General features: G+C 40.6%; 2 protein-coding genes across 6 annotated transcripts; both read right to left on the bottom strand.

Moving 5' to 3' along the window:
• Positions 1–24,585: 24,585 nt before the first annotated feature.
• LOC141001569 (zinc finger protein AEBP2-like) lies at positions 24,586–53,250 on the bottom strand. Of its 2 annotated transcripts, XM_073472688.1 has the most exons (10): positions 52,662–53,250; positions 50,752–50,962; positions 49,016–49,123; positions 48,495–48,681; positions 48,291–48,329; positions 46,332–46,456; positions 39,521–39,588; positions 29,226–29,339; positions 27,843–27,872; positions 24,586–26,447 (listed from the first exon to the last, which is right to left on the bottom strand). In XM_073472688.1, the coding sequence occupies exons 1-10, from the start codon at positions 53,201–53,203 to the stop codon at positions 26,441–26,443; spliced, it is 1,431 nt and encodes a 476-aa protein (XP_073328789.1). In that variant the 5' UTR covers positions 53,204–53,250; the 3' UTR covers positions 24,586–26,440. The 2 variants fall into 2 exon arrangements, with proteins under 2 accessions (XP_073328789.1, XP_073328790.1); XM_073472689.1 differs by lacking the exon at positions 48,291–48,329.
• Positions 53,251–55,204: 1,954 nt separating this feature from the next.
• LOC141001237 (pleckstrin homology domain-containing family A member 5-like) lies at positions 55,205–141,716 on the bottom strand. 4 transcript variants are annotated; one of them, XM_073472251.1, is made up of 29 exons: positions 141,604–141,716; positions 141,418–141,494; positions 139,427–139,484; positions 93,838–93,921; positions 84,705–84,828; positions 84,458–84,562; positions 81,617–81,689; positions 79,252–79,352; positions 77,940–78,055; positions 75,616–76,134; positions 73,548–74,028; positions 72,349–72,432; positions 71,532–71,651; positions 70,139–70,192; positions 69,138–69,218; positions 66,247–66,309; positions 66,078–66,158; positions 65,401–65,550; positions 65,172–65,273; positions 64,385–64,537; positions 62,910–63,065; positions 62,177–62,291; positions 61,251–61,366; positions 59,793–60,008; positions 59,533–59,694; positions 58,355–58,488; positions 57,778–57,920; positions 57,425–57,524; positions 55,205–56,375 (listed from the first exon to the last, which is right to left on the bottom strand). In XM_073472251.1, exons 1-28 carry the CDS (start codon positions 141,693–141,695, stop codon positions 57,433–57,435), a joined length of 3,852 nt encoding a protein of 1,283 aa, XP_073328352.1. In that variant the 5' UTR covers positions 141,696–141,716; the 3' UTR covers positions 55,205–56,375; positions 57,425–57,432. The 4 variants fall into 4 exon arrangements, with proteins under 4 accessions (XP_073328352.1, XP_073328349.1, XP_073328350.1 ...); XM_073472248.1 differs by lacking the exons at positions 62,910–63,065; positions 69,138–69,218; positions 70,139–70,192; positions 71,532–71,651 and having other exon boundaries at positions 62,177–62,294; XM_073472249.1 differs by lacking the exons at positions 62,910–63,065; positions 69,138–69,218; positions 70,139–70,192; positions 71,532–71,651.
• Between the last annotated feature and the right edge of the window lie 2,249 nt (positions 141,717–143,965).

The raw sequence follows: 143,965 nt of genomic DNA, 5'->3' as shown, positions 1-143,965 counted from the left end.
ATGATGATAGAATAGAAATGTAAACGAAACCAGGATAATAGATTTGTACAAATTACTCAGAGAACCTCTGTTTACATATTTTAAGAACAAATGTTGGCAATATCAGTTTCTGCAAACCACGGATATGTTTAAAACTTAACATTTCTCCGTGCTGCAACTTTGCTTTTCTTTATGTTTAATGTTCGTTTTTGTGATGTTGCAACACTGTGCTCATCATATTGAAGCGAACTGGGCAACAACTTTAACTTAATGGATTATCTGTAGTCATCAGGTGAAACTGTGGTCTGAATTAAATGACTCATACATTTAATAATCTAATCAGGAAGACGATCCAACATCAGTGCAGGGTGACTGATGAAACTGGCTGATTTTTGGGGCTATCTGCCTCTATAGTTCACTGACCTGTTTGATTTCTCTGGCTCACTCAGAAACGCATCTTTCCAAAGCAAACTGAGGACACGATTATCTGTCTCCCATTTTAAGCTCCAGACTAATCTCTTTCCTGTACCCTGTTTTGCATCGTTACATTCGCAGACAGTACATTCTTTTGATGTCGAGAAAATGAAAAGATTGTTTCCCAGCTCCGGCACTGTCTGCGTCTCATGTGACGCCTCTGATCACTCTCATATCCCTCTGCCAGGTTAACAGCTAAGAGCTCAAGAGACAAACTCCCTTTTTCAGGTCGCTCATTTCTCACTCATCACCAGAAAGGAAGGAACTAAAGGCTCTCCGGCACATCTGAAGCCACAGAGGGATTGCTGTGGCTGTCCCTCTCCTTGCGCTTTGCTTCCTTTGACAATCAGATGAGGTATGAATCACGCTATCAGGCCTGCAGGAGTGAGCGAGATCCCAAAAAGAGAGGGATGTCGTCACCACACTATGCAAAGAGATTGTGCTGCCCGGTGCTGTGTCAAAGGTTTTGAGCGTTCAGGAAGACGGAGCCCAGAAATATGAAAAGAACACTCCTGCATCTTGGAAGGCATTCCAGTTTCCACCCATTCATTCATCGGTTACATTATTTTCTTCAATTCATGTGGACCAGACAGCGCAGAACTCAGTTTTACGTATAAATGCATGCATTATAATTATTTGATTTGTATGTATCTCACAAAATACAGTCAGAATCCAAATCATCTTTCAATAACATCAAGTTGCACTGCACATTATACGATGTGACAGGACAATCTGATGATATAAATTCATAAAATTACCATTTAACTCAGAGGATTGACCCATAGCACTTTCTATTTGGATGGTTATACTTCAATTATTGTCCAATTCTGTGGAAATTCTTGATCCCATTCTGACAGAACTGCACCGTGTGTGGTTTGAATCTTCAGGTGAAGCATTAAAAAGCTTTCTTCATCTGTGTCCATAAATCCATAAATATTTTCAGCATCACATCTTTATATCTGTTGCTCGTAAGATGGTGAATATATTATGATGGTGAGAGCTCTAATGTAATCAGAAGTGACTGTCTGCATTCTCAGGTGATTTCCTCCTATCCCTTCTCCGTGTAATCAGCTGACTTTTAACTTTTGTCAGTTGTCACTCTCATGCATTGTGTATGGAGAATTGTTTATGCTTCTGAATTACTTATAGGTCGCACAAATCAAAGTTGGCGTACTGATGTGGACCGATGCACTGATAAGGAAGCGAGTGCATCAAGAACATTATGGACGACACCAACGCATGTTGCATATTGAAAGAACTGGAGAACAGGTGCATCTGTGACATGTGAAGAGTTGTCTCATTCCTCCCTTGTGTGTTGCGTAAAAATGACGTGACTGGAGGCTTGGGTGCAGCAGTGAACAGAAATAGATTCACCAATTAATCAGATGAAAAAAAATGTTCTTACTGTATCTATGTTAAGTTCACTTACATGGTGACGTTACAGTGAAGCATACAGTATGAGGGACGGGTGGCATGCAGCTTCTTGAGTCATAACTTGGAATGCACAAATCATGCACATCAGCCAGTAGTGATATTTATATATAACAGTGAAGACCTTTGACATATATATGGATATTTTGCTAAAAGGACATTTTCCTCTGTGTTTTTCACCTCTTAAGACAGAGATTTGTCAATACTCATGCATGAGGGAAATGATGATGTCATCACCTCATTTTGTGCATGCCCATACAAAACAGAAGTCACGCTCTTTCCGGTGGACCCCGTGGGACCTTAGTTCAGGAAAAATATGAATGGTAGAGAATGGAGAATTACACAGATGATGATATTTTTCCAACTTGAGAAAGTCGTAGTTTGTCATGAAACTAATGAGGTGTAAAACTGTGAAAATACAAAATTAGAATTAATAAGGTCCCATGAGGTCCACCAGAAGGGGCATTACTTCAGCTCTCTATTGTTGTTTTGTGTAATGAGCATGCACCTGAAACAACAACAATGGCAGACTTGCAGTTTGTTTATGTTTGGTTAGCACCAGTGTAAGTTTTTTTATTAGCTAGGTCTTATTACAAGTATTGCACTTAATTTAGCTTTTTTATGGTTATGCATTGTTTTGTTTTTTTAAATATAAGCTCACTGATGCATGCTCAGAATGATCTTCTCTGGTGTTTGATGTATTGACGTAGACTTATTGTCACAAGCTGATCCAGCATGCTTGTTTGAGCATTTTGAATTGTTTAGGTGCTTTCAGATGTACAGAGATAGTTTATAAAACAAAGGTTGTGTGGACAGAATTTTCTTTTCACTTTCCTCTTATTTTACTGAACAGGATTTGCGCAAAATTAAAATGCCTCATTCATACATGGCATTATGTATTTAAAACCATCAGGGTGAGAGAAGGGGAGGGAATGGAGAATAAAGGAAGGAGAAGGAGTGAGGAGATGGGAGCAGGGGTAAATCTCAATGATTAAAAGGACGGTAGATATTATGGGGCTAATAAGTCAGTCCTGTCTCTGTGTACTCATGATGCAATCAATGAACGGGCCCACATTTTGTAAAAATGACAGATGGTTTAATGATATGGTGGATATCGAGGTCACTGCACCCGGCCAGGAAACAGTCAACAACAACTTGTTTTTTCACGTCGGTTCTGGTACAGATTAAACAAACACGATATAACACATTAACTAGTGAGCTTCAGAGATGTTGGTAGATGTATTTGTTTACCTTTGAACAGAACCAGGCTAGCAGTTTCCCCATGTCCAGTCTTTGTTCTATGCTAAGCTAACCAACTGCTGGAGGAATAACGTCTATTTCCCAAAAAGTAAAATAATTCTAATAAAGAACGTTATCTAGTTTTGAACTGAAAAAGAAAGAAGAGAACCAGTATCGGATACATATCAGCCCATCCCTTGCGTTTGAGCATCTGAGTCAATATGAGAGAGGAAGAGGTGTGATTGTGATGACAGTCGGGTCCACAGCTGGAGGAGAAGTGCCACAGTGTCACCACATGCGCCACAATGCATCTCTATCAAGAGATGCCCGACTACAGTGATGACATTTGAAAAGTTCTCCTTCCATGCAAATGTGTGACAAACCTCTTTACCAAGTGCATTTGATCTTATTTGTATTTCATCTGGTTCCAGCATTTTTAAGTTCTCGCAAGTATAATATAAGCCCTCCTCTACAGAGCTCAGATTCAACTAAATGTGAGGGAGAGTGTGATCAAATGGTCAGAGTAGTCTAAGCTCTACGCCGCAGCTTAAAAAGAAAAGTCTGATCCGGCTTCTCCTGACAAGCTGCAAATGTCACAAGGTTCTCTCACAAAAGTTCATGTTCAAAGTGCTTTTTTGCAACATTGCTAACATGTCTATTGTGGACCTCTTTTCCTTTGCCATGTTGCATCATGGCTGGCTGATGTAAGCTGGTGAACACAAAGGAAAACACAGCGGCTCACACTCGCCGTCATTACTTTGGGGAAGCCTGTCCTTCGCTTTCTATTGTGCTCTAATATAGTCCCTGGTCACACCCCGACACCGGTCCAAACATCTGCCTGTGTCTGGCTGTCCCAGTTCTGTTAAGACTACAGATCCCTTTCAGCCAAGTGCTGGGCAGGATGATGATGACAACGTATCCTGGGAACAATTGTATGCAATATGAGAACAACATTATGAAATGTGTCTTGCTCTTTTCAAAGAACGCAGCAGAGAATATGAATGTGATGAAAGAGAAGGATCCATAAATTATAACAAAGAACAGGATGATCAAAACGCAGGATCGTTGTGGGTGGTGGAGTTTTTTGGAGTTGCGATGGAGGTGGGGGCTGTTGGATACAGCTGTCTCTGCCATCGCTGGGGATGCCAAATTCTGCGACATCTGAGAGTTGGCGTCGTCTCCTGATCTGAATTCAATGAAATGGAAAAAAGCGGGCCATCCAATTTTATTCATGTGAATCCCACCCAAACCCACTGAACTTCACCACTGCCTGATTTTCCACTTCAAAGGAATATTGAGAGAGAGGCCATTTTTTCTGCTTTGTGAGTAAAGGGTCCAATCAGTTTGGAACTCGACTCTAAGACTGACTGTAAATGTGAAATCAGGCGTTGGAAATTTTCTTAGAGAAATAAAAAAGCTTTCTCTTCCTGTGGAGCTCTCTGTGGAGCTGGTGTACTTTTGGCAGCACCTCAGGGATAAATGCTGTCACATTAACGAAGGACAGGAACAAAGCTTACCTTTGTATCAGAAGCAGGGTTCGAAGTGGACAGGACATCAGGGACTGAACCCCGAGAGAAGAAGAGACATGAGTGGATGAACAGATTTTGACCCTTACACAACCATTATTGTTAAAGGTGTTAATATTTTGGGATAGAACTTAAAAAAAACCACATGTTTCGAGCAACGCAGACAGAAATAGAGACCAAACTCAAACAACAATTATGAATTTAGATGCTTATTAATATCCAGTACACAGAGAACCTAATTACAAGCTGATGAAACAGCTGTCCAGGGGTTGCTACCTCCCTATCCATCCATCATAGGTAGTCTGGGTCCATTGCCCACCTGTGAAAACACAGCACACCTCTCCTCTCATTACTGGAGGAGATGGTGCAGCAATCGAGCTCACTGGTTCCAAATTAACCCCAATAATGGTCGGACAGCTGCGATACTTTATCTGTCTTTGGAGCAGGGCCTCACTTGGCATCTTATCGTGTATTCTCTGATGGTACAACTGCATCAAGTACTGCACTTGGTATGCATTTGCAATTTTACGATACATGTTTCTGTTATTTTGCAACGATTGTCTGTTGTTCTGTCTCTATGTCTTATTCTGTTATAGTGAGCTAAGCAATGAGTCAATTATTTAACAGGATTCCATGTGAGGGATCCAGTGTTTCTCAGTTCATGTCACATATCTTTACCCAAAAATTCTGTTTTCAAGATTTCATTAATCATTTGAGATTGTATAAGTAGGACAAGTCATCATTGTTGCATATGCAATGTGTCTTATCACTATTCTAAAAGAACTGAACATCTTGGGTTCATTCACGGGTCGAAGGAACACTGTGGGCATTTCGATGTAGCTGCAGCCACGGGGAAAAAGGATAAATCTCGCATGTTAATAATTTCATGTAGATGTGTAAGAGATTTACACCGAGTGTGACTGGCATACGAGAATGTGTCGCTGAGACATGCATACTGATAATTGGTTTGGGGGTGCTGGAGGGGTGAAACGTGACTGTATGTGTGTGCGTTCGTCTCGTATACTGTACAAGCAGGAGCACCGTGATCGTGACGGTTGTGATTTGTGCAGTGTGTGAGTGTGTGTGTGTGTGTGTGTGGCAGGTCTGAGTTCTGCAGAAGGACAGCTTGGAGATAACCTGGTGACGTCACAGCCAGAGTCAAGTCTGCTATCTCTCTCTGACAGCAGGGCCGTGCGTCACTCCTTACATGCCGAGCCAGCCAGAGAGAAAGAGAGAGAGGATGGGACAGGGAGAGGAGTTAGGGAGGGAGGGAGGGAAGGAGGATGGAAAGGAGTCAAAGTGCCTGGAAGACGCCTCGGATCAGTTAGTTCAGGCGACTGGGACTTGAGCCAGGGTGACGCTAAAGTGGGAGAGTTTTTAATAAGAACAGAACGGAGGGAGGAGAGGGGATGGAGGGTACAGTAAGTGATAATCAGCTGGAGAGAGCGAGGGAGAGGACAGAGAGAAACTAAAAAACTAAAAATACATAATGCATAATGAAGAAAGGAAGGGAGAGACGAAGCAGGAGGTTATCTGTAGTGAGAGAGAAATAAACAGATGCGAGCAGGAAGAGGCTGATCCACAGTTCATCATATGATAATGAATATTATAACAAGAAGAAAAAGCAATATGATTCACAGAATCTGGAGCAAGGTTCGTCATTGTGCTAAAGTGCACCAGCTTGTGCTCCTGCTAATTATAAACATTGTTGTGTGATAATTACATTCATGCCCGTCTCTTTTGAAGAGGAACATTGCGTCCCTAAGGATTTCCTCCATCATATTGTTCCAAACACCAGCATCAACATGACTACAAACATATGTGCTTTTCATTTATGACTTTGAGGATTAAGTACGTGAGAAGAAGGAATCTGAAACGGCAATTAAAGGAAAGAAGTTGTTTTGCTCACAGCGTGTGTGAGACCTTCTAACCTTGTGTTTTTGCATGTTTGTGTAAATATGCTTGCATGATTGTAGTGACACCATTTCAGACACACAGCTCACGAGAAACAAATGATGTGTATTCAGAAAACATACCATACAGAGTTCGGAGTGTGACCAGCACAATTGTTCTGCCATTAATCTACCTTTATCATGCCTATAATGATCAGGGACAGTCATGGAGGTGTTACCCAAATTATGATTGAGGTAGTAGATAGTGGTGATGTCGTACTGGACTGCGTTATAGCAAGATGTTTTTCGAACATTCATCCACTTTTAACATGCTCCAACCGGCAGCAGGGTTGAACTCAACCGGGCTCAGCCACCTCACAGTGCCTCTTCGTCTTTGAAAGAACGTCAACACTGTTGTTTCTTCACATTCTGTTAATAAAGTTTTAATTGCACTAAACTGTGCGGCTGAAGAAAAAAAACGTACATGAATTACAATTATTTGACATCATATGGTTTATGGCTTGCAGCAGACAGTTCCATCCGACGAAACGTTATGTAGAACGACGATGGGATGTGATAACACTGATAGCATGATACTGAGGCAGCTGTGGCCGCGATAGAGTGGGTTGTAGTGTCCTTGGGCAAGAAACCGAACCTCAAATTGCTCCCAACGGCTGTTCCATCTGTGTGTGAGTGGATATGTGAGCTGAGCATAGAAATATTGTGGGGCACTTTGGACAGAAAGCGTTGTATCTCTCCTGATGAGCCGGTTGGCACCTTGTATGGAGAAATGTGTGCATATGGGTGTAGTCGGTAGGCTACAAAGCACTAGTCAATTTACCATTTGATAAACCGATGACATTCACTCATGTTGAAGCTTGGTGTAAAACAGGAGCTCAGCAATTTAAATTGGCAGCCAACAGAAGACAATGCATCTTCCAGAAGATCTGTGAGAATAAAAACAGCAGTGTTGTCAACAATATTGGCAGCACACTGTCTGTGGTTTACTTAGACATCACTTTCAAAATACATGATGCATGATTCTGAATCCTTTTGAATAGAAAAATGTGTTTGAGCCCTGCAGGTGATATGAGAGGGACCAATCAAGACTTTCCACAGCGAGGAGCGCTGCGCAAACCTCCAAACATCTGTACGGATGTGCCATCACTGGCCTGTGATAGCAGGCATGCTTGTTCATGCAATACTACATGAAAAGAAGCAGCAGCAGGGGACTGGTCAGGGCACAGCGTTCAAAAGGATAGCTCAACATTTTGGGGAATTACTTTATATGCTTTATTACAGAGTTAGATGAGGAGATGAGAAGATCCAATGTATATTTTTGGGGTTAAAAAGCTATAGCAAGAAGGCAATCGGCCTAGCTTGGCAGGGAGGCATGAGAGATATGCTCTATAAGAAAAAACAAATGTTCTAAAATGTGGAACTATCCCTTTAAGCTGGGTTTATTCTGTGACAAGTTAGGTGCGGCATGTGAGTGTAGCAAAGGAACTCATGTTGTCTCTGTGAACCTTTTTTTTTTTTCCTCCATTTCTGCACATCTACTGACACATGTTTAAATAGAGTATGGCAGAGTCGGGAGTTCAGTCTGTCAACATCACAGGAATGTGTTTGCTGATGAGGAAGCTCCTGCCCTCAGTTCCCTCTCCATATCAATGAGCTCGCACTGGGTTGTGCGTCATCAAAACAGATCACAGTGTTTACAGTCAACTTCTCTGTCTGTCGGTGAACACTCATGTGAAACCTGTATCTAGAGAGACAGAGACAGAGGGAGAGCTGCAGTCACACAGGCGGAAGAAGCCGTCTGTCACAAATCTACTGTTACAGCTGTCAACAGTAACGATTATGGACCTAGTGATGATTTAGAGCTGAAGTGCATCAATATTTTACCTTACGTGTTTAATGTGTTCTATGTGGCATCACGGTTCTTGCCAAATCTAATCAGTAGCTTCTGACATGTTCTGTGTGATATATTAACCATTAAAGAGACATCGTTATTCCCCTCGGAGCTGTCAGTAATTCCAAAGTGTAGGATGCATCATTAACTTTATGGCTCATGTGCTGGAGCCAAGCCACAGTACAGCTTTTCGGGACTCACTGTGATTACAGAGGCCCTCAGGAACAATCATGCTTTAAGAGCATAAGCATAAACATTTAGGGAAATATACTCCAAGTTATGGAAAACATAAAATATCTAAAAACATACAAAAGCATAAATATTAAATGAAAATCAGTTTTACGTCAAGAGATGACACAAATATCAAAACAAATAGAAAAAAGGACATCCTGGTGCACCACAAGTAACAACTGAAAAAAAGAGAAGAAATAAATATGGTATTGTAAAAACAGATGCATAAAACAACTGCTGCTAAACAAATAGATAAGCCAAGGTCCAAGCAAACAAGAGCAGTGATATGCAAGAGCTTGAAAAGTTTTCAGCATTCACAGGTCGGCAAATACTGACGCTTTAGGTTGGCGTCCGACCAGAGCTGCCAATGCAAACCATTCAACAATCAACTATCTTTCTCAAGGGAGTTACATTTTGTTGTTTTAAAGTAAATACAAGTGTTTTATTCATATATATATTTTCTGTTTGTTCTATTTTTGCTAGTCTTGCGGAAATGAGTAGCTTCCAACAGGAAATGTCGGGTTTCAAGGCTGCTTAAAAAAGGATACATGAGCTCATTTGGAGTTTTTAGATTTCACACTGACTATTAGCTTTTTTTTCACCTATGTCTGTCTCTTTTAAGATGATATGCAAAATATTTGAAACTGCATGACAGCAAGCTTTAGAGATGGTTTATATGTCCATTCTTAATTTTGAGTTTCAATATTTTTACCTCCAGCAAGGAGGTCATGTCTTCACGTGTCTGATGTTGGTTGGTTGGTTTGTCAGCAGGATTACACAAAAACTACTGAATGGATTTTCACAAAACTTGGATGGAGGATTGATCTCGGTCCAGAATAGACCCTATTAACTTTTAGTGTGGATCTGGAAAGAGGGAGGGATCCAGGGTTTTTTTCTCACTTTCTGGAACATTGCAACATAGGGCCATCTTAGATATTTTCCATTAATTTCATAATGCATGGATCTGAAAAAAATCAGGCGTATTAAGGTGGCTGGTATCTATGAATGAGTACAAAAGGGGACTGATGGGCTTTGGCAGAGGTATGCATTCTACTGAGTGCTATTCTAGTTTTATTATTTAAAGGTGCAATATATAAGAATTGGCCACCTGTCGAATTGAAACAAAAGGGGGAAGCATGTCACCAGGTTAACTGTTAACCAACTGTTAACTGCTGCTGTAAGCTAGTTAGCTTGGTTAGCCATTCATCTAGCGATCCGGACTGGTAGCTTGGAGCACCAGGGGAGTTCTGGTTTTTACACTGCTAGCACAGAAGCTTTGGACTGAGACGGAGCTAACTAGTTAGCATGCTAACTTCAGTGTATCTCTGCACCACAATAAAAAAGACAACATAATTTCCAACCTGTTATTTCTTCACAGTGTGTTGATAATTTTACTTAAATCAATTAATGGGTCATGAATCGTGTTCATGGCAGATGCAGCCTGGCAGTCTCCATTGAGGCTGACGTTTTCATGCATGAGCAAAGTTCCTGTATTCTCCAGAGCTAAGGAAAATAGGAGGATTGAGACGTATGACTTCCTCACTCATTCCTTTCCACTCCACTGTATATGTCTGTCTTTACATTTTTACACAATGCCAGTTCCTCCATGAGGAAGCAGGCTTTTATACAGCACTCACAGGTTAAGCACAGCTGCTATTTTTGCGCTTGCACCAAAGGCATTTCAGCACTGAAACACAATGGCTCGAGTCATTGTCTGCCATGTTTTGGACTCATGGTGAATGAGCAGATGAATGAATCTCACCAGCGCTGGAGTGCATTAGAATCCCATGAATTTTGTATGTGCAATGCATTTGATGGTGACAGTGAAGCCAGTTGGTTCTGTGGTTAAACACTGTGAAAACATAACATGGTCCGGTATATTATAGGAGCAACTGAACGCCATTTCCCTGCATCAGACCAGACGAACGATGAGTGATGAAGGATGAGGGAGAGAGAAAGAAGCAAAGAGAAGCGAAGGCAGAGGAGGGAGAAGCAAAAGAGAAATAAAGAGAACAAGTGTGGAGAACGACTGTTTATTTGACGAGGGGTGATTACGATCAGACAAGGTGAAGCGAGCACTTTTGCGAAGGGTGTGATCCCCGAAGAGAGGGAAAAATTGGAAGGACAGGCAGAAGGAGGGGGCAGAATATGTGAAAGGAGAGAGACACAGAGGGGGGAAACGGCAGAAAAAGAGCGAATGCAGAGAGAGCGGCTGCTGCTTTAAAAAACATCTGGGAGCCATCAGGGAGCGGAGAGAAAAACGCTGGACTCAGCTGAAACTCTCGGCTCCCCTCGCTACACTGCTTGCGCACTCGCCTGCTTCATATCCAACTAACACCTTCCCCCAAAAGACACAAAGTAGAGGAGGGAGAATACAGTCAGAGAACAGAGAAGAAATCCTAGTCCTCTCAGACAACAAGGAGCGCTGTAAAAGCGGACCATGCATCGTTAACGAAAGGGATCCATCTGAGGTCAAAACACTGCAGAATGTTGGCTGTAAATGACATTGAGACACGCAACTTGTCGTGTCTGAGATTCATTTGAAGCTGTAAAATGCGACAAATAAAAGCTCCACCATGTGGTGTTTGCTGCGACCACGCGATGTCCAAGCGTATACTGTACTCGCCTGCGTTTCCTCCGTGCTGTCACCTGCACTCATTGATCACTCAAAGAATTCAACATATGACGTCTAAGGAGACGGCACACGTCCATAGATGGCTCGAAGAATATACGTCCGCGGGCCATCACTTGAAAACACAGAGAGACGTGGAGTTTCCTGTGTGGTCACAGTGGTGTGAGCACAGGGAGGCATCTGTCCATGTCTTCACTGAAATGGCACGGCTCATGTGATGGCATTAGCAGAAATGTCAGTCACCCAGTCCCAGCGGTTGTGTAAAGGGCAGACTTTCTTTCTCCATGGCACCACCACATTTATCCACTAAACCAGCAGATTCCCATCGCATGTCTCCATTTCATTTTCAAAGGATGGAGTAGACAGACAGCTATAGATTATATATGCATGAACACTGCGCTCTTTTGAAGCTAAAGAAAAATCTTTTCAGGAGTCTTCCTCTTAATCTGTGGCACCACTTAAAGAAAAGTTTCTATTTGAAAGTAAATTATAAAGAGAAAAATAAGAATCAACATTAAAAGCTTTTCGTGAAGGTGGCAGTAGGTCCTAGGTCCTAAACATCAAAAAGGGAGAATAAATGTGCCCCAATGATAGTCTGTTTCTTGGGTTACAATATGTCTTGTGCGCAAATTCTGACTATTAGGGTTTGGACACCTTTACTACAAGTCAGTATTTTGTCCAGTCGGTGGCACTGGAGAAGAAAAATGTGCAGGATTCATCCATAAATATCCACAAATTTCATGGAAACTTGAAAAAATCAGTCTGGAGCGCCTTAGAATCGACCAAAGAGTTAGATGAGGAGTGATTCTGACTTGATGAAAATTCAGGGAAATCATAAAAATGGCTTTCAGTGAAACATTTCAAAGCAATCTTGCCAGTAGTTGTAAAGATACCAAAGTGGTGGATGGATCCACAGACTGACAGACCAAGACCTCCACTCTTTGGACCCATAGCTACTATAGCAAAATTGTGCAATTTATAGAATTTGTAAAACATAGACAATGAAATAAAAATGTAATACTTTGTCAGATGTGAGAGGAAATTTACTTCACCCAGTCGTCAGGATACAATCTTGGCAGTTAACATCTGCAGACCACAGAAACACTCACATTTGTACGTGTCATAGGCTACGTACGATATTGATTATGCTTATTATGCTCGTATTATGTGTTTACGACCTGACTGTCATATCTGGAGGTTAAGGGGATGGGGGTGGAGTTACAGGCGAGAAGGCTGAGATGATATTTTTGATGAGAAGTTGGGACAAAACAGGTACTTCGAGCCAAAGCACGATCTTCTCCTTAACCTAATCAAGTGGTTTTTGTGTCTGAACCGAGCCCTGTACCTTTCAACGGATTTGCAGAGAAATACTTTGCCAGACTTGATTCTGGCAGTTGAGATGTTGGACCTGAAGCAGATTGTTTTCCAGGCCTGAATTCCACCTGAAGGACATTGTACCCCCAACGTTTGGGTCATAATTTAACAATAGCTGCTCTCGTAATCCTCTTTATTTTAGAGCTATTGAACGGCCGTCCAAGGTGATGTTTTTATTCACAACTGATACGTGCAAAAGTTAGAAATTGTTCATTTGCATACTTTGGAATAAATTGTGGTCTTGGTCTGACCAATTGTGGTCTGATTTTCTTTTGTTATTTTGCAGCATATACTGTTGTCTTCTGTACAATGTGGATTACAGAATATAAAAAGCGGTCACCACCTGATCCGTAACAACACTGATTTAGCTCGTTAAAAAATGAATCATTACCTCCAGATTGCAAGTTCATGTTTAGATATGTAAATAGGCACACACTCGGAGTTACACACAGATCACATCTTACAATGTAGCCCTCATTACCTGCAGTAGGGCATTATGATTCACATCTCACCGCCAGGTCAATCCTCTGCAGGTTTTTTCCTGAAACTACCTCGTAGCATCTTCATCTGTACCCGAGCTGATCTCTGGACTCCACAGCGACAACTTATCATCAGCATTCATGTCAGGGAGAGAGAAAATGCATTCCTCAATGAGCCATTTGTAGAACGCTTCTTTCCATCAAATCTGTAACAAGTCCAATTTCTGGTGGTAATCCCTCTCTGAAGGAACACATAGATATGCAAATTGTTGTCTCAGAATGGCAGAGTGGTTATTAAAAAGGGAACCAGATTGAAAATGATTCAGGGGCGACCCCGGTAATGTATTCATACCACGACAACACAAGGCTGTCCGAACATCTCCTACCTACGGGACCTATATTCAACCATCACCAGACTGCCTCTGTTATCAGAGATGAAGATGGTACGATTATAAATAAACATATGACTAATTTTGCCTGGTCAATTTATTTACTACTACTACTAATGTCCAGCTGCTCAGACTTTCCGACTCTAACGACTTATTTGTTCTCTGACTGAACCCCCCTCTCATTCTGATCTGCATGTCATCATCTCTTTTAAATGATTTTCTCCACTCTCTAGCTGCCTCCCCTCCCCCACTCCCATCCTCTGCCCTCCTTTTATCTAACTTCCATTCTCGCGCTCTTCGTCTCCCCCACACACCAACCCCGCCTCTAGCCTCTTTCTCCCTTCCTCGCCTCCTCTTTTCTGGCACGTCCCTCTATCTTTGTGTTGCCATCCAGAAGAGGTAAGAGGCAGTGACGACAGTGGTGATGCACGGGCCCGGGCAGAGTCCAGGACAGTGTCGCAGAAGAAACGCCGGCATCATCATCACCATCATTGTCATCATCAGCCAGATGAGGAGAGCCAAACTTGAGCTCTGTCCATCCCCATCGGGCTGGCTGACAGTCACAAACTCATCACTTATTCACTCCACTCATCAATTATACACAGGCCAAAGGAGCCCTGAGAGGCAGGAGGCTGCAAAGGCCCCTCTCTCCACGTGTCATCCACAACCGCAGCACAAAGACACATCGCAGCGCTCTGTGCTCAGCCCTTATCATCAATGTCCTCCTTCAGTCTCTGTGAGAGCAGGAGGCAGCTTGTCATCATGCCTTTAGCCACCGCTGCTATGTGCGGATGTCATGTATCTCATCATGAGGTTGAGGTTAGATCATCTGGCCCACAATGACGTCATGGTGAGAGAGTGTAGGCGTGAGAACAAATAAAGTTTTGCATTTAATGTTCGTGGTGTCCTACATTGGGATCCACTAAAAGAGTCAAATATAATGTCAATATTTATATTTTTGAACTGGAATCTGATTAGTTGTTCCCTTCGGATGAACATGCACTGGCCAAAACAAAACTGACATGTAGCCAACATTAATCCTGCTCAGGTATTTATACAAGCCTCCATTTTTCTGTCCGCATGCTAAGCCATTGTTACACTAACTCTGATTTACCGCACAAGTGGGACCAATAACAAATAACAAACATGACATATACTGTATTCCTGGAAAACAGACTTAGAAAGGAAAAGCAACATTTAACAGTGGGGACAGTTGATTAAAAGCTCCATGTTGGGCTTGTATCAGCAATGTGTCAGGTGTAAAATAGTGCTCCGGATTTACAGCGTTGTCATCAGAGATTAGATATCTTTTGATGCTGTGTTCAAGGAAACGGGTTTATTATGAGAAGAGCTGAGCCTCATGATGTTATCCGGAGGATACAGCTGTCAAGTGGTCACTTCAAGCAAGAAAGATCAGATGCTAATGGTTTAGTTAGCTATTACCTGTGTGCAAACACTGCTAATTCTGTAAGTTAAAAAACCCTCCCAGCCATTCTTGGAAAGATACAGACTACTTGGCAACAGAGCGGCTCTCATGTTGTCAAGGGTTTCATGTGCTGCACAGACAAGACTTATTTTTTGTACATGAGGCTAGTTTGATGGTTTAAAAAGACACAAGCGTCCTCACACACAGAGACGGTTTAACACTCACTAGTTATTTCCATATCAGGCAATGCAGCTGGCGCTGAGGAGCCCATTCAGAGAGGTGGGCTGGCCCTCAGATGAAAGAGGTAGCATCCATGCCAGAGTTAGCGTGACATGCCCATTTCTTCTATGCATGTGCGTGTGTGTGTGTGTGTGTGTGTGTGAGTGAGGAGGAGGAGAGACTGGTCACCACTACATTAAGTAATCTGACCTGAGCAGGCAGCTAAACACTTGCCATGCAAGTCATCCGGATCTAACAAGCTCAGCTGAACAGTTTGATTTGCACGAGATGTGACTGAGACAAGCAGAGTGTGATTTGCTGAACTCGTTTTTCTTATAATGATTTTAAGATGGTTTTTAAAATCACACAACAGTTATTATCTAGGGACATATTTAACTCTCTCAATATTCTAAAAATCTTTTGTATTTTGTAAATTTCTACAACACTGATTCCATAAAAGTTTGGACGTCGTGTTAAACAAAAATAAAGCAGAATGTAATAATTTCCTCATGTTTTTTGACATGAGGAAATTAAACTCAACTGAAAACAGAGAGACAATATGTTTAAGGTTTTCCTCATCAACTCCATTGGTTTCTGTAAATATATGCTTCCTCTGACATTGATGCCATCAACACATTTGAAACAAGGTGGGACAGGGGCAACACAACACTGGGAACATTGTGCTCAAAACATCTGTTTGGAATATCCCACAGATGAAAAGGTACGTTGGTTAACAGGTGATTCAGTTGTTCACAAGCAAGGACGGGGTGACATTCCGAAATTCACCACTATGTGAAACACATTATCGTATAAAGGACACTCCTACATGTGCTCTGCGTAAAACTGTTGTCAGTAGTGATTACATCCTGTTTTTATTTAGCCTACATTTTTGGAATTGGGGTTGTATATGTTCATTAATTATCATTATTATATTTCTCAGGTTTCCCTATGTACTATATATCTATTTATAGGTAGCACTTTCTAAGATAATGGCTCCCTTTTTATGATAATTTATGCATTTTGTTGAATTTGTACAGTAGTAGATTCAATGTTTTTATTTTATTCAATACTCCTTTCAGTTTTTTCCTTTTATAGAGGCACATATTTAATCCTCCAGTAGTGAATCAGCCAGTGTTGTCTAGTGCTGCTCTGATTGGTTTTGTCTGGGAGATGATTGATTATTAATTATGCAGATGGCAACCACCTGACTAATGAGTGTGTTTGTGTATATATAGCGTGTTCTGCTCGGTGATGTTTACTCAACAAGACGAAGACTCATGGCAATGTGTCTCTATTATATTCAGTTTACTGAGAGCCAACAGTACAGCGTGCAGATTGTCTATTTTCTGTCAGGATATATGACTGTAACACCTTGTGTGCCAATAAATGCAGACAAAGGTTTTACCTGTTTTCTCCAGGACTGCACTGCCATCACAAAGACACAATTTTGTGCTCGCAAGTGTTCAGAGTAGTTCAGAAAGATTAAGCTTTAAATAAACTATTCTCAAGAGAGCTTTATTATTTATGCAAAATCTAAGATCAATGACATTACAGGTGCAGTGTGTAAGAAATCTAGTTTGAAACATTCAAAATTAAACTGAAGTCATCAACAGAACGTGAAGAAATAACAGTTTTGCTTTTATGTCAAAGACGTCTATACAGTATACTTTGTTGCAGAGATGTCCACTGAAGTTAGCATGCTCACCTGCTAGCAGTAAGCAGCAGTAAGCGGTTACTCCACTGATTTGCTGCCCCCTTTTCCTTTTGAGTCACACTGGACAGGAGGCCAATTCTTACGTATTGCACCTTTAACTTAAAATAAACAACATCTCAGCAGCTTATCTTTTACTTACTTATACTTTGTATATGACAGCAATGTTTCCATATTCACTGCGATGTGTACACGGCACGCTGCTGTTTAACCAAAGAAAAAAAAAACCTGCCTGCGTACAATAAGTGAGCAACAGACACTCTGTAAATCTACTTCCTTGTTGGCAGGCCTTATGTGATTGATGAGCTTTCGTCTAACTAAGACATTGCCTAATGTGAGGAGGAACTTGAGAAAGAGAGTTGTAGCTGTCAAAGCCTAATGCTCGATGTCGTAAGAAGATAATGAAGGGAGGATGGGATGGAAAGAGGGCAAGAGTCAGAGATATACAGAGAGAGAGAGAGAGAGAGAGACCACACAGAAAGCTGGACAGCAATGCTGACAAATGGCTGAAGCCTGGAGAATAGGTTGCAAAAGGAGAGGGCGCAAGCCAAGCACATTTTAAAAACAAATGTATTTAGATAGAAGAGGAATCTCAACACAACCAGCAGGCCCCAATTACCCCCACCGACACCTACCAACCTGTATCATGAGGATGAGGGAGATGCCAGTGAAAATGCCGATTGAGTGTACGCCATGAGTGCTCTGGCAATGATCAGTGTATAGCTTGAAGTCCTGTGAGTAATTTCTTTTGACATTGTTTTGCACAATAGCACTTAATCTCTCTCATGTGTCGCATGTGTCATGGAGAAAGTAGTTTTCATTCTGTCTGAGGTTGAGGATGATCTAAAGTGATCTGGCATGATGGAATTGGTTAAGAGGCAGGCAAGAAGCATGACATTATTCCCATATGGCAACCTCAGTCACACACAACCTCCATCCTCCAGAGACATATGCATGGGAAATACGTTATGGCACAGTAGCTAAAAGATTGAAATAGACTTATTCTGTTTCACATGAGGTAGAAGGGTAGCTGACGCTAGGCATGGCTAATGTGCCTTCACTAATTGGTTCTCCCCAGGGCCTGAGTTCAGAACACAGAAAACAGCCCTTACCATTCATTTCTGCATCTGTCATCAGCGCACAGCATGCTGCAGTCACTATCATCTCATCCAGCTTCCCTTGACCCTCATTAATCAGCACGTCAACCTGCCACGATTAAGATGCGGCGTCAAAACTGAGACGAGTTAAGTGCTGTCAGGAATCAAATATGCTGACGCTGGCCAGGAATCAGGAATTTGGCCACACAAGCTCCTAAAATCAGAGAGAGAATAAATTCTGAGTGAATTATTTGTCATGTCATTGTGGATCGTATAAATCTGAAAAGAAATAACCTAACCTAAATAAACAAAGATGGATAAATAGATATCAGAAACATAAATCATAAGTAAAGGTCAGAAACATAAATTAATGCGAGTCTAGAAGCGGAGCATAATTGGTTTCTGTTTATATTGGTGATTATTTGTCGTATGATGATCACCAGCTGGTGGTCGTACAGTTTTATCTCCGCAGAATCTAATCCCACCCGATCCTCCCTTATTCCCACCAGAAAAACAGAAAACAAACATGGAAAAATAGATACTGTATATTATACGAGCACATTTTTACAACAAATCCAAACACAGAAGAAGTAGGAAACATAATGTCCCAATCACACTCACTGTGTTTCTTCCGCTCCCCATTGTTACTGTTTTTCCTGCAGTGCTGATGACACACTGTGGATCTGATGAAATACTATCATCTATAAATAAAAGCTGGTACTGCTGTTCGAATGGGAGAGTGCAGAGGGAGCGTGATGCTGGGTAAATGGCCAAAGGGCCATTTGACACTGCAGCAGAGCCCTAATGTTGAAACAGCAGTGAATGAGTCGTGGGCAAGCACAAAGACATTAACTCATTAATGCGGGCCGTCCTATTGCTTGCAGGTCAACTGTAATTACCACTTACATAACCTCCGCTCACTGACTTTCCCCCTTCAGAGGGTCGTGTTGTGATATTTGCATGATGTCAACTGAGTCTAGTGAACTGATTGTACTGAGAGAGCAACCATGTACTTTTAGACTGGTCAGTCTATATAAAGATACTGTCAGGCATGATACATTGTCTAAACTATTCCTTTAATAGTTTGACATTTGGGGAAATATGCTTAGTAACATTCTTTCCGAGAGTTCGATGAGAAGATGCAAAACATTCCCATGTCTGAAAAAGACACCTCTTCAACTTTCCTCCTCCTCACATTTCACTGTGGTATCACTGGGGGGGCGCAGCATTAGCAACATGGCTTCCACTAACACTGTGGCCACTGTTCAAAGCAAAAAACAACCATAAGAATCCCAATTTGACCTCGAAACCCTGATCTCAGTGCTATAAAAAGGCCAGGGGAAAGGTCTGGTTGTATTAGAGGTAGGCAGGTTTTCTTTCTTACTGATCTAGAAGAAAGAAAGCTGGTTTTGAACTGTCTTGAACCCCTGCAACAACCCCTGTTTCTTCATCCTCTTAGCCTCCTCCATCAGCAGGGTTCTTCTCCACAGTTGTTCCTGTTTTTCCACTGTTACCTGGGGATAGCAACCAGGGAAAGCAATGCCTCTTCCTCTTACTCGGTTTCCTCTGTGCGGTAATGCTGCCTTCACTTTTGCGGGGAAAAATCCATCGCCGTGGGACAACGCAATAGCATAGTAGAAGCGAGGTTTATAGGGAACCAATCTATAAGCGGATGGTGGCATTTTTCAACAGCCAGTACACTTTGCATTCAGTATGTGCTTGTGATGCTAGTTAAAATATGAGGCTTGAGCCGGGAGGCGATTAGCCTAGCTTGGCATTAAGACTGCAAACAGAGGTAAATTGCTAGCCTGCCCCTCTCCACAGCACAGAGATGCAAATCCATGTAAAGTTCCCTAATTAACACAATGCATCTTGTTTATGTCTACTGCTCTTATTATTTCCTGACAAATAAGTAAAGGTAAACTTTTCGACATTTTGCCTGCGCCCAGAACCCCCGACTCTTCTGTCCAGTGTATTTTAGGGCTATTGTATCAACTACAGATTGTACGACATTTTTGTATGCCAGCATCCATGGACACAAAGAGTAGAGCCAGAACGAGAGAGACCTACCTCTCTCTCTCTCTCTCATTCTAGTTGGTGTAGGTTTTCTACTTTTTGAACAAAAAGGGAATACCACAGCCCGTTTTCTGTTTTCTCTGGTCACGTAGCTCCCGCAGTCTTTCTACTGCATAAACAGCCCAGTTTTATGCAAGGGCCATCTTTCCAGTGGTGAATACTTCTTTAAGCCATGTTAGCCATGCCGTGTGATGGTCATTTGATAATAAGCTGAGTTTTAGCATCAGACTGTTCAAATAACTTGTGACCAAACACTGCAGCAATAATTCCACCCACTTATTTTCTGGCCAAATTGCTCCATGCTGAGGACAGAAAATTTCACGAGCTCCACAAAATCCGAGACCAACCGAAGGCGGGGATAGCAAGCTCGAGACCACCACTGAGTGGCCGGCTTCCCCAGCTGGAAGACGTTTAGACATGATCAGGTCCTTGTGTTGACAGGAGGGGTCAACAGTCAGGGCCACTAAGGATAGATTATTGACCGTTTCTCCATGCAGTCCGCACCAACGGAAGGGCCCTTGGCTGTCAAAATATATTTGTGCACAATGCTGAAACAAATGAATAACCCATCAGAATGAAGATGACGCCACGGATGGACAGTTATGTCACAATACAGACTCGCAGCATCTCAAATAAACCTAAAAGAAAAACACTGAGATGGAGAAGCCACTCAATAAAAAGACCATTAGGGCTTCTTGTTGTAGCAGATGAAACAGAAACATGATGGAAACCCAATTAAATCTACATCTACAAAGGAAGAGTTAGGAAAATACTCTTGCAGCTGATATGCCCCTGTCCTCTTTATTACAGACACACACCATGTGTATACTTGCTCGAGCTCCCTTCATGAATCCCTTATATGGGCTCTTGTCACACTGGAAACTGGCATATTCGTCTGATATGATTTCTTTGATTCTGTCATTTTTACAATTACTCTTTGATGAGAAGGAATTTATCTGATCAGAATAAAAGGTTGGTATTTTAGGTTGGTATGTTTCTGTAAACCACAGATACATAAAATGTTTATGTTTTATACATCTCATATTAATGTTTATACGATTCATATTATTTTCTGATAACATACACATGAGCTGACATTGACACCAGGAGGAGGAATGGATGTTGGTAGAGTTACAGCTAGACAAGATGGCTGCCACCCGAGAGATGACTGGTCAAGACGGTGTTTCAACATTTCTAAGAGATGTCGGGACATTTTCCTGCCGTGGTGATCGCGACAAAATCTGAGATTTTTAACGACATGTCGCGACAATTTCGAGCCGTTTTTACGGGTAAGCCGAAACATGATCTCTTCCTTATCCTAGTTAAGTGTCAACAGATGTTAAGCACAGCATTGTCACATCATAAACTTGAAAATGTAACAAAGAATAGTAAATTGCCAACATCTATTCTGGCAAATAGGTTGTTATATGACTATCTGAACTGAATTTGAATATTTCATCTTAAATCATAAACTGTCATGAAGTATCAAGTGAAATATTACAGTCAAATTGACAAGTTTAACAATTAAGAGCTTTCAGTATACCGCAATAATTAATCAGCCTCTAAAATAATACTCCTCAACTAAGTGACGAAAAGCATTTCAAGTTAAGAATTTAGTGCTGCAGCTCAACGCTTTTGTTCTTGATGTAATGCCTTCATTCTTTACAGAGACAGCAGTGCATGCAGCCAAAGCAAAGGGAAGATTTTGTGCACAATGAGAAACTCAGATGGATGATTCAGGACCGAGTGTAAGCGGAGCTGCAGACGATGGAAGAGGTCCAGGTTTGAGCAGTTGGATTGCAGAACCACGGACAATACTTTCAAATGTAGTGTCACACATGACTTATGGAACGGCTTAATGAGGTGCACATGTCACAGTACAGAATGTTCTCCAATTAATGGAGATCAATATTTAAGAATGTGACATCAATAAATTCACATTAGCGAACATGATTAATCCAAACAAAAACTGTTTATCTGAGATTTTCCAGTGTCGATGGAGACGAAGGGATTGGCATCATACTGGGGTGTTTGGAAGGAAGAGGAGATGAAGGAGGGAAAACTTATCTCATGGGTTGAGTGAACAGACGTCACTTCAGGGTAGAATCCCAGCGTTTCCTTCATGGACAGGCTGAGGCAGGATTAGGTTCTGCAGGCAGAGCTGCTGTCCGCTCTCTAAATCTGCCTGCCAGTCTTTCTATCAATCATGTTGTTCACTCCAAATGATGTCACTACTGAAGTCATGATTCAGGAAATCCTTGGTAACAAGGTGGTATTGTTTTACTCCAAAAATCCTGCAAATCACCACTTGAGAGGAAATGCTGGGAATACAATGCTCCAAAGAGAAATAAAGACATTAAAGAAAGATGGATAATAGTATCAGTAGACCTTGAAATGCTTATTAATGTGGATATTATATATGAACATACCTTTTATTAAGTGATTTACAATAATATTTATCAAATGCAAAGTTTCAAGGTCAAGGTTATGATATAAAACATCAACAACAAAAAATAGTAGTAGTACTAACAGTAATTTTCAAATGTTTAAAGCAAAAAGTAATTGAGTCACATCAAAAACATTGATTCTGTTAATGCAGTTCACTATTATGAAAGGAAATATAGCCATGGGAGATCTCAGGGCAAGATCACATCAGGCAAAGTACATTACAAAAGTGTAAAAAGGGCAAAAGATTGTTACTTAGAAATATTGATCAGAGCAACGCACTGCAGATAAGGCCCGCTTCCTGTTTTTAACCATCGACTCCAACTTCATCACAGCCAAATGGTCTGCTATCAATTAGTCGAGTGTTTTCGACAGAAGTGTGGGAATGTTATTTACTCCCTGCTACAAGAAACTGATAGGTCTATTCAGCTGTCTTACAGTATGACTCATGAGCAACTGAAAAACTGTAAATAATGTGTGCAGTCTAACCTCAGAGTGCATGCTTATCATTGAGAATTTCCTGCTCACCGGTGGCCTTAAATCTCTGATCATGTGATAAGTTCTACACGCTACATATCAAACAACAAGCAAAAGTAAGTGGGTGTTAAATGCAATTGTAAGCAGTTAAAATAGGATAAATGGGACTTACTATAAATGTTTAATGTCATTATTTTCTGAATGATTGTTGATGAAATCCGTGCAGTCGACTTTTACGCCTGCATCTTCAAACCAAGTTGCAAAACACACTGAAGTAAGAAAATCTCTGCAGAATACACAATAAATGCATCCCAGTGTTCCTTTCTTTTGCAACTGATTGGATAGAGAGTGTATTCATATTTTTGACAATAGCCTGAATGAGTTTTATGGGCTTAAAATGACCTAAGCAACTTCAAATTAAGAAACAAACGGCCATTTTTGATGTTACAGATCCTAATGTCATTAAACGAAGCCTGAGAGCAATGTGATGACTTTTGTTAGTCCGCTGGCACATACTGCTCAACTGGCAGCAGGCGAGACCTCCTACTCATGCAAACTGGATGAGAGAAGTGATGACGCATTAAGATCTAAAAAAAAAATATATATATATTTTTAAAAGGACAAGAGGGTAAATTCTACAAAATATGGATGCCTTTTGATTAAAATAAATCGGAGACAGAATTATGCAAACTTCTTCACTGCTAACCTTCCACTTATTCTTTAATCATATTGATTATTATATAGATAAATAAAATAAAAACGTATATGTGCAGGTACGTGACTTTTTGGAGTATTAAAGTTTTGACAATAAGTGATGACGGCATCCAAAAGATGCTTTCAAACATGAAACCTGGCTCAACTTTGCCTTTTTTGGTAAATGTTACAATGGCAGAAATATAGCTGAAATTGACTAGACTTTTTAGTTTTTTTTTTTCTTGTCTTGATCCAACAATGGATGAAAAAAAAATATATATATATATATTTGTTGACACATGAAAAGGTTCACAGTTGACTAATGTAAAGCAGGCTTATGGTGGAGTTATTGTAATGACCCCAAACTGCGTTGCCTGCATATCTTGGACTCGTCTATCAATTTGTCACGAAACAGTTCTATGAGCGGCCACAGACCATAACATATATGTGAAAGACATGAAACAAAGCATGCAGAAACAACAGGCTGCCAAAAAAACCTTTCAGTGCTTTCCCCTTAAAAGAGTGGAACAACACGTGAAGGCCTCATTATATCACATTCTGGTCCCAATGAATTTTGTATGTGTGAGCGTGGATTGAAGAGCAGGACAGCCATACTGTTGCGGACCTCTCCCTGAACTCGGTTTTCTCTGCAGGCATGTTCACTAACAGCTGAGGCCGGCAGGGGTTCTGCCCTGCTGGCCCAGTCATTAGCTCCTCCACAGCTTGCTCCCAAAGCTGTTCTGCTAATGGACGCCAAATAACCCCACCAATCCCTCCAACGCACACATAAGGAACTCATATTCATACCACAATGCTCCTTTCTGCCATTCCATCACCTTGCATCCACATCTGTACAAAACAACTTGGATACGTCAACCACATCTGTCGTTTCCCACATTTTATTACAAACACAGTTCCATTTCCAACAGGGACAACATACAGTAGAAAACACACCTTTTTAACAATAAAAAAAAGTAGTTATGTAAATAATCATACCAACTATGATAAACACAGTTCATGTTACTTGGGGGGAAAAGGAGGTTAAGTTGGTGTGATTTTCACTTTTCAAGTGTATGCTGAAATGTCAGTCATTTCTATGCTGTACTGTCTACAGACTGGGTAAGATTAAGAGCTACACGGTAGTGTCATTAAAGGTGTAACATGTAAGATATGGCCACTTGTCGAAGGTAGCTCCAAAAGTATAGGGGGAAGCAAAACCACTACCTGCTCCTCACTATACTCTTTGATATAGCCATCTTTGGCTGTAGGTACGAGCTGCAGATAGCAAGTTTCTAAGTGAGCCATGCAGCTGAGTGGCTGACTGGAGTCTGAAGACAAGGGATACAGTACGGAGGTGAATTACCGTGGCAAATCTTCCCTTTGCTTGATCACGACTATGACTCTGGGCACGAGAAGACAAGGCAGGTGGGGACAAGTGAGGCATGCAGCAGGAGAGGAGCGCAGGAGCCAGGCATCAGCATCGGGCAAAAATATATTCACATCTCACTTTGTAAATTGAGGATTTATGTCGACCAAACCAGAAGTGATTGTCGAAAGACAAACCAAGACTGTTTTTGGTGAGTTTTACTTTGTTGATGTGAAGTTTGCATGAAGTGTGTTTTATGATGAGTTAACTGAACAATTAAGCTCGTCTTAGTTTGGTAAAAGAGAGAAACTTGAATTCATTAGGCGTTCGATTGTGTTTTTCTGTTTAGCATGGTTAATAGATGTAAAAACATTTCCTTTTTTTGACTTCTTGATTTTGAGACTTTAATTTGGTTGCTTATTGCACTAAAAGCTAAGAGCTTGCGAAATGTAGCCAACACACTAGCTGAATCTCATACTATCGCCCTTTTGAGGTTCAATGTGGTATTACAAGACAGGACGAGCTGGGGCTAGTTGGTTAGCATGCTAATTTGAGTAAACATCTCTGCAACATAATACATAGATGTCTTTGACATAACGTCAACAACACTGTTGTTTGCATTCTGTTGATAATATTTGTTCATTCTGGCCATATCTTACACTTTGCACATTTAACTTCTGAGTTATTGCTCCTGAAACAGTTTGCATTGCATTGAATATAAGTCTGACACGACTGGCAAAACCTCATACTTCATTGTCATACATACAGGTAAATGTACTGCATTCAGTAAGTATAAATAGGAAAATCTGTTAAGACTTCTTTTATGTACAATGTAATTACAACTCAAAAATGTCCAAATATACCTACAAGTGACAATTAACATAGGTTATCACAGTAAATACGGTTCTTTTCAAAACCTTCACAAAAACTCACATTACACCAGCATTTTCATGGTATAAAAATAAGTTAAAAATCTGCATAAATATTTTACACAAAACAGTTATAAAATATGCTGTTTTTTCTGACAAGGTTACACAAAACAGTTGTTTTTTTTGTTGTTTTGTTTTTTACACCATTGGGTATTAAGCATATTTTCAGTTTGGTGTTTGTTAAGAAAAAACATTCATTGAAGTTTTTGATGACCACAAACTTTTTAAAAAATTGTTAGTCCCATTTTACAACACACTTGGCTACAACAGTCATCAGATATACAAAATTGAAGAGGGAAAACTGGAGAATTGCAGTAGACCCAAGTTTCACTTTAATCGGCACTTCACTACCCCCGAGACAGATGAAGAGCTTCCCATGTCGTATAGACAAACGTCCTGTGAACAAGCATTTCCCCTCAAGTATCGAGTCCACAGACGACTCCTTACAGGCTGTACACAAAGACATGAGAGAAAGAGAGAGAGACGGAGAGAATGAGTCGATCTCAGTGTGTCATGAGAGAGTGTGAGAAATGGGCTTCATGCTGGATGTACAGACACTGAGCTGACTTCATTTGCAGACATACTACACTGTGTATTTAAGAGCCTTTGCTACAATAACCTACTGAGGTCAATTAATGGAATAATGAAGAACATCCAAATATGACCTCATGTTCGAGGTAGACTTGGGAATGCTAGGGTCGTGGCTCCAAGATGGCCGGTTTACCAATTAGCTGGCTTCACGGTACACAGGAACTGTGAAACTGTGGGCGGTAAGAAATCATCTACAATGATGTTTCACCACAGGAGAGTCAAGGCCACGGGTAGTACTGCGGATGCATGAAGCATTACCATTCCATCAAGGCTTCAGCATCGTTTGATCTCCATTATAGCAAAAATAATATGGAAATTTTAAATGTGTGGGATGCTGCTGTATAGACTTGTCGCAGTTGAGTTAACAAGAAAGAATAAGTCGGCAGCTCTGCGTTGTCTGCAGACACAGGCCAACTGTGAACTTCAAAAGCTGTGCAGGGATGTTGATAAAAGACACTTTTATGCATTAGCCTCTGTACATCTGTGACTACATCAGTGCTGCTACAAACTATGAAAATACTGTCCTCATTAGAAATGCATTTAACAATTTAATTCAAAAGTAAATTGTCAAGAAAAAACATTTGAATTTTGCCTTTCAGTTATTTTTCTTTCAGTTATTTGTGTGCATGAAAAGATCTTTTAGTTCAAATACTGTAGTTTGTATTTGACTCATTCCACTCTTTTATGCTTGTAGCATGTATATGTGCTCGCAATACAGTATAGAATGACTTGCCTACACAGTACAGTATGTGAGGTTTACAAATTCTGTTGGCAATCAGCAGGAATGAATAGAGATGTACCGATTGCAAGTTTCTTGACTGATTCTAATTTTTTGGATTTTTAAGTCTGACCTGCCGATTCTGATTTTCTTTCTCTCCAGGAACTGTGATTAACGTCATGGAAAATTAAATTCTATGTTCACAATAAAACACTGAAGAAAGCGTCACTGGGAATGAAAAAAAGCAGAAAAGACTCTCACAATGCCTGATAATGAAACGGGTGCAAATATTCGGGTAAATAATATATTTAGTTTCTTTCTTTTAGTTCGGGCTGGCGGTCTTGTTGGGGGGCGGGCAGCATGCGTGTATATGTGACTGTGAATGACTTTAACAAAATTCAGGTTGGTGGCTGTGAGCCACTACAGAACAGTGTTGCAGCCACACACCATGGTACAGTGTGTGTTTAGAATTGTTTTCTAAATATATCTTTAAGTGTTTGTCAATATCTCTAACACAGACACACGGTTCAACTCACCTCCGCTTCAGCCGCTTCTGAGGAAGTGCTCTGAAAAGACAGAAGTTTGTGAGGTCACTGTGACAGATCATCTTTGGTATAAATTGGATAGAATGATGTCATGTGTTTGAGCCAATTTTATGCCACTATGACAAAATGAGAGAACCTCAACATGGAAACATTGTTGAAATAATATAATCCCAGACTGCCACTAGTCTCCCTCTGCCCATCCCATTCATATGTGCAGGGGTTCAAACACCCCTCTATATTTACTGCCACAGGCACCAACCACCTCATTTGTTTGGGGATTTCATGCATTAGGACAACCTTGACATAAACTGGCTGAGTGCTGACGGTTATATTCAACTATGAAACCAGAGTCCTGCAGCAGCCCCTGTAGTTACTGAGCCTTCAGTTCTAATTAAAATCAGCCAGCCTGTGTGCTGATCAGCACACTTGTGAGACACATATCTCCGGTCAGATGACCACTTTGTTATTTTAGGCGCATTGCTCCTCTTTAAGGATGCATTTTGAGCTTTTTATTGTGTGTTTTAAAGCTAAATTTGATTTTTCTTCTCAGTGATGAGTGAAGTCTGGCAGAGCTGCACAGGATTCAAATAATATCATATGTTTAGTGGAATGTGGTGCACTTAAAGACGGAGAAAATATAGGCTGTGAGTTACTTTTGGACAGTAGAAAGAATTTTCTTTCCTGGTTTAAAATCTTAACATGATCATTTCTATTTCTAAATGAACAAAGTGAGTTTGACTGCATCACTTTCTTTAAACTAATCTTCTGTTTTCTTATTGATAAGCTCAAGCTTGCACACATAAAATGTAGCCTGAATACTGAAGGTCCAGTTTAGTAAACATCTCTAATACACAAGTAACAGGCCTCTTCATTATTATTGTCTGTTTTCTGACAATTAAAATCATATCTCACACTGTTGATCAACAACATCCTTGAAGGAGTTGTACAGTGTACAATGTTTGCCACACACACACACACACACACACACACACACACACACACACACACAAAACAGAAGTGTTTTCTCTGCACTTGTCTTTCTTTAACCTAATTGTTGAAGTCGTTGAAGGAGTTGGTGCCACCTGGTGGAGCAAAGCATTACGGATGCCGCACACACAAACACAGACACACACATTCATATTCACATAGACACACACACGTGTGAGGAAGAGGCACGCGCTTGCAAACACTTTCTTGTGGCATTTAATTGCTTCACAATGAGGATCAGATAATGTTTACACATGGGCAACATGTGTTGGCTAATACAAAATAGATCTGCAGTAGAATGTGCCTTATTGTGTGTCTGTGAGTGTACAGGCAAAGAAAGGGGTGCACGGCGTGCAAGAGGCTACTGGTGTCATCCCACACACTCACCTATAGATGTTTGGGTCTAGCAGCATGGCTGTGTCCTGCGGTAACTGAGACAAGTGCACCACTTTAGTCTTCAGCTGTGATCGCTCTGTTTCGTTCACCCACACATCAGGTAGTCTGCAAGACAAAACACACACACACACACACACACACACACATGCAGAGTGAGGACATGTGGTCAGGGTTTGAGTTCTGACAGAAAGAGAGAGAGAAAAGAGAAGGGGGAGTGGGAGGAAGGTTGAATGGAGCAGGGTGAGAGAGATGGACAAAGAGCCTCTTTGAGTCCAGCACACATGTTAACACCTTCTTCTGAGCACTGAGTACATTTCCATAAGTAACATGGCCTTGACCAAAGCACTGGGATTGACACACATGCACACAGGAGGGCAGGTCAACACACACACACACAGAGGACAAGGCGTTGTGTCCTCCTGTGTTATTAATTATCAAATAATTTCTACACTATTTTTTCATTACCTGTTTTTTTACACCTCAAGGGTATGGGATGGGATGTGAGGTGTGACAAGCACACACACACACAAGCACACTATCTACTGTACTGCTCAGCTGCACCTCACTGTACCCACAGCAGTGTGACCCCCTGTGAAAGAAGCACTGGTGTGGCAAGTCGAGGTGCAGAGGAAACAAAGAGCTTAGCGAGTCGACTGCGCCTCCCCTCCCTCCTCCAGCCGCCCCGTCTCCACCCCCAGCATTCCCCCCGTCACTATGTGCGTCATCACAGGAGCCCCCAGAGATGCAGACATACACGCACGCACATACACACACACACACACACACACTGCAGGCGGCAGTTAGGCAAGCAGCCAGCCACCCAGCCAAATCACTCAATCACATGCCTAGTCAGCCCATTCAGTGGGATGGTGTGCAGGTAGCGCTTCGCATGCAGCACATTCAGCGCAACTGGCTGCAGGTAGAGGTGGAACAAAAGAACAAAAAAGTGATAGAAAACTGACAACAGAAGAGGAAGAGAAAAGACAGATGGAGAGGGAAAGCGGAGAGGGAGAGAAAACAAGTTAAGTGGCTCATGTTCATGTACAACAACTAGCTTTAACAGTGGTTTCAAAGCCTTTTATGGCATGTTTAAGAGCCTGGAGGGTGGGGCGAGCCACATAGGATAATTAAGTAAATACTGTAAGGTTCAAGAAATCCATAGTAATGTTCTTATAATCTTCCAATGTCCCACCTGTGATGGTGCTTTAAATGAAAGTCCTTTGAAATTAAAGTTATCATTGTTACACAAACAATTTGCAATCACTATTTGGCCTAAGCTTGCCAAGCTGTTCATCCATATCACAGATTGATATTTCTGTCTGTGCCCTTTTAATAAAAACACGCACACACAGACACAGATATGAAACTACAATGGCATTCAGTAGAGCGCATACCTCTGCCAAGGTCAAACAGTCCCCTTTTGTACATGATTCAGTGAAGTATTTGTAATTTTTTTAATTAAGATCCATGCATTATTCTCTGAGAAATTCATAAAAATTATTGTATTTTTGATTATTGATATGTTAAAGAAAGAGAGAAAAAGAATTCCTGAAGCTGTCCCTTTATCTGCATCTACTCTGGGCCGGGACCCATCCTCCATCCAAATTTCGTGGAAATACATTCAGTAGTTTTTGTGTAATCCTGCTGAAAAACCAACCAACAATTAGCCAAATGGACACACTGCAAAAAAAAGCACCCTCAGCTCTCCATTCATGACATGAAGTAGGGTTGGGCGATGTCTGCTGAATTGGCATATGACGATGTCTACAGTGAAACGTTGTGATGGACGATGACATTGTTGTTTACCAGTTTGAGGCAGCGTAACCCCTCAGTGTTGTCGTAAGGCAGCTCACCACTGTAGCCGCCGCCGTTTCCCACCGTTGCTCTTACATGAATATTCAACTGTCTCACCCAGCAGAGGAAACTATCTCCTGCTACCACGTTACCATATACATCCCTGTGCCAGGTTTAAAAGCGCCCTTGTCTCTACACCACATGTCCGTAACTTAGCTTTGTTCAGCCTCATATGCATAAAACAATGTTGGCCGACTAGCCAAGGAAGCTGAGCTAAGAAAACGGTGTATAAAAATGGCATGACTGAGAGAAACGGCGGCCCGCGGGAAAAGAAACACTACTGCCACAAATTTAACTGAGTGTCTTGGGATCGCCTAACTGAGCTGGTTTGATAAGAAAATAATAAACGGGACATGGAGACGTAATGTTAGTGCACTAAGCAGCAACATACTTCTTTTCATTTCCTCTCCCTACATATCACAAACAACAACTACAGCAACTCTGAGAGGACACGCCACTTAATTGTGCTCTCTGGTAGGGGAGCCTTTTTCATGATGTAAGGATGGTCAGGGATTAGTAGCCATCGGTGATCGACAATGGTATCGGCCATCAGCCCAACCCTAACATTAAGTCAATAGCGGAAAACAACTTTTAACTTAAGAAACTGGGAGAGGAACACTACAAAATTGAAAGTTTGGAAGGAATTATGCATAAATCCAATGTGGCAATGATATCTAATGATTGGACAGTTGATGGCAGTTTTCAGTATGGATTTGGTGTTTATTTTTTATTACTCAATTTTGTATAAAATTTTCCTCAAACAAATTTTGAAAGGGAAAAAAGCAAAGAAGGGTTTTTTTTAATACATAATACTGTAAAATACTGTAACTTAAAGCTGTTGTTAGTAAAGTTTCTCTCTTTTTTGACTCGGTAGCGCATGGCAAAAGTGTGACTATCCCCTTTAATGGTGGGGAGAGCAAAAAGAGGAAGTTGAGAAGAAGCAGGGACAAGACAAGAAACAGTCCCCTTCAAAGCAGCTTTAAAGTTTGGGTTAGTCTTGAGTTAGTGTCCTTGTGCAAAGCAAACCTCAAATGACAGAGGAGGACCTGCTGAGTGTTAAATATGCAGTAAACACCCATGTGTGTTTGTGTGCGTGCTCGTGTTCCACTCCAGTCCGATCGTAAACATGTCTAAGCAAGTGTGCTGTGGTACTGATGAGTGATTATTTTCTGATGGATGAGAGGGGTGCAGTGAGGGGGTCAGCATGTCACACACGTCACGCATACACACATACACCAAAGTGTTCAAATCACTCACTCACACACTCACAAACAGATTTTCAAAGAACTCTCCACCCAAAGACTCCATTCAGTCACACCAAGCCAAATAGAGACAAATGGATTTATTTTATTTTCCAGAGGAGACCGTTATTTGGCTTGCGTCTTTATGAGCCAGAAATGTATACTGTGAGTGGGGCCTCTGTGGGGAGAGCTACTGGGGGTGCCTGCCAGAGAGAAGCCCAGGCTTCCAGGCTAGATTGATGGCTGGCTCCAGGCCTTGAAGCTCCCATTGGTGACAGGAGCAATAAGTTCATCACAAAGCAGCAACGTGTGTATTAAATTGCTAACACATTAAGTGGCTTTATATGGAACTCCTGGACTGAATGCAGGAGGAGTTCAATATCCTTATAAACTGCATCATTCTCCAAAGAATGTGAGTGCAGGTTCATAGGGTTGGTTCAGGGACTGCAAAATAATTGCAGCATACAGAAGACTGCCAAAGGATGAATAAGTTTGGTACCCAGATGAACCTCTGTCAACTTTCCCATTAGCTCTTAAACTTGTATGTGCTATGTGCAAGGTTCATCTATGTTGAAAAGAAAAACATGTTTGGAAGATGGTTAAAAGACGTTGCTGGGGACCTGCACCTATACCTTGATACCCTGACCGTGTGGTGGCCATTTTGTTTATTCTGTCCCCAACACCGTAGACAAATTTTGTTCAATGTAAAGGATACATTAGGCTATGCAGTAGACCTTACCATCAGCTGAACATCAACAGCGTCACCAAAGACACCTACGTTTGTTCAAAGGTAACATTACAATGTAAAGTTACATTACGTAGATAATTGGATAACCTAACCTTACCTAACTAGCTAGCAAATGTATAAAGGTAAGCTAACGTTACATTGAGAGGAGCTAGCCTGATGTCAGATCACCAACGTCAGACAGGTTTTGCTTTCTCCTTCTAACGTTAAAAAGATTTGGAAAAAGACAGGTAGGTTGGTTGCTGTCATGTTTCTAATATGACATGCATTATTGCAGGCCAGAAAAGATCAAGGCTTTTCTGGGGGGTGGATGCAGCTTATTCAAAATGTTTCTTATGAGCTTAGAACAATTCATTAAGTGGATTACCTTTCAAATTACTTCATGGAGCCATAATCCTAGCAGAGCAAACTAGGCCTACTTTAAATATTTCTTACACACATAATTGGGCATCAGGCGTACATCATTGGATTTGGAATTATCAATGATTTAGATGCATATGCACAATTACTCAAGTAGTTGTGTACAAGCATGGAAATTTCAACTAAGCAAAAACAGTATCTGTAGTTACTGCTATTCAGACTTGGTGCTTTTTCCTTGCCTGATGTCCATTCTTGCCTGCAGCTCTTTAAAGTTCAGTGCCACTGTGGGACGCGTTTCTTTCATGTCTGCAAGCAAGAAAACTGCAAAAACAAGTTAACAAAAAGGTGTCTGGCTTCCTTAAAAAAAAAAAAAGAAAAAAATCAAAGAATCTTCAATACACAACCTAAAAACAAGACCAACACGGATCAACCTCACAGTGGCCTTCTTACAGGGTCAAGCCCTGGCTTGCGTTATGACCAAAGTTGTTCTTGAGGCCTAGGGACTGTCACAGTTGTATCGGGTAAATGAAAGGTAGAGCTGACATCTATGTTGAAATGACTTTCCTGTATGTGACTGTTTAATATTGAGGTTATAGGTTGAAGATCTATAATATTGTTTTATTGCCAGTAAATCAAAGGAGCAGTTCCTTTATTGTTTTTCAACACACAAATAGTTTTCCTGCAGTTGTTTCCATTATTCTCCAATCTACAGATCTGATATGCATCCAGTTATGGGGCAGGACAAAATGACTCTCTCTACTTATGCAATATCACAGCAGGAACGCAATTAAGCTAGCACAAATTGACCTACAAATGACTAATGCATACCCACTGGCTGCAAGCTCAGAATGCCATTCATATACTGCTGGTCCTCCAAGATCAAAGATATGTACAAAGACTGGGAAGTATTTTCGCAACTCGAATGGATGCTGCTTGCGCACCATCAATGTATTTCTGAACGCCTACTTATTGTTGCAAATTTGATGTGACCATTTCTGACAATTTGAAGTTCCCTGGATTTTTTTTCTACCTTGGGAGACTTTTGAGAAAGGACACTTTTATCATTACAATTTGTATTTGATTTTGAAAGCATATTCTGCTATTTTTTTTTTTAAATATGTGAACAACAGCTATTCTTGACAGCCCTATTAGATTGTGTTACATCATGTGCAGTTTGGGACCTGCAAAAACACACCCAATTAGTTAACAAAGGTTTAAGATACAAACCCATTTCGTACATGATAAGCAACATGTAATTTGTCCAAATTACGTGTCAGGATGTATCCAGTGGCTCGAGGCGTTCACTGTCACTGTGTATTCTACGGTTTGTTATTCTAAAGCACTCAACAGCATTCAGGGGAATCCATTCACCCATCCATCAAAGATTAGACAGCAATTATGGTTCTCTCTGTCTCTCTCAGCCCATCCACCCCCCTCTTCCTCCTGAGTGAGCCGCTGGTGGTTCATGTTCAGAATGGCTCATGTTAATCAGTTACTCATTAATCCAAATGGAGTTAATGAGTGTCAGCCAGGACGTGAATGGTTTGCTCCAGCATTAATAAACATGACTTCCCACATTCACATGGCTAATCATTGACTCAGTGACTGAGAAGCACACACATACACAAACACAGTACCGCACTTGATGTTGACCTTGGTGTTGAGAGTCACGACACTTGATGGTGGTCCAAATGAACGCCAGATTGCTTGGCAGATACTAGGACGTTACACTGAGTCAAAGACTAAATATTAACTTGGCCTCACTACAAACCATCCGTGTCTCAAAAACAATTTACCGTTGACTAAATCCCTCATCCCTCCCCTCAACAGTGATTTCTGGTCTGTGATGTGCTAAAGGCTGTACTAAGAGCGATGCCTACAGCATTTGTGTGTGCATGGTGGCATTTGTTTTTGGGCTATTCTAAAATCAAAATTACAGAAGCAAAAGTGTAAGGAAAGGATTGAAAACTGTGTCTATCTCTTCTCATGTTAGCTATAATAGATGTCCAGTGAACTACAAACATTAGCATCTCTATCGATCTCTTGAGTGAACTTGGGGTAGTCTACTGGCCAGCAACCCCACCAAAGTCCTCATCCTAAAAGCCTTTTCTCTTGTGCTAAAATAAATGAAAACACAATGTTTGAAAATATGCACACATATGCAAGACAAGTAGCCAAAGAGGGTTTGTTAGGATAAATCTTACATATTTCCTTATCATGCTCATAACACTAGGGCCAACTGCTTCTACACAGCAAGTCAAGAACAACACTGTCTCTTTATTTCCATGACTTCCATGTCATGCCTGGGACATGGAGTTTTAGCCGCCACGTGCTTACGGGGCAAGATCGATTTTACGAGATTCTTATTTCAAACAAGTCGGATGGAAACTTTTAGACTTGCATTGCGAAACTTCTGTCTCCCCTTCCTGGCAGTGAGAGTAATTACACATTATACTGTCCATGTGCTTTAATACAACATAGGCTCCTATTAGCTATTGCCTACTTGATCGCGACACTTGCTCCCAATGTCTGCTCTGACAAACCAATCTTTGCTGGGTGACGTAACACATTGCTACTCGCGTAATCACCGAGAGATTTATCTGACTGTGATAGGTCTAATTAGTATTTTGTGAACTGTAACAGACATTTGTATATAAAAGTAACACACTGCAAGTTTACGCTGAGGTGCAGTTTTATTAACCAACTCATGAAGCCTATGTGCAGCTTTATAAAGTGGCGAGCTACAGATGATGAAATCTGCCAGCTGGAGTTGTCTTTTCAGCCGACAAAGTGGATGGGTGTTGGCTAAAGATGAGAAGCTTCTTTTGACTACCTCATTCTGAAATCACGAACCCATTGTTCAAAAAATTATCAAGCTTCACAAGCGTGGCAACAGTAATTAAAGGGACGGGGCTCACCGAGCAGCCAATTCTTCACATTATAGAAAAGATACAAAATAATAAATGGACACATACTGTACATATTTAAATCTCCTGGTCAACTTTAATAACTTTAACTTTAATCTGTTGGGAAATAATACAGCCACCCTCACAGTTTAAGGTATCACTGCGTGTTTCCTTCACCCCCCTGCTATGGATTGGTTATGCATATTAATGACCGGAGCACTTTCCTGCTGCGGGGCAAATATATGACTCAGTAGCAACACTGATTTCTCCTGCATGGATGGAGCAGAAAGGCATCTCACTTTTGTTTTCTTTTTCTCTGTTTAATTCTCTTCCTATCATTGACTCTCTCAGGTTTCATTCTGCCTCTTCACATTTCTTTCTCCCACAACCATTTTGCTCCCACTCCCATTTCTCACTTTCCTCCATTCTCTGTCTTCTCCATTCTCTCCCACATCCATTCTGCCTCAATCTGTCTTTGAGTCTCAGTATCAATCTCCATCTATGTCTCTCTGTTTGGAATTAATCTGAGGAGTCTTTCCTGATCAACCAACTTCATCTTTCTCTCCCTCCCCCTTTACCTCATTATTTCTCTATGCACAAGATTAAACTCCCACACGCGGGGCGAGGAGGAGATAGCAGAGGTGGATCAGAGAGGGGGAAAGGAAAGAAGAGGAGGGAGGATGGGAGGATGAAGCAGCGGATGGCAGAAAGAACAAGGGTTTAGCTACAGTATGTTCATCGGAAGCTGTCAGCTGCAATCTGCTTCATGATGCATCATCCAGGTTTCTTCGTCCAGTGTCATCTTTGCTCCTCTTTTCACCAAACCTATTTTTCTCTCTTATTTTATCTCCTTTGACTTTACAGTTTTTTCCTCTTTTCCACCTCATCCTCCTCTCTCTTTATTCACCACTTTCTCTTTTCTGCTCACTTCTTCTCATCTCCCACCCCCTTCACACTCTTTCCTCCTCTCTGCTTCCTCTCTCTGCTCTCTGATTATCCTCAGCAGCCGTGAAGTCAAACCCTTTAATGGGAGTGTGGGAGTGTTGGTAGTGTGGGGGGAGCTTTCCCAGAGCAACTGCCCTGCTGAAAATCACAGCGTTCTGTGAGCTCTTTTTCTCTATGAGACAGACTCGTTTCATAAGCGGTGTGCCGGACCTGCGTGTCCTTCTGCCCAATTGCTTAAATGAGCTAGGGCTTAAGTGGTACAAAGGTTTGCCTCAAGTGGCCTGAGCCTGATGAGGCTAAGCCGGGTGGAGCAGCTCATGCCCCAAAGAGCTGAGCATGATTTTTTAGTGCAAAGTTATTTTTCACACCAAAATACTATGATGAAATTAAACGGAAAATTGAGGAAAATTTATAGTAGAGCCAAAAAAGAGAGAAAGAAAAAAAAAACCCAAAAAATTTTGGCTGCTAATCCACTTTTAGAAAAGGCACTTCGCTGGACCCATTAAAGGATTCTCTGAATAAGACAAAGTCAAGCAGATGGTATAGAACTAGTGGGTATCATGACACGGTTGAGGATCCTGACTGAAAGTCAAGGCTGATGCTTTCGGCTCCCTTTGAGGAGAGCCCTTGGGCTTTGAGCAGAGGTGTCCGTGTGATATGAACTATTAGGAGACTTGAACTCCTCACACCCTCCTCAACAAAAATTGGATCAGCCAAGAGAAGAAGGTTGAGAATATTTATAGCAGGCCCTGATGTGAAGCAGACCCACCATGTTGAGCGCAAAACTGGATAGAAAGGAGAATCGTTAAACTATCAGAGAGAGAAACATACGTTGTTGATGTTCACTTGTACATGCGTGAATCCCTGCTGCTCAAAAAAGGTAATGTTTGTGTGACAAGCCCAGGCTTTACATGGTAAGCATGTGCAGGAGATTTGTTAATGTGATGTTGAGTTGCCTGTTTGTAGATCAGTGTCATTTTAAAGGTTATCTACAAATCTTAAAGTGTTTATATACATGCATGTGCCTGTCATGCATACAAAAACCCTTTACTTAAAAATATATACTGAACAGTATTTCATATCTATCTTAACCAGTCCCCCAACAGGAATAAAGCTACAATGAATAACTTTGGCAGGTAGTTAGGACATCTGGTAATCTGACCCAGAAGCTTCTGCTATGATGACGATATGCAGTTCACTACAGGGAGATGCATAGCAGGGACAACAACAGCTACATGGATTTCCAGTGCACAGTCTGCAGCAGTTCTCCTATTTTGTTCACTTAAAGTATTAATGATAAACTTCTTAAACAACTACAATCCAAATCCTAGATCTATCTACATGTACTATATTATGTTTGTCAAGTTAGAACATACTGCTACGTCACAATCACAGGCATTTGCCAAGATGCCAGGAGGAGAGTAGAAAGATGGACTGATGAACTCTTCATTGAGACAGTGATGGACAATGGATGATAACCGTTATCCCTGGAGCATTTTGGTTTAGTTTCTGTCTGCATCTATTTATTAATCTAAATTAATTGCATCTATTGTCTAGTTCAGTCAGTGCACAATTGACAACACAAGCAGAGGAAGCCCAGCTCGGCTCCAACCTCCCATCAAGTGAGCATCGCTTTGGGGGTAACAAGTACAACAGCAGCAGAGAGCTAACTGGTCAGCATGTCTGGCTTCAGGTAAGGGCTGCATCCTTTGTTGTTGTTAGCCTTTGGAGGCATTCAGCGTACTGTATTTTGTGGCCTTTAGTAGCTGTTGCAGCCTTGTGGTTATCAAATTCCCTAGACCTAAAAACAAAACATTTTATCAATACTACTACCTGTGCCATGACGCACTGAAACACTGCTGTACTTTTCTATGCAGTTTTATATATTTTGACATAATTTATATGTAAGTAACTGGTACCTTGCACTCAAATTCATGTGCTGCATCACTATTTGTAATTTGTACCTCTATTTGTTCTGGAAGTACATCTTTATTTGTCGATTTTTATCCATTTTTACCGCCAACAAGTAGGTAGTCTTCACCCTTGTCCGTTTGTTGGCTTGTCAGCAGGATTACACAAAAACTACTGAACGGATTTCCATGAAACCTGGATGGAGGATGTGTCTTGTCCTACTCTACTGAGTGCCATTCTAGTTGAAATTGTACCATAGCTGATATCAGCTGAGGTAGAAATTTATTCTAACTTTCAGAATAGTGTAGGGGAAGTTTTACTCACATATCCTCAGGTGTCCAATGTAGGAGGACCTTCACCTTGCCAGATCCCTCTTTCCTTCTGGCTAGTACCTGCGCACAGACAAGCAAGCAAAAATACATGAGACAAAAAAGGCAATAAAAAAAAACAGCAAAAGCCTAAGAAAATGATGACTCCTGTCTTCTTGTCAGTCAGTATTTCTTCCTGTAACCTGTAAGCAGCTTCACCAATGAAAGAGTAAACACAAAAAATAGACAGGCAGATAATCTAACCTACATATTACGGTTAATTTAAAAATTCGATACAGTTTGTGATTTTACAAGCATCAGATTAGCATTAATGTGTCAGGTTTGGCTCCTATTGCAGCATTCTCTCTCTTCTGTTGAGAACAGGCTTCAAAGACATGCCCCCATCCTGGCCCCATCTCTGTAATGAATAATGAGGCTACATGATTCAAAAATCTCACCAAGTGATACAGTGGTTGATCATTTCACTAATAAGCAATGTGAGCACTGTTAATGATGCATGCAAGAGTTTGGTGAGACTTCTATTTTCAACTGGATCTATCCCACATTCCCCTGCAACATACTGCAACCAAGGAATTCAAATTCAGACAAAAGTCTCTGGACTCAACAGAGAACTCCTTATCACAGCTGACATTCTTGAGAGCCACGAAGACAGACGTGGGGTACACATCGAACAGTTATCACCACAAACAAGTCCCTGCTCTTGCTGTGGCTTATGTCAGCACCAGACGCTTGAGGGCTTCAAGACAAGAGTGTGTCTGATGAAGACTAACACCCACTTTCTTACGTTTGCTGAAAAACATGGCAAGGTGTGTTCATTTTATCTTTTATTATTGTGTTAGCTGGTTTAACTACTCAAGACTTAATCTGCCCACACAACCTCAAACATCAAGGAATTTCTGCTTGTGAAAATACAGTTGAGACAATACCAGATTTCCTGAATAGTTGGTCCTTTTTATGCATAACATTTCATCTATCATGCTGTGTTGGTTTATAGTAAAACTAGTCTGGAATTCACACAAATATTGTCAGTAGGGAGAAGAAAAGCTAGAAAAATAAACCAGGAGTGTCAGAAATAGCCACAAATATAACCTCTTGCGTCAATTGGCTCGTTTTCGTTAGGAATGTCTATTTTTAGGACGGGGAGTGAGCTCACATGTGAAGAACTTCTCTTACGCACATGAATATCTGAAATTATTTTTGTGACTCCAGAGACTGGCTGCGGCATTGATGGAAACTGGTTTGAGGACAGGAGGGAGAAGCTCCACTGAGACAGGAGACATAGACAGAGACCTGAATTACTCTCCTCCTCATCTTACATCTTTTCTCGACCTCTCCCTTTTGAGGCAAAACATGTATTAATTTCTCTGTTTGTAGGAATCTTAAACAGTTTTATTTATATATATATATATATATATTTATTTCTCTCACTCATCTGATATTCTTAGGCTGAGATCCATATTTTTGTCTTCTGTCTAGCACAAAGCAAAAACTTGTACATTGTTGGCTTCCTTTCATACTTTCTCCAAGATAGCGTGGTAAAATTCCCTCCTCCCATTTTGCTGTGAATTCAGGAGGGGCGAGAGTAAGTGTACAAATCTATATTTATATTTTGATAAGCTTCCAGGTATAGAGCTGTCTGGCAGAAGTTTAGCTTCAGTTTGATTAACTTTTTGAAAGAAATATGTATGCTTGGTTAGCAGATATGAATTTTGTTGTTGCTGGCTCTGTGCCTTAATATTTGTCTGTGAGAAGCTTTACAAATAGCAGCCAAGTTGGCAAATCAACTATGTTGTTGCCTCTTGTCTGTAATACAGTGCTCAGGCTCCTTAGAGAGGAAAAAAGAACAAGCAGGCAAAGCAAAGCAGCAGGAAGGAACAGCATGAGTGATGAAACCGAGAAAAAGAACTTGAGCATCTTACACTTCAACAGAAATACTCTTTGTGTGAAATCTAAAACCTTCCTCTGACCTACAAAAACAAATATGTGAACTACACTGTGATTTTGCAAGGAAAGCAGAGATTTTTGCATCTGTTTCCCTGTCAGTGAGTCATAGAAGGGCCGGGATAGAATGATACATGGAGCACACCATTGCAGAGGCGTCCTGCTGGGCCGGTGTTCTCTGTCACAGGTGGTGGAAGGAGTATTCATCCTTTATTCAAGTCAAACTACACTAGCAATACCATTGTGTAGAAATACTTGATTACAAGTGAAAGTCATGCATTAAAATTTTACTGAAGTTCAAGTACAAAAATATTAGGATCATAATACACTTAAAGTACCAAAAGTGAAAGTACTCATACGGCAGAACAGCCCATTTCAGAAAAATGTTTATTGTAATATTGGATTATATATATTGATCCTTACTGTGTGCATCATTTTTATATTGCAGCTGGTACAGATGCTCATTGCTCATTATTTTATGTATTAATAATCTGAACCCGAATAGTAGCAAGTAACTTAACTGAACTCAATTAAATGTAGTGGAGTAAAGAGTAAATTGGGCTCTGAATTGTAGTGGAGGAAAAATATACAGAGGCAGAAAATACTCAAACACTCAAGTAAAGTACAGTTACCTCAACATTGTACTTGCAGCATTCGAGTAAATGTACTTAAGTTACTTTGTCATGCCCCTTTCTTGCTCCATCAGTGCGTTTACGTGAAATAAACTAACCCGGTTACAGTCTGCTTTTTCGAGTAGGCCCACGTCTTATCATGTAAATTAGAAATCCGTTTTCTGGAACTGGGGTAGGGGATTAGGACAACCTGATTTCCCCAGGTAGATTTCCCCTGCAGAACACAGATTTCTCTGCCATTTACACAGGAAACCAGGTTCCTAATCAGCTTTTTTATGAGTGTGCATGTTCATGACAAAAAGCTGCAGACAGGAAAGTAACAACTGAGTGGCTGGATGAAAGAAGACATCATTTAGTAGTCCTTGTATCTAAAATGACTGTATCAATCAGAAAGCAGTGTCACAGCATCTTCTATCACTACGACAGTTAAAATCCATAAACCATGAGGGAAGAAATCTGGTTTCTGACTTGCTGCATGTATACGTGGTTGTGTAGTAACCAAGTAACTACATTTCTTTCGGTCACTCAGAAAAGTTTGTTATAACGGTCTCAATACTCTTGTGAAAAATAGAAAAAATAAATATACTGGCAGATTATCAAACACCCATCAAGATATACAAAGTGTTCTCTTGTCCTTTAAAGACTTAAATTGCAGTTAGAGACCCCTCTTTGACATTTCCAACTCAATCTGTAGAAGATGTAAAAACTCCTTCCCAGAGTTTCAGAGCAACACAAATTAGCATTGCCATTGCATCTTGTTCTTGTTTATCTGCTTCTGCCTTTATCTGCTAGCTTTCCACCAGGGCTTGGCTGGCTACTGCTGCTCCACAGTAAACCCACATGTGGGAGAAGAGACAACAACAGGGTCTGGCTGCAGCATTAGATTGAATCCTGTGCAGGCTGCAGTGGGCCCTACAATAAGTGTCTCAAGCCTTGCAGCTAAGACTCTGTACAGCAGCAGCTGCTTTGCTGCCCTTTTAATTAAAAATGCATAGCTGTTAACCTGTGCCCTCAGGCTCCTCAAAGCACCAGGTTAATAATCACGAGCCCTGGTTACACCCGCAGAGGCCATGACCATGTATGTAATGGCTGAAGATGAAGAAGTAGGCTTGTGTTTAAGCAGCATGAAGTGATTTGTGAGCTGAGTGGTTTGATGATGGAAGTTGGTGCTTTAAGGGACAGATCTTAATCCTCTACAGACCCAAGAGAGGGAGGTAATAGAGAGAGGTAGGGAGGGAGGAAATAGGGAGTGAACAGTGGATATTAGTGTGGCTCCGAAACAAGGCAGTGAAAACTGCAGGACCAAAGCTGGGGGAAGGCAGGCCTGCTAAAACTGGGTGCCTGTCTAGTGTCAAGGGGTCAAGCTGTGGATGACGCAGATTGCCGTAATAACAAAAATATCCCATCATAAACATGACTGAGTTGCTCTGGCGTGTTAGCGGGCCCGCTGGCCAACCTCCACAGAACCCCCACAGCTCTGCTTCATCTCCCCAGGCCTGGGAGGGTCCGCTGGGGCCTGGGGTCTGACGCAGTGCCGTAGTCCTTCTCAACCACAATCCTCCAGGGGTTGGCCAAAGAGAGAATGTGTGCCATACTGGCCAGATCTCCTTCCGACTCCATGACCCTGACCTTCACTTAACCCCTTTCCCTGTCCTTTCTCTCCAAGTCTCTGTTTCTCTCCATTTGCTACTCTCCCTCCCCTGGCTGGCTCTTCCTCCTTCTCAGTCTGTGTCCAAATATGCGGTTACCTCTCTTAACCTCTTCCCAAGCTTTATCTTCACTTTTTTTCTCGAGTTTTTCTTTTAAAATTCTTGGCTGCTGGTGAGCAGTTGAGGTTTGTAGGAGCGGAGCAGAGCAGAGTTGAAAGAGACTGTGCTAACAGCAAAATAATACTGTAGTGAGGATAGCACTGATGTCAGCAGTCTAATTACACTATACGTGAACAGGAGCATTAACAGTGAGTTTGTCTGCACTCAAGACCATACATTTTCAGACATGTTTTAATCCATGCCAGTGGAAATTGATTTACTTGATAAAGATGTATGACATTGCTTGATAGCTATCTGTTTGCATTATGAAAATGTACATGCACGCTAGAAATCTGCAGATCTATCACACACTTGCATCATCTGTGCCCTACCATAGGCCTTGTGGACACCGCACATACGCATTCAAAATTAAACTTCGTGATTGGAGTCTTTGATCTCTTTTGTCTGTCTGTGAGAAAAGCTGAACCTCCTTGTGCTTCACACTAACCATAGTTTACTGACTTTGAGTGGAATCTTATTGTGACAAAATTATTTTCTTTTGGTACGTTTCTGTTGTAAAAAATAATGATTCTACAAGCATCTGTAATTAAAATATAAAAAAATCAAAATAAAAAGTTATACAAATCATCAAACTCTTCATTTGTGTAAATATATACTATATAACTAATGTCAAACAGTGGAACCTTGTTTTTTGCTTTGCTTGGTTACATTTTATAGGATTCTGCGTATATTGTAATATACAGTGAGTTAAAAAAATATCTATTTATATCATGATAACAATTGAAACAATATTGATCATGCCTTTAAACTATATTTCTGTGTGCAGAAGAATGTAGGGTATGTATCTAATTGGTGTAAATCACATGAGGTGTTTTCACTTTTCTCTTCTGGAGAAAATGTAGATTCCTTACCTGAGTGCGCTAATTACTTCTGCTAGGTTTGCCAGTGGTGGCATGCTACAGTAGCACAGAACATTTAATGCATAATTTATGTATATATGAGTCAACTCAACGGGGAGGAAAAATACCAAATGGCAAATGCTGCAAATCAATAATAAAGGCCAACTTTCTGCCCTAGGGTGCCCCACTGTAAACAGATTCACTGTCACTGACTACATAGTTTGAAGTTTATGTCTGATTATAATGACAGACCATGCTTAGAAACAAGAGAGGGAGGTTGTGCGTGTTTGCAGATTTACTGTATGTGAAAGAAAGGGGAATTGGGCAGCAGATAATAACCTTTTTTTCCACAGTCATGTAATTTGAGGATCCTGAACAGGAGAGAGAGTGCTCCCTAGTGGCGCTGCACAAGAAAAGCATTCATTAAAAAAAAAGAAAAAAAAGAAAATCCCATTCACATTCAAGATATCATTACAGTTAACCTCTTTTAATATAGAATTCTTTCATCCACTCTCTGAAACCTTGTCAGTGATAGACATAGAACCTTTCACTGTAAAAATATTCTTTCTTGCGAGTGCTCATGTGCCTCAATAGTATGGTTTCATGAGCTCATTAATAATGTATCACGCAGTGGGCTCTGAGTGGACCACGCACTATACACACAAAAACAATCCAATTGTCTTTCCAGTGAAACCGATTCAGAGAAAAACAGCGTTAAGCCTAGGGGCGATTCACAAGGTTCACCTAAAGTGCAAAGAGAAAAACTCTGCAGTGATCAGAAACTGGTTTTCAATAAGTGACACTTTCATGCCCCCTGTTGTCTAAAAAGAAAATAACAAAAAGGGTGGATGTTAAATTACTGTTATTTTTTCTAATTATAAATACACTACAAGAAAAAATAAGTACAAACAGTAACTTACATATTTTCATTAGTGTTTATGGGACATGAATACCTCTTACCATGCTACTTAATTATGTCTATAAACCACAGACCTTCAAAATAGATACAGTGAATAAAAATCAGTTTGTGAAGTAATTTCCTCACAATGATTGAAGAATCTAATTTGAGTATTTTTTCAAATGTAGAACTTAATTGTTGTCTAGACTTTACTACCGGAAAACCACCTAAAACAGCTCCAAAGTTCAAAAATAAAAATGCAGTATATCATTATAGCATATAAGATTTCTGTTCATGGGGTTCATGTAATAACGTAATACTAAATATGAAATAAGCCCATCAGCATTCAGTTTTAAAATTGTGGTGTCTTTGTCCTCATTTTCTGTAGCGTATTTTCACCTTTTAACATGCACAGTTACATGCTAATTAAGGAGCGGTAAACTACTTGTCAACATTTTTCAGAGAGCCGACCATCTAAAAGAGGAATGCATCTCAAAATTTCTGAAAAAAACAAAAAATACAAAAAACGGAGTGCATCCTTCCTTCAATCCTGTTCTCTGAATCCTCTCAGCAACTCATTGTGTTTGAACCATTTCAAGTGGAAACAGGTAGCCAGAGGCAAACACTACAAGATATACAACAGTGGTGGAGCAGCACACAGACTCACCGTGCTGTTAAAGACCACACTGTGGCCATTGCCCACACTTTCAATGTGGGTGGCGAGGTTGAGACAGATGGCCCTGTGGCGAATAGCATCCATGGTTTGGGCATCAAAGAAGTCGTGGGGCCTTGCTGAAGGGGGAGAAGGACAGACTCAGATGAGAGCAGAGTCAAACAAACATGACACCAGGGTTCCCACTGTGGCCCAATATATAAAAATTCCATGGCTTTCCAAGTCTTTCTGTAACTAACCAGAACTACGTCAGAAGCATCTCATAACTGAAAAATGTGATTCCTTTGTGGTTTTTTAACGTTGCTTTGCATCAACAAAAAAATCCAAATGTGGAACAAAAGTACAACTCTCTATTGAAAGCTGCAGTAACGAGATTCTTATGGTTTTTCTCCTCTGAATAACTGCCTCACTGCACATATTCAGTGGTAAGGTTACTCGGACCTTGTGACATTTACAATTATAAGAAAATACATTTATTCTGGATTTTGGACTGAGGTCCAAGCAAAGCACTTTGTAGAAAGGCTTGCAACAGATATGCAAACTTGTCACTCTTTCATTTATTCCGTCATCTATATTCATACATTTCTTATTTTCTGTTTTCTCTGTAGGGTGCAAGAAGAGTGCTTAACATAGAACGCATCCCTGTCAAATGTCAAAGTGTCTCAACATGTTTGTAACTTACTGTGTTAGAGTTAAGTTTGTGTGTTACTGTAAGTCAACTAACTTAATTGTAGGTGTTCGTGGCTGTTTTAGTCATGTCCAGAGAGAAACTTCTGATGACAGACTTTATTTAGACGGACAAATAATATTGTAAACATCAGCCTCATCCCTGGTGACCAGTATGTTGCTCTGATGCACACGACTCAATTGATGCACGTGGCTTCACAAAAACAGTGCTTGCAACCGTTGCAACTTGCAACAAGGACAAAAATTAACAGGAAGTGGTTAATGAAAAAATATTGAACTCAAGACAGCCATTGGTTTAAATCCACTACACTACAGTATGAACAAACTTGCAGAGACTTGGGTATTCCTTCATTCTTTTTGTAGCTTTTTGTTTTAGTTTTAAGTTATACTTTGATCTTATTCTAATGGAGTGGCACGCTTAGACCAATCCATGACCTGTTACTGCATTCAGAGGCACTTTGACATCAGAGTCATTTGACAAGCTTGTTCTTTTTTAAGGCAAAATAATTTTAAAAAATGATCCTTCTCTCTACATTATATATAATTTCTTATCATTTGTCTTACACGGTTCATTTTCTACCGACAAATATTTGTGAAAATAATGCACTTGGCATTCAAATATTAACTGTAAGATGTCAAGAGTGTCCTTGAATGCAACACTAAGGAGTTTTCAAAAGGTTTACCTCACATCAGTGCAAGATTTAAAACATGAGAAGAGTTTACTTAGATGGATATTTTTTTAAATGAAAAACTAATGGCTATCTAGGCGGTAATGAACCTACAAAGTTATGCTTGGGAAAACAGTTGGCATTAACCCCCATTATACACAATTTGCTGCTGATCTTCACATCTTTAAAACCACCTGCTGTAGGCTCTAAATGACCATATAAGCAGTGGGAGATAAGCATTTCACGACAACAGCAGAGAAGGGCAATATGCTGTTTGTCTTTAATGTATGTATGTATGTAATATGTGTGAAGTACACAAATTAAGTCAAATCATTTTTTTTTACATCAGTATCCACTACGATTATCTGTTTTCCAACACAAGATGAGGTTTACAAGTAGAAAAAAAGATCTGACACAAGCCATCTAAGGGAAAACCCCACCACGAAGGAGTGAACTGTCAGTATCAACCTGAGCAAGGACGCATTAGCTGCATGCATGCATTTCACATTGTATGCGAGAAGACTATAAAAGATGTTTGTAAGATTTAGAACATTACCATAGGGAGAATCTGTCTGACAGCTGGCACAAATATATCTACCTGTTTGTGTGTGTGTGTGTGGTCCAGCTCTAGCTTCTCCTACAAAAAGATGTGGGAGGTTAGAAACTAAAAAAATCTGTTTCAGCACAACAAACATGACAGTAACAATGTGCCCAGCTTGTAATCCTTACCAACAAAGCAAGAGGAAAATCAATGAGAAACATTTTGAAATGGAGTTAGTTTGTGTGCCCGTTAGGTACGTACGTAGGGAGCACCTGCGTTTGTTCTTGAGTTTCTTCCTCTTGTTGAGGCCAGCCTTGGAGGGGGACTCCTCCTTGAGTTTGGCCTGGCTTGACATTTTGGAGGAACTCTGCTGGCTGAAGTGACTGGGGACATGACGCGCTAACCCTCCTTGGGAGGCAAAGCTGGCGTTGCAGCCACCAACAACACACTACAGCAGAGCACAAAAAACGCAGGGAATGACAATAACCTTTCTAATGAACTAATACATTTTATTTTAGGTAAAGGGAAAGTGGGGAACTGATGGCAATTCAGGGGTATTTATTGAAATATATGCATAGACTGAAAAATAGACATAAGGGGGAACTGTCCTGTGCAACCAGACTTTTATATTAACGAAACAACAAAAGTCACGGCTCAGTCTAGATGTTGATACTATAAACATTATCCATATACAGAATACTATCATATAGCAAAGTTCATTGATCAACAGAATTTGGAGAAACAGCTGCAGGTATAAACTGTATACAAGTAATTGTTTTTACCTTGAAGGGCTTATCTCCACTGTGTGTCAACATGTGCCTCTGGAGCCAACTTTGACTGGTGGATGGTGTGTTGTACACCTTACAGCCCTTCCATAGACAAACAAACACCTGAGAGACAAAAAGAGTCAAACAAGAAGAGAGGAGAAGGAGTTTATGTGATATGTGAACAGGCAATACAAGGGGAGAAAAGGAAAAGAAGAAAAGTGGGACAATGTAAAACAACAGAAAAAAGGGAGGTTGTTGCCAAGACAGCTTGGAAGAAGATTGTTAGTCAGAAAGACACAGAGAGTAAGGGCGCGATTGATCAGGCATCGATCGTTATCAGCCAATATAAGTTGTAAAAAATTTGACTGGTGGTCTCAAGAACCTGATCAGAAGAGGTGATCGCTGAACACAGGAGACAGTTTCTCTATGTGCTGCTAAAATGTCACAGCCACACACACCACAGGACTCTGCTGCTCACTGGCTGCTAACAGCTAACTAACTTTCCTCCTGCCAATATCAATACAGATTTTCAGTGTCCTCTTGGTTTAACCAGCTCAACATATTAGCATGGTCCTGCCAGCAAGCCGTTTGTGACTGAGGGGATAGATGGAACGGTACCACGGAACAATTCTCGTAACGTTATGCGAGTGGCCAGCCAGTGATTATAACTAGCGCTGACACAGCGCTGCGGAGACAGATAACTACAGTAACAGCAGGAGAAGACGCACTCGGTTGGAGTCAGAAGTAGTCCGTTCAATTTATCATTTGTGATTGTCTGTTTGTGATAAGTATATTTTCTGTTGTCCTGCGTGAGACGATGAAGCGACTCTTTTTGTTTCGAAGCATGAGTGCTGACAGCAACCAGAGTGAACAGCTGACTGAGCTAACAGCCAACAACTGACTGAGCTAAAAGCTAACAACAGAGGCACAGAGCGTGACTGAGTTTCTGGTTAACAAGTTTACACTAAATAAATGTACTGAAGTAGACTACTTTTGCTGAGTACAGTTGACTTTGAGTTTGGAGTTACAGACACCTCCCATCAGTGTACATTTTATTCATCTTCTGTCAGAGATGACTGTAACCAAGTGACACATGCCAAATTTGTTCACTGCTGTATTAAAAGGTTGGTCCAAATATTCATAATATTCATTTTTATCACATTTCTATACATGGTATAATGTGAGTGCACAGGAATTTAATACAGTATCGAGCAATTAACAGGGGATTCTGAACCCGCTCCAATAAAATGAAGATGAGTAAAATTTCATTTGTAGTGTTAATTATAGTGTTGTAAAAATACTGGAATGTCTAACCACTATACAAGATCTTCAAAAAGTATCAATATATGTGTCAGTATAAAAAAAATATATATTTTTATTAAATAATAAATATAAGAAGGCTTGTGTACTGTTAAGAAAAACAGCATCTTAGTTAAGTGACTTCTGGAGAAAGTGAGGCTATGTGGGCACTACAGCGGTGCATGTGTCAACTTGGTACTGGTGCGTTGATACTCTGAAAAATGAGTATTGAAACTGCTATTCAGAATCCATTTGTATGGATATGTTGATAATTTTGGCAACACTAATACATTATATTGAATAGGATTCCACTAAAGAGGTGTTCAACTCTGTCTTAGGTGTGTGTCACTTTAAAGCTACAGCAAAAAGAGACATCATCATTCTTGGCCACCTGTCAGGCAGAATAAACGAGATCAACATGAAGCATATTGAAAAGTTTAAAGTCTACTGACCCCTCCTCTCTGCCCGTCCACATGAATGCCCCTGATATGCTCTGCCAGATCAGGACTGCAGTTGAAGCACTGTGGACAGAGGTCCCAACAGCAGGGGTAGGCTACCGTCTTAGTCCCTGAGGAGCTGGCACTGCTCTGACCGTTCATCATAGCAGGGGTGGAGCGCCCACTGGACACTGTGCTCTCCATCTCCATCAGGGTGCTGCTGATACTGTCACAGAGAGAGGAAGGAGGGGGTTAGAAAACATGGGTGCTAAGGCCATCGAGAATAACTTCATAGCTTAGATCAGGCTTTGCACAGCAGTGAAGAACAGGTGCACATATTACTAGCTACTATGCATGAAATCCTTCAGGCTGCGACTGATTTTCCATGCATACCACATTAATCACTCATGCCAAATCAATTATACTGCTGCATTCAGGCTTCGTAGCACTGTGTTATTAATTTTCTGTGCTGACAACATCACCTAAGGGCTCAAAGACAATAGTTCACTTATTCAACAAGCAACGCAACAGTTAGTTGTTACCTTTTTCCAGTCCGGTGTTTTAGCCCTAGTTTAATTAATGATATCAGCATAATCAAAAGACCCATTTGTAAGAAAATTTGATTTTTAAGTCGCACTCCCAATTCGTCAAAAACTGGCACTTTGCAATGGTGGTCGGCCCGTCCTACAAACCCAAAGAGTCCGTTTTTGATGAGGTCGGGAAACCCAGAGCGTCATTATTTGACAAGTTAGGAATGAGACTTGGAAAATCAACTTTTCTTACAAATAGCACGTTTCACTTTCAATAAATAGAAATTGTTCCACCATGTTTTAAATCCCTGTTTGACATTCACGAGAAAGCTATTTTCCCATTTGTCTGCTGAAAGTGTAATGTTTATCTGTGCCTACTTTAAATCTGAGTTCAAGGCATGTACATACAAGATGATTTTGTACAGAAATTAGTTTGGAAGCCAATCATAGTCCAATACCAAACTTACACAAGTGTGATTGTGATATCGGACACCTCTGCACACATATACTGAATATGGACCTTTCCTTAATGATATTGGAAACATCATGCATCCAGGAATGAAGCTTTTGAAATAAAAATGTATATACATATTTTCTGGATTTTATAATAGGTCAGAGGGAATAGAATTAGTGTGAGATGCAGGTTTAAAGAGGTCGTTTTTGTTTTTTTGGTGGGAAAACCAAAAAAAAAAAACACAAAAAAATATCCAAGGAATGAGATTATATGTGTTGAAACATGTCTGATGTTTAATTTAACTACCTAAGATGAAAATAAGACAATTTAGGATGGAAAATGAAAAGGGGTGTGAGTTAAATGCATTTTGGTTAGGCTTGAACTGTCCCTGGAAATGTCCCTGTTTTTGGCTGTGTACTTTTTACTACAACGCATGTATTTGACTGCTTTAGTTACCAGTTACTTTTCAGTTTACAATTTTTCACACCCTACTGTAATACTGTATGATGCTTTGCTGTAGATTAAACTGCCCAACAGTTTATAAAGTAGTTCAAATGAACTTAACTTTAAACATGTACAGGTAGTGCACAGTGTTATCAGTCGGCCTGCACCACAGTTTGTTACAACAAAACAATTAGTGCTGTCAAAACACATGAAAACAGAATTTTCCCCCTTTTTTAAAAATCATAGATACTACCATTGGACATTTTAATGATATATTGACCGTAAAACTGGAAATCTGGTCACCTTCATTTTGGTTGGTATGCTGATAACATAAACGGGTGCATTGTTTTGATAGCTTTATCTATTAACTACAACAACAAACAAACAGAGATAACATTTACAGCTATCCTCCACTGAGACTACTAGTGTAACCCCGTTCACACCCAACACTGCTCAACAACAACAACAACAACAACCTGTCATCCCCCCCAACCAACCTGTCCTCGGAGTCCACACGGCTCAACGGTTCACCATCCGAGGATGAGATCTCCACACTCGGCCGCCTCTTGTCGCCCAGCTCCCCGCCCCCGCCGCTGGCTTTCTCACCATCTTCACAAACTGTTTTGCTCTTTTCGCAGTCTATCCCCGAACACCGGCTGTCCTCTCCCGCTTCCTCCTTCGCTTCTTTTACAGCGTTATCTGTGGCAGGGTCGTTGTTACCTTCTCCGGGGCTTTGCTGCGACTCTGGCTTCAGCTCCGGGTCTTCAGGAGCGGCTGTCGCCTCCTGGTTGGCCGTTCCAGCGCTGTCGTCTGTCACCGCCTCACTCGCGGCCTTGTCTGCCGCTGCAGCGGGCTTCTCTTCGCCGGCCTCCGCGTCCACCGCTTCCATTTTCGGTTCCTCGCTGCTGCGAGGTTCGTCTGTTTCCGGTTCGGCGGGGCCCTTTTCTTTCTCCTCGCCGTTGCCCTCGTTTGTCTCCACGGACAATGCGTCGCCATGAGCACTCAGTGCGGGTGTTTCTTCCGTCGCCGCAGCAGCCATTTCAGCGGCGTACGTACCGTGGGACACTTTCGGTATTGAAATTTAACCGTGGCACCGTCACGAGCTCCACTGCAGAAGAAGGGCGGGGTCAGAGCTCACTGTCTGCTCTCTGATTGGTCGGAGGCGGCACGAGGAGGAGAAACTCAGACGTTGGTATTTAAACTTTCCATGTGTTTCCAGCCTGGTTTAAACACAGGAGTGAGTGTTTACCAAAGCAGCTGTTCACGTATTAAAATCACAAATAAGGATTGTTTTACTACACTCTCAGGTATAGCCCACTGCAAGAAGGAGGCTTGGGTTGCCAGGTTGTTGAGAAAAATCCTGACATTTCCTGGGTGCTGGGTCACAGCATTCCACTTTCTCCTTCCCTCTCCTCTTAGGAGACCCCACACCAATTAGTCACTTACAACAATTACCACAAGGCCATGCTTATCACCTTTACCATCGCAAAAAAGGCCACTATGACTCAACTATAAATTTAGATGCAAAAGAACAAGTTCACAATGACTTGATCTGTTGGCAAAACACCTCTCAATGGAACAAATAACAGCATTTAACAAAAACCAAACAGCTGAACTCCTTGATTCCCTTTTGAAGACTCTCTTCTGTGCTTCATTTGCTCTTAATGTAAATCCGTGTTGTACATCAATACCTCCTTACATTAATTATAGACCACTGGAGTCTGTCTGTTATTCGCTTATCGCTTTACTGACTCACCCTTCTGATGTTTTAGTTTCTGATGTTTGGTTGTTCTTTGTTTGCTTTCTTTTCTTTTTATACTTCTGTTCATCTGTCTGTTTGTTTGTTTTGTTTTCTATATGTTTTTGTCTTTCTCCTGGAGTGGCAACACCTTGCTTGTTACTGCACAATTAAATGAAAAACTAAAAATATGTAAAAATAAATAAATAAATAAATAATAATAATAAAAATAATAATGCTTTAAATTGTGTTCATCCTCCTCCAGCAAGACACATTTGAGTTAAATTGCAAGTTATGTAGATCATCAGGTGGACACTGTAATGGACAGTGTTGTAATAATTACCCAAATGTCATACTTGAGTAAAGGTGAAGATATTATGTTAAAAGTGAGTCACCCACATGAATTGTTCTCAAGTAAAAGCCTTAAAGTATTCTAAGTCATTTTATTTATTTATTATTACTATTTTATTAAAAAGGGCAAATTTTGAGTTGCCGGATTATAATAATAACTTTACTTATATAGTGCGTTTAAAAACAGAGTTACAAAGTTCTTTACATGCAACATGTCAACAAAGCATCACAAAATTACAAAAAAGCAAGTAACTGCAGTGGTGATCGCAAATATAAGTATAAATGTTATGTGAAAAAACGCCTGTGGCTGACTCCTCTTTTGTGTGATGCAATTATTTGTAGGCTATAAGTAATCTATTGAATGTTTTTGGACTTAACACTTTCGAAGAAGCCATCAAGCTTAGAGTAGTTAATGTTCAGTGTTGTAAAAAGTACCCAAAAGTATACTTGAGTAAAAGCAAAGATGTCATGTTAAAGTATTACTTTGGTAAACGTGAAAGTCACCCATATGTATTGTGCTTGAGTAAAAGTATTAAAGAATCTGATATTAAATCTACTCAAGTATCAAAAGTAATTTTCTAGAAATATGTACTTAAGAATCAAACAAACATGTAAAAGTAAATTATATATATTTACTATATTTATATATATACTCTTACGTATACTGAAAAAGGATAAATCTGACTTATTATGTACATATTGACTGTGAGGAATAACTACTGATGCAGCAGCCAAATGACCACAAGAGGGAGCCACTGGTTTGTATTTAAACTGGCAGTCATGCAACCTGAGGACCTCCAGCCAGAGTCTTCAAATGTAATCAGCCCACATTTTACATTTATTTCTGATGAAGCTAATTAAAATCATTACTCCAGTAAGCAGGTTTACATGGCTTCATTCTCAATTTGTCCACTACAGCTGGCTGGAAAGGCAGTAAAAAAGCACAATGCATTTATTTGTTAAGAACAGCAACATTTATTTAACATGATATAAAACAGATGGAATATGAACATTTGCAAATCAAATCTAGTCTGTAACCATATGTTGGATACATCATCCCATCCTGCTCTACCATGTACATTATATACACAGTAAACCTCTGATAATTACACTTTGTACACACACAAAAAATAATCCTGGATCCACAAACGTTTTATTTTTATTGCTTTTTACATGTGCTAATCTTTTTTTATTTAGTTCCACAACTTCAAACCAACATGTCATAAAATAGAACCAAACTCTTTTGTTTCCTTCTCTCAGTTTAAATATATCTCTCGGCAATAAAAAAAGACAGTATAGAATGACTAAAGCCAGAACATTCACATATATGTCGGCAACAATGCGACAGGGACTGCAGAGGATCCCATTAATTCATAATTACAACCCAGAAACAGGAGAGATTACAAAGAATCTTAGTCTGCAGCAATAAAGTATCCCCTCCTTTCATTATAATGGAGAGATCTACATGTTTTATATACTAATCTTTGCATGTTTTTTTTACAATATATGATAAATATGAATGGTTAGTTGATGACCAATGCCTGGAAAAAAGACCCGAGTGACTTTTTAAAAGACGTAACTGAAGTAAAATAATGTATTCTTGAAACCTTTTGCAGAGGTGGTGAAACATGAATGGAAAATGTAGCATGGACCAAAAGATTTTTATCACAGGCCCTTATTCTCACAAGAGAGCTCAGTCTATTAGCCTCATATATTCATATACAGATAGACGTTGGCCCATATTCAAACAAGAACATAATAAAACCATATAAATAATAAAAATAACCTTAAAAGCCTTGTAAAAACTGAAAATGGAACTGAAATGGTAACAGTACCGGAGCTGTGTTGTCTCAGCAGGTTGAGGAGGTCGTGGTGCCCCAAAGAGGAGCAATAACAGAGAAAAGTCACACAGAAAAAGTGTCGTTGGTGGCATAGAAGCTTAAGACGTCACAGTGAGCATACAGAAGTCAGAGGTCAAGACCCTAGAGAACAAAGTGGGCAGTTTCTCTCTCTGTAGGCCGTGGCCTTGTGCTGATGTCCTTGGGGAAGTCTTCTGAGGCATCTTTACACCTCCACTGCTGTTTCCTTCATGTGTAGGTTTTCACTGAGGCCAGGGCCTGTGCTGCAGCGAGAGAAGGACAGGTTTGAGAATGAGGGCAAAGATCAAATTATTCTTCAAAAATAATACTAGACAATGGATACTTAAGATTTCCTAAGACTCATAGTTGTGGGCACTTTGTTAGGTACACCTGTCTACTTTTATTCCTATAATGGTCAGTATTTGTTGAGACGATCATTGAGGTGTTAAATGAGAACTACTGAGCATTTACTGTTTTCTATAGGTTCTTGTTTATGTAAAGGATTTTTAAAATTAAAAAGCCCAATGTCAGCAACAAAAGAAGCTCCTCTCTCCCACAGAAAACACTGCTCCTGAAACGCCTTGTCAGTGGTCTCGCCTTTAATTCTGTAATTTTGTGACATCACACTGTGACACTTGACACTTCTTCATAGGGCACAGCTTTGAAAAATGACGAGTAACCCCAAACACCAAAAATGACAGCTATCATCTCTGGGGAAAATGTATTTGATATGTACTCTGAGCTTTTAGGTTGGCCCATGTCCCATCAGCTAACATAGAGGGGGTTTATGACCTATACTGCAGCCAGCCATCAGGTGGCGATCGAGATGTTTTGGCTTCACCGTTTGGGGAGCTGTCATATGGCCCTTCTTTATATACAGTCAATGGACAACACATTAACTATGACCTTAGTGATTAACACATAATTTAATGTAATTAATATTCAACAATGTCAACAAAAACTGAACATTATAAACTTTGTAATGGTAGAATTTATGGTTGAGCTGTATTGAATTGCATTAGATTGAACATGTGTACCTAATAAAGTCGCCACTGGGTGCATGTAACAGTCATTTAAGTCTGATTACCCAACAAATATTGTCCGACTGAACGCTGAGCTGTCATGTGCCTACACGACTAAGACAGAGTGCATACAAACACATCACAACTGTTTCCCCTCCCCATACTTTTACAAAACTTGACATCACTCCCTTCATTCTGACGTGCTTCTTCTCCCCAGGGACAACAATTACAACACTGAGAACACTTTAGCTTTGTGAGTATGGACAAAACATGTTGATGAAGGCCCTTACTGGTGCTACTACACACACATGAAGTGAGACCCATCAGTGAGTTGAGGGGGTGTGTTAGGAGACTGTGGAAGGGGTGGGGAAGAGGGCGACAGGCTTTTCACTGCAATGAAACAGAGCAAGATGTTGAGCACAAACAAGGCACACAAATTAAATCAGCAGCTAATTACTAAACAGCCAAACAACAGAGGAAATGATGACTGAAATCAATTAAATTAAAGAGTAAACTACAATGATAAATGATTCAACACATACACAATGGAAGCAGCTGCAGTTTGATAAAACAATAAAAAAAAGTTGTGATCTTTAAGAACAAGCCCTCCACCACCTCCTCGCTCTTTTCTCTAGGGACGTACCTGCTACCAGCTTGCTGCGTTTGGAGGCTTCTGCTGCCAGCTCGTAGGAGATATTAATCATCTTCTCTTTCTCTTGTACGGTAACCACCTCTTCAGTGTCCTCCTCTGGGCTTAGAGCCAAACTAGGCAGCACATTCTGCATGCTGGGAGCACACACATATACAAAATGGTCTCTGGCATTGATATATGTTATACAGCTTCAAGTGTAAGCATAGTTTCAGAATTAACACAATTACCCCGGGACAGACAAGCTATCTCTTTTCAATCAATTCAAGAAGGCTGACATTTAGAATAAAATGTCACCATGGCTAGGAGATAAGAGCAGGGATGTTTCTGCACATCTAAGGCACTGATCTGCATGCCTCTTTTGAGCCATATATAGTGATGCCCAGCTATGACCCCAGGCTTACTGTACTCCTCACTTCTACAAGGAATTTTATGCATGACATCTGCTGGGAAATATCAGCGATCACCTCCAAAGACAGGCCTTTCACCTAAGACTTCTTTTCTCCCTTCAAGGGTCTGAGCATCCCTGTCCTTTCTGATAAAATGTTACTGGTACAGAGTGTGTGTTTACCTGTTTTTGGCTATAAGGGCTTTGATGCGATCAACTTTCCTCTGCTTATCAGCCTCCTGCTCAGGGCTCAGAGCCTCCTCGGGGTCTGACTCCACATAACGCTCAGGAATCAGCACTTTGTCAGGCACAGAGAGCTGAAAGAACACAAAGAAACACTTCATAACACACTTCACAGTAAAGAATAGAATACAGTGTGCCATACAGAAAAAAACTATAATCTAAAAGTGTCTACAGTGAATAAATGGAGATATTAAATCAGAAAGACATTAAAAATAAATAACAGATGCTGGTCATGTTTGTCATTATCTACATTACAGGGAGGCTGTTTCACATTTTGGGTGCGTAAGAGCTAAATGGAGCATCGCCGAAGGCTTTGTCCTAGAGCGAGAAACACTTAATGCGAGACATTCTGCAGCATGCAGAGATCAGTTAGGAACACAAACTGTGAGGGGTTCATTGATGTAATCCAGAAAAAGGTTGTGAACTTTTGTAAGAACAAGAAGAAACTTAAAATGAAGTGCAGGGTGTATAGGGAACGTATAAAAAGATTTTAATATGAATGGTCATTGTGTCATGCTCACTTTGGCGTTGGAATAAATCCTGGCTGCTGTGTTTTTGCATTTTAATAGATTGATTTCTAAAAATGTAATAACAATAGAGTAAATGATTCATAAAAAAGGCCAATACAAATACAATACCAACACAGTATGATACTGTAATGACTGAAATATGAGTAAACCATTTTTTTTGTTGTTTTTTTTTTTATAGTCGCAGTGACTCAGACCGCCACGACTGTGATTAGTCCACCTGGTAGCATCACATCTCCCGGCTTCTCATGCGGTGCTGGGCGGTGCTGCTAATACAAGGGATTGTGACCTGTAGTTTCCCCAGTCAACACACACCTATTCAGCCGTTTCTTTCCCTCCTTTACATCTCTGGGCCAGAGAGAGCATAACGGCTGAAAATCTGTGGGGCTGCTACTAAAATGTAATTGTATCAGTTTTATTCTAAATGATTCCAGTTTCATTTGAAAAATACACAGATTTTCTGCTGTGGCATTAAGAATCAAACACCAATACCTTATATGCTGGTAGTAAACATTTCCTAACTAATTGCCCATGATAATATTAGCCCTCTCAGTCTCAGTCTGACTAAGACAGCCAACTGCTGTGCCTTACCTCTCGGTCCATATTTATGTGGTCAGCCTGGGAGGCTTCTTTGAGACGGGCAATCTCCTCGGCAGGCGTCTCCTGCTCCCTCACCACCTCCTGCTGCCTGAGTGAAGCCTCCAGTTGATCAATGTCACTGCTGATCACGTCACCTCTGCGCCTCATTTGAGACTAGGAAAGGCACAGAAAAAAGAGGCAAAAAATTATTCAAAAATTTCAGTTTGGCCAGGGTGCTGTTAGTGTCTGCAGTAGTCGCCACAATACTGTACCTGTACACTGCGAAAATGGTTTTCTTTATTAAATGAGTGACTGCGAGAAGGCGTGTTCTCTTGGCTGCTACCCCGGATACTGAGGCCTTTCTTTTTCTCCCTGAGGGCACCCTGCTGGTGGCGGCGGATCCTCTCCAGCTGCTCCTCCACGCTCATCCTGGGCCGGCCGCTCTCTGCAGCACACAGCTGCTGCTCCACTGCACTTTTTGGACGCTCCTGTTGGCCAGAGACGACGACCACAGGCATGCAAGAGCACCACAGAAGGGCACAGACACACACAGAAAAAATAGGAGTTAATAATAATGTAGCATCACTGTTAGAAATTCAATGCTTGGAGACAAATGTCAGCACGCTACAGTTCAAGTGTGTAGCTAAGTGGAAATTGGTGGAGGCAGTGAGTACTATGTATTGTTGAAAACAGTCTAAACTTAACCAGGCAGAATAATCACATCTTCTCTTGCGATACTGCACATTCTGAAAAAATGAATTGTTTCTTTAAACAGTCAAGATTGACATAATAACCGCAATCATGATTGTGAAATGCCTCTTTAATGTTCACTCTCTTAGAACAAAAATGAGCACAAGTCCAAACACATGTGGCTGCAACCTGACTGGCTGCTGTACACACACACTCCCACTGGCACACATGGGTGCGCTCAGAGAGGCAGATGATGTGAAGTGAACTGAGCAGAAGTTGTTCACTTAAGGTTTGTGCCATGCCGGAGGGACTGACAGATCTGGATTCTGTCCAGAGCCCCAGGACGAAGCCTCCACTGGCCAGATTGTTCAAGAGGCTGGTGTCCAAGGGCCTAAACTGAGCCTGCCACTAATTTCCTTACAACCGTGGGCTATATGGCGTACAGGGAAGACTAAAGTATGTTCATGTAGGTTCATTTATACTATATGTACATCTCTTTTTTAAACACAAATACAAACAGGACACACCCTCAGTGTGGTGTAGTAATGACATGGTTAGTATATTTAAGTTGTTAGTGTTTGAGGCTGGAAACTGTATAAACCAAGCTTGGCATCTATTTTATGACAGCCTTTTTTTAAGAGTAGGAGTCACACCCTGGCCATGTGACAAGTTGCCTCTTTTGCCACATGTTAGCTTTCACACAACAGCTTAATGACCAAAACAACCAATTAAGAAAATTAAGTGGTGGCCAGTTTGCTGCTGCCCACAGGCAGCTTATAATGAGAAGAAAAAAGCATTTATTTATTCATTATCACTACTGAAATTGTTTTTCTGCTGCTTAGAGACAAAGATGTTTGGTTTGTCACAAAGGAAAATAAGTGTTTGACAGCTTAGCCCTTACATTTTAAAGTAAGTTTCCAACAAGTGATCAGCACATGCTGCAGAATCCATTGGTTCTAAAGGTAAAAACAAACTAAGAACAATTTGCAGTTGCTATTAGAGGTCACAGTAGCAGTGTGGGTTTAAGTCCAGGGACTCACCGTCCTGGGGTCAGGCTTCTTGCTCTTTCTTAAGGTAACATATGAAGCTATGGAGGAAGACTCAGGCACTGGTGATCTGGTCCTGGGTGGGACAATTCCCACTGGGTAGGACATCCCTGTCAGGTATGAACAAACAAGACGATGGGTCAGTTAGCCACCTGGTTCAGTGACAGAGCTTTTATACGAAACAACAATTCACTGAGCCGTAAATTGTATTTTAGGACACGAATACTGAGTTTAAGATAGAATATGTTTGTGTCACAACAGAAAATTGTCAAAGAACAATTTTTTCAAACAACCAAATTTAAGACATATTAGGACATAAGCTTGTACTTACAAGTATAAGAGTGGTAAACAATACAACTACAGTGGTTATGACATCAGGTTGGTAGGTAATGTTTTCTTCGGTTTGGATGATAAAATTATTTGTACGTCGGTGAGAAGGTTAACCTTCGGAAAAGAAAATCTTGTACACTCTACCAACAGTGTTTTCCGCAGCGTTTGCACATTGCTGCTATTGATAGTGTGGTGATGTGGAACAAATGTGGAGCTACCGTGTAATCATTCATCTTCACAACACCTGGATTATGCTGTGCAAGCTGTTTCACCAAATGTATCCCATTCTGATCTTTTGGACATTTTCAACCACGTTTTCACAGAGAAAGTACTGTGGTTAAGTCTTAATATAAACCCTGATCAGTATTGTGTAAATGGAATCCAGAAAAATACAGAAACAAATACCGCTGTCCCCATGGTTATCCAACCACTATGAGATACACTGACCTAGCCTTTGGAGAACAGCCTGACCTTGTGTTTATCCTCTGTGTCAAAGTGATACCTCTGCAAATGTCATGATGCAAACAAGAGTATAATTTATCTTCAGAAACTGGTATCAAATTACTTGGTTTTGTTCGACTCTAATGTACCTTTGTTTCCAGAATGTTCAGACGGGTGTTCAGATCTGTCCTCTCCATTGCTCTCATCCACTTCGGTCACTGTGGTGAGCTCTGGTTCGCTTTTATACAGCCTGTAGTCTGGGCCCTGCTGATAAGAGAGAAAGACCAAGTTCAACACAAATACAGAACAACTTTGATTTATGAGTTTGGTTCCAAATTGAGTCATAAAACATTAAAAAAGTGACGTTTTCTGTTACAGAATGACATAAAGAAGATTGGCAACCAAACATTTTCCATAAAAATGATTGCTTTTACAGACATGGCAATCTTAAAACATAAAGGTATATACAGCTTGAAGAAACACTCCATGTGCTTTGAGTTTGACACAGTTTTATAGCTAAATGAAATAGCAGGCAGCAGGCAGACACATTTCAACTCAGACATAGTTTGGTTTGCAACCAAGGCCAAACACAACAAAACAGAACAAAAACACCACTTTTCAACACAGAAAGAGAAACAGAAGGCAAATAAATTAAAATGAGAAAACATAAATACACGAGTGAGGCTTCATCCAACTAACTGAAAAACAAAGATGCTGAGAGAATGGCAACAAGTAAAAAAAAAGGATGAACGAATGATTGAACCAAAAACAATCCAAAGACATGAGAAGTCCATCAAAATGAAAGTGAAAACCATCACGGCAAGCAATGACGAGTGATGACACAGTTGAGGGCAGGGTCAACCATGAGGTCAACGAGCTTACGCTGTGCGTGCCGTTCCTCTGATTGGCCTTCCTTTCCTCCGGCCTGTGGAGGGATGAAGGGCGAACACCGGCACGAGAGGGCAGAGGGGGCACAGTGGGGGGGTTGGGCTCATAGGACTCGGGTAGGGGTGGCCGTGGGGGTACCGAGTCCTCCTCCTGGGGATTATACAGGGCATGACAGGACAGGAAGCAAGGTGACACATGGCGCCACCATGCACGCTCAGGGCAACCACCATCTGGTACTGAGCAGCTCTGGCCCACAGCTGGGTAGCCAGAGAGAAGGCTCTGCATGCTGTTACAGAATGACTGACACATCCACTCAGATACCACCACTCATACTGTCCATGAGCAGCACTGGCAGTTTGAGCACTCAGCTAAAGTAGGTCATTATCTACTCAACTATAGGAGATCTGGGTAAAGACAACTGTATGAGTGCAAATACAGACAACTTTCATGATTGATTTAAACAGAAAAAAAACCCTTAATGTCATGTCTTCAAATCGCTTGATTTGTCTGAACAACAGTCCACAAACCAAAGACTCGAATTACGATTATATAAAAAGAGAAAAGAAATGAATCCTCACATTTGAGAAGCTGGAACCACAAAATATTTGGCATTTTAGCTTGATAAATCACTTACACTGGCTGCGGTTACATGGACAATACTTCCTCAACCTTATTAAAATCATTCTGATAACAGATTCCAACTTAAGTGTTTACATGGACGCTTTATAAAGTGATCAGATAAGATGTGTGTTTACATACCCCAAAGCATTTTATCAGGATATGACTTTTTTAAAATTGGCCGATAGGGCCACAGCCACATGTACAGTATAGTGACAGATATTTTAATGGAATTTGACTCATTCTGTTCTATGGGGAATCTGCTGTGCCAAATTCCATTTATAAAGTATCATAATTTTGTATTTCTTTGCTTTTTGGTGAATGTACACATCTAACAAAAAAAAAAAAGACAACTTGCGATTCAGCATAACAAGTTTGTAAATTCGGCATGTACTTTAGACGAAATTTCAACTTTAACACATGCTTTACTTGTTATGACCCTGTACCAAGTAACATCAATTAGGAGGAGAGTGTTCCTGGCAACAACAGGCAGAACAGTTAAAAGAGTTGATATTTCATTCCTGTAAGTGAACTTATCTATAACCCTAGGTGACTAGTAAAATTGTTAAGATAATGTTTCTTCCCCTTCCGGAAATTCATTCAACCCCCCTAATGTTACCCCCACATGTGGAAAACATGCACAGAGAGAATATAATCAGTCCAACCACAGAGAAGTGGTCAGATTATGCATTCACATGGGCAGATTATCAAAGGTTTACACCCCCCTCACAACCAGATTGAAAATCAATTCTGATTGAGGCAGATGCATGGTGCATTTTTATTCAGATTGGGCATTAAATCTGATTATTAGTGGAATATTAGGGTCCACATGACCGCAGGTGGTGCCTCACCTCATTTCTGTGCTTGCTGTAGTTGGTCATGGGCCCATACGAGCCATCAACAGCATTTCTCTGAGCTTTATGTTTATTGAGGGCCTCCATCACATCCTGAATCCTCCAAAGTTCTTTCTGGATGTGGACATGCTGCTGGCTGGGGGGCTCCGTCTGGGTGTGGACAGAAAACACACAAACTTGTTCACAAATCACCTAACGTGAACTGCAAATTAATACTTAATTAAAACTTGGTTTTATGGACACGGGGAAGGGCAAAATACCAAGGGAAACAGATGCGTCATTATCTCCTCCTCACTGATGACAGGTTTCTCTGTGAGTGAAGGACACTTAAAAGGAGGATGTCCAGGCTCCCTGCTGGCCCTCTGACTTGTCTACTCTAAATTAGCAATGGCTCTGACTCAGGCTGAACCAGGAATAACTGTTCTCTCTCTGTCTCTACACCTCTCCGGTGATAAAGGACAAGATAAAAGACAGACTTAATTAAGACCTGCTCAAGTCATCAATCACTCACTATGTTACTTTGATCTCTCAGTTACTTCTCTCCATGCTGCAGCTAAGGGAACTGGAGTGCTTCAGAAATCTTCTTTACCTTTTCCCCAAAGCAAAAAAAAAAAAAGTGTCTACAAAAGGTGTTCAAGGTAATCTGTCACATTTTCAGCTTTCTTTGAACCTCAGCAGTACACCTACTGGAAACAAACCTTGACTATTATACCATGCAAGAGTTAGACAGCAGAAGTGGTGAAAGAGTAAGGCAGCGCAGCTTCAGTTGCAAGAATGATTCTACCTGAGGGCTTCCAAGTGCTTCAAGTTGCTCCAGCAGGTTGTTCTTAGCCAGAGTCACATCTGTTTCCAGCTTGTCATACTCCCTCCACGACCGCTCCAGCTCCTGGTTTGGAAAAATACACTTTGTGAATGACAATGTTAACAAGCAGACAAAAACTTGCATCCTCCTCCTGAAGAAATAGAGTGTCAGAGTCCAGCATGAGTGTGCGTGAATGTGCTGCATGACTCACAGCTGTGACTCTGGAAAGCTCTCTGCAGGTGCTGAGCAGGCCGCTCTGCAGTAAGTCACTCTGCTGCATGACGCTCTGCAGGGCAGCAGGGTTATCAGAGCCCATCTCTATCTCCTGGCTGGCTGACAGCAGTGCTGTCTCCAGGGTGTGCTGATGGAACACAGAACATATCAAACACACATACAGCATGAGAGTGTAATTTGTCAACGTAACCTTTGAGATCAGGTATAACTTTAGAAAAGTCGTGATGGATTACTCAAGCCTCTCAAACTTTTATGGCCGATGACCCACTTTCTAGCTTCCATACATCTTACAATGGTATTAAAAACAGTATGGCTGCAAGTACCTCACTTATTGGTTAAACTGTCAGTGCTGTTTTACAATTAAACTGGAGAGATAATATGCACACTTCAAGATTCGGTTATTTACTTAAGTCATTGCGTCATCGCAATATTGAACAACGTTATCACACATTGCAGATGCAAAAAGCTTTTTAGTTCTCTCTTTCTCAGTTTTGTGCATATACACTTCACTCAAGCTATTCTTAGAATTTAAACAGAGCGTAAACTGTTTATTCTTTTTTGTTTGTTTTTTTTCACCACGTTGTTGTAAACATTTCAAACTGTGTTTTGTGTGAGAGATGTGATGATGATGACAGATGTGAAGTGTTTATTTACCTTCTCTCTGTAAAGCTGCTGAAGTTTCTCCTCTTGTGTCCTCACCAATTTATCCTGCTCACACAACCTGCTCAGTTTAGTCTGGAGACAAAAACAATAAAGAGTTGTGACCCATTGTGTATAGCAGAATGGAGCATCATGTTGTGCGAGAGTGCAACAGTGAACTTACATCAATGTCCACCTCTTCTGGCATACATGTATAGGCGCGTTCCCTGTAGTCTTCTGGACTCAACTGTGAAGAAAGACAGAGAATTAGACAGAAACACCGAATGTGCACATATACATCAGAATCTGGAGATCTAATGCAGTGTCACGACAGGGCTCTCTCACTGAGCCACAGGATTTGTCCTTGAGTGGAAACTCATATTTCACTGAATCAGACCATCTAAGTTAGTAAACCAACAGTGGGACAGCAGCCAGTCCAAACACAGATTCTGGTGCCTCGTGTTTCATCACCCACAATCGTTTGTCTCCATCAGCACAGCACATTGGTTTTATTGGAAATGCAAGGCGAAGGCATGTAAAACAATCTTGCTTTCTAAACTCTGGAGTCAGCACATACGCTGTGTCAACCAACTCTGTTTATCTCCAGCACCTGCTCTGCAGCTAATTGGTCCAGAAGGACTCTGTCAGTCCAGTAGCTGCGGTCAACTGTGTGTGTGTTGTGTTAAGGCTAAGTGCAATATTGCTTAAAGATATTCCCATAATAATGACATAACCACAGAGCTCCTTGGGACTTAACTCACAGCCGTAATGCTCAGAACAATTAGAAACAGTTTAGTCACTTTAGTCCAGGCTAAAATGCAGAAAAAAGTAGTTCAGTGACAGAGCGTGTTGCTGTTACTTCTACACTAGTTTGCACTAGTGCACTTTGTCTCAATACCTGTGTTTCTTATATAACAGCACCTGCATTTATGTAGTTAGAGAACCAAAAGGAGAAAAACTCATCCGTCATCCGCTTGTATTAAAATCATTCATCTACTTATTTTAAAGATTAAAAAAACACAGTGCTCAAACTGGAGGAATTATTTCAACTGCATTGGATCCCATGTTTCCAGAAAATCCATTCATCACATTATGCTTCATCGTTCACTCACTCCTCTAAATCTAAAAATACATGTGCAGTCTATAAATATAAGGACAGTGACATATTTATTTTGTTGTTTTGTGTTTGTGTTTGCACTGGACATGAAATGACACAATGACTAAATAGGTCAAAGTGCCAACTTTCAGCTTTAATTTACATCCCTATTCCTTACCTATTGATTTTCCCCCAAAAAAACAAAGGATACAATTACGGCACAAATGGCCATCTGCCATTGCCTAAACAAAAGAGGACTCTCTCCATTGCAAAAGAAAAAGAACCCTGATGATGGAGGAGACAAAGAAGGCGAGGAGGGAGAGTGATAGCAACCAAGGTAAAATAAGAGTGAATGGACAGGCAGTCACTCGATGGAGAGTGTCGATGTTGTGTCAAAGTCTGACGTGTTTTCTCTTACCATTGGGACTTGAGCCGGCTAAAGACCAGCATTCTTTCTACTAGATCAGATAGTAACAAAACCTGTTGACTTATTAATACAGGGATCAGGATTTCTAGGTTTGCGACAGCAGTGCCAACAGTAATACCACAGGGAAACACTAGGAGGGGGGAGAGCTGAAAAGTTGTCTGTTTCTGCTTTAACTTCATTGATGTTTTCAAAATCCAATGTGCTGGGCTACAGAGCCAAAACAACAAAAAATGACACACTGCCCAAATACTTTTAGACTTCACTGTATCCAAACACTCACACCCGCACTCATTCACACACAGACTTTTCTTCACACCTTTTTTCCTCAGTTGAACCACACAGTACAGTTAAAGCAGGTGGGACCTGAGCACCACATGGCATTCCACACAGAACATGCAGACTCTCCCACAGCTCAGGGAGCTTCACCGTGGTGTTGTGTGGTGTGGATTACAAGTGACATGGGGTAGAGAAGGAGGAGGAGGTAAGGGGGAGAGACAGACTTTTAGCAGCTGAACAGGTGGGAATGCAGCTGTTGCCGGGCCGATGAATGAGTGGGAGGGGTGAGGGTGGGTGGGGGCGGTCTCCGGCGGCACTTTTACACCTCGAGAGGCGGTCTCAAAAGTGGCAAAAGTGATGTCATAGCCATTGTCACGCACAAGCCGGCCCTCTTTATCCTTTCCACCAGCAGAATGATAAGAGGAGGGGGGAGTAATGCAGACAGGTAAAAAGAAAGGAGACTTTACCTCGAAGACATCTGTCTTCATCCTCATCATCAATGTGCCTCCCTCGCCATATTAGGTTCAAAGTGCACAGCTGATGCTCAAGTGTCTTAAACCACAAAATCCTTACTTGGTATTACTTTGATATTTTTCTGTACCCTGCTAAAAGTTGAACAATATAAATACCTCCGTTAATGTATTTAAATTTGGCATAAAAACAATCCCCTACAATACTTTTTTCCCAGAAAGACAAAGTATTTAGTAATACACTGGACCGAGAAGTGACACGTCTGGCAACACAGAATTAAGTCACACTAATTAGAGTCCCTCTGACAGGTCCAGGTGGCTCTGCTAATGAGAGGGAGCACATTCTGCAAAGGGCTATGAAAAATCACACACTAACCTTCACTAGTTCCAGACAAAAGGGGAGTAAATACAAAAAGCTTCACTACCTAAATGATTTGGGTGCAACCACAGCTTTAGCCTATGATGTAGGACAATTCTACAGCTAGCCTTGTTGTTTTCTAAACAACTTCTAGAGGAAACTATATCCAGCCCAGAGAGTGAGGAAGGAATTCGACTGAACAGTGAAGCATACACATCATACTACTCTTTTATAAGTCATGCTCATATTGGCATGACTTCTCAGAATAAGAGAACAGTCAAAAGCAATGGATGAGGAGGTGCTGGCGATACAAACAATACAGGGAGACCAGTCTCAAGATGCCATGAGGACTTGGACACCGGAGGAGGAGCATTGCACGACAGACCAAAAATAACAACAGCGACTGGTGGTGAGGATGAGGCGGAGCAAAGCCTTTGGCTGGCCTTACTTGCTGGTAAAGTTGAGGCCTTGGGGCAGAGTTCTCAATCAAAGTGTGAGTCATGACGATTAAAGGGTCATTTTCCTTCATCTAGTCCAGTGTGGAGAGGAGCAATATGGCAAATGTCAGTTTATAGCTTCACTTCAGAGACAACACCGACAACGTTGTTACAACCTCACTTGATCTCTCTCAAGAAGCAAACACAAATATCCAGAGTGGACAGGGATGGAGACAGCAACAGGAACCAAAAAGACACGCTTTACAAACAGGATCAGGAGGACATTGTGGAGCAAAGCTCGAGGATGCTTACTTATTAGCAGTAGAAGTTGCTGTTAAACTGTGATGTGGTTTAATTATGCCAAAATAGCAGCAGTTTTGTTGTGATCTCTGTAGTGCAGTGCAGCAGATGGTAAATGTTGAGCCTCATGACTTAGGTTTCAGTGTGAATGGCAAAATACATATTTCTCAAAGGTTACACAAATCTGAGGCTCTCTCATTGAAGTATGAAGTTATTTTCCATATATTCATTATTAGAAATATGCTATTGGGCCTCTGTGTGCTGTACATTGCAGTTTTGTAATACTCAAACTCTCAAAGCACTTTAGAGCAATAAAAAAACAGATTATGAAAGACATGATACACACCTCTCTATATGCACGGTATATGGAACACATAAAGCTGCCACACCTCCAAACTATAACTATATAACTATAAAGAATAGATATTAAGTTAGTAAAGCTGACAGTGGGTTTAAGGTATGTATTCAGACTAATGAATGAATGAACATGCCCATCTAGGGATTTGCATTGCAAATTAGCTGAGGCTATAAATGCTGCAGTATGTGACACTGGCTCATGCTATGTAGCTGTGCCTGTAAAAGCTAACATTAAATGAATAAATGATAAGTAACCTAGGCAAACAGTACTGATTAATTTAATCATAGCAAAGCATTAAATGAGTTCAGTTCATGAGGAGAGGAGACAGGGCCATGCATTCATGCATTACCCCACCTGATTGTCCAAATACATGAGGTTCCTTTGGAGGTGATGCGAGAGAATGTCGTTCTAACGTCAGCAGCAAAAAGAAGAGGATAGAAAAAAGACAACAGCAGAGTAAGACAAAAGAAAAGAAAAGTAAAGATGTCACGTTCTTTCTCTAATGTTCGCTGTGTCCTCTCTTACTCACACAAACACACATGTCAAGTACAGTATACCCAAAGAAAAAACGGACAGAAAGGAAGGCAGGACCAGTCAAGGTGAAGAAAAAGGAAAAGTAACAGAATGAGTTCATTATGGGACATGAAAGAGCTTCATAATGACCAAACGGCCATGCAGGCAAACTACAAAGAAGGCAGTAAGCTGAGGTTTAGATTAGAGCTTGACCAATACTCGATTCCAATATTAGGGAGTAAAAAATTCCATTATCTAAATATCGGTGGTCAATATACGCACTTTTTGGCAACGATCCCTTAAATGTGATTATCAAACACAGATTTGTGTGTAACGGAGGCACGAGATTTTACAGTTTAACAATAAACTTTATTGTCTAAAATGAAACTAGTGCACTGACAGAGTTAACTTATTTTGCATAATCTGTTAAAAGAAATGTTTCGTATCAGTGAATAACGGGCAAAATGTACGCAGATAAATACATATTAGAGATAGGCCAATATGAGTTGATAAAATCTGCCAATTATATAACAGCAGGGCTCTCATTCAAATCATACCTAAACTATATCCATTAAACTGGATATATGCATCTTGATGCTGAGCTACTGAATGAGAGAAGGTAAGGCAACAATATTTGGCTATAGTGGTACAAGGAGACTACAAATTAAGTTTAGAGAAGTAGCTAAAAAATAGTGCACAAATGATTATAAACCTAAATCCCTCACATCCATCCATTCTCCACCTCAGGCCTGGCTGACCTACATCAGGAACAGTCAAATCTGTAGTCGGATGTCTTAGAAGCGACTTAAAATGCAAACATTCACGTATGCCAGCGGCCTTGACCTCCTTAGCTGGCCGTTCTTTTAAGCTCACCAATGGCTTTAAGTTTCATTTCTGGCTAACATCTGTCTGGACTCTTCAGGGAAGTAAAATGACAAATTTAATGACTGGATGAGCTATAAAAAGTCAGATGCTGGTTTTAAGAAAAAAATATTATTTTTGTTTCCAGACAATTCACATGGTTTGGGAAAAGTTAGTTCCATAAATATGATGAGCGGACAACTTCGAGCGAAAGTGTAGAGTAAATGCCGACTGTAGCGCCTTTCCTCCTCATCAGCTGTGTGTGAAAAAAAAATCCCCTGGATCCTGATGCATAATGGAAGTGGGTAAAGATGGCACACACAGCAGCACACGCTAACACACACGCCTGCAGGGGCATCTCTGGGGGCCTGACCTTTGGGTTGTCGCCATCCATGTTAAGTTGCATAAGCTGTGCTACAGTGTGATCCCGGATACTGTTTAGCTCTGCCTGCTGCCGCCGCAGCTTTATCAGCAGCAGAGTCAGTTCCTCAGGCTGCAAGGGAGGGAGGAAGGGAGGGATGTACAGCCACAATGAAACAGGGACACACCGCAGGGGGAGTGGGAGAGGAAAGGAGAGAACACACCAGGACAGGAGATTTAGAGGTATCAGGCTCCCAAGAGGTGAACAGTTGTTATATCTAGGTATTGAGTTTTCATGCAGCTCAGCACTGTGAGATTATCCAAGGTGCTATCGCTGTCAGCAGCATGCAAAGTCTACACATCCACTCGAGACAGAAGAACAGTTTAGCATTTATCTCAGAATCCAGTTCACACTTTACCAGCTCCATGAGGACATAGCATGTTTGCGGCTCTGACATAAATTCCTGATCTGGCTTAGAGAGTTGTGACTGACAGGGTTTTTAAGTCTCCACTGATGTGAAGCGAGTCAAAGGAGCTCCTGAAGTGAACATATCCTAAATCCTACCACTTGGAACATGCATCTGAGTTCTGCCTAAGTCTGTCTTTTACGATTGTGTCACAATGTCTTCTTGGAGGGAAATGAAGGACAGAAAGAGGGAGAAAAGGAGGGTAGAAGGTGTTATGAAAATAGCCTTGTCGCTCAAAGGAAGTCCAATTAAACTCAAATGAATAAATGTGCGGAGCCGAAGCTTGAAATTACTGGGTGGTGTATTCCCAAAATTTCAGACAGAAGAAAGTGAGGGACAGAGACGAGATGGATGAGGCCTTACTGTTTTGCCTTGGAGAGACTGGGCATTGATAGTCTGGACCGGGATCCCTGCTGGCATCGACCTCCTATCAGGTGGGTAGGCATACTGCAGGACACAATACATTAAACACAACACAGTCATTTTATACTGTGAATTGTTTTAAATAATCATTCACAGCTGAATGCTTCACCAAAATATGAAGCAATATTTTGTGGTATTATGTGTAATTTAGCAATTTAGATATTTTAAGTACTGACATATCCGCAGATTTCTGTCTCAATAAACACAGTAAAGATGAATGGAATGTTGTTTGTGCTGCTCAAATATCGAAAATTGCATTTTTGTTATTCCAAATTATCTAAAGCATAGTACATTCTGTCAATGGAGATGGAAACAGTTGAGCAAGTTCTAACATTGATCATAGAAAGAGATGCTGCCCTTTATTTCTTTTAAATAAAAAATGTTAATGCTGGGAGCAGCGTCTGAAATTAACAACCGCCAAGCAACAAATGAGGTGGATTTTCCATTTGGCGAGTAAATCTCTAGAGGCCACACAGGCGGGTAAATGTTTGTACCAAGATAGTCATATTATAAAAAGCTATTAAAGAGTCACTACCGTGTTTTGTTGATATTGCAGCTGTGTTGGTTCTGTCTGAGTTTAACAAACACAAACACAGTTCAGCACGCATATAAACCATAGATTAATTGCTAAATTTAACCATCAAAGTTTAAAAAATGTTACTGCTGCTGTGACTTTTGAAAAGAGTTGCAATGGAAAGATAGACAAGAGAGATGAGTGCTGTGTTTTACTCTGAAGCGAAATTATTTAAAAGTCGTCACTTTCACCTCCATTGAGTGAAAGCCTCTTTTTTAAGGTTGGATTCAACATTATACCTTATTATCTCTATGAAATGTGCTGAAATGACCATATATGTGATACAAAAAAGCTATTTACTATTTTGGCTGGTAAAAAATATGCTTGGGTGATCTTTTCATCTACCAGTCATTCATCTACCAGTGAATCAACAAGGTATTTTCAGACACTGCCTGGGAGCATTACAAATAAATTTTACTCACCTCCATTAATCTCAGGGACGGGTATCTTAAAATCTGAGCAAATAGAACCAAAACTATCTACAAAACTCAATAAGGTAGGTGATATTCATTTTTTGTTATGTGGGTGAACCACCGCTTTAGTATTTAAATCTGCCTTAACTGACCTTGTTGATTTGTGGCCTGAGCCGTCTGTCAATGCTCAGGTCTCTTCTATAGACGGGCGAGGACACCTCTGAACGGGCACTGTGCATGTTGTAGGACCGCATCGGAGAGTAGCCACCGTACATTGACAGGGAGCCGTGGGAGGGCGAGGGGGGGATGGAGTGGCTTGGTGCAGCATGCTCCGACAGGTTGATCATGGTTTTGGGACTGGCCATGTTGCTGTAGAGTCCCGGCTGCCTGGTGTAGGCCTGCCTTTGCTGCCACTCAAATAACTGCCACATGGTGTCGTCGCGCATGGAGCGGCGCTTGTCGACCGGCGAGGGACCCAGGGCCTGGTCGTACAATGACGGCGATATGCTGCAGATGCTGTCTCGCTGTGCCATGCTATTCCTGGGCATACTGCAGTAGCCATCGCCATAATGCGGCATATAGGGAACCCGATGGCTTGGCATGTTTCTAGGCAGCGTCTGGTAGGACGTAACGCTGGGGAGAAAGAGAAAACAGAAATTGTTATGAGGGAGATAAAGAGATCTTATTTAGCTGCTGAACACAAACTCTCACTTAATGTTCAGTGAAAGTAAAGTAATTTAGTGGTACTATTAACTTAATTAATAATAAAACAGACGAGTAGCAGAGATACTGATTTCACACACTGTTTGGACACAGCTTTTTTTGCTGCTTTTATATCTATATTGTTTTATTAGGCTTTTATCATCAGCCCCCAAAGGAGGTACAATCTAATCCTTTTTCAACTACTTTATCATTGAAAGCAAAGATTTGTTTCATGAATAAGAGGCTCTACCTAAAAGGTTCAAAGAGGGGAAGAAGTTGTTTATAGTCAATTAGACTTTGATTTCTCTGCATTTTTATTTTGAATAACGTCAAACAAAAAACACCCAATTAAAACTCGCTCGCTAACTCACCCATCAAAGCAATGTCATGTTATGAAATCGCAAAGCAGTGAAATGTTTTTGATTTGTTATTGCAAAAAAAACATCTCTAGTCCTCTATTTGGATTCAATCCGACCCTTCATTCTAAAGATCCTCTACAGGAAAAGCCAGACCATCCAAGAGACAACAAAACTTTGAAAAGCTCCCCTCCCACAGTGGGTTCAAAGTCAGTGCAGCTGGCAGTGAGAGAGCTTCCTATTGAGCCTCCCTGACAGATTGTGGCTGGAACACTCACTGGTCTGTAAAAACCCAGTAGCATTAAAAAAAAAAGTCTTGTGACTACATGGAAACTAAACCTCATTCTGGAGGACATGCATTTAATGACAAACAGAGAAAACAGAGTGGGAGTGTACGCACTTATCACAGAGGACTAACTACAGAAATAAGCATCGGGGATTTGCTGTGGTGGTTTTATCTGTGGTCATCTATTTCATGCATTGCTTAAAACAGATGTGTGGGTCCATTTTTACAGTAAATTATTCAAAGAGTGAGTGTAGCCAAAGAAGTATGGCTGTGTCAAAGGTGAGCACAGGCCAGGCGACGAGAAAATGACAGACAGATAAACATATGGAGAGACAGACACACTGACAGACGGGCGGGCAGGCAGACAGACAGACACGGTGAGGGAGCAAGTTTAATCTCAACCAATTAAAAATGTGACTCTCACAGCAGGGTCAGTGGCAGGCTGTAACTCTGGCCAAAAGCTCTGCTCAGCTATTGTTTATCCCCAGTTCTACTCACTGGCACACTCTATAGTGTCCATATCAAAGTGTCTGAATCATGGTAAGGAGCCTGTGAATCCTCAAGCTTTAAACAGCACAGAATGAGAAAGAAATGGGTCTAAGAAGCTTTGGAAAATCTGAGTCTGCATATGTACTGTATGTGGGCACTCAGATGCTGAAGGAGAATCCCTCCAGTCTCAAGATGCAGGTCAATCACTATTTCTAGATTACACCAAGTTTAGCCAAGTTCCACTTCTTGTTGTGGAAGTAGGACAAGATTGGACTCTTGTGCAATAACCCTAAAACAACTTGTGCTGGCATATTTTCTCCTCTTGCAGCACCCATAGTTTGAGATCACATAATGGAATAATTGCATTATGACATTAATTAATCCAACCTCCTGGTGTCATCGTCCTGGTTGCGCCCTCTTTGTGTGCGGACCCACTGCTCCAGTTGCTGCATGGAGCTGGTCCTGCTCAGGCCGCGATCTGGCTCCTGGGTGGGACTTCTCCGAGGAGGGGCTCCCATCCCATCAGCTGGACTCTGCTCACCAGATCCATTGACCTGGGGCCCGCGGTGTGAGCCATCCATTTCTGTCGGAGTCTGCGGCGAGGCAATGTTAGCCTTGACAGCTGCTGCCTGAGCTGGCTGCAGTTTAATACTGTTGATCTTGGTGAGCGGACGCTCGCGCTCCATCCCGTCCTTCTGGAAGCCATAGCGCTCAGCGTCTCGCTGCTTCCTTTCTTCTTCTGCTGCAGCGGAGGGGACTGCTGCAGCGCGCTCACGGTCCACCTCACGGTCCACCTCACGGTTGCGTTCATTGTTCTGGATTTCAGGCTGTGTGAGGGGCGGCCTGTGGTTAGCCACATGGTTGATCTCTTGCGGTCCACACTGCTCCACTTTTAGCCTGTCCAACCTGATTAAGATAAGGAGGCGTTAGAATGATAACAAGAGGCAATCAAGACACATAAGATCACCTGGCAGACATGGAAAGATTTAAATTGGCAGCTGGGATACACATCTGTGACATAGACCAGTAAAGGGTGTTGGAGTAATTGTTTAAAGTATGTAGGGCTGTAACAAACATTTTCTCATTGTTGATTATGATGATTCTGTCGATTATTTTCTTGATTAATAGATTCATTTTTTGGTGTACAAAATGTGAAAAGATTGTGGAAAATCACAGTTTCCCAAAGCCCTAGATGACATTCTCAGTTTACTGTCATAAAGGAGAAACCAGAAAATACTCACTTAAAGAAGCTAGAATTAGAGAAGTTGAAATTGTTTTTTTAAGGATTACTTAAACTGAATAATGGATTATCAAATAGTTGGTGATTAATTTAATACTTGATAACTTATTGATGAATCTTTGCAGCTACATTTGTAAACTCTGTTAATGGGGGCAGCTCTGATATAAAAAAAGTGCAAAGAAAATGGGTGGAGGAGCACAATGTTTCCTCCAGCTGCCAGAGGAGGCCATGCGTGTAAAAGGAAATCAGATATCTCCAATAAAACGCTGCCTCTGCTGGGGCACATCTCAAAGGTGCTGCTCAGACTCTGGTAATCCATTTGCGGCTCCTTTTTGACCCTCTCTAGTAGACCTATCTACAGCTCAGTGGTCCTTAGGGAGGTCTCCTGAGGTAATAGACACCACGACTCCTTGGCCTTAGCAAGACTCAAGGTCACAGCTTCAAAGTTTAGCAAATTCCCCTCAGCAGCATGGCTCACTGGGTTAGCAATAAGAGGGCAGTAGGAGAGGCATTCCTTCAGAGTTTCCACTTGTATCCTTTTAAATAGCCGCACCAGTCACGTAATGTCTTCTCCAGCCTTCTGTGGCTCCACCAGCCCAGTAGAGCACACATTTAGCCCTCTGAAAAGTCTATGTGCATTTAATCAGACTGTCTGTAGGATTGAGGCTACTGAATCTTGTTCTGTTTTTACAATACCCACCAGCTTGAAATATGAAAATATGTGATTGAATTCAATACTGATTAAATAGAAGATGTTGAAACTAGTATAGCCTTTAGTCTAGATGGATATAACAGTGCTATTATTCTATATAGCCTTAAAGCAGCATCACAGAGTCCAATTTAACAACGCATTTCAGTTGATTTCAGGCTCTACTGCTCTGTGTAATTACAAAGCACTTTACCATTACGCCTCTGCTCGCCCATGTAAAAGGAGGGCATTAGACAGGCAGGCTGCCAAATGACAGACATTTACCACAGTTTAAAAAAAGGCAGGAAAAAACCCTATCCTATTGAGTCAGTGATCCTGATCAGCTAGCACAGCTGTACACAACATCCCCTGAACCACCTGTAACATGCAGTCACAGTGCATATATGCCCACATACACATGGCTTGTGTATGTTTCTCTGTAATAAACTTTGATAGTAAAAATAGTAACACAACATTCAAAAGAGTCACCGCTTCTTCAACAAACCCACAGAGCAGAGATGTCAAACACTGGTGCTGAATTGTTGCTTAAGAACTTAACAGGCTTAACAGAGGGATTGAAAAGCACTTGCTTACAGTACAAATGCTGAAAAAGAAAATAAGGGAGGATGAACCAAGGAATGCAAAGTCAATCATACTTGTTTTAAGAACTGTCCTCAATTGCCCTTTTTCTATGTCTTTTTTTCTCCGTTCAAAAGCAAAACAACCCACTGCAATCCCCAAACTTCAAATAAAATGCAGGCTCTCTGTAAAAATATCACAAACCTTTTGACTGGCTCTGCCTGCACAAGTGCAGCTTCTGTCATTACTTTCATCCATGACTCCATCTCTTTGGCTGTGTCAGTGCAAAAATAGTATGTCCGCATGTTGGGATGTGTCGCCTGTTTTGACAATGGACAGGATCAGGGACAGGAAGAGTGACACACAGAGAAAGTAACCTGAAAGAGAAAGAGACAAGGTTCAAGTCAACTGGGATCTTTACACTTAACCGGTTAATAAATGTAGGCTGCTTTATGCAATTATCACTAAAAAAGAAGTATGCAGAACTGGAGAGACACATGTCATATTTCTTAGCAATGGGTGAGCAACCTGAGTTTCATGCATACCACTAGATTAGGGTAGTAAATCTGCCACAATACTGTAGGACTTACCATGCAGTGCATTGTATGGCAGACACATTGCTCCACAGTTGCTCTGTCCGCTTGCAGTGAACCAATTTATTGTTACAGCCAGACGCAGAAAGAGAAAAACAGAATGTTTAGTGAACAACCTCAATATCCTGTTTACCAATCCCTGAAAAACAAAAAACACCCTGTCACCACTCCACCTACTTCAGAATAATCTTGAGAAATAAGCAACTTTTAATGACAGAGCCACATCAACAAGGGACAGGAAAAGTTAAGAATGAAAAATATGCAGTCAAAAAGTCATCCCATTGCTGACTATTAACTGAAGAGGCCAGGCCTTGCTCTCGTGTTTCTCTCTTTAACTCAGCTTTCTCTCTTTCAGCCTGAGACTAAGTTGGAAAAGGAGTGGGCTGTGTGGTTGGAGAGACCTTGAGCAGACTCCCGGGCGTCTGTGTTTGGCTGTACTTGGCAGGTCAACTTTGTTGTCTCTTAGGGTTTATGAAGGACCCACAGTCAAATACTGTACACACCACTGAGATCCCGTTAAATATGCCTGTTGCCCTGAAACTTGGGGTTTCTAAGTCAAGTAAGAGTACTGCAATGCTCTACTTCCCCAGCACAGGCATTTAACTGTTGGCAAGCATTTTCTTTGCCTCAGCAGTGTGCACTTCCAGTTTGCACTGTCAATCAAACATTATTACTAGAACAAAGCTTTGCTAAATCAAAGTAAACCTAGAAGTTGATTTATATGCTAAAGAAAACACTAACTTTCAAACTGCATACCAGTGATCAAAAGTACCGTTTGAGACCTTTGTAGTTTGAGCTCTTACCATCTTATTCTATTAGAGCTTTAAAGTCTAGCAGTGCTTTACTTTTCTACCCTTGAAATGTACTCAACCATAGAATGTGCAGTCTAACAAAGTTTGACAGGAATGAAAACATGCTCTGACCTTGAAGGCATATTTTCTGTTAATGTGATCATCCACAGACAGCATGGATATATGAAAGCTTGGTAGGAGGATGCTGCCAAGTATCCCCTCTTCTTTTTCATCTACAGAGAAAAACCAAACAACAACACAAAACAATGCATTAGAAGCTATTTTTGTCAGTCAACTTCAAGTTTACCATGGTACCACACGAAACTCTGTGGAACACAAAAAAAGGTCAGACAAACCATGTGGATTGCAAGATAAAACTAAAAGGGGAGTGTGTTGGTCAGATCAGCAGAGTCCAATCAGCAGAAAAGATGAGCATTGATTCAATGTCCGATGCAGCTAGGCTGCTCTAATCCTCATTAAGTTCGCAGACAGGGCTCAACATTGACAATGGAGCACTCTCCACAGGGGGGATTAGATTGAGTCCCGAGTTTTAAGCAGAGAATTGCTTAACCTCCTAATTTGATGTAAGCAATCTGTGCTGCTTACCCAAAACAGTGTAGGAAAACAAAATATATCAGGGAGGTCACTGCTGCAGCCCCATATGTGCATTTGCTCTTTCTGCTTGGTGTGTGTGCATGTTTGTGTTGACTGTGGATGTTATGTAAAAGTATGGCTTGGATATGGTTATATTGTGGTGTGACATAAATGTTGTGCTCTCCTGGTTTTAAAGGCTGCATTGAGGTGATTTTCTGAACTTAGCAGACTGTTCTACTTGCTTTATATTTTTTTCTTTACCCTCTTAGTTCTTATGTCCACATACTGATGATTATTTACCAAAATCATTGTTTTAATATTTTGTGAAAGCACCAATGTTGTCCCAATATCGATATCAAGGAATATCATGATATATTAAGGTGAACTGTTTGCCCTGGAGCTGCTGTTCAGGGCCCTGGCACCGATTCTGATGTCTGAAGGATTGATCTAGTTGCCAGTATCAGCTAAACCTGCCGCCCACTAGCCCCACATTTATTAATTCGTCAAGTCTCTGCCTCTCTCTCTCTCGCACGCACGCACATGCACACATACACACACACGTGCACACACACAGAATTCAGCTGATCAGCGCAGGCTAACATTGTGGGAGATCCTGAGCGCACATAATAGTCTGATAACTACAGCAGATAGCAGTTCTGTTTAGTTGAGGGGCAGCACAGTTCATGACCTCTCTGCCCACTCTCTGCTGATGGATGGATTCTCAACATGACCGTCTGGATAAAGCCTTTGGGTCTGCTGCTGTCTGTGGCTTTTGTCAGTCAGTGGGCGGAAAGAAGGCAACAGGACTGGCAGACACTAGAAATAACACAGACTAGATGTCATCCTGATCAGCACAAATGATGACTGTATCCGCATCAAGTAAGCAGGGGGCATTGGGATATGTGGATTTGTGCCAGGAAAGACTTATATTTTCTCTGTCACTGCAGCCTAACAGTAGACCTATTCTACATTTACCATACGGCCTCAATGATTCACAGTATTCATTTCATTTTTTTTTTTAAATAGGAAATCTCTCAAACGTTCTCTGGAAACAGCTGTGTCAATATTTGATATGAACATTAGTCCTGCCGGAGAGAGGCTGAAATGGCCAGTCAACAGCATCTTATAAAACAGATCACATCTAACACATGCAAATATTTTCCTACTATAATAAGGAGAGACAGATTTTAAAAATTGAATGGAAAACTTTTTGAACTGGACTCGGAGTCCCTATCCATGATAAAACATGGCTCAGATTAGGACCGATGATGAATGAGGTGCTATGGTCCATTTAAACAAAATTGCAGATTCAAATTCAGTCAAAATAGACATTTTTATTACTTGTGTATGAAAGTATGGGTTGTCTTTATTGAATTTCAGAACCATATAAATACAACTTCTATTAAAAAGGATGATGGAAGTGATAATGCAAGCGGTCCCTCTAATGTGGAATTAAAAGAGGATCTTTAAATAGCTGCAACTTAAATTTTGTTTCCAGCAACTGAAACAAAGATTTACACAAGTCGCTGTATAAAAACCGCAACATCTCTGGAAACTTGTTTATAACTTCACATTACTATGAAATCTTATTTGCTGCTTTGCTTTCCCATTCAACATTATCAATGCGCCCAAGCTTGCTTAAAGCCTTGCTTGGCTTTGCTTGGGGGGGAAAAATTATCTCTCAAATGGCATATCAGACAACTGGAGAGCCATTTCAATTAATACGTCTCCTCGGTTAGTCCTGACAGGCTGCTTACCACAGGGACTTGGGTCCAGACATATTAACACTCGTCAGAGCACAGCTTGTGGCTCTGAAGGTCATGGCATCACTTTGAAGTACTAATCGAAAACTGCTATTGTTGAAGTCAGTGCTAGACTAATAAAAACATGTTGGTGGACTCACCTCTGTAGTAGAAGAGGCACAGGTCAGACAGCACAAACCACCTCTTCTTCCACAACTTCATCCCTGTACTGTCCTAAAAAGTAACCAGAGGAAGAGGGCACAGTTACTCCACAAATCAGGACGGATGATTTGATCAACAGCGGTGTTGTGACGTGCATGCAATGGTAGGGGGGAGATGGATGTTATCAATAACATCTTTGATCTTTATTTAGATGGCTCACTCCTACTTCCATCATCAGCTCTGGAAAAAACAAGGTGCTTTAATCGTTTTTTACCACATGAACTGCTAGAGTTGCAAACCCAACATAGCATTTTATCTGCCTTAGGTAATCCTTACTGTTGAGCCCTGATTAACTTGATTCCTTTCGTCTAACTGTTTGCTATATGTTCTACTATATGTAGCTTATAGACTGGGTATCAACTTCAAAGGACAGCAGCCAATCAGTCACCAAGTATCACTTTGTCTTTCCCTTGTTTCCTTTTGTGCATGCATTTCTGCATAACCTGGTTCAAAATACATCCTCGATCTTCTTTAAATTTTGAAAGTAAACATGTTTTACTTTGTGCTGCAAAATTTATGACACTCATATTCAAAACTCAAATTTTACATATTCATAACAAATTATTTGGTTCAGGGGAAGCATTTGATTTCTGGTTTGGAATAAAGAAAATAAAGAGTGCGCTCCACTGTGTATATTTTCAAACAAATAAACAGTCTTCACTTTTAAAAGGAAGTATGCTGTTCAACAGGCAACAAAAATAAACCTCCTTTGCTTAAGTTGTTATTTGGTATCGAAGTGCTGTGTTCAAAGGGGGTTTCAGGCTGCTGCTTAAAAAGGATGGAGGGTGAGGAAAAGGGTATTAACTCCCCCGTTTGCTTTATTGGAAAACTTGAGCAAAGTCCTTTATCATGGTTTCTACCAGGAGACAAAAGTAGGGGGGAAGGACCTCAACAACTCTGTCATTATGGTCAAACAGCATGTGGGCTGCAGTTTACTTTAAATGGAAATTCACTTCCATGAACCAGCATGTTTAACACATCAGTACCAAAAAGTCACAATGCCAGATTCTGCTGAGTATGTTCATAATGGAAGCACATGAAAAATCTAACATAAAGATTCAGATTTCTCGTGTGCATTGATTCTGCACCTTCCCTCCATTCAATGAAAGTCTTAACCACTCATTTTACAAGGTGTTCATGAATAAACTTTATCAAAAGTTCTGTCAGATCTCACCCTGTTCGGGCGGGAACAGAAAAACGAGGCTTTCACCATCACATCAATCACTGTGGCATTTTGCTCTCCCATTGGATCAACTGAAGGGCTGCAGCTTTTACTCAGCCAAGGACCTCAATAGCTTCCAGGTTTCAATGAGGCAGGAAAATAAAAGTGCAAATCCAGCTTTTATTCCTTGTAGCAGATTTGTGAGTCTTTTGCTTGATCTACGTCACCCTGATTGAGGTCCCCAAAGAAATAGCAGCTGGCAGCTGTACTAAAGGAAGCCATCATGTGTTCACAAAGCTGCGCCGGGAGGCTGCAATCAAAACTAAATGAGTCTCCCACTTAAGAAGCATGAGAGAGTCCTGTCTGGCCAAGAGCTGCCTCAAGCACCCCCTTTTCACCCTCCTGTAAGTAACCAGGGAGCTGTGATGAGGGATTGGTATTTAAACAGTGCTCGCACTGGATGACTGGCTGAGCAGAAACACTGGACAAAGAAATGCTCAGATCCTGTAAGGCTTCAAAAAGCTGCCTTTGTGCTCATCTTATGCTTGCTGCAAATCGTACAGAGAGAGGGAAACCTTCACCTTGTTCTGTGTGTAACAAGGAGGAAAATTGAATAAAAATAAAAGTTTCCATTCACAAGATGACCTCCTGTGCTAAGCTAAACTCATACACTCATTCTAAATTCTAAATTTATCGAAAAATGACATAACAAACAGAAACAACAATGAAGTTATATGAATATGTGTATAACATACATAACAATTTGCAGATAAGTAAACGAATGAACCTGTCTATTATTTTTGTACCATATTAAGTTATTTCCTGATGCTGTGTGATAAATAGAGCATTGATTAAGCTTTCTATTTGGTTTTTGATATTTTCTTTTTAAAGGACCAGTGTGTAGGATTTAGTGTCATCTAGCAGTGTGGTTGCAGATTGCAACTAAATGATCACCTCTCATCTCGCCCTACCCTATGGTGGCCACTAAAAAGGCAAAAGGCCCTCTCTAGAAGCAGTGTGGTTTGTCCATTCTGGGCTACTGTAGAAACGACATGGAGTCTGCCATCCCTCCGAAGATATAAATGGCTCATTCTAAGGTAACAAAAACAAAACGGTTCTAGTTTCGGGTGATTATACACTAATGAAAACATGAATATTATATTCCGGTCCATAAATTTCCTTAATCCTACACACTGGCACTTTATGCTAATGAAGTAAGGATTTCATTGCTGTGTATGCACTATGAATGGACTAACTTCAGTTTAACAACAGCCTAAAGCCATGCTAGCAGCTCTGTGAAAACTGCACGCCTGTGCCAGATTTCATGGGAGTTTATCCAATAGTTAATACATTAAGTAGGAATTGGTATTTTGTGCGATTTGGCGCCACCAGACACCATTCACCATATTACAAGACACTGTACCATCAAAAATGATATTGAAGCTGCTTTTTTAAGGTAAAAAAGTAGTGGAATTTTGCTTTAATGAGCCATTACAGTCTTAACAGACAGCCCACACCATCCATACAGCTACGGCGTTAGCATGGCTAAAAATTATGCCAAGTTATCCATTCTGATTCTGCACATTATATGTTTTGTCGGTCATATAATTTTACTCACCTGTTTATAAAGCCAGTTTCTTTTGATTACCGGGGCACTGGGATTCCTCCTGATGGAGTTGGATCTCTTCCCAAAGTTATGAATTTTTTTGGAAGGTCTTGAGGGCTAGAAATACAGTAGAAATGAGTAAACAGCAAAGTGAGCTCAATCCACTAAAAAACAAACCTTTTTCTAGACTTCTTCTCAAATTCTTCAAGGCATTAAAATATGACATGCTGATAATCCTTTCTTCAAGTGTGTCACTCACTCTTCCTGCTGGGCTGCTGCTGGGGTTTGCAGCATAGTCCGAGCTGCCTGTGTAGTTAGAGGCCTCACTCATGGTGCTTAGCGGCCGGTCCTTCTTCTCATTCGTCGGCACTTTGGGGGCAGATCTAAACAAATGACACAGAGCATATATGCAGATCACCAGTCAGAAATATAGAGATCCGGTTTATGTCCAATGGCCTCAATAAATAAGGAGAAAAATAGGAGGAAGCAGACTTTATTGTCCGTTCCCTGAGCATTCGTCTGAAGTTCAAACTCTCTCTATAATGAGATCTCAACATGGGCCTATGAATCAAGCCAATTACTCCCACTATGTCACTGCAGATACATTTCCAGTCCTCTCACAGTTTTAAATGGTCTGTAGATGTCTGCCTGGCATACTAAATTGCAGCAGGGAATCAGGTCAGGATCCCTCTAAAAACAGTTTTCAAAAGAAAAAGTTTAAACTGAAGTTCAATACATTTGCCATAGGATAGAACACCTTGCAAAATAAGTTGTTTCTGGCCCATGGACATGTCCTACATTCTTTAGGAAGGGAACAACGTTGTGGTCTAGAGAAAAAAAGACAGGAAAACCAGAGTAGAGCAGAAATACTGCAGCAGTGAAACAAGTGTATTCTCCCTGATGTCCCAGTTTCAGGTCACAAAATAAGGACAGAAAACTGCCAACCCTGCACTGCAACTTCCCCCATCTAACATGCCCATTTGATCAATGATCTAACATTCATAGATGTCAGATTATATGGTGCATGGCTCAGCATTAAAGAGGCACTTTTGATAGTCAGTCCATTAATTCTGTATCCATTTTATCTATTCCCCCCTTAATCAATCTTTCAATCTGTCCATCTGTAAGACATGAAGGCAAGACTATTAACACTTCAAAAAAGGAAACTAATTTTCAAAACAGTTTAACAGTTAAGACTCCATGCTGTTAAACTCAAGGTGCACAAACACGAAAAGGGATCACAAGGGATAACATCAGCTCGGCTCACAACAGCAGGCAACACACACAGGATTTTCATTCCGGTGCAGATACTGATACGACCTGCAGACCCTTCAAAACAATGACAAGACAAAACAACGACAATCACAGACTGATCTTGTCTTACCTGTATTTAGAGGAGTAATTACATGCTTTGTTAAAAGGAACATCTCACTTTTACGTACTTGAGGTCTTATAAATGCAAGTTCAATAAGAGATTTTCTCACATGAAAGAGATTTTTACTTATTATTAGAGTTCACTTCACTGGCTGTCTTAATTGACTATATATAATATATAAGCCGGTGACACATCCCCGGAGACACCATCAAGCAATTCATTGGGTCGGCAAGTGGGTGACTAATGCTCTCTCGAGCTGAAAGCACACAGTTTTCAAGTCTGAAATAGCTGCTTGTGCAGAGTGATGAGTGGCCAGTGAGATTTGCCTTCTTCTCCATCTAATGAGCCCACTCCGAAAAATGAAGCTGCGAGGAGGTTCAGCACTTCCAATAACGGGCGAAATCCTGAGTGAACCATAATCAATGGTGTGTCAACATGCCAGCAAGACACAAAGCTTGGGAGGCGTGGAGAAAGTGGACTGGCTTTGTTCTTAAAAAATTGCTCTATTTGGCCAACAGACCATTTCCAGGCTCTAACCTGCAGTGTGTTTGTGTGGGTTGAGGCTGTGGTGAAATTACTTTTTGGCCTGATAATAAATCAGCATGTAGTGAAATCGAAAAGTAGTGAGTGCTAATACAAAGTAGTTGTTAATACTGAATTAATACAAAACAAACAAAGCCTTGATGATGTGAATTAGAGCTGATACAACTAGTCGATTAATTGATGAGTCAATCGGAGGAAAATTAACTGCCAACTATTTTGACAATTGACTTTCAAACAAAAATGTCACAGATTTTTGTTTTTGGGTGTTTGGACTGTTGATTTGACAGAAAAAACAACTTTGACATCACATTGAGTTGCAGCATATCAATTGACAATGACAAGTATTATTAGTTGATGCCCTGATGAGAATGTATAAGACATTTCTTCATTGCAAACCATTCCCAATCCGGGCCTCTCCAGTATTTATTTCTTAAACACAATGCACACATGCAATGGAGACCGCCAAATGCTTCAGGGTTAGATTTCAAAATGACACTTTGGTCGAACTGGTTTCCTCTGAGTTGAAATTCCACATGGATTGTGTCACTGTTCCTATCAACAACATGCTGCGTCTGTCTGCTTTAAATTACTATTGTTTAGGATGGTGCCAGCTCACTGCGGATATGACTACCATGTACAGTACAGACACAGTAATAGTTGTAGCAAAATACCAGAGCTAAACAACAACAATCTTTGTATGCAACACAGCTCTTTGCCAGCAGAAAAGTCAATAAATCTCAAATCAAATCATGAAAGGGCCATTAGGTAGTCAATCCTCCAAAATAATTCAAATAATTAACACATCTACCTGCGAAGCCAGGATAAGAAAATGTAATTTGGTAAAATGTTGACTCAGTTATAGTTTAGTTTAGGTACAAATGATACAGTGCAGGTTTACCAAGCATGCATGCTTTTTAAATGCAGTGCCATCTAACTGCAAAGAAACAATATGGACAGGTTGCATCACAGCAAGAGAAAACACACAGTCAGGCAGACAAGCGCACTTAATGTGAAACCCGGGTGGCTCCAACGTAACTTATATGCTTTTGGTCTGCAAAAGAGATGAAGAACATGCCAACTACACACTTCGAGGCCCACAGATCAAACTCAGGACCTCCTCACTGTGAGATGAAAGTGCAATCCACACTGCTGCCTCAGGAAAGAAGACTGCAACCAGTCTTACAGCGAATGGCTTTAGGCTACATAAGTGGTTCTGAAGATTTACACTGCATTGTCTTAGTTTTATAATAAAATCTCTTTTTCAATGTTATATTGTATATTACAACTACTGTTTTATCATATGTTCACAATTTGATTCCAACCAAGGAAAGGTTAACAATAGGGCTGCAGGATATGGTAAAACTACTATTACCGCCTTGCAGTTGTATGCCTCCACGCAGCAGTCAACTTTACTATTCCTGAATAATGGCCAAAACGTTATTTGCATTTGTTAACAAGTAAATAAAAAAAAAAAAACCCTCATATTGCCTTGAGAGCTACAAGGTACCACTAGAATAAAATCATTCCACAAATTAGGACTAACCAACATGTATTAAAGTGCCACATCACTGTCTGCTCCTGCATGGATTTCTGTGTGCCTGGGTCTGTGTGTGCAGAAAGAGTGATGAGGGATTATACTGCCAGTGAAGCTTGGCTCTCTAAGCACACTGGGGGGAAACACTGAACGGAGTGGCTGAGGGTGCATTTTAAAATGACCACACAGCATTTCTAAAGAAATAAGGGTGCTTTCAAACACTTTTGTTTGCTGGTGAACCTGACCTTTATCTATTTTTGACGAACAAAAGATTAGAAGACAAGGCAAGCATACACAGACCAAGATATCAGTGTGTACATTCATCACACAGTCCACAGATGCAACGTAGCACAGAGCTGGGTGATAAACTAAAAATGTACAGACAACAATACAACATATCAAGCTAATCTGCTTGACACTATGCTCTATTGAAGTGTGATGATTTCAAGAGTTGCCCCCTCAAAACACTACAACAATAAGTCAAATCCTCACATTTGCTCTAAATTAGGTTCTATTTGTAATAGGGGTGTCACAATTTTGTGATTTTGAATCAAAAATCAATCGGAATGAACTTTCCATTTCAATCATCAAACTCAAAGGCATTATTGTGGGACATGTTTCAGAGATCCTTTATCGATTCTTTTGAGAAGAGGTTTTACTCTGGATAGGTTTGAGAAACCAAACTTTGTGACAAACTGAATTTCTATCTGTTGTTATTTCTTGTTGAATCACTGAAGGCCGGCCTGTTTTTTATTGAACTCTGGACAATTTGTCTTTGGTGAATATCATTTGAACTTGCCCAACTCTAACCTGGAAAAAGCCACAAGGATAAAGTCAAACTGTTGTTGTAAAGTACCCTTATTTTTATAAAGAAACATTACACCTGAAAATGACAGTTATCAGGCCATAAAAACAATGATCTGTTGATCTTTACAAATCCAAATGCATTCGTCTAACAATCGAATCATGTCTTTGAAAGTAAAAGTGACATCAAATCATGGATTTGGACAATCGTGACACCTCTAATTTCCACTATTATATTGTATCATATATATTTTCATTAATATTTATAATAATGTTATTAAATGTACTGTCAGTTTATTGGTGTCAAGTAAAAATGTATATTATATATACATATATATATATTCTCATGACATTGATTTTTGGTCATATCACCCAGCTCTAGCATAGCAAAGGAACAGAGTCAGGACTCTTACCTGCGTACATGTAGTCTGTACATCCATAAGGGACAGAGCATGAAGGGGTGTTCACAAAGTCAAGGTTTTTTACAGTTTGTCTAAACAAACTGATTAGATAACTGAGGTCTGCGTCACAAAGTACACCCTGTAACCAAACATGAGTGCAGATTTAATGCTTCCTAAGAAATCAGTAAACCGCTAACACAGTGGACTGAATGGCAGTGACAAAATATTTGTCCAGAGGCTCAGTTTTAATCAAAGATGTAGAGCTTGACCTTCAGTTTAGGAAAAGTGAGTAATGATCTCCCTGCAGTTAGTTGATCAGGAAGGTTTAGAGGAACACAACAAATGGTTCAGACAGTGAAGTACGTAAAGTGCACCTTACAGGACATTGGAATGCATAACAGGTCATCAGACAAAACACCCACAGTGTGTTGGTAGTGTGCAACAACAAGGATTATTAACAGACAGACACGTTCAAGTGTTTTACATATCAAACAAATGTGGAGAACACACAGTTATCCATTTTTACCTACGAGTAGATTACCTGCTAAACGCTGGGTGACACAATTTTCCACAATTCACACTACAAAACAGAGGAAAGACACATTTGTTCAGAATGAAATCTCAAATGTTCTGACAAATGAGAGGTTTGAGGTGAAGACAAGCTGCACATAGGCGGTATATAGTGTTTTTATGTAGTGAATCTATCAATTTAACCTTATCTTAGACAGTCCAAACCCTGAAAGCTATTATTCCACTTCTGATAAACTTGAATAGAGGCTACTGAAAAAGATTTACACCCTGACTTTATTCATTTATTGTGGTGGTGTGGAGTGGAAGTTTAACTACGGATTGTTTCACATTAAGAAAATTTAATGGAATACTTCTTGTTTCACTTTACAAAGCACGGGCTCTTGCTTGTAGTGGTCAGCGCTGATGAGTATATGCATCATCCCAACCCTGGATTTAGGAGTGGGTGATAAAATCAGTATGTGTAATTTTTACTAGCCGCGACAGCATCTGCTGGTAACGTTTAAACCTTCACCGTCCATGTGTGTGCGCACGTGTGTAGCGCAACCACAGAAGCAGTTTTGAGTACTTGGCATGAATTGCATGCCAGGTGTTTATATTCGTCTGTGGACAGATTTTGTCAACGTAATACCATTACAACCATGCAAGACGCAGTCATGAAACTTTACAGGTGTACAGTTGAGATAAAAATGAAGGCTGAATGTGAAGATGGGTGTGGTCCAACTCCAGTGTATTGAGTACTTATAGGTCACAATGTTGAACGATGAACATGTTGACTGTAGTATACTGTATTACAAGTTTCTGGGATATTGTGTACAAAAAGCAATCTTGCAAATTAAATACCTTATGGGAAGAGATATTTTGTCACATAAATACACAAACACCAAACATTAACATTGCCTTTAAAGGCTTAATACATCCAGTGATATTAAATGGCATACCATTATATGATCTGCATGGTAAATTCATTTATCATATAGTGTTGTATCACCCAACCCAGTGGTCAGTTCATGTTGGTAAACATGTTTTGCACATGAGTTATACAAAATGCTTCCTGTCAGCTCAAACATGATCATGTGGAATGCTAAAAATAGGCACACATGTACAGTAATGACAGCAGAGTGCTCAGGTTGACATTCGCTGAGGTGGGTCTGAGCCATGACTTGTGCTGTAACTTACATCACAGCATAGCTTTTGCGTTCAAGTCTGAGTGACAGTGTATATCCATTTGTATATGCCATTTTACAATCCATAAACAATGTTAAAGCAGGTTAGTAAAAGCTTAAATTTGTTGCTTAATAAAAAACACTGTGTTCTTGCCACGCATTTATCCATCTGTGGGTTGCGCACCAACTCCACTTTCACAAACTTGAACTGTCAGACTGAACCTTGAAGTGGAGCCTACGATAACTGTGACATTTGCAACAAGGCCCAGGCACTGATTCACCTGCTCTAGTTGTGTTCATGGTCAAAGGACTTGTGTTTATCTGCATCAAAAACTTGAAGCATGTGAAGAAGACTGACTCAACATTCTTACTATTCAATGGTAATGCTCACCAACACTGTATGGTACAGCTACATTATATCTGCCTGTCTTTTAGCCTGTTATATGTTGCCTCTTCACTGGAGGCTGGCCCACCCTCTCATGACCACAAAATTCATCACAGTTGTGTAAATAAGTTTCACACATCATGGAAGATCTTTGTTTCTTTCCTTGGATACAACTGCAGTCTCAGAGGAGAAAAGACTCTTTGTCTATTCACTATCTAAACTATCTAATACTCTAATATTTCCTTTTTAGCTTGTTTGTTTCTATATGTGCCTTAGGGTGGGTTGAGTTTATGTTCTTTTTTTTATTATGCGAGACTAATGCAAAAACTTACAATGCCAAATTTAAACTAAATTTTGTGTTTTGGATTTACTTAAAGTGCAGAGCAGATTAGGCAGTGATTTTCAGCCTGGCCTCTTTATCCCTGTGGCAGCTTAAATCCGTCTTTGCCTTTTATTACTTGTCCAGGGTGAAGATTTTCCCCCTTATTACTTTTGCTCAAACAGAGCCAACTGTTGGATGAAATGCACTGTAATAAACTTAAAAATAACAATGGGTCAAGCAGTTCACTTTGATGTCACCTTACCAGTGTTGACCTCTAGTACATCTGATATAGATTCAATTTGCAGATTATCTTAAAACGATAAAGTAATAATTGCTAAATCAGATATCATCTTACAGGGGCATGTTGCGCCTCTCAGCGCGAAAAACAGCAGAGATGTGAGAGTAACACAGTGAGGGGAGGAATGTGTCAAGAGAGTGCAGCATGACCGTTCTGGCACAACAAGCTTCTTCACAACCATTTTCTGATTATTCCATCTCTGCTGAACAAAACACAGCTCATAAGAGGCTAAATTAAAACCAGCATTTTAATTTCTAAGCCACATTTTGAGCAAAAGATGAAACTGGTGCCAATGATCGGCCATCAGGGAATTCATCCTCCACTAGTTATTGGACTTTGGCCATTTTCCCCCACATGGGAGTGAAATTTCATGTCTTGAAGCAGAACCTATTTCAATTAGTGTTCATTGCTCAATAAAATAATTGACACCAGTTGTGATGACATGTCTTTATGGAGAATCTGCTATGACAGGGGTTTTCTGAGGGGAGTGAGAAACTGAGTGGAGCTGAAACATGTCGAGCAGCATTAAGCTAAGAAGGCTCGGGTGGAAGATGAAAGTTGAGGCTAGTGTCATGGTGTGGGCTGTGAAGCAAACAGTCTAGTACATGTATATTTAGGACACTTTCAGATTGGGACAGGGACGGAAAAGTGAGAATCTGTGGAGGAGGGCAAAGTTATAAATCAGCATCTGCCCTTGTTTTTCTGTGTTGGACATTCTGCGAACCTCTGGACAGAGTGCCTGACTTTGTTCACACCTCACTAATACTGTTTTTACACCGATATTAGCGCGTATATGCAGGTAAATAGGCAACTGACTTGAGATAGTCTTTCTGTTTATTTTTCTGGTGTGTCACATTTGACGTCATGAAAACAGGGAACAGTAGAAAGCAGCAGATCATACGCCTCAGCAGACTTCATCCAGAAAACATTTAAACTTGAAAGGAAGGAAGTAGCAAAGGAGTGAGTCATCTTGCTTCTTTGGAGGCCAGTGACAATGTTACGGTGGTTAATTTTTTATATCTTTTACTTCAGTCTGTCTTTCAAACGCAACATTAAATGAACAGTGTTAGAACACTACTTGAACAGAGACCGATGGAAAAGTATTTACACTCCAATGCCCTGAACTTCAACGGGCATCATAGCATCACGCTGGAAAAGGGGTGAAAATTAGCGCGTCCATCCAAGTGTCACGTTATCGTCACAGTCAATCAGAGCTGGAGCTGATAAACGCAGAGTCATTTGAACTGTAAACAAATGACATTTGCACCCTTTCCCTTTGAAGACAAAAGCTAAATGTTAGTGGGTGGTGATGGGTTTTCGTTCAGAGTGAAAGGGGTATATGAGCAGCCCATGCGCAGGGTTAGATGTCAAAGGCAGGTTAAACTGAAAATGGGAGTACTGATGATTCCTAGGGTGGAGAGAAACTGACTAAGTTTAGTCTGACAGATTCATAGAATCATTCTCCTTGAAGTGAAAGTTCAAGATGAGTGGCCTCTCATCCAGTCATGTGGGCAGACATGTGATGACTGTTGTGCTGAAAGCAGTGTGGATGATCACATGGACGTAACATTGTTGGGGGACATATCCCTGGACTTATGACAACTGAAAAGGCCATGACCTTTTGTCCAGGTCAAAAAGAGGAACGAGCTGTGAATCACTGCATTCCTATTGGCTGATGTATCAATGATACAATGGCCTTTTTCTTATAATTACCCTGCTTTGGCACTTGTAGAAAACAGCAGCCCAATCATGCAGTTAATAAACTCCCTTTTTGAGTTTCTAAGAAGTATCAAAAAAAGGGACATTTCCATATGGACAGTTTGTTCTTATTTCTAAGGAATTTATTTATGAAGATAGATAACTGAGGAAGCACTGAATAGTAACGGCTCTGAATTGAAAGGGCAGTGCTACAAATAGAGGGTGGTAAGGCGCAGACTTGTGCAATGTTGCCTACACATCAGGGGTTGCAACATCATACTGTAGAGCTCAAAAATGCTATCCAGTGGCATTCTTAAAGCAAAAAACAAGAGACTTACTGTTCGTTGACGACAAAGATGCAGTTGTCTTGGGAGGGTAAGCTTGAGACAGGATGCTTGCAGGTCACCTTCCGCTCATTGTGACTATTGAGAATAGGGAGAGGGGAAAAGGGAAAGAATAGAGTGATCAATGTTAGAAAACACAGCAGACACATGTCAGTAGTAGTAAGCCCATCAATCATTCTTGATCTATTTTTAAAAAGTGGTTAATGGATATGCTTATTGCCCTAAAATCCCAAACAGATTTTCAAAAACTTCCATCTGCAAAACATGAGAGCAGCTGAGTCAGAGTTTGTATTAGCTGGGTAAAAATGGGAACATTGAGTGGAGACAGAACAGATTAGGGATGAGTGTATACGATACATTTCATTATCATGAAATGAGACTATATATCGGATTATTTTGGATGTTGTTATATGGTGATATGTAAGTGTTGTCTTGTTCCTGGTTTTAAAGGCTGTATTACAGTAAAGCTGTAATTTTCCAAACTTACCAGACTGTTCTTCTTGTTTTAATTCTTGCCTTTACCCACTCAGTCATCCACATTACAAACTATTATTGATCAGATATCTAATTGTGTTAATATTATGTGAAAGTATCAATCGTCATCCCTACAATATTGTTGCAATATCAATATCAAAGTAGGACCTATTTGGTGAAAAAAATTGTGATATTAGATTTTCTCGCCCAGTCCTAACATTTACAAGTACTTTTGAGCAGATTTCAAAATATGTCATGTATCACGTTATGACCTAAAAAAAAATATAGTGATACAAGGCCATACCGCCCAGCCCTAAGACAGATACACAGTTTTGAAATAATATTAGAAAGCTGTGCCAAGGGAGGAATTCATTAATTAAAAACTGGCCAAATCGAGATTATATTGGGTCGGTGTGACACCAGAGAACTCATAGCGCACCAAAATCCAGACAAAAACAAATAGATGCAGCTTGCGGGGAAAACAACAGCGTAAGTGAATAGACAAAGTAGAGTATGAGGGCATAAACAGGGAGATGCTACAAAAGGTCCACAGCAAAATAAAAATATCTCTTTTGTTTTCAGACAAGAGCACCACGGCTTGAGCTTTCACAACAAGAGGAGAAAAGAGCGATTTAGACAGATTAATGTGTGCTGAACTTTAAAATCATTAAAAGCCCATTTCACTTTTTACAAATCATTAAAATGACCAGAATGTCCAGGCTCCAGCAGGTCTTTGTGCCATCCTACACTCTGCATGTAATGAGAGATGCAGAAGATGCCGCCCACTCATCCTGTTGGCCATTATAGCGGCCCACAGTCACTTCCACCTCATAATGTGATTAGAACACACCAGGACCACACAGTCTTTAGATGGGAGGAGTCCAGCAACTGGTTCATTTACAACAGCTTTCCAGTAAGGCAGAGCATGGTCAGTGTTGTGTGATGGCCTGAGGGTGGAAGGCCCAGTAAACTTAAATTAAGCTTGTAATTCATTCTCACTGTTGCTAGAAAATCCTAAATCAAGTTTTTGCTTTAGCAGTTTCACTGGAATAATGACTAGACTGCTATATTAATCCAAGATCCAGATCAAGTTCATCAGCTTCCTATCATATGTACTACAATTTAGAGAGGGAAAATCAATAGTTATTTGATTGTACTGTCAGTGAGTAACAGCTATGGGAAGTTCAGTAACTGTACAAAGTATATTGGGAATACATTAGTCAAATATATTGACAGCAGGAGAGATTAAACAGGACAGATAATGTGAGTCAAGGAAAGAGCGGCTGTATCAGTCTTCAAAGCTACTACTGGCTATATGTGCTTGACAATTATTCTAGATTTCAACTCAGCCAGAATGCACTATAAACAGAAAAGAGTCAAGCTACAGCACAAAAATAACAGTTTTTAAACATGGGGTACTCGTGTGCTCAAAAGAGCAAATACCAAGGATGAAATAGGGGGTTTAGTTTCAGTTTAGCCTGGAGAGCAACAGTCTCCACAGCTCTGGTCTATAATTACTGGAGGCACTGTTGGCAGCAGAGCACTTTGTGCGGTCTTGGGGCAGACCAACGGCACCATTTTTCTTTGGTATCCCTTCACACATGTCTATACTGTTCTGCACATAGGTTGGCTACAGATTTAAGAGGAAGGAAGAAAGTATTCTAATATTCATGTGCAAAGAAGTGCGATGAAAGAATGATGTTACTTGGAAATGTGGACAAATGAGACTTAATAATAATTCCAAACTATCCAATACTTGAGAGACTTTTAGCTTTGATACTCATGATTCCTTTGCAAGGAGTGACTTAATGCATGCACCACACGTTTTCTTTCATGTGGTAATTTGGCCATGACTAAAAGGAAAAGAGGTTTAAATAGATGGGTGAATTTTGCCGACCCATTACTATGCAATGCATGCCTAACTATTCTAGGAAAGCGTTTGATACCTTCTAGGATTTTTCAAGGAAACAATCATCTCATTTAAGAAAATCCCTCCACTGTATCCACTTCTGTGTGTGTATAATCTCCTATCGAGAGACAAGATGAAGCACCACCCACTTTAACCCCACATGTTTACACTGTCATTACTGCAATACATTGGAGGAATGTATTACTGTGTTCCCTGGTGTGGAAGTTTGTATTCACACTAAAGCAGGTAACTTCCCAACTGGGAATCACCACCCAGCTCTAGGCAGTTTTCAGCCTGTTTCAGCTCACTGTTGTGCTTGTGGTTAAGTACCAAAAGGCTCTAATAGAGAGGAGAGTAAATATGTACTCTCCTCTCAGCACACTAGCTAATATAAGATGATTGTACAGTTTTTGCCGAATGAAAAATGGCTAAAAACAGCTAAAGAAAATAAGTCAAACACCTACTCAACAAAAGAGACCAACATTTTTCAGATATAGGGAGACCAAACTAATGCCATACAAGGCAACTTAAAAGCTAATTTGCATTCAGCAGGGCTCCGATATGATACCAACCCTCTGTTTCTGTTGTTGTAAATTAGACAAGTGATTGCTGAAATATAAGACAAAAGAACTTGGCAATGGCCCAAAACCACCCTGATTAAAAGACAACCCCCATCAGCAACACCTGTTCATCAAGAATTTTTGACGAGGCACTGAGTCAAAGAAGATAATTCAATAAATCTGCTCATGTACCCTACTTCTTTGGGAGCACAAAACTTTAGAAATCTACTTTCTGGAGTGCTGTATTACATGGCTAATTGATATTTGTTTGATGACTCTGCCTCATTAATCACGATCATGAATCTTGATTAGCTCATCCTGCCCACTGTCCTCCCTGCAGAGAGGACAGACATACTGCAAAGATTAATTCCCCTGTTAAAAACTAATAAAATGTCACATAAAAATAATTTTAAATCATGAACAACAAAGCCAGTTTTATCTGTTAGCAAGCTACACACAGTTGAACTTAAAATAAAAGCATATAAATCATATTGGCAAATAAAAGTGTTCAAAGCTATTAGTTAAAATATCACCGTCAAATCAAGCTGACCAAGGTCCTGAGGGTTACATCTATAAAACTGAGGAGGCCCTCCTGATGTTAAAAAACATCTTGCAGATGTGTTGACTGACACGTGTGCGAGGTCAGAGTTTTTAAGAGGGGGGCGTGTGACATCAAAGAGTCACTCTGCCTATATGGACGGAAGCTATTTGAGAAGGTCCTAAACATTCCCAACATGATCCATGTGGCACTGGAGGACAGCGAGTCCTCAAACCTCACTGGAAAACATGGGGGCTATGAAGAAACATGATGTCTGCTGCGGTTGTGTGTAGGCAAAAATAGGTTGGATGACTAACAGCAATACACAATTTACTGTTAAGCAGAAAAATCCTTTTGGAAAACCTATAAAAGAAGTCCCTGACAATCAACGGTTGTCTCCTTTGAACTCTCTTTAAGCTATTTTGCTATCCTTCTCAAAATTACACAGCAGTGATGTTGTGCATTCCACTGTGACAGGCTTGAACGCAAAAAAAAGGATAAAGGCATCCCACATTGCAGATCTGTTTAATATTCAAAGTCAACTCTATTGCCTACACATGGCATCCTTAGCCGATTGCAAATATGACAGGATCACATTGCAAAACAATTATTGACAGAATATGTGGGTCGGCTGCCTTGTCTCAAACAACATAAGGGCCCTCTGAAAACACTGGATGATAATGTAATAAAAGTTGATGACAGCAGCCATCGTAAAATCAACATCAACTGATGCTGCACAGCTACCAGCTCAAAATCAAGTCCTTTTTGAGTAAATATGTTTTATGAAAAATCTCGGCCGACTAATCTTAGCTCACAGCACCATTTAAAATGGTCACACATGCTCTGGAGGATGTGGTCTGTGGTCACTACAGTCAAGATCAAGTTAGCATAAAATCATGGGGCTGCACAGAAAGGAGAGCATATGGTAGCATTTTTGCCTCAGTAGAGGGCAAAAACATGTTATGCTCTTCATTTACGTTTAGGATTTGTTCTTATTTTTTAAGAGGGAGATGTTAGTTTATTGGGCGGGCCTGGGTGAAGGGCACAGGAGGTTCCTTGCCTCTTGACCTCAGATGCACAGAAGTGGGGATCTACTGTAGGAGCGGCTGTAAGAGCTGACCACCCTGCAGTGAGGAGGGCTGGGCAGATTTCTGGGTTCTGCACTGTCTTGTCCACAACAATTAGCAGTGAGCTGCAGTAATGAAGAGCTTAAGGTCCGAGGGTCAACACTCCACAGGCTTAGCTTTTATTGTTCTGGGTGGGTCTTTGATCCTTCACTCCCCTCGAACTACAGTTTAACCATAAACAGGTACAAAGCTCCTAAAAGGATCTTTACATGAGAGAAAGGGGAGAAGTCTTCATGAGTTTTGACAACATATCGTTAGATTTTAACACCACTAACCCTAACCCACTGGAAGCTCCTTTGCATTATTATTTTACTTAAGACCCAAACCGAAACCAGGAATTCAGATCTTCGCTTGATATGTTTTAAAAAGAGGTGAGATAAGGACAAACATTTGGTTCAGCATTACATTTTGCCTATGTCATCTGTGAAGCCTAAAACAGCCAATTTATTTTGGGCCATTTTTACTAAAAAAGTGTCTTTAACGGTCATCTGCCGTTCAGTAGGGTTTTAAAATATTTGTCAATTTGAACTCAACACCATCCTACCCTTATCCTGTCTATTTATTTGAAAGTACAGTTAAGTAGAGCTGCAACAATTAGTCAATTAATCAATTACTTGATTGAAAGAAAACTAGCTGTCAACTATTTTGATGAGTAATAAGTAATTTTCTAAGCCAAAATATCAAACATTTGCTGGATCCATCTCCTTAAATGTAAGGATTTGCTGCTTTTCTTTGCCATTTATGATAGTAAATGAAGAGTCTTTGGATTTTGGACTGTTGGGTGGAGAAAAGAAGCAATCTGAGGACATCACTTTGGGCTAAATGTGTCACTTGTCATTATGAGGGCAACTAACATCATTACAGACTCATTTGCTACAGGCAAAATGGAAGAAAAATAAAAACATTACTTGTGGTCATTTGATTTGTCAGTTTTTTTAGTGTTGCATGACTGTCAAAACCGAAGGGGATTTCCTCATGCTTATCCTTGCAGTGCTGTGATGGTGAAATCAAACTATCCCATTTAGCAGGCTGCATGGTAAACATTTCAGCCCTAGCTCCATTTGCCCATATCCATGTTACACATCAGAACATGTCACGTTTAACTCTGCATTTACACATGTGACTGGTGACTTTAAAATGAACTCTGTCCTTGCAATATCACACATGATGTGTCATCACAGGAAAACCTACAGTCATTTTACAAGAGTTCACCAGGTTTTGGTCCCTAACCAAATCCAACTGCAAATCACCAAACAGGGCCTTTCAGTGATAATTAATCCTCCTGTTAATGCTCATAAATCTAATCCTATTACACAGGAAGGAACTTGGACGCAATGTTGGCCAAGGCCAGTGAGTACTGATTAACGCTTTCACATTATCAGGTGAGTACTCTTAACTAGCATAAAACAAAAAAAAGAGAAAAAAAAGGAGTTTGGCTGCAGTAGAACTCCTCAATACCACATGGACATTGACTGGAGGTATGAATAGCCCTTCTCACAAAAGCTGAGCTGAATAAGCAGAATAGGCAGTTTGTGAGTGGGCATGTGGAGGGCAGCAGGAGAAAAGACAAAAAAGACAAAACAGGGGCTTTGCAGTCCCCGAGAGGCCACATCAAATGCAGTGCAGCAGCACGACGCAATGTGCTATCACAAAAAGGCAATACCTGGACTAATTTAATAACCTTAACTAATTTTATCTTAAAAGGAGAAGTCGTGGGAAACCTGCATTACACCACAATCATTACAGAAAACACAGCCAGTAGCTTCAGCTGGAGGAGCTTTAACTTTAACCTTTACTCAACCACAGAAAACAGCTGCTCATTGGGGCAACAAATCAGATTTTTTTTCACAAACAATTTAATTAGCAGCCCCTCGAAGCAGCTGCGACTGTGTGCAGAATGTGTCAAGGTGACACAGCTGAACGGGTGATTCAAGAAGATTTCAGAGCCATGGAAGCTAGCTGCCTTCTCAAGGAAATATAAAGCACCGATTGAAAAAAGCAAAACATTTTATTTATGAAGAAATTTATGAGGTTACTGGGGGAAAGCTGCAGTGCAATGTAGTCATGGAAAGCCAAGCTTCACTGTGACCTTCCGATCGGAGGCCAGCATGTTACAACTGTTCCTCATCAGACGAAGGGATCGCTTCCTTAAAGGTCTATTTATGAAACAAGTTCCAATCATCACATTAACCACACATCTAAAGTTTCTATCTTCACTTTCCGTGTCAGTAAAACTCCCCTTGTTAACCATTCAATGGTCAATTTCAGGCTTCATTAAAGACAACAGCAGGAATTCAATGTGGCTTTCATGGCAGATAAAGTACATGGAGGAAGCCCAAAGGCTGTCAATCCAAAGTATCAAAAAACGTAATGATATTTGTGTTTTACTTCCTGAAAATGGGACAGAAATCTTATCCTTACTGTGTAGGTATGTAGGTCCATTGCAGGACAAAGAGCAGAAGTGTAGCACCCAAAATAGTACTCAGACTCTTCTAATCAAGGTCATCTCCTTAAAGGAATAGATGGATGAAAGGCTTGGAAGCTGCAGGCAATTAAAAATATGACAAATGGCATGACTAAACTTCAAACTGATATTCTTAAAGATGTGTGAAAAGGTCTAAATGATTACCCTGAGTTTTGTTTCATATCATTACACACTGAATAAGTTGTAAGAAGTGGGAAGTAACATTTGCTTTCATGTGTTGATTCCTCTTTTTATCACATACTGGAATAAGGAGGCAAATTAACTGAGAAGCCTTTGAATTCATGCAAAATTCAAAATGTTTCTTTCTACAAACACATGAACTAGTGTGATGCCCCTACTGGATTTTTACAAAATGTATAAACACATACAAACATCAGCAACCAACTGGGAGGCTAGGTTCACAAGTTGGAAGGCAACTTCGTGCATTCATTTTCTCCATATCTCAGTAAAAATACAAACATTTGACAAGGACGGTAAGTCTGTGTATAACAACCAGTAAATTGGCTGGATATGGGAGTGGACACCTCTGTGTAGTTTTTACCATTTTGCTGGTTTATCTCAAAGCCTGAAATCAAATGCAGCTCCGCCCTCCTCTCTCCTTGATGTCTTCTGCTCAGTGGGTGCTGGGTCTGGTCCAGCAGCCAATAACAGGGCATCTGAACGTATCCATTACCACTGACTGCTCTTTAATGATATCAGTGTCGGCCCATATATACAATTAATTTTGATGGCCATCTGAAAAGATTTGTTTTTATTGAATATTTCTTAAACTTAAAGAGGCTGTGAGGAACTTCTGTGTCGTGCTGGAAGCCGAGGCCTCCACAAAGAAATCAACAGTAAAGCAGCATTAAACAACTTAAACAAATGGCCCACAGGCTTGTATAGGCAACAGAAAGAGTCTCATTTAATGTCACGTTACAATCTGCTCACATATGGCCAATAACAAAAGTGATTAATGCATGTAAATTGCTACAAATTGTTTCATTGAGCGCCTTCAGCAGTCTATAAAACTGAATTGTCTTAAAAAGTCTGTGAGAATGGTGTAAGAAGTTGATGTAGAATCATATAGACTCTCTGGTAAAATGACTGCTTTTAAACAGAAGTTAGTTTGTGAGTGCAATGATGTTTTGCAGCCAACTCAAGCATTGGATGACGGAGCGCCCCGCCCCCAGGCTGACCACCACAAGTATAATCTGTCTGTAGGAAACATTGCAGAAACACGATAATTCCAAGTCTGGAGGAAACACCGAGCTTTGAGGACAATGGTCACTGACTGAGTTCATAGGGAAAGTGAATAAGTACAGAGGACAGCATAGCCCTTGTGGGCTTGACAAGTGTCATCCTAATCTTTTGGCTTTGTACAGCGATAGCAACACTACACACAAGCTGAACCACACTATTCTATGTGCATGCTGTTGAATAAATATAAGAGGTTTTAGTTAGACATTACAAACAACTGTGCAGGATGCAAACATCCAGAGGGTAGTCAACCGATCAGACCAGAACAGAAATACTTCAATCAAAACAGGAAGGATCAAAACGGTCTTCAGATTTCCCATATTTTTACATGCAGACACAAAAATAATGGTTAGCTTTATAGAGAATGTTTGTGCTGGGTTACTGACTATAAATGAGAGCTCAAAAAAAATCAGAAAGCTAACAACCTGCCTGCAAACACGTCCCACTGGATAATGAGGAACAGGTTCAGCTGCTCCTTGTGTGTTTCCAGGAATTCTGGCATAAACCACAAGATCAATCAACAACAATAAAATACACGTTGCTTAGCAGATCTGGTCAGGACATCTATAACCTCTCTACATTTACATAGGTCACCGCAGGAGAGACAGTGGGTATTGCTATAATTATGGCTTCACTGACTGTGATTAACAGAAGAAAGCTTTTGTAGATCATCCAAAACCACTGCAGTTCAGTCAGAAATAAAAATATCATCTGATGAAGTCATGGAATACGGTCATGGGAGGGGAAACAGTGGCTCATCGGGACTTATTATAGTACTAAAGTGATAACCAACACTTCAGAAAAATAGAAATAAAAATGCGGTTTCAAACGCTGCAAACACTGTTTTAAAACTGGCAGGACAAGCACTCTTTTAAATTTGCATCAAAATCGGACTGCACTGAAATTCAAGAGAATAACGAGACAAAATTGAAGCTGACAAAGTCAAAAGTATTTTCCTTCCAGGGGGTTTGCCTTCACTGTCTGTTGTGTACAGTCACTCCAAACTCCTGGGGCTGAGCTCTACAGACCAACACAATATGAGTTTTTCAAAGTAGGAAAGACAAAAATCCAATATTTGGTTTGCAATTTCCTTTGGGCACTGCAAGTCCAAAGGAGGGGATGAAAGAGATGCTTGTTACACAACAAACAGGATGGAACAGAGCTGTTGTTATTATTATTATTTTTATTATTAGAACTCAATTATGAGATATCACTCAAAAATAAAATGTGACAAAACGTTTATATGCGATTATTTGAACTCCACGTTTACAGAGCTGCCTTGACAAAACGATGACAAAGTCCAGTGCACAAGGCGCTGATTGCACATGAAGCCATGTGAGGAACAAAACGCCTGGCAGGAGCTGATTATATCTGCAATAGGCTACAGTGAGCGACCACAGGGGCTGCGTGTGCGTAAATAGCCTTTTTAATGGCAGCAGCGAGCATTAAACACATAAAAAACGAAAGCATTGTGTGCGTGCGATGCAATGTATGTCGCACAAAGCAAAGCACTGCAGGTTTTTTACTTACAATGAAGAGCTTCCTTTAATGTCCAGGCGGTGAAGTGAAACGGGCCAGAGAAGAAAAGAAAACGTGCAGGAAAAACAAAACACAAGAAACCGAATGTGAGAAATCCGAAAGTGAGCGTCGGGTGTTGACGACGTGAGAGTTTTCTGGTGACTTTAAATAGAGGGTTTGTTTTGAAGCACTCGGTCCGCTCGTGCTGCTGCTGCTGCTGCTGCCGCTGATGTGTCTGTTGTGCTCGCACGGCAGAAGCTCTCGCGCTGACTGCTGCGCCGCGTGCGCCCGTAGTAAAGAGACACGGTGAAACCCGAGAGGCGATGATGTCACGGTCCGGATGGAAAGCGAGCAAGGTGGCCGGTGGCGCTTTTATTATTCCCTCCCAGCACCATTACAAACCGAGCGAGCAGAGCGTGCACAGAAAGAGAGAGGCTGATGGGGAAATGACTCCTCTACAGAAGCCGCGCAGGATTTCTCCTTTACGCATTTTGTTCACCCCGCCCCCCCCATCACCACCACCACCACCACGTCGAAGAAACGCAAACCGGCGTGGACAAATAGGAGCCATTCCATTACAAAACTGAAGTGACACATATCCCGGATTTAAAGTTGCCCAGTTGTTTATTTGGGATTGTATCCAGCCAGGTTAAATATGCACATAAATGAATCCGAGCTTTATTTCCTCTGTGAGTTCTGTTATTCCTGGCATTTACTTCTCTACACTCCAGTGTGGGTAGCTGCACCTCCCCTCAGCTCATTCTTCTGCAAGTCCTGACAAAACGGGGTATGTTGAAAAATGAGCTGCACCACTGCTCTGAAAGGCCCACCATCATCCTGATGAAGCTGTGGTTAATTTTGTTGCAAAACATTTCATGGATCTGTAAATACTGTATCTCAGGCTTGGTTTCCATTCACGTCCGGCCCTCTTACTGGAACTATGCTATCTAGTCGAAGCTTGTTAGTTTCAATGGGATGAAGAGGGAGAAAGAACTGCATATCAAGTAGGTTCAGCAGGGAGCCTGCAGCTATTGAGGACATGAAAGCCCGGACAATGACCTCGGCCCCAAACCTAGAAGCCAAATAGCTCCTCCGCTCATCAACCCGCTGAGTGCAGTCAATGGTGCAGGAAGACACCCAGAGACAGTCAATACGCTCTTTAGTGGCTGCTTCTCCCTCCCTGTTCCCTCCCTTCCACATGTCTTAAGAGTGTACTGTAGCTCTCAAAGTCACTGAGGTTTAACAAAAGCCAAACACAAACACTAAATTAATTTTTTATGGTTTGAAAACAAGGTAAAGAGGCATCACATGTATTAACACCACCAGTAATATCTGAACTACCTTGACCAGCCCAGCTACATAAATAATGCATCATGCTTCCATTAAAAGGCCAGGGATTGGGGGTTGGGGTGTGCTAAGTCCTTCAGCTATCCTTGATCCTCCAGGGAGGGCCTCCCATGCTGGATCTTGGATCCAGAGGATATGGCTGCCACCTGGGGCACAGAATGGACACCATACCCCAGGAGAAAGCTCCAAGAGAGAGAGAGGGGGAAAATGAATATCTGGAGGAGATGTGATATGATTAGTTACCCAATCCATGAAAGATGAATCTGTAGCCAATAAGGAGCTTGAGCTCCAACGCCCACAAAAAAGGTGTCAGAGGGGAAAGTCAAAGCAAGCTGTTCAGCCATCTGTGTGTGTGTATGAGTGTGTGTGTTGCCACAGGAGAGGATCCATGTTTTCTGTCAGCTCCCAAATCAAACAAAGAAAAAGATTTTCACTGTCAGTCCCACACTGTTATACTCACACATTGTTATAACAGGACACAGTGGTTACAGAGAACACTGCATCAGTTCACAGATTCCTGTGAAACTCCTAAATTGTGCTTAATAACTCAATTTTATCAAAGTAGTCCCCCTAGACAGAGTGTTCCTAATTGCTCAGCCATTGTAAGTCAGTGTGAGGCCATTTGCTAGGTTCTTATAAGGTAAATGTCACCATCACAGCTACCAAGCCTCCCTGAATTACCCTGACTGGGTTCAAAATCACAGAAGCTGAAGCTTAAAGGGCAACTGCACTGTTTAAAACCTGGCGCATACATTACCCACAATGCAATGTACCCACTGAGTGACAACCCTGGAGGCCATTAATCAGATTACATGCAGCTCCCTCTGAAGACACAAAAGGCTGACTTCTGTCCTCACTCGCGCTGACGTATCATGTGATGTTTACCAGGATGTTATAGCAGCAGGCAGCCAAATTAAAGGCACATTCTCCGTGAATAAAATTAGGGATGTCTCTGGGTTTTAAATTAGCCCTATTTGCACAGGACTAGTATTACCTGGGTACCTTTGTTAATCTGGAATAATCACGTAGATGTCGTGTGATTTTAATCCTGCCATTTCCATAATTTCCATAAGTAAAATTCAACTGCAAATTACCTTCCATATTTTGACAAACACTGATCACATCTGTTTTCCACTGTCAGACTACTAAACATTAACATTTAAAATGAGTGACAGAGAGGGGTTGTCATAGATTGCTTAATCTAAATGAGTGTGTAATTGAGATTATTTTTGGGACTTTTCAGCCTTTTTTTAACAGGACAGCTCAGAGTGACAGAAAGGGGGAGAGAGAGTTAGTGAAGACGCGCAGCAAAGGGCCACAGGCTGAATTTGACCCTGAACCGGTGCTGAGAACCGACATGGCCTGCCTGCTCTAGAGTTAGATGAGCTAGCAAGGTGCCCCTGTACATTTTTTAATAATGCGGTCGCTGAAAAAACTGACACTCTGCTTCTGAAATGATGTTGATGTTATGCAGAGCTTTGACATCATATCTAGGAGATAAAGTCAGTACATATGAGTACAATACAGTCTTTGCTTATCCCTTACTAACGTGCCGCACAAAACACAGACGTGGGGGGTCATTTTTAAATCACATGAAGTCCCCTGGTTGTAATAGTCTCATGAAAACAGAAGTATTTTTGGAAACATTAAGTCTCCAACTCAACCAACCATACAAGAAAAGTTAAGTCTTTTTTAGACATATCTTTAAATTGTTCTCATGGCAACTTGAAGGTTATTTCTTGACATTCTTTTCACATAAATTAGGAAGCATATCAAGCTCAAGCTCATTAGTGGAAAACCCCCAAACAATTCTTACACCAGTTCATCAGTGGCATTCAGTGGGAGTGGGAGATCCAACTACCGTTCCCAGAAAGGGAGTATGACCAAACCAAGGTCATACAAACTCTGTTGATTCTGTTTTTTCTCAACCCAAAACTTAACTAGACTCCATCTTTTGGCCACACACCATTAGGCTTTATGACAGAGTAGGGATAACATGGTGGGCTACCTCATTTCAGTTGATGTTATCACAGCGGTTTGGCTCCACCACTCCTGTCTGGACGTCAAAGCTGAAGGCCTCGTAAAGTAACGATGGACTGTGTGTGGAGGTAGTTACAGAGACAACAATAGCTGGGCTTTATACAACACTACCTTTGAGAAGATTATAATGTTCAATGTTTAGACAGTGTCAGGCAGGTGATGAGTCATCTCTGAGGTATCCAGGCAACATTTGTTCTGATTTTATAGAAAAGAGCATTATTTGGTGTTCCTGATATTTTGACAGCCAAATTGTACATAAAAAATGTAGAAAATGAACTATTTCATGCGCAAAATTTCATGAATTCAAAGTGTGAAAAGGTGTGTACAACATGCTGTGCTAATTGATATCCTATTGCTGGTATTGTTTCCCCCTTGTTTTCTTTTCTTTTCTAAAAGCATTCATACTGTGAATTGCATAGTGTCTAAAAACAGTCATGCTGTGCAGTACAGTACAGGGCAACTGGACCTATATGGTAGTCTATGGATGAAGCAGAGACGTAAAAAAAAACAAACTTCTATACATTGTACCAATTATCAATGAGCAATGGAGCATTTCTCTCTAGCTCCAGCTTGCTCAAGAGGCTTCATCCGGTTCTCAGCTGACAGATGCCGAGAAGAAGCTTTCAGACTCATTAGCTGCCCACACAGAGTCAGAGAGAGAGAGACAGGAAGCGAGAGGGAATCGCTAAGTGTTCACATGTTTATCCACTCTCCGAGGATCCTCTTCTACATGCCCACTCGCTCTCGTCTCTGGCTCTTTCGTCTTCCACCCACACTCCCACACTCTCTCCTTTGTCACTGATTTACAGGTTATTACCTGCTGGTGTTCCGAGCAGCTGCAGGTACACTGGCTGAAAGCAACAGTAGCCTGAGGTTGATGGTGAGGAAGACAGCCTGCATCAGGGTGTTTGCCAGTACTCTGCAGGGGCCTCTGTTCCAACTGAGCGATACCGAAAGAATACTGCATGCATAAACAGTTCTGTTAGCAGCTTGACTTCAGGGAGTGAGGGGAGAAGATGGGCTGAATTGGCCACCCTTCTTGATGCATCGGTGTGTGAGTTTATGGGGAAAGGGGGTGTCTCCTTCTCCAGTAATTAGCTGTGTGTGTCAAATGGAGCTGAAAAACAACAATGGACTCCTTGGTGCCTGTGCGGTCACATCCAGAGACACAAGGCCGAGATCTAGTCACTCCAGTGACATCAGTGAATTGGAAATTACTGGGCAGAGTTCAAATATACAATGAATATTAACTTCTAATGGTGAAGCCATGAGATCACACACATGCTAATATAGTCATGTTGATTTGTGGTGTGAATTCTGGGAAGACTTGAAAGTCATTCATGATTTCTAGCTTATGTTTGACAAGTCATGGCATGCTCCAGGGAAGGTACCAACATGATTTCTAAAGAACAAAGCAGGAAGGAGATACCTCTTGAGCTGTTTCCACTTCTGTGATGGAGTTGTAGTTGATGGGATTAGAGAAATCTCAGAACAGGTTTTATCATCTGCAGAGATGAAAGCATTTGCATTTGATAGTGAACTGAAAGTATTTCTCTCAAACTTACTGCGGCCACTCTGTATAACTGTGCTGAATGAAAACGTCAGCTTAGATGGCTCTTGCTTTATTTTTAAATGTTTTATTGATTTGCCAATGTCAAAAGTGACACAATCCTCCACAGTGAACAGGATGTAAAGATACTAAAAACAGATAAGAACAGTTTCAGCCATGAAGCTGCCTTTTTGGGAGGACATAATGAAAGGAAAAAGTGTTTACACTAGCACACTGAAGAAAAGACTAATTAGAAAAAGATCAAAACGAACATGGATGATTTTGCAGAGGCTAACAAAATGGACCAATCAATGAGGAAGTCAAACTAACAGTCCCCCCAGGCTGCCAGGAAGTTAAGAAGAGCTCAATCCTCTCATGAATAACAACACCCCACTGACCATAATTACATGAGAAGGCCAAAAATCACTGTGTTACTGACACAGTGAAAATTGAAAATCAAAAGGTAGTTTCTAGGATCTGTCTCTTCCAAGCACAGAAGCAGATCTGCTAGTTGGAGGCACAGACAGTCCTGGGATTACACCAAAAGGCTAAGTGATCAAGCAAAAGACTGGGAGGAGAATTAGGCCTGCAGATCAGTGTGTGTCAAGCACAACAGCCCTGGTGAGCGACATCACAGCAGGTCAGTAGTGAAAAGTGGGGTCGGACTGACTCGCTTCACTGTTCAGGCTGCTCCGTGAGCCGTGGCAGCACTGACAATCACAAATTCCAAAGTTAGCAAGTCCAAACACCAATAGCGATGCACTCTAGCATGAGCCCTCAAAACCAGCCCAGCCCCCTTCAACACAAGTCGAGCCAAATCATGAGTGCTTGCCAACCAGGCTTGACTTTCTTTTTCCAGGATCAGCAAAGAGTACAGGCTCTCACCTCCAGTTATCCAAGACATATATATAAATCCTTTACTGACAGCATCAGCCTGTCAACTCAGTGTTTACAATGCTGCAGCAACCAAACACAGAGGTAATTATTTGTTTATGAATAATTTATAGTTGAACTGTTCAGGATAATCTAAAACCTTTGGGTAAGCAGAGTGTCAATCTGGAGCTTCAGTTCTGCAGAATGATGAGAAAAGTTCTACTGCGTCAAAAAATGGCTGGAATCTGATCAAGTCATATAAATGGGGGCTAGCAGAGGATACTAATTGTTGTTTTGGCACTGCATATACACAAAGAGGAGGTGTTGTTATACATACATACATTACAACACTGCAATCACACTGGAATTTTGGTTTCTGCTTCACACCACTGCCCCTTAACTGGCACCAACTACCCTGATAATGTGGTGGACAGGTGTTTTTTATCAGAGATGGGACTTTGTTATTGACATTTGAGTAATATTTAAAGAACATTTAGCAAGACAGCACAAGCATGCAGACAGAGAACTGAAACTGAGAGGTTATTTGGTCGTGTACATGCAATTTTGTGTAATTTTGAGGGTTTGCAGTAATGTACAGCTGCAGACTCAAGGCTGCGAACAGGTGTTAACAAGGTACTGACAAACATACAGTAGACATGCATGTCTCTCATATATTATCTTAAGTCACATCAGACATAGAGTTGAGCTGCAGAGAAGTAGAAGATATTACTGTAGATATACAGTTTATGTGAATGGCCAAAACTAAAATAACTGAATGCAAACCATTGCATTTCATTCATGGTGGCGTCATCTCAAAGCCATAAACTAATTATAAAAACAATAGAGAAACCACATAGACCATTTTAATATCCACTCACACTTCCTCCAGGTAAATGCTAGCTGTGTTATACGTCAGGCCTCACTCACTTTCAGCTTCCACAGTGGGCACATAAAAAGATGCACACAGTTCATTGTTAGCCTAAAGAATGTATTAGCTCTTGTCTTTGGGTGTAATGAGCCTGTTGGGAGTGAATAATGTAGGCCATGGTGCTGATTTGATTTGATAGAGCCAATAACAGCCACCCCATCCACATAGGGAGCTTCAATAACCTCATCTACAAAACTGATGATTATACAGCAGTGGAGAAGCACAGCACAGCATGTATCATCGCCCATTCTATCAGCTCATTTCCCCCCTGAGATTATGTTGTCTTTTAAGATTGATTATGGAGAAGCCTTCGGATGCAGAATCAGCTTCTGCCTCACAAATGTCTGCTATACTGTATACAGTACAGCAGTAAAGCTGAGACAAACTTTATGCCTTGAATGTAATCAGCTCTGCTCTGCCAGACTTGTGATGTGTGTCTGCATGTAGTAAAAGATTAGTTATGTATCAATTCACAGAATAGCACTGATCTCTCTTCTAAAGAACAATAACTGTAATTCCTCTGTGAATGACTTCAGATCCACATCAGATTTCCATTCATCACAGCCAGGAGAATAATTTACGGGCTCCTTTTTTTTCTCTCACGACTTCTTCCTCCATCGCTAAGGGAACTGAGTAAAAACTGTCTATTCAGCTCAACTGTTCGAGTGGATTTTATGACACTCACTTATTTGAAGACCAATCCAATTGCCCACATGCATATGAATGGGAACAAAGAACTGAAATGGTGAAGAATTTCTTTAGAATCAGTTAGTCACAACCCAAGAATTACTTGTTTGAGAAAGAAGGACAGCATAGGAGTATCACGGGGAGTGTGAAGTACTACAGCAATGGCTTTTGGAGACACTTTTGATTAGCATTATGTTCATGTGTCTTATATGTCTCTCTTTGCTGTTGTGGCTATAACTCTTCATTCGTATTACCCCATTTCAATGTAGAAGGTTGGGTGTAATGTACTACATGAATACCACAGAACACACACATATAATTACTAAATATTTGGAGAGACATTAAGCTTTTTCTTGTTTTATTTGAAGTGGTGTTCGAAGGTTGCAAGTAAACAGAAGTAAGTAAACAGGAAAAAAGCTGCAATGTTGTTTTTCATGCATTTTTTTCTTCATTTAAATCAAAGCAAACACAAGAAGAAATTGCTATAACCTGTTGACTTGTGAAAAAAACCCTGTTTAGTTTCAGGTGCACAGTTGCGACCAATGAAAAGGTTTAGTTGCACAGATTTTTGGGCACATGTGCAAACAAAATAGTTGCACCCTGGAGCCCTGGATGTATCGTAAAATTCCCTGTTCCTGTGTTCAGTGTACAATAGTATTGTTGTAAACAAATGGTTGCTTGTAATCAGATCATCAGCTATATGCATATGACATTAGTAAGGAAATTAGGACACAGAGACAGTGAAACCCTCAGGTGATGCTCTTCCTCCAGCTGTCTGTATTATTTTGTTGCATTACAGCCACATCTTGTGATGGGTGGGTCCCCTGGCCTCATATCATCCACCTGGGTTGGCCAGGCTACTTAAGTTGGCTCCTCATCCTCGTCCCTTTTCCTCTCTCACCATCATCACCTCTTGTTTTTTCTCCACAATGCCACATATCCACTCAACAAGGCAGCCATAACTGACTTGCAGATTAAATAAGTCTTTATCGAGATAGTCTTCTAAGTTATTAATAAAGTGTAGCTAAAAAATTTATTAACTTATTAAGTTTTTTTAATTAAAATGTACTGTTTTTCTTTGTATTATGTGACAGTGTATTGATTAAACACATTGGTTTTGTACAAAATATGAAAAGTGAAGACAGCAGCATGTACTGTAGGAAATTGTGATGGGCATTTTTTGAAACATTTCTTTTTTTTACATTTGATATTACAAAAGATCACTTGATACAGCTGCCCTTGAATAAAACATCGGCTAACTTTAATTCAATCCTGTTATGTTCCTCCTCTATAGCCTAATCGGGGCTCATTTAGTCTCTTCTGTGACAGACCCACAGAGAGAGATAAATGTGGTGGTAGTAGTAAAACAGCGTTCTGATCCACTACCTAGCCTTCAGCAGTGCTGAGCATGCTCAGTAGGCCTGCCAGAGGGCCAGACTCCTGCTTTGGCCTACTTCTGATAAAACCAATAATGTCATGGAAAGTTTCTTTGCAGCGAGTCTGTGTATGTGTGTCAATCTGACAGAGTGTGTGTGCCCTCAAAATAGGAGCAAAATCCAATACCATCAACCACAGCTACAAACTGATAACACCACCCCTGGTGATAGCCATTATTGATCTGTCTACCATCCAGAACTTAAACAAAGATATGGACATAATGTAGCAGGAAGAAAAGCAACGACCAAAACTGCAGATGAGGGAAAAATACTTAAGAGATTGAGGGAATGGCCTAACTGTAATGAAATGCAATAAAGGATCTGTTAAGCTCTAGTTCCTCTAGTCCCCAGGCATTGATAGCTACTAGCGTGAGCAGAGAGACGGGCCAGCACAGCCTCGCTCAGACATCGGTCCAACTGATTATAGAAAAGATGACCAACAGAAGTGGGTCAGCCATGAGAGTGACAGAACAAGATACTTTGAGAGACAGAGAGAGAAAGAAAGTCAGAGCCACAGGGACAGATCGTGTGACTGTGAGTGTAATGACTTCCAAACTTATCTGTTTTTGGAAATTAGAAGGAAGGAGATTTGTGGAGTAAACAGTTGTTTACACCTAAAAGAAAACAGCGCCTATAATCACACAGGGCGATATTTACTGTGAATTTTACCTTATAATAACATGTACATTTGTTGATCACAATCAGGATTTTCTCAGGTCTTTATTCCGAACCAGATGAACTCTCTGACAGCATGCACAAAACATGCATCATGTGCTGTGGATTGTCAAATATTATCATCTTCAGGCTACAGCAAAGCAAACAGCCGATGACTAAACAAACAATGTGGAGAGAACATGTTCCAGTTTGTCCTTACAGTATCAGTCACGTGAAGTAGAAGTGCCAGACAACATATAAAGTTACCTAATGAGGTCTACAGCCTACTTTTTGGTGACCTATCTTACTGTTACCTTTGCTGTGCATTTACTCTGTCACTTGCATAATGTGTACTAAGCAAAACCGCACTGCAAAAGATCAGCAAAATTTACAGGAGACGGAAATTCTGAACACGTAACTTGCAACAAACTTTCGTGCAGACACAACAACACAGAAATCAGACTTCACGTTGAATGCTGAATCTGAGAAGAAATGGATTGGCTGCAGCTTCAAAACTCCAACCTAACTGCTGTCTCATCAGCAAAGCCTCATCCAAGTCAACAGATGTACAGAGAAGCAGTGGTGAACTGGGAAAGCACACAGGCACATGACATGATTGCTCCACACTCTCAGGGACTCAAATGTATGTAATATCGCTTTCAAATACCTGAACATGTTATGTGTGTATTAGCATGTTCAGGTAATGATGACATTTGAGACATTTGGCAGTCATTGTTTGTCAGAGGTGGGTAGTAACGCAGTGCAAGTAACGCTGTACTTCTCTTTACTCGAGTATATTTATGAGCCAGTTATCTTCTTTATACTTTGCTCATTTGCCATGTATACCTTCATTATAACTAGTCTCCTCTAAATGCAGGGATTAAGGGGTAGAGCATGCAGGAGCATCTCTACTGCAGATGTCAAGTTGCCAACTGCCTGGGAAAAAAAGGAGCACCACCCCAGTGCAAAGATGACAGTGCAAAATCCAGAACAAGAAGCAGCTTCCAGCAACAATCTCTGGCCATATTTGGCCGTATTTTTACACCAAAATCTACAGAGATGACACTTGCATGATAAAGTGCTTGCTGTGCCTCCCTTCCTCTAACCTCTGCAAGCACATTGAAGTAGGTAGCACATACCGTAGGTGAACATGTATCTAGTGAGGTTAATTTTTCATGTCTGACATCAATCTTTCATGTTATGATAATTACATTAACTTGTCTTGTAGCTAGTGTCCTTTTGGGATTTAGAAAGCAGTTAACGTTCAACATTAACATTATTTTCATCAGTGCAATTCATTAAAACTTAAAATATTGAAATGGAAACCAGGTACTTTTTTATTTTTACTTGACTGGGTTTCTCAATTCATATCTTCACAGAGTTTTTATGGGAGTAACTGTGCTTTTACTTGAGTATAGATCTTCAGTAATCCACTCACCACTGCTGTCTGTCAACTGGTTTAAAAATGGACATGCATACCTCACGCATACCTAATGCATACCAGAATAGCTGCACCTCATTAGCACTTGAGTGGCCAGTTTGTACTTGTAAGCTATTTTTTAGTGAAAGGTGCAGATAAAAGTGTGAGTATTTCTCATGAATAAATAAAATGTGGTCTGAGTGCATCCCAGAGTACATCCCCACTGAACTTTCCCACATCCTGATCTGACATTCTATTATAACACCCTGTTAATCCATATATGAAAAGGGGGCAATCAATGCCACTCTCAAACAAGGGCTGGGCGTGTGCAGGGGAAGGCACAGCTGACAAATTGAGGACAGCTTTCAGCGCTGGGCAGTCAGCTGAGTTACTGACTCAATCCAATGGGAGTTTGGCACGTTCGCGTTTCTTTCCCTCTTGTCATCTTCCCTCATATTCCTCATTCAGAGCAACAAAGTCTATTTCTGACTTTATAGCATGAGTAAATTTGTAACGCTTTGTATTTGGAGGATTGGCGCATGAAAGGGAGAGGCCAAATTTTTTATCACTATTACAGGGAGTGTCTCCTCTTAACTTCGCCCGCTGCTGTTTTTGTAGGTGCAGCTGCATTGCTCAAATCCTGGGAGAAAAAGAACAACAAGCTACTTCTGTCAGGGTTCAATTCTTGTTCCTTTACAGCTCAGCACGCCTACAACCGAGCAGTCAGATCCAGCTTTTTCACGATAATTGTGGGGGGATGATATTGTTTCAGATAAAGAAGCTCCATGAAAAGCTGTTGGAAATTTGTCGGCTGGAGCTCCCCCCTGGTTACAGCCCTCTGACCTACAGCTGCATGTGTCAGGTGTAGAGTTATAAAGGGTCACAAAGGCAATACATCAACGTCCTGTCAAGCTCGGCACAGATTATAAGAAGGGAGGGAATTACTTGGAAAGACCGAGAGAGAGACAGAGAGTAAATTGGGTGAATGGTAGCTGACTGAACTACAAAAACAATATAAAAACTAAAATCCAGATGCTGTCCACTCCTCCTCAAGGGAAGGTTAAACTAAAGAGACTTGCATAGAAAACACAGTTTCTGCAGCAGCATGGGACACCTGCACAGGGCTATTTCCATAAAAATAGATATAGCACCTGTGTGAGAAGCAGTGAACGGTAAGACAGGAGGAAGAAATGTTCCCTGTTGGGCACCACACACTACTGTAAACACCTCAAGGTGAAATACACCCAGCCATCCTCCTACTCTTGGCAGAGGCAAGGATTTTTTATTTTCTAAGTGAAACATGCACTTAAGTACCACTTACCTGGATTGATGATGCAACACGCACACAAAGTGGGGGCGAGGAGAGAAGAGAAAGAGGATAACAGAAAATGTATTGTCAATAAGACTGCACAACATGGTCAAACAAGTACTGTAAACCCTCCCTCTCACGCACTCTGCAGCCTAGAAGTTTATTTTTGGATGGAGTTAAGTTTGTAAGTATAATTACAATGTCTGGAAAAATGCTAGATGTTATGGGCAAACTCCAACACTGCCCCCCAATGGCTACAATCATTACCTACACAAAATATCTACAGAGCAGCACAAAATATGGCAAACATTTGGCAAATATAACAATAAAATAACAAAAATTTCATAAGAGTAAGTAAAAGAACTGCTGGAATTTACCCAAAAAAGGGGAGAAATTGTTTCAGTTTCCCAAGTGAGTGAAACTGCGAAAAATAAAAATAAAATCGACTGGTATAAAAGCTGTTTACAGTTTACTGGTACGAGATTGTAGGACTTGAATAATATAACCACAGTCTGCGAGTGCCAAACAATCCCCTACATCCACATCAAACTGTATTCACTCATAGATACTGGCCACCTAAATACGCTTGATATCATTCATCAAGGTCCATGCATTATTCCTTGAAAAATGAACAAAAATGTAAAAAAAAAATGCCCTATCTCACAATGTTAAAGAAAGTAAAACACAATTCCTGGATGCGTCCCTTTAACCATATCCACACCAAAAGTTTATGGGGTCTATTTTGGCCCAAGACCCATCTTCCAATCAAGTTTTGTGGAAAATCGTTCTATAGTTTTTATGTAATCCTGCCGAAAAAAACAACCACCAACAAACAAACGGACACAGGTGAAAACATAACCTCCTTCGCGGAGATATATATGGCGAACATTTATACATATAATATAATTACAAACATTTAAAAAGAATAAGTAACAGAAATGCTGGAATTTACCTTAAAAAAAAGCAAGAAACGATTTCAGTTTACCAAGGGAGTAAAAATGCAAAGAACAGACATACAATCCACTAATATGAAAGCTGTTTGCAGTTACCTGGTACCGGCTTCTAAGACTTGAATTACACTATTACAATCTGTGAGATAAAATATCACATTTGAAACTAGAATGGCACTCAGTAGAGTGCCAAACAGTCCCCTATTTCCACATCAAACTGTACTCACGCATAAATACCAGCCGCCTAAATAGGCCTGATTTCGTCAAGATCCCTGCGTTATTCCCTGGGAAATCAACTAAAATGTCGCACACAAAAAAAACCCTTCCTCCATCCAAGTTTTGTGGAAATCAATTCTGTAGTTTTTGTGTAATCCTGATGACAATGGGTGAAAACATAACCTCCTTGGCAGAGGTAATGAAGTATTAAAGAAAACTGGGTTCATGTCATGAACCATGTTGTGTTACATTGAGGCCCTCTGCTGGGAAAAATCAGTAATTACACTTTTTAGCCAAAGAACTAATGGCATGCAGGCTGACATCTGGTCTTAATCTCAAGGCTTGTATCTCACTTTCAGCAGCACAGTCAGCTACTCCTACAGCTGGAAAAGGATGCAAAGACTGTCTGGATATGAGCAAGGGAATGCATGCAGGCGTAAACAATTAACCCCACATGACAGCAGGCATCGGATGATCTCAGTAAATCTATGCATATTCATCAAAGACAGCACAAAGACGGAGATTTGTGAGCACAGCTGCTTGACTGTTAAGACGGGTCTATGTAGAGGAGAGAAGCCGCTGCACAAACAGAAAAGACACAAATCCGAGGCAGAAATTAGTCATTTTTTCTGTCTACTACCTTTTCTCTCACATGTAAATATCCAGCACAAGCGTCCTCGCAGTAATCCAGATGTTAAACGCTAAAATCTTCACGTTTCATGGATATATTTGTCAAATGCACAAATAGCAGTAAAGCATCACTTGACACAATTAATGATTATCTTTATGAATTATTATATTAAGCATCATATAAACATGCAAATGTACTGAGTTATCTTGGAAATGCAAACCAAATCATAAAAGCAAGACTGGTATTTGGGACTCTATTGTTTGCATTAGACAGAAGCATAAACTACAGGCAACATTTAAATTCTGACTTCAGTTTTATTTTTTACATGATTATACTTTCATGCATTTTCAACTCCCACAGAGGTAGAGATTATTTAGATCAAAGAACAGACAAATGTTTAAAACTCAATCAGACACTGTCAGAAACTAAACTTTGATCAAAGAATAGCCTACATTTAATTCTTTAAAAAAATATAGCTTCAATCGAACAAGGAAGCCTAAAAATAATGCAGATCAAAGTGCCTTTCATCTCTCTGCTGCACACATGGATGTGCAACATATTCTGCTAATGGCTGTGCTGGAGGAAACTAAAACAACGGCATGTGTCACAGAGACAATCAGACACACACACAACATACGCAGCACAGGCACTGTCAAAAACGGCTTTCATGAGGACCTCCAAATAACATCCATTCATTCTGTCATTTTCGCTCCACTCCAGGTGCAGGTGGAGTGTCATTACATCATTTCATGAGCAGGTCCCTCCAGCTGCTTCAGGGATCCCCATGTGCCCCCAGGCTAATTTGAACATGTGGCCTCTCCACTGCATCAAGGTCTCTTTTCAGTCATCTGTTCCCTGGTTACCACCAAAAGGAGACTTGAAGCAAGCATCCTTTCCACATGCCTGAATCACCTAAAAATACTAATTTCAGAGTGAATCAGCTGCTCAACTCCAAGTTCCAGCAGGGTCACTGAACTCCTCAACCTGTTACGAAAAGTAATGCAAGCTACTATTTTTGTCTGCTTCCAGCCCTGATCTGATTTCTGACCACGGGATGAGGTAAATCAAGATGTGCTCTCTCTCCCTCTCTCTCTTCAATCAGTCACATCACTGCATCCTCAAAATCTGTAGTTAATGTTGCAAACCCTCCTTCTATCACAAGCTCATAAACACCTCCAACTGAGACATCTGCTCCCTTTGTAAAATAATAGCACACAGCACCCTTTTCAGAGGGAGAAAATGGTCTTAGATTTGAAGATGCTGGATCTTATTGTGACAACATCCCACTCAGCAGGAAAACAATATTACTTCAGTGGGAGGTAACAATCAAATGAAAACAACAGGAAGACACTCTTGCTCTCCAGGTCTCAGTTGTCCCTTTATATATCGTACATACCACAAAAAAAAGAGAGAGGAAGTGTGTAAAGATGAAAAGGCTTGCAGCCCCCAGTGTTTCCCTGTATACAAAATACATATTTTCCCTGTTACCTGTAGTGCTATTTATCCAACTAGACTGTTTTGTAGAGAGTTGCAGAGTTTTGGAGATGTCTGCCTTCTCTCAAATATAATGGAACGAGATGGCAAACGACTTGTGGTGCTCAAAGTGCCAAAAAATACTGGGAAATAGCTCGACAGAAATATCTCTTTCCAGAAATCGTGACCTGGTTACTCAAGATAATCTGCAGACCAAGTTGTGAGCAGTTTCACGTGGGAACTATTTTAGTTTTAAGTGGGTCATGATTTCTGCAAAGAGACATTGCTGATAAGTTTTTTAAATGTATTTTGTTGCACTTTAAGGACCAAGAAAGGCAAGGAAGACATCTCTACGACTAATAGTGTTCTTATTATTGAAATATCAAAAAATATTGATACTGAATATTTGCAGTTGTTTCAAGACTGATTTTCCACAGTATAACACACTGACACCAGCTGTGCTTTCTCACTCTCTCTTCTCTTTGACACACACGCCGCTGCAGTGTCCACATACAGTCACCTCTTTTCACTCTTCTGACTATGGACAGACATATATTTCCTTAAACGCTGTTTTGCTTGACAAAGATAACAAAAGCATTATTATATTTATCTTTTAATGAAAATCAAAACGTGTATGCCCCATGTTTACCCATGGTATCAAACATGGTTTTGAATATCGATATTTTTCAAGGTATTGTATCAAAGATAGAAATTCCAGTATCGTGACAACACTAACAGCCGATATTGCCAACACTCGGTGACTCACACCCAAACAATCTGTGTTTTTGATTTAGGAGTGAACTGTTACTTCAATCCTAATTTTCAGCATGTCACCATGTTGTTAATCACAAATTCACTCTTCCTGTGAGGAGAAATATGTATGTTTATGGTGAATTAACTATAGCTAGTCTTGACTGATCAGTGATTGTAACTGGCAGTAGCCTAGCAAAGGTTAGCTAGGTTTTAATTAAAGTTAGAAGTTTGCTGAACTCTATATTTGGACATTTCTAACCACAAAGGAATGGGTTGTGTGTAAAACTGACACATACTGTAGTCTGGGCACACATTAAACATCAAATAAGCAGCATCAAGGTATACACTGTTCTTCCTGTGCCACTGCTATTTATACACAAAGAATGGGTCATACTTGAAGACAAGAGGTAATAGCCATCTTCTTCTCAAAGTCAAACATGTCTTGAAGGAAAAACAGAGGGAAAACGAAGCACTTACAAAAAACAGTCTTTCATGAGTATAATGTCAGCAAAAGTTTATTAAAATCCCCCTCAAGTCTGACTTAAGGCCTCTTTTCCATCCATTACAACATAGCTGATTGGAACAGACCAAGGGAAACCCTCACACACACACAAACAGCATTTCCTCCCAATTATCTTGGGAAACTTTGACGAATCCTATGTAAACAGGATTAGCAGACTTCCATGACTGATGAATAATCAGAATCATCTTCAGTGGAGCTTTATACAGGGTAAAGGAAGCTAACAGTAAACAGCATTATGACTGAGGAGAGTGAGATGGAAGGGGGACAAATTCTCCAGACAGAACATGAACTTGTTCCCAACAGACCGTGATTGATTTCCCCGAGGTGGTAAGTGAGATCCACTTAAAGGGCAGAGGAATTCAGTTCAGTTTGTAGAAAAGCTCTCAGACGTAAGAAGAACATTTTACAAGTACCAGCTTGTTTCACACTTGTGTTCACGAAACCAAACAGAAAGCCTCCTCAACTCAGTAACAGTAAAAATAATTGTCATACCTTGTTAGATCACATTAGAAGAAGTGAAGAAAATCCCTGCAGTGGTACAGAAAAATGTATTTTCCTTTAAAATACTTCACTGTATTGCTCCAAATCGACACGACACCTTATCACAAACTAGGAGGTATGAGCCATAGACACACAGGAGCACAGTAACATGAACAATAGGTCTGTCAACAAAGCGCTATGATAGTAATTGCATTATTACAATGATGTTTGAATTGGCGCAATCAGATTGAGCAACACTGCATGATGTCATATCCCATATTGCAACTTTGATATGGGTGTGACAGTTTCAGATTACATGAACGCCGCATAAATACAAAAGGAAGCAACAGGACTGCCCCGAGTTTGAGATAAGAGGGAAATAATTAATACTGCTTGTAGCATGTCACTGATTTATACTGTAAGTCTTCTCTTCAAGAACACTGTGCAGCAATAACATTGACCAATGTGTTAAAGAAAGTCTGTTGTTGATTTATTATACTGTCTCAGGTCTGTTCTACTGTCGCTCCACATGCTTTTTCCCAGGCAGTGACCGAGCTACAATAGTCCTGTTTTACGCAACAAAATAAAGCTCCTCTCTCAGGAGACACAGTAATCTCTCTGAGTGCTGATGATTATTGAAGTCACATCAGGTCATACAGAGTCAGTGCATTCATCAAGGAGGGGAATGAGGCCGAGGCACACCTCTCCTCTGATAATCTTTTATCAGGAAGAAAGTAATAAGTCTGCGATTGTGGTTCAAATTATACAGCCATGACATTTCACATTGATGGTATTAATTAATTCACAATTAGCAAGAAAAACATTGAGACTTGTCACTACATCCTAATGAGCAAACCATACTGCATAGAGATAAGGTTTAGTTTGTCAGTTTTTAAAATTGTTTTTAAAATACAGCTGCAGTGATTAGTCAGTTAATCGATTAGTTGATCAAAAAAATCAAAATAAAATAATGACCAACTATTTTGATAATGGAGTCACAGAAGTGTCACACTGCTGTTTTGTAAAAGCTTGTAGGTGCACCTGCTGGCTCACCTGCTGTTGTGATAACGGAATCAGCAGTGGAAAGAATCCAAAACACAAGGTGTGTTTTTTGGGTGATTTTATAAAACATTCTGCTGACGAAGAAAGTCAACAGAGCTGACGCATACTGGGAGAGAGAAGCAGGAAGGCGAGGCAAGCCAGTGTGTGTGCGTTAAGGTGGATTTTAAGGCTCAGTCTTAGTCAAATACAGACACTTTGGGTTTGTGGCTTGGGTCCGACAAAACAACCAAACCACCACCAACACCGCCCACCATAAGCACACGGTCATTCTGTGAGAAACACAATTTTTTTGACATTTAAGTAACTAAAAGATAAATACATAATCATGAAAATAAACAGCAGAAGAATCCATAATGAAATGACTAACAAATGTTAGTTTCAGCCCTAGTGTTGCAATAAGGTGTGGGAGTATGAGAAAGACAAGCTGGTCACACATACCTCTCTCATCTGAGGAAAGCTCTCAACATGAGTTGATATTTGTGTTGTTTATCATAAAAACATGAAGATACTTTGATAGGTAGAACAAGAATCCTCCACATTTTTTTGGTGTAGTTTTTAGTTAGATGGAGGAATTATTCATTTGTTCTTTCTGCTTCATTATTCCTTTTTTGTACTAAACTTTCTGCTCCTTTCTGTGCCAAATTTGAGCTGCATGGACTGAAATCTTGAGAGAAAACAGCATATCAATAGCAGGTCACTAAACATTGACAATTGGTTGATTTTTTTCCATTTCATATACTAGTATATCAGTTTTTATCATGTAAATCTTTAGATTGTGGTATTTGTTCCTCATTACTAGGATAACTCTGTTAGCATTGCTCGAACATAACCAACAACCTCCTGGCTCAATATGGCTGCTGGGCTTTAACTAAAGACTTCAGACTTCAAGAGGAACAGTATGAGACAGTGCCTGAGTTACAATGCTGTCACTGTGTTGCCTCTGAGTCGGGCACCACCTGAAATCTGAAACGGTGTGGACAGCACCAAAGTGCTTCCATCCAGGTTTGACCAAACAGGTTTCAGCTAGTCATCACGAGGACAAGAAACATGAACACCACAGTACACTGACGTCAGTGTGTCTGTCTCACACATCTTGCCTAGCTTGGCTCCAGACATGGACTCTTGCCCACAATTGAAGTATGAGTATGTCAAGAAGTCTGGTGATACTTTTTTGAAGGAACAAATGAGCCTATCAGAGCCACGATAGGTATGGCTTAAATTTGATAAATCGATATCAGTAGTTGCTGTATTCATCCAAAACCGACCCAAATTCAGAAAGTGAACTAATTTAAATAGCTTCTAGCGACACAAACAGAATTTTAGCTTAGATGTATCTCATTAAAATGCTGCTTTGGACTCACAGTTGACTATATCTTAAGGTTTTTATGTACACAGGCTTTGGCTTTCGATCTAAGAAACAGATATTTTCTAACACAGTTGCTCATCTGTTGTACTGATGATTCAACAGGGTGAGTTTCATGCCCAGCCTAGCCTCAGAAGGGCTCCAACTGCCAGTCACCTGACACTGTCGTTTTATGGAATTTCACAACTATATGGCTTGTGTGTGTGGGATTAATTTGAGTCTTTACAGCTTTGTGTTCTCCTCCTTAAGGATTGTTGTGGGGCAGAACCAAGTTTAATAGCCGCACCTTTAATACTCAAGCCCTTTTGCCAATGAAGTAAAGCTAGTAAGTAAGATCTGATCCGAATTCTACATCATTTAAAGACATTGCTGGGGATTTAAAGATGTAAGAGCAGTCTGCCAAAAACTACAACAATCTCTGTCAGGCTCTGTCCTGGCTGGGTTTTAATAAAACTGAAGAAACATGTTTTTGAGAACACTGCCTTTTTGACTGTAGGTAGGGTAAAGCCAATTTTAAGGCTGGCAGTGTTCCAGCTTCAACTGAGCTTTAGTTCTTGGCAAAGAGCAAACTTCTTGTGTACACATTTACACTGTCACACTGAATGACTAATGAGCCTCCCTCCTCCATAAATAAACAATGAAAACAAACAGGCAGAGAGGCAAATCTTACAGCTCAGAAGATCTTATAGTCCACTTATGGCTTGATCCAAATCCCTACACAGAGACTTCCTATTGATTTGGGGGAGGTTTCAGATTCTTTCGACAAGCAGATGCAAGTTGGTAGCATCAAGGACAAGGGCCTGCGTTTATCAAGCATTTCAAAATCACTCCTAGAAATCGTGCACGTCTAACGAGGACTAAAAATACTCAAAGAGACTTGAGAGTTATTTATGAGGCTTCCTACACAGCAGTTTCAGCAAAGGAGTAGAAGTTTCCTTTCAAAGTGAGTGACATCACTTTTATGCAAAACTGAGTCAAATGAAATTAAAGATGAAGTCTTGTAATTTATTGTGAGTAGTTACAGTGTGATTAAAGTCATTAAAAAGACCCACAGGCAGTTAGATGAATCTATAACGAAATAAACATGGAGAAAGAAGGATTACTTCTTACTTAATAAGACACAGACTGTGAATTTCTATCAAACAAATAGGCAACAAACAATTATTTTCACAATTTCATTTCATTTGCACATTATTGTTTCTAATAATAAATGATGAGTTTTTGAAACAATATAAAACAGTGAAAAATCACAATTTTCCAGAGGCCAAGGTGGCTTCAACAAATGTCTTTTCTTGTCAATTCAAAACCCAAAAACATTCAATTTACAAAAACATTTGAATTTAAGCATAATTGTCACATTTCAGTATGAGGGACAATCAAGTTTTTGGCATTTTTGCAGGAACAAGACAGAAAAGATTAATTGGTTGTCAAAAACTTGCTGATTAAGTCTCAGTCAAAAAAATTACCAGATGTATTGTTGCCACTCTAATTACAAAATGTTCCCTTTCATTTCAAGAGAATGATTCAAATGCAGTATACGCACTTGTTTTTAATATCCTATAAAAATAGCATTACATCTTGACATCTGCACTATTACCACGCAGTGAGCTGCGCCATCTTTTGTTGGTGCAAAAAGTACAAATCAGATCCATATCATGGCTCGCCTCTCTACCATTGTGACATTTATACCAGTTTCTTTTTCCCACCCCTGCATACACACACCATACCACCCACACACTCAATAAGGGCAATCATCAGCGCAATGGCAGGTAGTAATAAAGCTGTCACACAGGGAAGACGTCTTGAAAATGGTCTGGCTAAATCCAGCTACCTGACACAAGAGGAAGACACAGAGGCAGAGACATCGCAATCATAACATCACAGTCAGAGTTGAGGGTGCATTTGATCTGAACAACCAGCAGAGGACTTTCAGGGGAAAAACAGTAGGCTGCCTCTCATCCAGAGAGGAGGAGGAATGCCTGCACACATCAGTTTGTGAATAGCAGCACAGAGGTGGGAAGGCTGCATTTATCCTTGAGCAAGTAGTGCTGATATTTAAACCAGGCTCTTGACTTCCAGAGACATTCATCCCTACTGCTGCAGGAACACATTGCAGAGGGCTGACAGCTGATTAGACTGATGGATCACTATGTGGTGCAACCATTACTACAGTTATGAAGCCCCTGTCAGCTTACTCCACTGTGTGCCTCATCTCTCTAACTCTCAAACACCCTCTTACTGAAACTGAAAGCAGGCTGCACAGAGCTGATACGCAGTATGAGAGGAGGGACAGATTGATTCTATTTCACCTTCTCCTTAAAGGTAATCTATAAGGTTTTTAACCACAAGTGGCAAGGTGGAGTGATGTTTAGATGGGTAGGTCCCTGCATTGTTTGAATGCTGAGGTCTGCCATCATGTGCACCACATACATTTGTGCAGACTGCAGAGTGCAGTAACCCAACAAAACTAATATAAACAATGCAAGGTTTCAAATATTCACCGCAAAAAAAATGCTTATGAAAGGTAGAAAGGTAGCTAGGACAATAATATAAAGATCATTACATAAAATTACTGTAAGGTTTTTTGTGTGTGTAAATACTGCATATAGGTGTGTTTTCATGTATGTGTTGTCTCACTCCTGTACATTTTATTAATGCTGCTCATTACCGTTGTATTGTATGAGACAAATATGCAATACAATATCTTGTCATAGAACAAGTACAAAGAAATGATGTACCATTTAAAAAATATTCCTTCTTTATGTTTCTTATGTAATTTATTTAACTTCTTTTACATTTTTGTGTGTTTTGCTAATGTTGCTTACTGCTGTTTTTATTACATGTACATTCTTTAAGTCATGCTTTTGGATTTTGGGCAATAGTAAACTTTGATGTGACTTGACGAGACAAGAATACATAGAATTGTTTTAGTTGTTTACAAATCCACCTCAGCCTAAGCAATTCTGACAATGAGGGCAAGATGGACAAACAACCTCCTAAAATGCTGTGAACAGGCTACCTCGGATCCTGACAAACATCCGAAGTGAGAGTTTGGGCTAAGGCTGTAGTAGCCATTCTCTTCAGCTATCTGTGAATCACCTGACCTCAAACAGACGGACTCCGGGAAGCAGGATGCCCTCAAGGCACCAATTTAGATCAAGGGATGCACATTTAGCTGTTTGTTCTTTCCAGGGTTTAGTTTTTACTGCACAAATAGTTTGTATTCATTTGTAAAGAGGTACGACAATTTTAGCATGTTTCTGTGACTCTAATCACACTATGGCACATTCTTCTTGTGGTAACTCTAGTGATGACATTAAGCTAGCGAGAGACACAATTGTACAATATCAATCACAGCAGGTATACATTACTCAGTGAGAGACTTGGCACAGAGTTCAAATATTTGTCTAAGCAGTGACGGCCTGATCCTAGGACAGAGCGTGGGAGAGGACTCTGACAGAGGAAGAGTCACTACCCAACAGTTGAGCAATAAATGCAGTGTATTATCCAGTCACTGCCACCATTCATCCCTTCCTGTGCCCAGACAGAGAACCAAATCCCCAGCAAGTAACTGAGCATTGCTACATGACTACAGATACAGTATAATGTCAGTAAGTGTATTTTTTGTTGCAATTAAGTTTGAAATATCTCTCCTCTCTCTAATCTGATGGGTCTGATGGTGCTAGTACACCTCAGAGAACTTGGTGCTATTTGAAGCATTTGTGCTGACCTGAGTACTATTTATATCTGTCAAGTGTCCCATCTAGCAGCTGAATTTACAGTGCACTCCAGTCATGATGGGCCTCGCACTAAACTGCATGCACACAGACATACAAGAGGCCCGATAAGTGGTCGTAAAAAGCAGTTTCACTTTGGGTTGATGTTTGCTGGGAATAACTATGGAAGTCCTTCACACAGTTATGATATTACATAAGGACTTTTTAGATGAATGGTTTCCACAAGTGCCAGCACTGGAGATGAAATAAATAAGCCTACTACCGGTGCATCTAATTTCTACTAGATGTCAATAGACAATCAGAGATAAGGTAAGGGCTATCGAATGTTCATAAGGGACAGACAGCCATTTATTCCCAATTCTTGACATTCACGATGGTTCTCATGAGCAAGAAAACATCCGAGGGCCACACGACTCCAAAGGAGGTCAAGATACACAGACAACAATTGTTTGAGGATTATAAACTTAAAGATTTATAGAAATAAACATATCCTGCTGGTAGCATACAATGTGTCTAGCCTAAACGACATGGACAATTGTGAGACATGCGAGGTCTACAGGGGGAACGGAGCAGCTGACACTGCTGCCAGGAGAGAGAAGGGAGGGAATAAGCCAAAGCCACAGGACCAGGAGGGTATGATATTAATCCCTCCACTGCTGCTGCTAAATTGAAAACTTGGCGTCAACCTGTACATCAATATAGCACTACACCCTTTATTCAATCCTCTGGGGGAGTGTGAAAAGGAGATACGCTGCAATATTTTAGTGAAGCCTTTTCATGAAGGTGCGATCACTGTGAAAACAGAGGCTCGGATTGTCTTTATGCTTAGCAGTTGATGAAAAAAAGGAGAGTGCTGACTGCCTGTTTGGATGTGGATAAAGACAAATTCAGAGGCTGAATTTGTAACAATTTGTTTCAGGAAACAGTCTGCTGTTCCAAAGCCCTCTGTGGACATTTTAACACGGTGCTCCAAGAGCTCACAGCTGTAGAACATTTGGGCAGAGTGACAGCTTCCAAAAGCCGCCTAATCACCATCGACCATCTGGAAAACAACTGGGCCGTGCACTGTCCACTGGACTGAGGTAGAAAGACAAGAGAGACAGAGGGAGAAGGAAAAAGATAAAGCCAGTAGGTAAATGCTTTGCCATGGCATGATATGGCAGGTGTATCATTTTACGAGCTTAAGAGATAAACATCACCTACATCACAGAACAGGTATCATTAAATCAAAGTTAAGGGATTTCATCAGCAAATAGAAGTTGTTTTTTCCACCTGCACAAGCACTGATCAGCTCTTGTTTTGTTTCTATAGGATCTCACCATGAGCAGCTTCAAGCAATATCATGTTCCTCAACTAAACAGGCCCTTTAGAAGAAGTCAGTCGGGCTGGACTGAGAACATTTGACATCAGATCAGAGCAGAGAACCACGAAGATACTGGAGCCTGGAGTCCGTCTCACACATGGCTTAAGATCATATCTGGCAAAAACGTTCTCATTTGTGCCTCTCTGACTTGATATCCCTCTCTCCTAGGGCTTCTCAATAAAACAATATTATATCGTTATTGTGACATGAGAATATATATACCACCTTGGATTTTGAAAATTGTTATAGCGTGATATGGCATACGTTTTTGTTTTTTTTGGTTTTAAAGGCTGCAATACAGTCAGGTGATGAAATGTTCTATATTTACCTAGTTTTACTTGTTCTAATACTCATCTTTACCCACCCTCAGTCAATATATCCACATTACTGATTATTTATTAAATATCTCACTGTTTTATATAAAAAGTATCAATAGTCATCTCAACAATATTGCAGAAAAATCAATATTATTTGGTCAAAAATATTGTGATATTTGATTTTGCCGCCCAGTCCTCTATAGGAGATTTCAAAATAATGATATATATATTAGTCTCTCCTTTCCAACAATGGGAAGAACAAACAAAGGTAAGCAGACTGGAATTGATGGAAAGGCAAAGGAGTTCCCTAAGAAATATAAATTGTGGGAAGTCAAATTCGAAATAATTGCGACAACGTTACTAAGTTCTCCTATGTAGACCTGATAATGTAAGGAATAATAGCTGACCCCGAGCAGCTGTCCCAGGACTGAACCTGGCACAACATCAGCAAAGGGTGGCTCATTGCAGATTACTGCAGGGATTACTCGAGTTCAACAGCTCTATCAGCATTAAATCAAAGACACCACACAACTAAGAGGCTTTAGGGCCAAAGAATTATTGTAGGCTGTGTGCTCCACTACTAAATCCAGGAGGTAGGCCTGCATTCATTCAATCAACATATATAGCTGAAGATTATACATTCATATTCTTTAGTGCTAGACGTTAATCATTGCAGAGTTTGACATTTAAGAAAAAGTGCATTTTGTAAGATGATGATAATCATTTAGGCTTGTACGTACTCTGACAGTCAGAAAGTCTGACATCAGATTACACTCAGAGAGCCGTCACCTTCTTACTGATGGCAGCGAGAAGCACTGTAGACAAGGAGTCTTTTGATCCTATTAAAAGCAGGCACGCCTTTAGTTTTCAATCTCGAGAAAAGAATCTTTCCGAAAAGATAAAATGACTGCACACAATTTGTAAACAGCAAATGCAACTTAAAACTCTAGGATAGGTAGCCAAGAATATTATGCACAACAGCAGAGCAGTACTTGGTCTGATGTGGATTTTCGCTGGGAAACTGCCTTAATCAGCACCTGGGGCGGCCACTGACATCAGAGGATCTCTTACACATATGTTCACACACAGAGCATCCAAACACCAAAACACATACACACTTTTCTTCCAGTGCTAGCCAGATGGCAGGGACCCCACAGAGACTAAAACGCGTGAGAGCAGTCTGAACTGCTCAAAGCCTGTCTGTCTCCCAGTCAGCACCCAGCCTCAGAACAGAGAGTTATGGGGCTCGAGACGGGGATGATGTACAGCAGATCCAGGTCCACTGGTTTCCCTCTTAAATCACATTACACACACAAGTGAAATGCATGAGTGCCGAGCACTGACAGAGTTAGTGAGTCAGCAGCCACAGCCATCAGAGCCTCCTCCTGCCAAGGGGGTGAGTAAACACTCTCTCAGAGGTTTACAGTTTGAATAAGACATTGTCCCTGATGTGCGATTTATTAACATGTGTACGGGAACGAACATCTTACTTCTTTACAAACATACCGCTAGACACTGCAGATGGCCTTTATGATTATGGTTAAGATGATATTTTATTTAAAATTGAAGACCCATTATCTATCACTCTTTTTATGTTAAAGATTTAAAATGTAAGAATTCTGCATTAACACGTCTAAAAACAACGAGGCTTGTGTCATATATTTTGTTGAGTTGTGTACTTAAATTATTCCAAATGTTTCCAACAATGTTCAAACCCAGAGAAATCTGGGTTTACTCAATGTAACAGTGCTTTTCATTTGGTAGACACACTACATCCCCACTAGCCAAACTAATCACTAAAACTTCTGGGATAGAGTGAGGAAGGAAGTCCAGTCAGCAGTCAACATTACAGTACATACCCACCCACTGCTGCAGTCAGGTTGATAAATGGGAGTGAAGATAAAGAAAAGCTCTCGCCAGTAAACAGCTCCGAATCAGAGCTCAAGTCAATGTAATTCAGGGTGTTTACTCCTCCAGAAGGTCAGGCTTTGCACCCAACTTCCTCCTACAGAGCTGGCCGGCTCTTACCAGGTGAGCAGCAGCTATATCCCCTTCCACTCCACCCGGCCCTCCCCACACAGTACTCTGCTAACATCTTTTTTTTTCGATAGGGAGACCCCTAGCGGCCTAAATTTTATATTGTGTGTTTAAATCAGTGTATAATAAAAGTGGATTAGGTAGAAGCAAAGACTAGCATGACACAAGACCGAGTGGAATATCCTAAAGAGCTCAATGAGATAACACTTCAGAGTGCAAGTTTTTCTTCTACAATGGCAATTTTCCAAAGACAAAAATATATATTTTAACTGTCATTCATCTTTTACAGTTTGTTTATGGTCAGTTTACAAGTCTCATGTTGTCTTTGTGTCTGTGTGTGTCAGTGCTCAAGTTCCCTCCACATGCAAGACACGCAGGTTAGGTGAAAACTAATTTGCTCATAGGTGTGAATTAGGTCGTACGTCTTTGTGTAGCAGCTGTCCAGTGTGCACAGTGCCTCTCTCCCAGTGTGTGCTGGAATTGGCTGTAGCTCCAGCAAAACAAATGAAAGAAACTGGCTCTACGTGTTGACTTTATAATAAATCTCTTAAAGTACTTCAAGGTGCTACCAGCCAGAACACACACAAGGGAAGAGACATCTATGTGGGAGAGTGGACGGCTGCTACTGATTTAATTGAAAGAAAATGCAAAATGAGGAACATTTGTGAGCAGCAACCATGCACAGGATGTGGTTTATTAGGTTAGATTAGGTTTAATGTTAGTTTCAGCAATGACTGTTTTTGCTTGTCCTCGAATTTCTCTGAAGCTATGTGATACTTATGCTGAATTACATCTTTTGGGATTTTATGGCTATTCTATAAAATGAAAATATTCTGGTTATGGTTTCCTGCACAACTTCAATCACGTGTGACATTTGGTGATGCATCTAGCATCTTGCAAAGAACTGAAAAATTCATGTTTTCGTGGGTTTTTACATATATACTTAGAACGAGCCACTGGTGGATGTGGCAGAGTTCCAGAGAGAATATACCATGCTTACTGATTTACAACTGTGGTTTAACATTCAATTATTGATTAGAGCTATCCTTAAAAGCATAAAAAGAATTGATCCCTACACAGAAAACGTAGGTACATTGCACTGAGGATTAACTGTGCAGTCACAATGCTCTTGCCTGCAGCTGCAATCAAATGCAAAGTTTGGGAAGCAGAGAGCAGTTAATCACAGTGTAACTGAAACAAACACACTTGTTTATGCACCGGAGCAGGCACTAACTATAAAGTCTATATTTCGCCTGATAAAGTTTAATAAGCCTTAATGTGGAGGCCAAAATTGTGATCACTTATTTAATGGTATAATATACAGCCCTCTCTTGTATTCAATTTCATGTCAAGTCAAAACACTTGGTCACCTGTCTCACATTGTCACTACTGTGACAGGATTTTCAGGGTTACATAATCAGGTCTGATATAAGGCTTTGCTCACAGATAGAAGCTTGGATTATTCCCTGAAGGGAAAGGAGAGCCTTTAAAGTCTGCCATAACTGTGTGTTTGACAGTTATGGAGGGCTCATCGGGACTCCCCTTGTGTTTGCCCTAAAAGACTAAGACCTCAACTCTCAAATCTTCCTACATTCCAGGTGAAGCTACAGACAAAACCACTGCAAACCCACATGGATAGAAATAAGAATTAGTGTGAGCTCATTCCTCCGATTGTCCCCTAGCATTGGGGATTTTTACTCACTTTTGCAGATGTCACTCATGAATATCCCCTATGCTTGAAGTCTGTGACATGCTAATCCAGTCTTCAGATCTCTGATAAGATGCCTCATTTTACTGATGCCCTTAAGTGTCAGTGTCGCAAGGAGCTACAACTGCAGAGATGAAACTCAAAAAAGGGAAGAGGCAAGACGAGAGCAGAAATACTGGTACAAATTGGATTAAAAGTGAAAATTTAACTATTTGAATCCTGGTAAAACCTACCAATAAGCATTATGTAACTTTTTTACCTTAAAATAACAGCTTCAAAATAATTTTGATGGTACAGGATCTATCCCTTTATCCAGATCTGCACTAAACTTTAATGGGGTCTATTCTGGACCGTTCAGTACCAACCAATTAATCAACCAACAGAGAAACAAACAAACACACATGGGTGAAAAAATATCCTCCTTGGCGGAGGTTACTATTAGCAAGTTCACCATATCAACTTGAAAGTGATAATAAGTCAGTGTTGTGTGTTCACAACTTGTCTCCGCTGATATTGCAGGGTCATAATGACCAGCAGAGGCTCTAATAGGTTATCAGTAAGAAACCACAGAGTAATCAAAAAGGAGAATTTGATTATTTATCTTTGAGTGATGATTACCACAATTGAATATCATTCACTGTAACCCAATACTGTGTTTAAATGTGCTGTCAGCCAGTGAGTGGGCTTTCAAACCACAAAATGAGCCAACAGCTAAACAGAGATCCACCAGAGAGATTTTTGTTATACTTGGCCAAATTTCAATTGACATGCTTTCCTCTGTTCTGAGTGATGAATTATGCAGCAGCAGAAGTGAGCAGTCTAATAAAAGTGGTGGTTGCTGAGAAGGCTAGTACAATATTTATATTTTATGTTGCACTTTACACTGATGAGGATCCTGAAGCAGCAAATTGCCCTCACAGGATGCAGACAAAATGTCACCAAAACGCAACATTAACAACTGGGCAGCAATCAAGCAAGACTCTTGCTCTACAGCACTGTGGGGGTCAGCTGTTTGAGCCTCACTCATTAGCCTCAAAACAAGATGTCAGATATCTCATTGTGTAAGCTACCGTAATTAGCCTTGGCTTCAGCAGATAGGTTTTTCCCCTCCTTTTCCAGACAGATTAAATGAGACAAGAATAGCAAACAAAGAGAGGGAGCTGGCAGGAGATCTGCACCTGTCTATTCATAAACATAATTGCTGTAAACACTTCCTGCATCCATGAGGCAACAAACTCCTAATTAGGGTCATCACTCTTTTACTAAAATATTACGTCTTTTGTACCAGCCGAACTGACTTCTTCACCACATTTATCCTGATACATATTTCTGAAAAGCCGTCAAGAAGCCTCATTAGGAGCCAGACAAACATTTTGACAAAATGCCGGTTCAATTGCCCAAATTATGTCCCCCCATCTTGTTCAAAATGAGGCTTAAGTTAAAATGTGGGATTATGTGCTACAGAGATAAAATGGAAAACACAAATCTGCCAGATGGCACAGTCTCGTCAAAACGCTGTTTACGTCACAAACAAAAACAAACTGAACGGATACTGCACTCTGGGTGGCTGTAGAATTTATTAGAAGACCCAAGAGAGGAATATAGAGAAAATATCCTGACAATAAAATGTCCAGTGGCTCGACTCTCCGTGAAGTATCCTGCACAGAGCCTATGCAACATACAGTTTTTGCATGTGTGCAAAACATCTTCACATCAGAGAGCAGATCTTTGCACAGAAGTGTAGTTCAATCTCAAGACAGGGAACAAAGCAGCAGATGGGTAAACTAAAGAAGAAGGTGTCAGTTACTCTGACGTTTGGATTGTATTGTTTCAACTCTTGGAGGACCAAAGCAGCAGATTGGATAGATGGATGGAATTCAGTGTTCTCTGATTTATTGCCAAGTTAAGCATTGGAGGCCAGGGCCAAAAGCCACTAGCTTAAAATCTTGAATATATTAGGACTAATGGGTGGGTGCTATTGACCCGTTACTCTCTCCTCAATGAGCCACAGCAGATGGGCACACACTCAGTATCGATAATGATACTGAATGTTTGTGTGTTTGTGTGTGTGTGTGTGTGTGTGTGTGTAATGTTTATGTGGAAAAACAAACAAGCACATTTGAAAAGAAAAATTGAACAGCATTGAAATTGTAGTCTTTAACTGTAGCATCTTAACAAAAGGAGCATTATTCACAGCTTGCAGTCCCGTCTGACTTGGAAACAAACCCGTCACAACAAACTTACGTTAGTAATACATGTCTGCCTGTGAATGAAATTAACAGGCAAATAGTTTGCAGATTTACACCTCCTCATGATCTCATTCTTTGTCAGTGGGGGAGCAAGCACCGGCCAGTTGACACATGGTTCTCAAAACTGGAAAGACGTGTTGGCATCGGGCCACCTGCTCACAACAGAGAAACTCAGAAGAGACTGCCCAGTCTGAGGAGAGCAGCAAGCGTGACTGATTCAATTAACATCTGCACTGACCTTCACTCATTCAAAACTCACAGTACCATAAAATAATCAAATCGTGGGATGGGCCATGCCTCTTGTCTACACTATCACACCAACAATCTGCACCTTCCATCCTCCCGAACACATCCCGTCAGAAGACAGCCTACGTCTGCACAATCTGCTCCTTGATGCTCACACTGTGTCACCCGATGGTAACAGCCAAGCCACACAGCCAGCATGTGAATGGGCCAGATCCTTTCACAGGCTCAAAAAAGCCTCGAGTCACATAAATGAATCAATAATCCAGAGTCTGTGAACAAGAGGCGGAAGTTGGTTTGCTGGTTAATCTATTTGCCCTATGTTTATGTACATTAAAAATGCAAAAATATAACCTTAAACTAGCTAAACTTAACAAAATTGATGACATAGTAATGATCACCTACTGTCAAACATAAGGAATAGACTTATCCAGCTGTCATCCGACTAATAGTCTTGGATAGTTTTCAGAGGCTTTTATTGGCAGCCTCACATAAAGCCTCAAAATGGCCCAAGTACTGTCCAAGACAGTTATCGCATAAACCTGTCAACATGTCTCTCAGTCAAAACAATGAGTCACAGTGAAATTAATAGGCAAGTTTTTACATAGCCCAGTTACTCAAGTTTAAGTATGTCTGAGATACATCGTTATCAATTAGGATTGACAAATACATCATTGACTTGTTTATCAGTACATGCGGCCAGCATAAAGACACAAATATATACATAACTACAGTTTAAGTGTGAAACAATAAAGAGGAACCAGTAAACATTCTGGAAAAATGTGTCTTGCTTAATTGGTCCAACAAGCCAAGCTGTGGTTGCCTCAGTCCCATGTAGACTATTTATCTCCATTTCACCCACAAAATTTGCCATCAGCCTTCTACACAGTAGTGTCTACCCAATAAGCAGATAATATAGAATGTAAATGAACCACACTTAACATTTCTTACATGAAGAATATGAGAAAAAATCTCATTTGGAGCTCACACTTGAGCTTCCAGTTATTCTCTTCATGCAGTCTTCAAAAATAAATGACAGACATTATAGGCAAGTGACATGCAGCACTAACGAGTGACAGAGGGGAAAGAGGTAAGAGAGGACTGAGAGACACTAATGGGAGAGAGAAGAAGGTAATCTATTGAACTGCAGTGTGTGTTTCTGGTATGGACACATGCTAAATTCACAATATCCTGTACAAATGAATGCTAGGGAATGATCGGTCCCGTTGCTTTAAATGTTTTTTACATTGCACAGACATTAGACATTTTAGTCAGTTTGCTGGTCAGATCAAGGCTAAAACAAGGGGATATGCTGGCGCTCTTTATCTGTGGCTAAGTTAAATCAGCTGAAGCCATTTTTTTGTTTGCAGTTTTCTTTTAATTGTGACTTGTAATTACAGGTGACACCTCCTTCATTGCAGACAAACACATACAACCATGGGGCCTCTGTGGAGCAGTGGTGCATCAGCTAAAACATGGTTGCTGTAAATTGTCTATTCCGCTTGTCAGATAATCAATAGGGCTTACTATTGCTATTAAGATAACTGAGGGAGATTTTCAATTTCTGTAATCATACCACATAACATTAATTTTCAGCTGAGGTAGCACATATTAAATGGATGATTCGATAATAAATGTAACATTCATGGTAAAACTAGCATTACAGCCTCGCGGATGTATGCCTATGCTCACAAGTCAAGTTGCATTTTACATTCATGTCTGTCCAGATGCATATTATATATGTAGGGAAGGAATTTAAAAGGTAATATAATAAGCATAGGTCTAAGTGAAATAGAAGTTATCACCATACTGACATGCGTGATTCTAGTGAATAATTTCCAGTGAGAAACATGCCGTCTTCACTTGGAGACTATTTTTACAGAGGAGTACAGAGGACTGATGGAGCGCTTCATCACATGTTGCATTGGCAATCACCTGAAGCTCAATATCAGCAAAATCAGTAAGTCTGTGGTGAGCTACAGCTGTATGTCTATTAGTGTATAAGTTCATTGCAGGACACAAAAAACAGAGTCAAAATCCGTGCATGTGTTCACATGCTTGGCCAATAAAGCGGATTATGATAGCACATAAAAAACTGTAAAATATGGATGCTTCACTCACTCACACACACACACACACACACACACACACACACCTTCAACCCAGCAGAAGATCTATACTAACACCACAGTATGAAGGTGGGCCGTCAAATGTGAAATATGGTCATAATCTCTCCTTCTGTTACAGAGTTACAGCAGTGAATAATGGCCAGGAAAGTGCATTTTGCAGAATTTCATGATTTGTGTGAAATGTTGTCAGAATTAGCATATCGGGGAGGAATAGACCAATTATGCAACTCTATGTACCACTCACAACACAATCTTTTGGATTGGTTACACGTCAGGTAATAGCCTATAAACACCGACTAATCTGAATCTGCAAAATAACTAGTAACTAAAGTTAAAGTACTTGAGTAAATTGCACCTGTGGCTATTATACATTTTGACACTAACGTTTTCATTTATACTGCAAATGTATCTTTGTTTCCAAATATCGGCTATCGGTCTATTTTATTACTAATAATCAGTATCTGTATAAAAATATTGGTAGATCCCTTATATTGGGTTATGTCCACAAAATGTGTTTTGTCAGGTCACAGTGATATTGACCTTTTACCACCAAATTCTAATACAATGGATGGATGGACAGCTACTATTGGGCAGGGAGGCATTCAAATTGTGTGTACACATATTCCCTTAATCACTACCATCTACACTACAGTTAAACCTTGTGTACAGCAGGTTTGTCTTGTTTTTCTGCAGTGACCTCAGCTTTGTAATATGAAGAGGAAGCAGCTACAGGATTAAGACTAAAACAAAGCTACAAATTAATCTGCAGCTACTAAGAACATACCATTTAAATTCAAATTACTCCTTTAATACAAGTATGAACGTGTCTTATAACTTAAAATGTGTCTAAAATGTAGCTACTAGATGAAACAAATGGCTTCTTACTTCCAAAATTCAGTCTGCACGCTTTGTGGGAGACCGCATGATTGGTTTTGCAACTTTTTTTACAGAAAGAATTACCATGTCATTGAACTGTGCCAGAATCACAGTGATCAACTAATGAATGTGGTCTCCAAGTCTGTTTTGCACTGAGAAGCTGTGATAAAATACTTGAATATAAAATTACTGCCTTTCAGTCAGACTGCCTGGCAACCTGCCACATGAAGCGCCTCAAATTCATGAGGAAGTCAAAGACGGAGAGCGGATTCAGTGAGGATAATAAGGCATAATATCCTAAATTCGTAGCCAGTGTATTGCAGTGTCTTCAATCACACAGAGCCATTCTTGTATTTTGGCAGGGAAATTCATCTGTGGAATACCAATACCTGCTGTGTGAGAGCAGTTTTTAGTAGGACATTCAAAATAACAAAACATTTCAACCCCTATGCTTGGGTTTAAAACATTCTGAGGACAGATGATGAATCAGTGCTGACTAAATGACAGTGGTTATGCTCTCTTTTCGTAAGCTGCATGCATCAGGCTACCATGGAGGAAAGAGAAGAAAATGTGAAATATACTGTATTTCAGCAGCTTTATAACATAGCAAACTATGAATGTTGCTCATGTAGACCCCTGGTCTTCAAACAGAGAGGGGCACACACTAAGAAAAAATAACATGTTTTTGTGGACATGGATGATATATCAGATTTTCTCCAGCAAACACAAAACAAACAAATGAGCTAATTGGGGATAAGATGTTCAAAGAAAATCAATGGAAGGAGACTTTAAAAGATAAACATTTAATACCCTCTGTTGGCATGTACTGTAGGAATATTTTCCAGCATCTACTTAAGACAAGTGTCATTTTGAACTGTAGACCAAATAAACCCAAACAGGAAGGATAACAGCTTTTTCTTATTAACTGTTAGAAGAACAGAAAACATTATACTTAATGCTCAACTCTCCAAGTAGGCTCAGCTCTGAGCAGGGTAAGTCTGAATAAATACAAATAGCTCTCAAGAAGACAGCAACCACACTTTGCCCATATCTGTCTAGTATTTGCACAATGTTCCTGTGTAACCATTAACTTTTGCGATAGGCTTCCACAGTGCACAAATAGGGAGTAAAGGTTCCAAATTTATGAGCATGCAATATTTACTTGTATTACACAGTTGTTTTCAGGGATTAAGGCAGCCTTTGAATGTGGTTTCATTCATTTGAGGTGATGAAACTGATGGTCATAAATAAATGCTATAATGAAGGTGACATGCAAAGTGGAACTGCTTTGAATGCATATGGCATGTTTAGATATTGTATGAAGCTTTTTCTAGGGTTATGATGGGTGTGTGTCTTGAGGACCGAGGCTGTTAAACTCACTTGATAAAGCACCGTGCACCCTCGAAAGTATATCCTTCTTCCCATCCAGTGGGTAGGTCTGTGAAAGAGGAAGAGGTGGACAAAAACATGTGAACACAAATGGGTGGAACAAACAGATGTTGTGCGTATTAAATTAACTGGGGCTATGCAATACCAGCTGTCATTTCAAACGCTGAGATGCAGAGCTGCAACGATTAGTCAATCACACTATCATTCGACCAAAAAATATTACTCAGCGGCTATTTTGAACATGGATTTATCGTTTCAGTTATTTTCGAGCAAGAATACCAAAAATTAACTGTTTGTAGCTTCTCAAATGTGAGGATTTGCTGCTTTTTTTATGTAAGTCAATAAATTGAGAAATTAAGCAATTTTTGAACATCACTTTTAGAGCAGCAACAAACTATTATTTCTGTTATCAATTAATCTATCAGTTATTTTCTTGATCAATCGGATACATCTGTGATATAACGTATACATGAATATAAATAAATATATAGTATCTGTCATAGGCTTTCAATATATCAGTCAGGCTCTATTATTCACATTGTTTGTTTTGCCAGACCATCAGTACAGAACCAAAAGATCTGACTGACAAACACTTTGCTCTTGCCCTGACGAAGGCCTTTTAGGCTGAAACACATTGGCATGTTTTTATTAGACTAGCCATGTACTAATAAAGGCGTTTTAATCATTACCCTCTTGAGTGCCTCAGATCTTTCCTTATAAGTTCGTTCCTTATAAAAAAACCAAAAGATATTCAATTTACTAATACATAAGACTAGGGGAAGACCGATTATCGGCTCCTCGCTGATTATTGGGGCCGATATTCAGCATTTTCCGATCATCAGTATCTGTGATTTTTCTGTCAGATTGCCAATAAAATAAACTAATTTAAAAATGTGCTACTTTTGCTCCGATGCAGCATCCTCTCATACACCCTGTCCACAAAAGTATCTGATTGTTAACACGTCACAATAATAGCCTATCGATATCGAATATCGGTGCCTAATAATCGGTATCGATATCGACCCTGAAAAAGCCACATCAGTCACCCCTACATAAGACAAACACAAGCAGAAAATGAACAAAGGAGAACTGCTGGCATTTTTGATTGAAAAATTATTTAGACATTTAATTGATTACTGAGCTTTTTCTGACTATGAATGTCATCAACAAATGCATTAATCAACTAATCGTTTCAGCTGTTTTTTTTTCTTCTATTTTTGACATTTTTAAGACTAAATTGACAAATCCAACTTGAACCCCACTGAGATGTAGCAGCCAGTCAATAATACCAGTGGAAATGCTTTGAGGAGACAGGAGGAGGAGGAGGCTGCTACATAGTTAGTCGCGTGTAGGCTATGACACACTGCAAGGGGCTAAATTCACCATGTAACACACTGCGTTTAAGATTGATGAAGAGATTATTGAAGTGGTCTCGCAGAGGAAGCTAATTTTGTAGATTTACGGCTAACCTTTACTAGCTCTTCGGCCAACAGCAGCTGTTGCTGTGTACCTGTCAAACTGTTTAGGCATCAATTTAACAACAACGGCAGATATGAGACGAGCTTCAACTGAAGCTGTTAGTTTCTTTTTTTTAAAAAAAACAACACAAATACTATTTTAAAAACAAAAACGTATTTACATGCTGGTGGTTGTTCGCGAAAGTCGCCGTTTAACAAGTTGACAACAAGCTAACGACCACTCGTCAACTTCACTGACCGACATGAACGAGGGGCAGAGGCTCACGAGGAAGTGGCACGAGCAGGGCAGAGAGGTGGGCACGAGGGGCTTTTACACTTTTAACAGCACGAGCGACGAAAGCCCACTCATGCGTTATGAAACGAGGCACGGGTGTCACAGCCTCTCTCCCGCTGTGGGAAACATCGGTTTTTAGGGGGGGACAAACAACTGCACATGACGGCGAACACGAGCGGCGTTAATGAACACGGCGCAGAAAACTTGACCGCCGTTAGGTGACACCTTACCTGGAGTTTTCCTGTGTCCGGTTATTACCGCCTCGCCACTTATTGGATGCAGCCAGGTTGTACTCTTGGCTTCTTCGCTGTTGAGAGAAAGGGGGGGGAAATATCATTCATTATTACACGGCGACTTTGTTCGAGCCAGAAACGGGCAGACATGACTCGAGCCGCTTTCTTTTCTGGGATAATTACTTGATGAAGAAGACGCGTCCGTCCCGAGTAACCCCATAACTCCAGGAAGAAGGGAGACAAGAAATCCAGTCGGGTTGTAGGTCCGCCGCCATGTCTGGCAATACTGTATGACAGTCGCGCGGCTCCGCTCTCTCTCCCTCTCTCTACCAGGCAGCGCGTACACGGAAACCTTGGCAACGGCGGATGGCTGAGCGCAGGGCAGGAGCCAGGGGGTAGGGGCAGGCAGGTACAGTCACCTCATGTGTCTGGGATTATTAGATCGACAGACGTGTTGCATGCGTTAATTGACATGCAAAATTGTCGTTTGTCTTTGTGGGATGTTACTGTTTGAATGCCCAACTTGTTTTTTCTCTGCTGTTGTCTTTTGTGTGGTTGTGGATCCACATTGTCCTAAACAAAGACTTCCCCCCAGTACTGTGAACAACCATGGGGGCAGGGCAGGATTAACCTGCTCAGAGGCCCCAGGGCAAGATCTATCTACCGGGCCCCTGTTAGTCTTCTTCACAGCAGACATTTTGACTTGTGGTAGGAAAGGCACAGGTGTTGCTACTACAATTAACGATGGCTCCCTTTGAAGCGTCCCACTAAGAAAGGGATGTGTGACACTGAGCCAGTCTGCACACCACAGGGATGCTGAAAAAGAAGAAGCTACAGGAAATTCACGTATTTATGCAGTGTTGCAGGGATGATGTATCTTTGAAGGCTCACCTGGATAGGCAAAAAGCCTATGGGATTTTGGATTATTGCAGGAAATAACCTGTGACAAACACTAGTTTATGATAAAAAAAAAACAGAATGCAAGGAGAGCTGCTCGGTTGTGGAAAAAATGGTGTCTCTCTGGTGCTCATCAGTTTAGGGATCTTCAAAATCTTTGAAAAAGTCTGAGGCACTCAAGAGGGTAATGAGTTAAAAATCCTTTAATAAATCGTGGCTGTTGAATCACAACAATAGTAAAAACATGCCTACGCGTTTCTACATTTTTTACTAGTTTATGATACTTTAGGCCTGGTTGATACGGCTAAAAAAGTCTATCATGGTAGTGAAGTTTCCTATCAGCCGATATAGGCAGAGCAAAAGTACTGAATTATATCCTGATTTTAGGACTTATTTCTGCAGCACTCTATACCCGTGTTTCTCCTGTAGTGACCTGTCTAAATGTCGTCACTGAAAAAGGCTTGTGAAGGAACAAAGTGTTCCTCGCCATCACTGTTAGAGTGTACTGTTGCTGAAATGCAGTTTTCTGGGTGGTAATCTGATTAAGCACATCAATTTATGGATTCTATATACCCAACAGGGAAAGTGGGCAACTGCCCAGGGTCCTGGAAAGCCTCAGATTCACTGCATGCATATCAGTTGGTTTTGGCTATTTGATTAATTGCAAGTTTGGATCCTAACTGGAACAAAATGAAAGGCTTCATCATTCTAGCTTTGATTGTGCTAAGATAAAAAAAAAAATACAGGCTTAGCAACATGGGTCATACTGATGGCTAAAATGTCTAGGGAGTGGATGTTATATAGTCTTTATTTAGACAGACACAAACATTGATAATAAGGATGGAAAAGAGAGACTAAAAAGGCTTATGAGAATGTTTTAATGAAAAAAGCATCATCCAGGAGGATTATGTGAAGAGCAGTCATGTTTCCCTGCCTCATCATTTTTGTCCTCTTTTCAGGAAAAATAACCAGTTGCCTTGGTACCAGCCTTAGTATCGAAAGTAAGAGTATGCAATTAAGTAAATTGTAAGAATCGTTGATAGTTTTTTCTGTAACCAAGCAACCAACCACATCTGCTTCCTGTTGACACTGGTACGCACATGCCCAGTGCACATGAATGGTCATGTGATATGCGGTCTCAGGTGTGTCAGCTGTAAAGCGCTGATCTCTCTCTCTGCTCATTTCCGTCTCTACTGTCTACTATTTAATACAGTTAAATGCCTAAAAAAAATGTCCAAAAATAATGACACAAGGACCCTCTTCAAGACATGCCATCCCTGGACCTGCCTGGATGTCTGGCAGCAGCAGGAGCCACCGTGAGTCCCTTCTCATCTCAGATGGTATTGTGGCACATATTCCAAAACAAACGATCAGTGAAGTCAGAACAAACCAGATGTCACACAAACACAATATGCCTGCAGCTTTTGTGGCCCCTTGAGTTCTGGTGTCCTGGAGCAGTTGTCTGCTTTGCCTTGTCGGGTGAAGACTGGCATACACACACAACGTGCTGCCGAACACTTTGAACTCTACCTTTAGGTTCTTGGTCTCTGCCTTCTGTCATTGTGCTGTGGAACTGCAGCATCAGCCTTTTACGCCATACAAAGACAAGTCATCCAACACCGCTGTGCCTGGCCTGTTTGTGCCTGGC

This window comes from Pagrus major, chromosome 8 (assembly GCF_040436345.1).
Source record: "Pagrus major chromosome 8, Pma_NU_1.0".
In the NCBI taxonomy this organism is placed as follows: Eukaryota; Metazoa; Chordata; class Actinopteri; order Spariformes; family Sparidae; genus Pagrus; species Pagrus major.
This window is presented reverse-complemented; position numbering and strand designations above follow the sequence as displayed.

What these genes read in the sequence shown, in the direction of transcription:
- LOC141001569 (XM_073472688.1), bottom strand. Translation starts at nt 53,203, where the DNA reads ATGGCTGCTGCGGCGACGGAAGAAACACCCGCACTGAGTGCTCATGGC. An exon ending in CGTGTGGACTCCGAGGACAG is followed by an intron (nt 50,963 to 52,661) that starts GTTGGTTGGGGG and finishes TCTCTGTGACAG; the next exon opens with TATCAGCAGCACCCTGATGG. An exon ending in ACACACACACACACAAACAG is followed by an intron (nt 46,457 to 48,290) that starts GTAGATATATTT and finishes CTCCCCCTTCAG; the next exon opens with CAAGGCCCCACGACTTCTTT.
- LOC141001237 (XM_073472251.1), bottom strand. Translation starts at nt 141,695, where the DNA reads ATGGCGGCGGACCTACAACCCGACTGGATTTCTTGTCTCCCTTCTTCC. An exon ending in AAGCACTTGGAAGCCCTCAG is followed by an intron (nt 64,538 to 65,171) that starts GTAGAATCATTC and finishes GTCCACACCCAG; the next exon opens with ACGGAGCCCCCCAGCCAGCA. An exon ending in ACAGCAAGCACAGAAATGAG is followed by an intron (nt 63,066 to 64,384) that starts GTGAGGCACCAC and finishes TATAATCCCCAG; the next exon opens with GAGGAGGACTCGGTACCCCC.